This window comes from Prorops nasuta, unplaced genomic scaffold, assembly GCF_024137725.1.
Source record: "Prorops nasuta isolate Cenicafe-Biocafe unplaced genomic scaffold, Cenicafe_Pnas_1.2 PNAS00061, whole genome shotgun sequence".
Taxonomy (NCBI): domain Eukaryota; kingdom Metazoa; phylum Arthropoda; class Insecta; order Hymenoptera; family Bethylidae; genus Prorops; species Prorops nasuta.
This window is the reverse complement of record NW_027116858.1, coordinates 407183-529579: the sequence shown is the minus strand read 5'-3', so window position 1 is coordinate 529579 and position 122397 is coordinate 407183. Positions and strand designations below refer to the sequence as shown.

Genomic DNA, 122397 nt, shown 5'->3' with positions numbered 1-122397 from the left:
AGCCAAAGCTAATTGAGAATGACAAGGCTTACATATAAGTATGACAATTAGGTAGTGTTCTTCCTGTGATTCAATTCTAGCTGGATTACTTCAATTTACTATCAGTCAATGGTAATTGCACTTTATCACTGAAGTACAGTATGTCGCACATTATGGTTAATGGTTTAACATCGGCCATTACGAACGCGCATTAGTTTTTATCTAGCGCCTAAGGCATTAGAAAAATCTGTTATTGTGTCCTTGAGCAAGTAAGCATGATTGGAGGAAAGATCTATGCCAGTGCATGCCACTAATACAATACACCCACACGTATTTAATGAATTAAATAAAGGCTCCAATGAATGTTATTCCTCCAGAGCTTTAATATTTATAAGAAATGTTAACTATCTGAAATGGACTGTACGAGATCTTCTAGAAAACCGGCTCACCTATGAGAATCTTGGAGAAAATTCCTACGGCAGCGAAGGTTATGCTGCTCGCAATGTTCCATAAACAGGAAGGGTTTCGCAGCTTCGGTAAGATCCAATTGATGTTATATACCATTGTTTCGAAGTCCACGTGAAAATATTTAATGGCCGACCAATGACAACCGATCGACGCTGCCGCGGACGATCGGACTGCGGGTTTCCAAGCGAATCCCGCAAGAAATCGTCCGCTCTTTCGTAACACACGACAGCCATGTTCGAGCCAACTTCACGCCATCTTCCCCAAGATCCGGTCACGTGGAACGATGGCCCTCGAAAGCCCGCGAAAACGTCCGAAACGAAGCACTCTGGAAACTAGACTCTAGTAAACGTATATAAACGCATAAAATTCCCTCCCAGAATCTTTGCACAGCTAATTTTACCGATATAGCAGTCTCTAAATAAATGGTACATGTACAATTAATTTCTGGATGCTATGTGAAGTAACGTAGAAATGCATGATTTACTATTTGAAGAATAGAACTGTATGTACCTAAGTTAAATGTTTCTAAGGTTATCTAGAGATTATCCAATCTTCAGCAATCGCGCTTAGATCCCGCTAACTTCACACGACACTTTCTTAGATCTAGCGGTGCATAGAGACTGTCGCTATCGAATCGACCGAGCCGGATATAGTCGATCGATAGTTCAGAAGCTGACTTGCTAATTCGAACGGAGCCGATTTATCGTATCAAAGTTCGCGCTATCAATCGTTGAACGTCATTCAGCCTGCGCTTCTGATTAGCCAGGAATGATATGACGGATTTACAGGTAAGCTTATTAAAAAAATAATGTATACGTATGAGACTAATGTAACGTTCCATGTACAAAATCGCAGCTGTTGCACACACATTTATATATGAATATTAATATAAATGTACCTATTCTTTATAGTTTTTAATAATGAAAATAAAGTTTGTTAAACAGAATTTGTTTATCTCTAATTCTGATTGATTTTCCAATATAGGAAGCACGCAGATTTAGGAAGGTTGGAAAAATCTGGAAAATATTAGTATTTTAAGCTTAATCTCTTCGTCAATGGCGCGCACTTTAAAATTATCTCAAAAATGTTAGAAGATATATAACAGTATGCAAATTTCTCTGCTTTTCTTTTCAGAATTTCTATTTGTATCTGTTAATCGTTTACGAATCAATGAAAATAACCACTTCAATACAGACTCTTAGGAAGAATATTTTCAAGCATGATGCTTTGAAAATTAAAATAATAAAAGAATAGTAGAGTGCGTTTAATTTCCCGGAACAAGGTAACTATTTGAATTTCTTTGTTTCCTAATGACTTTTGACAAATAGCACTGTAAAATTAAAATAAAAAAAGAAGAAAAACAGTACAGTGTTTAATTTCCCAGAACACAAGATAACTGATTTGAATTTCATTGATTCCTAATGATTTTTGAATTTCTTGTCAACATCCTTAATTGAGACTTTTTGCTCGGACAGCCACAGTTGTCTCGTTGAGAATCGTTCGAGTTCCACGACATTTCTACGAAGAAGTAACTCGATAGGACGAGTGGAGTCTGTAAAGATCGACATTCGCTATGAATCCGGTTGTGGGATGCTCATCTAGTCATCTCCCGGGTATGGGACAAAAAGTTCCATCATCGTTATACGTTTAGCCGCAAAAGGCATACGACTGGTTGATCAAAGTAAAAGAAGGAGAAGGAAAAAAAAATAAATAAATACTCGAATATACACATTGGACTTTTAAATGACAAGATTATCCAAAAACAACCTTTCTCGTATTAATTTAAGGAAAAAATAGGAGCGAGGTAAAAAGAAAAGAAAATTTCATTCTTCGATAAATCGAAGACCCGGGTATGATGCGAAAAAATAATAATCCGTTCGACGTGTCGATTTACGACGGTTGAATATCAAGTTAAAGGGGGAGAAGGGGGGGGGGTGTTCAAGAGCAGCTGGTGCAAGAAGCAAAGAGCTTAGACTCGCACACAGGGATAAACCTGTAGGAAGATGCAGTGGTGGAGATAATACTGTAAGGAAAAACAATGACGGTAGGTGATGAGGAAATTCGCACGCTCGACATTTGCATGTACGAAAAATTCTTGCATATCCGGTAGCAATGGTACATTGGATGGGCGGGTTTTTGCGTGGGTCGTAGTATGTGGCGAGCGATTCACTCGAAGGTGAAAAAGAGGAGAAGAGGTTACGAGAGCGGTTCTTATAGGAGCCAATAGCGGTGGACTCGTTGGGGAGTTATATATATATATATATATATATGTGAAATTCACGTGTGAGGGGGAAGAGAGAGAGAGAGAGAGAGAGAGAGAGAGATGGAGCATAACGGTTGAAAGAAAAAGAAGATGAAGAAGAAGGAAGGCACGACACGGCGGACTCGAGGGGGTGGAAGGAGAGTGGTAGTATAGTGCGAGTATACCCGGGGAAGGGGCTTCGCGAGGCTTCACCGCGACCGGTGCTATACTCCGTACCACACGTGGAGGGGGCAAAGAGAGACGGAAGAGGGCCCACGAGGAGACGAGGGGAGGGGGAACAAGAGCGGAGAGAAGACTCTCTTCTCTCCCGATCTTGGCAGCCAGTCCGGCTTTGATCCCTCGACTCGACTTCGAGTCCTCCGCGCGATCTTGCAACTTTGACCAAAACCCTGACGAAAATAACTACGTCCGTCGCGAAAATCCCCAATTACGTCCATCTCTCCCTCCTCCCATGCATCTACTTTATTCGACCAAGCTTGTATACCTGCGAGGACCAGTCTTTCGATCCGTTGACTCTGCACGGGGAATCGTGAGCTTGTGGTGGATCGTGACGTGACCTTGAAAGAGAGAACAAGGAGGCAGAAAAGTTGGAAGGTGGTCGGAGGGAGCGCCTCGTGGAACGCGAAGATCGTGGTGGAAGGGGTTGGGGGAGGGGGATGTGGACGCGGTGTGCTATATATATATATATACACATACAAAGAGAGGAAGGGGGATAAAAGGACGAAGAGCGGTCCGCGAGAGAAAGGGCGAAGCAGAGGGAGGGGGAGAAGAGAGTGGAGGACCGGAGAGTCATGCTGGAGCCTAGTCGAGTCCTCGAGTGCAGTGCACTGTGATGCCGCGAGGATGCCGTCGCCGTCGTGGTCGTCGTCGTTCCTCCCGTGCCGCGAAACGGCTGTCATCCGTCAGCAGCCGTCCTACCGAAATTCGCCACCGAAAGCTGCTACCTCGCGATCCTCCTCTTCGTCATCTTCCTCCTCCCCCTCCTACTCCTCCTCTCGATCATCCTCTTACTCGCGTATTTGCACAGGTGCAACGCGACCAATCGCAAAATCATCCGCACCGATCGAGTCGAAAGTTCGCAAGTAAGAATTTTTCAAGGTCCCGGTACCTTGAAGGGGTTCGCGAGAAAAGAAGAAGGAACCGGAGGACGCCCTTGTGATCCCCTATACACATATATTTAAAAAAGTGCAGTGACCTGGACGAACTAGCCCAGTTTCTGTGAAGGTGCTTTTCGTGATTTCAAGTGCTTCAGCATCGAGTTTCAGAGTGAATCTCTCGACGTAAGTGCTTGGAGCGACGGTGGTTGTTGGTTCTCGAGAATATACACGCGCGAGTCAGTGCGAAGTTGACGGTGAGGCCAAAGTGGTACAGCGAGAAAAAGCAACTTGACTCTTGGCGACCACTCGTTCTCTTCAAAGGACGCAACTCTGCAGCAGCGGTCCGGTTCGAGCGATGAAGAAGTGCTCCGATGACTCACGGTATATAGCCCATAATACCATCGCTTTCTGCCATTTAAACTCGAGAGAGGATTTATCTAGTGCCGATTCTCTGTGAAAGCTATGATTCTCGTTCGAGGTATGAAGGATCATCGCGTTGAGAGAGAGAGAGAAACTCAGTCGTTGAAGAGCTTTTAATTGCCCTGCGTAACATATATATATATACAGGAAGCACTCGGTGGTCGTAAAAAAACTATATGGATCTCTGCACGCAGAGTCGTTCATTATCGGAAGATACGAAGCATTTGGTTCATATATGCGTCATGCTCCGCGGAAAATAGCCGATGGCATCCGAAGTGGCAGGTATTTTAGCGAAGTAAAATCTGTATGGCTCTCTCGGTATATATATATATATATATATATATATGGCAGATTAATCACTGCTGTTTCTCGTAGAGAGTAAACAAGATACGTATATCTCATCGGGCTACCAAATCAAGGTATCTGGAGGAAGATAAAGATTCGAGGTGAACGAGTGGACCGGAAATGGAACGCGAGGACTCGAGTGGTACCACAGCGGTTCTTCGTGGATCGGTAAAGGGATCGATACCGATTCGAGTTTGTTGAAACGCGAGCAACGCCGACCCATAGATCGGCTTGGAAAAATCGAGCACCACGGCGTCCGCACAGGTGAATCCTTGCTCGGCCGCGCACTTTCAATCCTGGAAACTCTCGCCTGCGCCGAGGAGGCGAAGAAGAAGGCCCAGTAGGAAAAAATTGCAGCAGCAGCAGCAGGCGAGAGTTTCAGAGGGCAAGGTCGATAGGCAGATTTCACGCTTGGACATTGGCGAGGCGCCTTCTTCTTGGTTCTACAGAGATACCAGCAGGTACCATGTGTATATATATATATATATATATATATATATATATATACTAAGAGGATACAGCATGGACGTTGCTATTATAATACGCGAGACTGCTTATTGGATATCTTATTGGTCCAGGTTTTCCATTTGCGCGGAGATGATGATGGGGTTCGCTCGCGTGCTGCTCCTCCCCCTCCCCCCACTTCCTCTTGGATAGCGTGTGTTTCGCATTTTTCTAACGAGGGGGAGAGAGTTCGTGAGAAAAGATTCGGCATGGCGGCCAGTGTATCGGCTTTCTCCGTTGGTATCTGTACGTGTGTGTGTGTGTGTGTAAGTGTGCTGCAGCGGTGCAATTAGCCAAAGGACGTTATACCGCGAAACGATTGGAGGGCGCAAGAAATCCACCTATTCCTTTTCGAGAATGTTAATTGGTCGTTTCGCGAATTACGTGATGCGGCTGCAGGCCAGAAGGCCCCGTATGGTCCATTCGAGGGTGACTCCATCTATTCTCTTCCCATAAGCTGCTAATTACCATGCGAGTGTATTGCATTGCTACTTATCTACAATATAACATTCTGCAGCAGAATTTTGATAACACAATTGATATCTTCATATCTCAATAAAGATCCGTGCGCAGATTTCTTCAGCCTCGAGCTGATTCGTTAAATAAACGCCGCTAAATTTTGATCGCGTTTCTATCGACTAAAACTCTACACATACCAATGCGGATAGCATATAGGTATATGTATATGGTACATATAGAGACGCGTGGTATAAGAAAGAGTGTCTCGCTTAGCGCAGGGCCAAGTTTATCGGCCGTGCATGCGAGTTGGCATCGAACATAAGGTATTCCTCGAATTTTTCCTATTCAGCAGTAGTAATAAACAGAATCCGTTGGCGGACCGGCAGTAAATATCGGTCTAGCACGGCTGTACCGTGGACTTCCGCCTCCGATGTTATTTATGGACGGCACCTTGTCCGCTCCGGTTGCGACTGCGCGAGCGAGCGCGAGTGCCCTTGGCTCGCCTCTCGTAAAGTCATCGTCCGTTCGTTGTTTATATCTTTCGTCACGGAGCCAGCCGTCAATCACTTTCCTTTGTGGGATCATGTAGCAGAGCAGCGCGCGCGCGCGCACACGGCAGCATCTCCTCGCTCTTCGAGTATGGACACCGTGTCTCGTCCGAGTCCATGTGCATCAATGATGCTCCTGCGAGAATGCGTGTGTGAAAAATACACTTGCAAATTTGAAAAAATTAACGAGGATGATGCTCGTATACGTATATGCACTGCTACGCGTTCTTACTGTTTCATTGTATTTGTGCTGGTGTGCATGGTTATTATAGGGTTAAGTCCACTCGCGAGCCTTCCTCAGGGCCTTGGACAGATATTCTTCTTTTATCTTTTTCTCAAAATATCACCTGCTGCTTTTTTAAGCTGATTGGGCAGATTCGACCGTCAGGACTCTACCTTGTCTCATGATTCTTGTCCGGTCTCATAAGTCATTGCAAGTGGAGCTTTTAGTTTTAGGATGTTGGTCCTTGGTGCTCAAGTGTGGAGATTATTGTTAATTTTGACACGAGAAAAATTTATTAGTCGTGTACGATGGTGATTATGTTGGAGACTGGAATAAAGCTTATTTGTAACACCCCTAATACGATAACGTTTGTACACGTCTGCTGATTCGACTCTCGAATCGTAAGAGTCTTCGAAGGTTCTAGAGCGAAAAATTGTATTAGAGGATCGTTGCGTGTGTACGTGTCTTTTGGATACTCTTTTATATAAATTTTTATAAAATACCATTAAAAATCAGAACAATTTACAAAAAAATCTAGAATCAGCTATAGATTTAATAAATTGAAGGAGACATTTTTTTTTGCTCAGTCCACTTTACATAAAATATAAACTGGAGCGAATAATGTCCTCAATAGTGATCAACGCAGCTCTATATCTGTAATTACGCGGTGTCGGCTAATCGACCTCTTCGATCTGAGAGAACCCGCGTCACCGTTTACCCGCCTGCAGTTTAATTACGAGCTTCGGTTATTAATTCGCTTGTACAGCTATATAGCGTGCAGCGCACCCTACATCGAGCAATTAATCATCGACAACGACGCCTCGGCTCCACCCGAGTTTTCTCGCTTTTCATCTTCGTTCACCTGCGTGAAACGAAGAAGAAGAAAAAAGAGCGAACAATCCCTAAAAACTCACCCAAGGGACTCGAGCAACAAAGTTGCGAAGCTACTATATTCAGCGAACGCGTCGCCCAACTCCCGTCCCGTCCTCTTCTTGCAACATCCGGAAAAGTCTTGCGCGCGCGCGCGCACACGCGAGCGCAATTCTGAAAGATGGCAAAGCATCTTCAAAGGTGGCAATTTTCTCGGTCCCTCATTGGTAATCCATAAATTATGCTTTTTGCTCGTGGCTGGAGTGCGCGTTGGATTCTTCGCACGTATAATATAAAGCTCGAGCTAGGGGTAGGGGAAGGGGGGAGGGGGGGAATAAAAAGTAAGCGGCGAGTGAAATTTTTGTCCGATCACGTTCGAGGAGATTCGCGTGCTTAGCAAAACTTTCTTAATGACTCTTACAAATACGTTTCTTCGGGGTGCGTTCTAATGTGTTTTTCTGCTACGTTACAGAATGCTGTCTTCGACGCAAGAGGCGGCTAACCGGGCCTGTCCTCCGACTTCCAACAATGTAGCGCTCCTCGAAGGCGCCCCGTGTGGCCAGTGCAGGGAGCTCTGTCCAGGAGGCTACGTGCCGCATTTTTGGAGGCGAGTATATATATATATATATATATATGTATAGTTGTTTTCTCGCGGAAGAAACTGTGGTGGAGGGATCTAGGGGAGGATGTATATATATATATATATATCTATATACAACAACTACGAGGAGCTTGTGGATCGCGTGTTCGTTCATTTTGCAAAGTAGAACTGCATCCTGATGCACTAGTGCGAAAGATTGCTTCTCTCTGCATGTGGATGAGCTGTGGATGAGGAGGGAGTGGGGGGAGGAGAGGTCGAAAGAGGGCAAAAGGAGCGTTTCTCGGCTCGGGGTCGAAAGGTCGACTCTCTTCGGTCTCACGCCAGTCGGACCAACGGAACGCAACGGAACTGCGGGCCGGTTCGGGGCGGAACTGACCGAGCCGAGGGAAAAAGCTGCGATACGAGTTCTGTGTGAAGTCCAGGATCTATATGTATATATATATGTATGTGCGAAAAGGGCCCGTTCCGGTCCTGGTTCCAGGACGAAACTTTCAAGCTGCCAAAAAGTACGAGAGAGGGAGAGGGAGAGGCAGAGAGAGAGAGAGAGAGAGAGAGAGAGAGAGAGAGAGAGAGACAGAGAGAGAACATCAGTCACGCACGAAGCTCGCTCTGTAATTAACATACCGAACCACCCTATAATGTTCCTTCGTGTACCTATTTTCCTTAGCGAAATAATAACCACTGACTTTGCGAGTCGAGAACGCCCTCTTCGAGAAACTCTTCTTCCTTCCCCTTATATATATAACCCTGCGTGCACAAATAGTATCGAGTGTATATATATATAGAAAACCATCCCCCGTACTCTTCATCTCTCTATATAAATAAATCCTATAAAAAATCGCGAAAAATTGGCTACAAGTACAAAATTGTATGCGATTCGTTTGGACAGCTGATGTCAAATTGGACTTTTCAGCATCGCAATTCTCTTCCTCTTCCGTACCGTCAAATCTCTCTCTTTCGCTTATTTCCAATCTTTTTTTTATTTTTGCTGCCATCTTTAACAACTAATATAGATAAAAAAAAAAGAACCGTATACGCAGTGACTATAGAAATCATCAGAACGTTTCCTCTGGATCCAAAGCTTTTTCGAGCAAACTTAAGAAAAAGAGCCGCTCGTCACCCTCATTAATATTGCAGCTGGCGAAAAATCTAAGAATTACGAGGAAACTTAAAAAGCGAATTCCGTTAAATTGTACTCTTCTTTTTTCTTTCCGACGAAGAAGCGGGAACTTTGTGATTTTTACACGATTAACCGCATTCCTAAAGACGAAAGCATTCGGCATGAAGGAGCTGGCGGAGAGGAGCCGAGCCGGGGCTTCTAATTCCTTTTAATTTCAGCAGCCTCTGCGAGGAGAGATCGGCTATTTCAATTATCTTCTTTGCCGGTGCAAGCGAACGATAAAAAATCTTTCGCTTGAATTTGGCGTACGATGACTGGGCTTAAATCGAAAATGAAAATTCGATGCTCTTGCATGCGGTTGGGAGACGAACCTATATATACGACACTAGCTGTTAAACGGGTTTCGGGGACATGGTGGATTCCTCTGGGGGAGCCAAAAAGGTTTTCAAGTTTTTGCGTCAGGGCAGTACATATATATATATATATATATATATAGGAAGGCGACATTCCTCCCCTCCACATCAAGAACGTGTGCTCGCCTCCGCTGCAAAACTGCTCGAATTCGTTCTTGCTCTCTTCTCTTCCTTCCTTCCTCCTCCTCCTCCCCCCCCCCCCCCCTCCTTCTTCCTAGCAGTTACACTGTTACTTCCTCGAGAACGACTTCCACTGGGCAAAAGCTCGCCGACGCATGCACGAAACACGAAAATTTCCTGGAATACCTCCTGACCCCTATTTTCTCTCATGGACCACAACCATATACTTTTCATATCAATTATATATTTGTACACTGAGAAAAGAAATTACTTCAATTTAGTAAATTCATTTACTTGACTTTTGATTTATTTAAATTTAATAAATATAGTTAAAAATGAGTAAATATTGTTCCTTTGAAATAAATGTTTTATTTAAAAATAATGAAAAATATCTTGGATTTTTATTTTCTTGATACAAATAATTAAATATTTCGATTAAATAAATATCTTTATAATCAAGTGTACAAAACACTAATTGCAAAAATATCTGTTTACTTGGCATTTCTACAAAACTGCGAACGAATAATACTTTCAAATCAATTTATTATTTTATTCGAAGAAAGCAAATATTTATTTGTTTATGATCAGGATGAATTCAAACAAATATTTACTCACAGTTAAAGAGAATTATTTTAAATAAGAAAATATTTATTTCCAGCAAATTATTATCACCTTAGAGTAATAGTATAATTCCTTAAAACCAAGTAAACAAAATTTGTTAAATATAATAAATATTTCCTACAACTAACTTTATCCTCACTCAAATCAAGAAAAGATACTTTAAAAATAATTTAACGAAACTTTTGTTTTAATATGCACTGTTTCATTAAATAGAAGTAAATAATTGTTTCTTTCATATATAGAAATTACTTAAAATAAAAGAACGACCACTTGCCGCAAGACATTGATCTAAAACGAGAATAATAGTTATTTCATGTTAATTGAAAAATTTATTATTGTTCGGGATTTTAGGTGTGTTGATGCAAGCGATTCGAGATTCGAGCTGCCTCGCTCTAACACACTCTCTGTCTCTCTCCCTCACAGTTCGGCGTAACGCCGCCAGGTGGCTGGCTCGCGTAGCGGCTTTCTCGCTGACAAGATTTTGCCTGCGAAGTACTTAAGCACGCGAGTCACGCCTGCTCGTTGTCTCTCGACAACGTCGAGACCGTGGAGACTGCTCTCTAGTTCCGTTTTGGAATGCAATAGCACAGTCTTAGGACTTTGTTCCTATCCTTTTTTTCAGTGCTTAAAGCACTATCGTATAACATACGATTTTCGAAGCCTTGTTTCCCTTAACTTAATATTTAACCCATCTGCGTATACCACTCTGGTTGCGCAGTCTACATCCTATCCTTCTTTTCCTTAAACCATTTGACTTTCTTTTTGTGAAAACCATACCGAGTCAGGTCTCTCACAATTATTTAATAGTAAATATATATACATTCAAATTAAAACAAATATATTTGTTTTCATGATCCAGTGGTTTATAAGCAAGTATAGCTTATTTACTTGAAAAAAATACTGCTGCTTTTATCCCCAGAGGAAACAATGTGACAAAACTAAAGATATAATAATTTGATAGTAATAAATGTTATAATGCTATCATAAATTTAAAATTATTTTTAATTTCAATGAATATTCCTTTAATTTAAAAGAACATTTTATAAATTTAATGACTAAAAACTCATTAGAGCAAACATTTCATTTACTTGAAAGAAGCTACTAATTCTTTCGTAGTCAAATACTGTATAAAATACACTAAAGGTGGTTCGAACGTGATTTTCTAGTTAAATAGAGTTGTAGGTAGTTACAAAATTGAAGGTAGTACTTTATGTATTCTAGTTATCATAGAAAATCAGTTTGCAAAAAATAAATAATTTAAGTGTTATTTTTATTAATCTTTCTGAAACAATTATATTAAAAGAAATACTCATATGATTTGAGTATTTGCCACATTTCCATGCAGAATATAGATAAGTACGGAATTAAAAATTTTTCACGAGTAATAATAGGAGATTATTATCGGTAATATACACGTTTCGGTGATTTAAAAATTGTTTTAATTTAAAATATATTACTACAGTTTTTTATTGCTTTGTATTGTCATTGCAATACGGGACATCATAAATTTCTTCAAAATGTGTTGATCGCCCATTAGGCTACACGTTAAAAATGCCAATTTGAAATAATTATTTTTTACTTGTATCATCGGTAACATCATTCAAAATTTTAGTAGATTATTCCTCTATGCCTAAATAACCTTTCTTTAAAATTTTAAAAAATTCTGAAGAAATTTCATTGGCGCTCGAACCACCTTAATGAAACATAATTATTTAATGCTACCAAATAATATGGCACCACTAGCAATTGACTATATGATTTTAATTTTAAGGAATATTCGCTTAATTTAAAAGAACACTGTATAAATTTAATGATTTAATATTCATTGAAGCAAACATCTCATTCACTTGAATGAAGTTACTGTTTACACAAATGCAATGTACCATTTGTTGTGATTGTGTAAATTTTAACGCTAACTGGAAAGCTTCCTAAATTTTAATTGTCGCACGTCTTTAGCGACACTCATATAAAGTTGAATTAATTCAACTTCCACCGATGTCGCAAGGTCGCTAGCGACTACACTTCCCTTCGTTTTGGAATTAAAGTCGCGCAATTCATCTCCTTTTCTAATAGCAGGACTTTGTCGCTTGCGATAAGTAGCCACGAACGACAAGTGAAAACAGCATAATGCAGACATCCAACAATCTGATTGGATCACATTATATATATCTAATCTATTCATCCAATAAGATTTAATGAATATTCCAGAAGTTTTCTTAACAGTACCTAGCTGCTTTTTACATCCGGCTACCGTTACCCCCTCTCCCATTGTCATTTCCGTTTGGAACCCGGAGAAGAACGTTGGAACAAGTGGATGTGAGGACGGACCACCAGCGAAATTATTAATACTATTTTAACGTGGTAGTGAAAGTTATGTGTTATATATTTTCTCACTACGAAGAATAAAAATATTGTATCATACGTAGAGTGTAACGCAATACAAATAATATTTTGAAGTTTCATAACGCATTGTTAGTGTTCAATGGAATGATGCAATGGATGCATTTACGATAAATTTGTTGACCGAATGGAACCTAGAAGATCTCATTTCATCATTCAAAGGTAAGAAAATCTTGCGAATTATTAATTTTCTTTTGTTTTTATACATAAAGACACTTCCAAGGAAAATGTTGTAGCAATGAAGTTGCATTTTTGGTTGTAGATTAGTGTAAGTGCACGTGGCTGCCATTTTCAGTAATAGGCACATAGTTTAAAATGAATATTTATTTTCTGTTTAAACTAAAGTAACCTTTGGACTTAAATTGACAACATCCTTCTACCTTCGTATCTAATATATTCCATACCTCTAACATTTGTTACTGCAACTGCTTCATTTTATCATAAGATATTAAGTTACCAAATTTCTATAACTATTTTTCTTAGTATGCTAGCAGCAACTTATAAACTTATAAAAACTTGATTTTATCAGTCATTTTAGTTTTATACATACTGTATGTACTAAGTATAATAAGAATATATACTGTATTTAGTTTTGTAATAGCTCTGGTACTGCAAACCTTTGTCGGACTGCAACAAATTATGGTAATATTTTCTTTTCTTAATCATACGCTGTTTATTGCAATGATTTTAATCTCATTATAATTCATTTGTACGATAGTAATTCAAATTAATAGAACCTATTATGATATACGCAGAACAAATCTCTCATTATTTTCTGTATTAAAAGTATATTCTAATGTAGTACATACATTAGTGATTAAATATTCATATTTCTAATCGTAAACTGAAATTATGCAGAAATTTTGTCTACTCTTTATATCAGGAAATATATAATCTAAATAAAAATGCTATTTAATGTACCATGATATTCGTAGTAAAAGTTCTTATATGAAGAGGAATTTTGTGTTTACTGTTCGACAAGAATATACCTATTTTATATATTAATAAATATTTACTGCGAACATCATTGTACATTAAATTTACATATTTATTTTATTCACTTAAATATTTATATAATAAAATAAATAAAAAATTGAATGAATAGATAGGTTTATCTGTAACACAGTATGTAAATTGATTTTTCTAACTGTTTTCCTTTTTGTTGTTTAGAAAATGAGATTAATGAACAAAACATTAAACATTTGAATGACTCAATGCTAAAGGAATTGATTCCTAAAATAGGAAGAAGAATTTTATTTATAAATAAATTGAAGCAGCTATATTCCAATGAATCTTTGTCGCAGGTACAGTACTCTAATAATATTAGTAAAATATATTACAATTTTGGAAAAACTGAATACAAATGTATAAGGTGTATGTATATTTCTTATTTAATCAGTTTCCTAAATTTTTATATAGAACAAAACAAGTTCAATAGAAAACTTGTCAAGTGATGATGAAGTTTCTAATGATGAAAATGCGTTACCTTCAGCAAATAACTCACTCATTTCAACTCGTTTGTATAATGATAGAAGAACTATACATAAAACTTTAAAGAAAAGTACTAGAGGTTCCGCAGTTTTATGTACATATAAAAAAAACAAAGTTCTGTCGATGAAAAACAGAAATATAATCGTTGACATAATTATGGAGGATGTCTTACAAAAAGAAAAAAGGTGTTCATTGTTAATAACATCACTTCTTTATGTTTTTTCCTCGTTTATATTCATTATATTTTCTTTCATTAGATTAAGAAATGCAGATTTCCATGGTTTAGCTAAACAAATTTGTGAGGAATTTCCTACGGAAAATTTGAATACTTACTATGTGCCTCCAATAACAAAAAAAGAATCAAATATAAATAAGTCGATAAGTTCAAAAGGGAAGCTGGTTAGCAAATATCGAAATAATTTATATGGACTAAAACTATTAAATGCAGTTGGAACTACAGAGGAGGAAAGTGATACAGATGAGAATGTTGACATAGGTAAAGTTCATTAAATTTTGTCTAATTAATTTAATGCTGTTATAAAAAATCAATATTTCATTTGAAGGAAATTTCATTAGAAGGAAATTTCATTTGCTTTAAATGATATTTACTATAAATAATTAAATTATGGAATTGTTATTTTTAAAAGCAATATTATACATTTAATTAAATAAAATTTGCTTCTCTATCATATAAATGAAAAATTTATGTTTATAGATACCGAAGGACTTGAATTGAAACAATGGTTAAGCGTTACAATAACTCCTTGGGATAAGGTTAAAGAAAATTGGAAAAAATCATTTAATTTTAGACGACAGGAATATAAGAAAAATAAAGATTTTAATATTGCTACAATCGTCGCCGAATGGCCAATATTAAGACAGCCCAATGCGTTTGCTTTAATCAACGAGGATTTCGATTCATTACGTTTAACTACGGTTAATTTAAATGAAGAAATTTGGGAAACTTTTTTCCAAAAGGTTTTAAAATTAAGAGATTTGAATAACAGGGATTCGAATTCATTAGCATTAAAAGAAGTGGTAACATTAGAAGAAATTAATATAGGTTAGCGTTCGTTTAGTTTCCTATTTCATTACGAATATAATTAAATATATGTTTTTAAGCTTCTCAAAATAATTTCATTTTGATAACAAATAATGATTAAATAGATTTGAAAGTAGCTGGACAGTTATTATTGCTACCATATTTGCTGCCGCCTAAAGGACGCATAAAATGTGGTCAAAAACATTGGAAACCCTCCGTTACAGAATGCAAAGATAGTATTCTTATGCATTTACTGGTAATTTTTATATACTTTTTGTTTTACAAGGTGCAGTATTTGTAAAAAAATAGCAGACGTGTGTTAAATATTTTTGAAGTGGTCAACTAAGCTTGAAAGAACAATGTATGTATTAAAATATAAATCAAAACTTGTTTAAAGTGAGTCGAAACCTCTAAAAAAGATTGTAATAACCTAGGATTTTTTATTTTAGTAGTTACTTACATTATGCCATCAAATTTGCTTAATATGTTAGTAAATATTTAATACACATGCCACGGACTTTCTTCAAATAGAGCACCTTGTATTATATCCGTTAACGTAATAATTTTATTTACATGAAGATTTTTGACAGATTCCTGGAGATATAATTGTTAAAGTTGATGAAAGAAGAGAATTAATGAAGAAATTGAACTTGTCGGTTCAACCATTCATCATAATAATTGGGCCTACATTAACAGATATTGAGTCGATATATGTATGCCTTGATGACATCATATACAAATTGGAATCTGTATTGCAAGCTGTCGACATTTGCTTCAAGATATTTCATGTGTTTAACCTCAAGTACCCACCAGAAAGTGAACACATCTGGCAGCTGGTGCAATTGTATATATATAATATAAAAACAGTGTACGACAAATACATTTCTCAAGTCGCCGAATTAATAACTGATATGAACAAGGTACGACAGCAATGTAAACTTAAATTTAAAATACATTATATTAACTATACTTTTCTTCAATTTAAGTCTCATAAAAGTCTTAGTCTATATAAAAATAATCATTAGTTTAGACCGCACTTTACGCAGTTGACGTTTTATAAAATGTAATTGCTTCTGCTCCATATATATTTGGAAATAAGTATACATACCTAAACAAAATGATTTGTTGTCCATATTGTAATAAAATTATAGAAGAAAGGAAATTTTTTAAAGTCCATGTAAAAAGAAATCATAAATTTCTATTAAATAGCTCATGTTATTGTAAATTTCGAAGTTGTTATAGATCTTTCTCTAACTTTTATGGATTTAAACAACATTATTTAAGAGAACATATGGCTGACGGTAGAGCCGGTAGTATTAAGGATGTTCAATATAATGGGCCAGTTACAATCGAAGAAAACAGGTTGTTTGAAAATTTCCTTTCAGATAATGAGGAACCAAATTTAATTGATGCCATAAAATCGGATATGTTAACTTTTACGAGAAACGAATCAAAATTAAATTTCAATGGTTTCAAAAATATTATTGTTTCCTATGTTTCATTATATATCGCTAAATTCTACAGTTTTCTAAACATACCTCGAAATTTTAGTTTACAGATATTAGAAACGTTGAAAGAATTTTTTTCCATGTCATTAAAAAAAATTGTAGAATATATTAGTTCTAATCAAATGTGTACTGTTCCACAAGAAACTGCAATTCTACAAGCTGTAGATGAAGCTTTCAATTATTTTACATCGGAATTTATAATTTTCAAATATTTTGTTCAACAAGGAACTCTGATTATGCCGGTAACTCGTAGTATAGATACAGGTTTGAGACCCCGTTCTTCTAAAGGAAAAAATATAGTTTCCATTTTCAACATTACTATTGAAACAGTGCCTTTAAAAATAACTTTAACGAAATTTTTACAATTGCCGCATGTTTTTGATTGTATTATAAATGAATTGGAAAAGCAAAGAGAACCTGGTTTCTTTAGTTCCATATTGGATGGTGAAGTTTGGCAAAATATTAAAGCAAATTTTCCTGAATCAATTGTCTTACCGTTAAATATATATTTTGATGACTTCGAGATTAACAATCCGTTAGGTTCTCATAATAATATAAATAAAATAGGATCTGTTTATTTTACCATTCCATGTATACCTAATGAATACAAAAGCACCTTGAATAATATATTTCTTGCTCAACTACATAAAACGGAGGATTATAAACATTATGGCAATTCTATAATTTTTCATAACCTTATCCAGGAGCTAGCCGAATTAGAAACACTTGGTACTACTGTTACATTTAATGGGGCAGTGAAAAAAATATATTTTGTTTTAACAGCAGTAATCGGAGATAATTTAGGATTAAACCAAATTTTAGGTTTCAATACAAGCTTCAATTCTAATTTTTCTTGTCGCTTTTGCAAAACTGATAAAAACCTACGAATGAGGCAATTAATGGAAAACGATAATCTAAGGCGTACCAAAGACACATATGCAGAAGACGTTCAGAATAGTACTTACGGCATTGCAGAACAATGCGTTTTCAATCAATTGCAATTTTTTCACGTAAATGAAAATGTTGCATTTGATGTAATGCACGATCTTTTTGAAGGTGTTTGTAGGTATGAAATGGGACAAATATTATACGAATTAATCTTCATTCAAAAACTGTTTTCGTTAGAGGTTCTAAATAATAGGATCCAGTATTTTGATTTCGGGAATAAATATAGTATAAATAAACCTGTTAGTATTTCAGATGCTGCAATTAAAAAAAAACTTATAATACTTTCTGCATCTGAAATGGCATGTTTCGTTCAATTTTTCGGTCTTTTTATTGGAGATTTAGTTCCTCACGATAATAAAGTTTGGAGAATATGGGTATTGTTAACTGAATTGATATGTACTGTTATGTCATCTTCGTTTAGCATTGAAAGTTTAAGTTATTTAAAAAATGTTATTTTTGAGCATCATTCATTATATCTAGAAACATTTAATGATAGTATTCTGAAACCTAAGCACCACTTCTTATTGCATTATCCAAGTATTATAAAAAAATATGGTCCGATCAAATATCTATCCAGTTTCAGATTTGAAGGAAAACATAAACAGTTTAAAAACATTGCTTCGGCAGTCGCTTCTCGCGTTAATGCTCCGCACACACTTGCTTTAAAGCATCAATTGCTTTTGAATTATCGCTTTTATTTAAATGATGGTTTCTCTAGTATTCCCAAATTAGGACCTCAACTACAAGAAAATTTACTAAATAGTATATGTCTTGAAGTACTGCAAGAAAAATTAGCTTTAAATACAATTAATAATTATAATTCCGTGGAATGGGTTAATTGTTACGGTACAATGTATAAACCAAAAATGCTTGTGATCGTAGAAAACAATGATATTTTTCCTACTTTTGGAGAGATTCGAAATATTATTGTGAATGGGAATAATATTTTGTTTATAGTTACAATTTTGCAAACACTTTCATTTGTCGAACATTATCATGCGTATGAAGTTAAAACAACGAAAAGTTGGAAATTAGTCTCTCGAAATGATCTAGAAGATTATTCCACTTTTAACATTCATATTTTGTCTAACGGTTTAAAATGTGTACCATGTATTTGAATTCCTTAATCATTTCGTGATGTGCTAGTATTTTTTTCATGTAAAGACTAAGACTTTTATATGAAAGCAAAGTGTTCTCTTTCTGACTTTTATAATTGTTGTAATGAATTTTATCCTATTTCAGGTTTAACAATAAGACACTTTTTTATGGATTACAATGTCCTTGAATAGACAACTTTAGTTTTTGATGTCGATAATTACTTTGACTTTCAGTTATTAATCATAATTGAATAATTTTATATATTACAGCGTTTTTTTTTGCGTTCGTTACATTAACTCAGTTACGTAAATTTAACACCCAATATATTAAATATTTAAGAAATATAAATATTATTTGTGCAATGCTCTGTGTTGAATAGTATATGATATTATGAATGAATATAATTATTAGATATGTATGCCATGCCATGTATTATACTATTTTATTTTGCTGTCTACTATCTATATGCTGTAAGGTTTAGTTGCTTGTATCTCTATACAAAATTATAAGGTGTTGCCTCTCTATTCCTAAATTTTTAAATATTTTTTATTTCCCTGTATCCTGTGTATAATATAGTGTTGCTCCCTTTACCAACATCTCAATTCGGTAAGTAGTGCAGTGACTCCATTATTTTCGTTAAAGTGATTATTGCTTAACACTAGATTGCCTGAAGAAATAAAGTCATTTTGACTGCTTTTTAATTTCTGTTAGAGAAAAAAAGTGTTTATAATAATAGAATTTCTTAGAATATTAAGACTTTTTATACATAAGCTTGTATAAAGTCTTAAAATCCTAAGAAATTCTATTATTATATACATATTTTTCTCTAACAGAAGTTAAAAAGTAATCAAAATGACTTCTTCAGGCAATCTAGTGTTAATCATACAAACAACAATAATTATAGGTAAACCAAAGGAAGAATTAGTCGCATTTAATAGATAATATTGTTAGAAAGTTAATGGTTGAAAAATGAAAATTCGAAAACTAAAGACAGAATAGTCTTATTACAGGATCAGGCCGCACATAGGTACGTTCAATGATCTCTATTAGTGGCATATGTTTAATATATCTGCATAAATGTAATACGTTGTTTCGAGTTAAGTTTCGTAAAGAAGAAATCATTTATTATTTATGTTTGTCAAACTTTATCATATTTACATAAATTTTTATTTTTACGACTAAATGATGCGCATTAAGCGACATTTCTTAAGACTTATCGCTGCTTTCCTTTAACACTTTAACCTATTTATGCTTTACAGACATTATGCACCGTTCTCTTTATATAAAGTGTCTAACACGCAGGATTCATATCTGGGAAATTTTTGGTAGAATTTCACATAACTGACTTACAAAGAAAAGCATTGCAAAATTTGTTCACAGAAATTAATATTTATTGTGTTCAACATATTACAAAAGTAATTCCATTAATGGTAACGCATTAATATATTGATTCTAGTTTTCCTGCACTATCTTCTTTTCTCCAATGTTTTCATTCTCAAGCGGCCATTTTTGTCACCGTTCGACGCGTAACCTAGTGAGCGTTCCAACGACGAATAAGTAGTACGATACTGCTATCAAATGAATATAATCTTCATAATAATGAATCTTTCTCGCTAGTGGCCTTCTACATGAAACTTCTTATATATACTGAGTTCGAAACTCCTATAGGTATATTTAGGTTGTATACGACTCTATTGAATTGTTTAAGGTAAGTACATATTCTCTTCATACTAACAAATTTCTTCTAGCAGCGAAACAAGAATGGATCAAAGAAACACCTATGGAACAAAGATTGTAATTATATATAAATAAGGTAAGTGAAAATCGCTTATTACAAGTACATTCTCTCTACTTCAAAAAAATAAAGAATTTTCAAATAAAATAAATTTGTGTGTTATTCACTGTTACAAAACCAACGGTTTGTTCGACATCAGTAATTAAACTTGAATCAATTAAGGCACGAAATCGAGGAAACGTAAATAAAGGTTATAAGAAAGTAGGGATTTACAAAATTGCCTGCTATTTACAAATAAAGAAACTAATTGATATAAACAAATAAAATATTTGTAATTTTTTTTTAAATAAATATTTGCTTTTATTAAACTCAGTTATTCAAGTTGAAACAATTTGGTTTTGTCAAAGGCATACATTTGCTCATATTTAGGTGATATTCATTTACCGTTAATGAATATCACCTACTGTTGAGGAAATATTTGCTTGCATCAAACCCGTGGTTACATAAGTTGAAACAAATTTGCTTAGATAAAGGTATTTATTTGCTCGTATTTAGGTGATATTCATTTACCGTTAATGAATATCACCTACTGTTGAGGAAATATTTGCTTGCATCAAACCCGTGGTTATATAAGTTGAAACAAATTTACTTAGATAAAGGTATTTATTTGCTCGTATTTAGGTGATATTCATTTACCGTTAATAAATTTTACCTACTGTTGAGGAAATATTTGCTTGTATCAAACCTGCGGTTATATAAATTGAAATAAATTTACTTGGATAAAGGCATTTATTTGCTTGTATGCAGGTGATATTCATTAACGGTTAATGAATATCACCTATTATTGAGGAAATATTTGCTTGTATCAAACCCGTGGTTATATAAATTCAAATAAATTTACTTGGATAAAGGCATTTATTTGCTTGTATTCAGGTGATATTTCCTTTGAAATAAATTATATTTATTCACTTTTATTATATATGTACTATCTTCAGTACATATATAATAAAAGTGAATAAATATAATTTATTTCAAAGGAAATATCACCTGAATACAAGCAAATAAATGCCTTTATCCAAGTAAATTTATTTGAATTTATATAACCACGGGTTTGATACAAGCAAATATTTCCTCAATAATAGGTGATATTCATTAACCGTTAATGCATATCACCTATTATTGAGGAAATATTTGCTTGTATCAAACCCGTGGTTATATAAATTCAAATAAATTTACTTGGATAAAGGCATTTATTTGCTTGTATTCAGGTGATATTTCCTTTGAAATAAATTATATTTATTCACTTTTATTATATATATACTATCTTCAAATAAATATTACTTTTTTGAAGTATATATTTCAAATAAATCACATTACTAATTTCAATTAAATTTACTAAAGCCAAATACACTGATTCACTCGTGAACTTTTTAAATAAATATTTACTATAAATTAAGCTAAATTTACTAGATTCAAGTGATTATTTTTCTCAGTGTATATACGTGCATGTTTAAATATTGTACATGCAACTATCTGACGCTATATATATATATATATATATATATATATATATAGGAAGAGAGAGAGAGAGAGAAGAAAATCAATCATATACCTAAGTTTAATATTTGCAAAACTCTTCGTCCAGCATCTGTTGGCTTGACACAGGACTAGTATGTATTTGTGCGTGTACTTGCGCGTTAATAGCCATGTGTATTTAACAAATTGGCAGCGTGTATCGGAGGGTTCGAGCAGGCAGGAGAGATAGAGAAGTAATAAAGCTGTCAGCGCTGTGGAATATCATGAATAAAACGTTGAAAAGGTAAAAGAAAGTAGATCTTTTAATAGGCCGGTCTTTCTATATACTTTATTAGTTTGACGAACCAAGCTATACGTATAAAGAGTAACGACACGAGGACGCGCGCGCGCGCGTCTCATTCGACCAAAGAAACGCTACTTCGATGACAACTATTTACACAACTTTCCTCTATACTCACACGCGACTATCCTGTATATATACATACATAAATCCACCGAAACTCTATCATTGCCCAAAAAGTCAAGCGTAAATCTAGCAAGGTCATCGTGGGGCAATTAAAATACCAAATTTCCACTGGTATAACCGCACGGTTTCCCTATAATTAAGAGTTGGGCAATTTTCACTTTGCCTAGCATCAGCCTAATGATCAGCTGTCCGTAAATAAAGTTGCAGGATAATTGAGCAAACGCGCCAGGGGCTAATGTACTAATGTAAAATATTCAACCAAGCGAGAGGGAGTGGGAAGAAGCTTCTATGGTTAATAACTTGCTCCACTCTCTCTCTCTCTCTCTCTCTCTCTCTCTCTCTCTCTCTCTCTCTCTCTCTCTCTCTCTCTCTCCATCTCTGCTGGTACTTCTTCTTCTTCTTCCTCCTCTTCTTCATCTACTGCTACTGCGAGAAAACAGAACGATATTCGTGACTGGAATCGTGGCGCCCTCTAATTTCATTTAATGCTCGTCTTAAAATCGGACGATTAGTTCTCTTAACGAGGCTACCTCGACTCTGGAGAGAGAGAGAGAGAGAGAGAGAGAGAGAGAGAGAGAGAGAGAGAGAGAAAGAGACAAGAATTATATATAAGCTTCTTGAATTCCAGCCTCGTATGCAGATGGCTCGGAATAGAAATTATATCTTGATGTATAGAATATTGGAGATAAGGAAATATTATTTCCAAATTGATGAAGGAGAAGAAGGTTATAGATAGGCGAGGTTGTATATAGGTATATGTATATACGTGTGTATTTTTACGGTCACTCCCAGAGACTCTTCGAAACACATATATACCTCGGAAGAAAAGATTTATTACGCACCAAAGCGCGTATAGCTTACGCGAAGAAGAATAAGGGAAAGCAAAAAAACGTAATAGTTTGATCGTTTCCAGCAAGAATCCGTAAAATTTGTAGGATCGACAAGGACGAACATTTGGAAATGTTCATTTCCCAAGATCGAGCCTCGAGATTTTCGGTTTTATCGTTCCTCTTTGTTCCTTTTCACGGTTGGATCGCGTCGGTCGCTCGACTTTCGGTTTTCGGGTCCTCCGCAGGATTTTTATGGTCGCGTCGTTGGTTGGTTTTTCTGTCTTGCGCACCTTTTACGGTGGCCCTACGTGCTCTCGCGAGGACCGCTAATTAGGTTGAGGCGCGCATCAGGCCAGAACCGGACAGCGCCGAGAGCAACGCTGGAGAATTTCTCATCGAGGGTCGCGCGCGCTCCGGGTCCTCCCTTTCAACCCCCTTCCCCTTCTCGATGCGCCACACGGTGAAAATCAAGAAAATATCTAGGCCATCCCCGCAATAAGAGAGTCGCGCGCGCGCGCGCGCAATTGAATCACGCAGCCCGGCAAGAGATATTGCGAAGAAGCGAGGCGATAGGAGCCAATGGAACGTGAACTCCTCATCTCCCGGGAGATAGCCCGGCTTTAACCGTATCGAATTACACGTTTTGCGGTTGCCTGCGGTAATTCCGTTTCCATGCCGAGGCTTTCCACACACAGCCAAGGTCTTCTCTCGTCTCCAGGAAGCGTGGAGAAACAAGTCTTCGGAGTCGTTATATATATACCGACGCGCGCGTACGATAGTTAAACGTTCGGATGAAAAGTATCGGTAAACATATCGGATGAGTTAGATACCGCGTGCATCTAGAAACTCTAACGGACGATCATGGATAATGGAATTGACTGAGTTTCTCTCACAAGATTATTCGTGCACAACTATATGGAGAACGGGTTGAGGATTCCGCGTGCGCGAGCTCTGCTCCTCTCTACGCACAAAACACAGGCGGATAAAAAGCCAATGGAATGAGATGAAACGTACAGGGTTGTTATATACACCGATAGAATGTAGGCCGTTTCCTACCTTCCTCCACTTGATTATCCGCGAGATATCCGCGCGCGAGCCATTTTCTCGTTAAACGCTAAAGCCACACTCGTCTACAAAGGACATAAGCTGCAACGCAAATTAACGCTATACACACACCGAGAGATGCCTCACATTCGACCTGCTCTTCCTATAAATTCATTCGCGGCAACCTTGAATTCCTATCCTCGTTGGACGCTACTTTTTCCGACGAGCTTTCCCATTAGACCATTGAAACGCGTATACCTGGAATCCCTCGTGTGCCTACGCGGTTCTATGGTAAAGCTATAGATCAATTCTCGCATATTCGTGCTCTTATGCGCTAATTATTTCCGCGCTCTTTACCGATTTCTTCCGCCAATTTGCGATCGAGGATCATGAGGAATTGGTTCTACCGCGGTCCTTGTTAAATTATGGATGCATCTTGCGTGTACTTGGAAACGATCGATTATTCTTCCGCATCTCTCATCTGTCTGTGCGTTCGTCAAAGCAGGGAATTTCGAGTCTTTACCGATTCCTTGTGCTGCTACTTACGACAAAAAATTGTAACACTAATCGCCGAATCTCACCTGGGGGAAGAAGCGACCGATGCAAAAAGTTGAGTGCAGGCAGCAAGATTGCAGAGCTAATATCAACGAGGATCAAGATGAGGCTAGTGTTAAAGGACTTTCAAGTAGAAGCCAACATCTCTTATTCGAGTTATTCCTTCATAAAAACAGTCAATGACCGCGAGTTATACGGGAAAAAGAAAGAAGCAATATAGGGTGTATTAGCAATGAGGAAGATAGGAGGAAGGAAGGAAGGAAAGAGGTACTTTTCTCTCTGTTTATTAATTAATATAATCCTCACTGCGCTTCGAGTATATAAGACTTTTTGCCAGTTTTAGGAATGAGCACAAGTAATGGCACGATAATGATCCGCTGAAGAAGAGTTTGAGGAATTTTTACTTATTAGCCGATTATACCCTGAACGTTCCGTACGACCCGTCTAACGATTCAGCTTTATCCCGTATCCCGGCTTATCCCTTATAAGTGGCGATGATGCGGAATAATGCGGGAGCCCTCCGGTACGGTCATCACGGGCAAATAGAAATTCCTTAAATCTCGGATGGACGATTCCCGAAATCTTATGCTCTTCAGGATATATATTATATTACAAAAGAAAATTAATATTGCACGTTGGCAGCAAACTCGAGTTTGGATTCGATCGGAAATAATGGGGAGAGTGATAGCGCGCGCGTTGTGGTCGATAGAGGTATTAGGAAGTAGAGTGGAGAGAGAGGGGGGGGGGGGGTGGTGGTGGTGGGAGGATGTAGCCTAGCTGTATATAGTCGCAATATGCAGTAAAGCACGAGTGCAAGAATGGTAGGGGGAGAGGGGAAGGGGGTGGCACATGGTGCAGGCGTTTGAGAGTGGACCCCGGCCGCCCGGACCGAACCGGATGATATACTATTATACTATATGGAGTGTCTCGTTAATCAAGAGCGCGCGGTGCGCGGCGCGTTATCGCCTCTGGCTCATAGGGGAGAAAATGCGAGGGCCGCAGTCAAAGTTGGGATTGGGAGTGCGCCAAGGGTTCGGCTAGCTCTTGTCCAGTGTTTAGCGCTTGACAAACGAGCGGAGTGCCAGGCGTGCTCGCGTAAACAACGCGCCGGACTCGCGTAAAACCGCTCGGCAAAAACCGTAAATCTAACCATTAACCACGATTAACGATTATTGGACGCAGCGCGACGCACGGGCACAAATGCACCGCGTCAAATTCATCCGGAATGAAAAAAATAATTGGACAGTCCACGCAATTTCGCAATTCTTCTCTCTCTCTCTCTCTCTCTCTCCCGGACTTATATATCTAAACAAACTGCAATAATTATTGTACAACGTTAATATAAACAAAACGAGTACATTTTATTCGATACGAGGGGTCGAAACTCGCGCGAACGGTTTAGTCCTCTTGCGAATAATAAGACCTGCAGAAGACTCGACTCGACTCGACTCGACTCGATTGTTTACACGGTTCTTGTATCAGTGTAGAATCAACGGAGAAGTTTTTCAGACGCTCGTTCCTGACATTAAGCACAGGAGAGAGAGAGAGAGAGGCAAAACATTGCAGCAGCTGATCCTCGTGGCGGAATGCCCGAGCCAGAGACGCTCATGCGATAGCTGAATAGTTCAAATCAAAGAGGATGGTCGAGATTGTTCGTTACTGTACGTAAACGCTTCCTGCCACCTCCCTTGCGCAATAAATTTCTTCTCGAGGAATTCCAGGATTAATTAGCGAACACCTAAGAATCGCGACGTATGTTTTCACTGTGTAGACGCTTTATATTCCGGTTGTTCCTAGCTATATAAACACACTCGACTGATGTGTATGTGTGTGTGAGAAATATTAATTTATCTCCAGAGTCAAAGTGGTCTATGTGTATATAGGAAATAGATATTATCTAATAGAAAGGAACGCGCGCCAACGGAGGGAGAGAGTGACGAGCTTCATGAGCTATGACCACGATTCATGAGTCAACTGCCGATTGGTTCTTGCAATAATCTCTGTTCCTACATATATATATATATATATATATATATATATACATGTATATAGGAGAGAAGGCTCTTTGAGCAACGTACACTTCTATTCGTATCGATTCTATTATTCTAGGGACGAGAATTTTATCGGGCAATAGAGCAAATCGATTTGCCGGCTCTGGCAGCTTCTCTCTCTCTCTCTCTCTCTCATTGCAGACCCATCGGACCCCACACCGTACAAGGTGTCTCGCACCAGAGATTCATCGCTTTAATGCAGTCGATCCACAGATGCGATCGATAAGAGTGCTTAGTTAAGTGTAAAATGCTTCTCCAACCCAATGTCCCGTCCTGTTTGACCTGTCTCTCTCTCTCTCTCTCTCTCTCTATATATATATGTATATGTGTACGCGGAAATACTCTGAATAATAATATCAAAGAACGATAAGGAAATTCATGAAAAGAAAATCAGCTGTTTTGACAAAATTTAAGCAATTTGCGAGATTAAAGAAGCAATTTAGAGCTACCTCGTACAAAAGATATATTTCGATCTTGACGGAGATTTAAAGAAAGGTATATTAAAGAAAAGTTGGGAGTTGTTGGCTCGCAGTGCAATCCAATAATAAGTATTATCGCATATTTTGCCCTTCCCTCGCTATTTTATGTGAGAAATAACCCATTTCGACGAAACCTTCTTGCGACTTTATGGCTTTTCCCAGACTCCCCTCCCCACACACATGTTCCACCGAGTTCCTCATGGTGTGTGTAACCAAGATGGAAACAGTGCTCGGCAATTATACATATACCGTTGCACACACATATATCTATAGACTCAAATCTAATCTACTCGAAATTAACTAGAAGTTTTCGTTGAGTCTTCATGATTTCCGTTCTTGCTTCGTTTGATGAAATTATTAGCAATTGAGATAATTATTTTTACCGAATTATCAGTATATTGAAATTCTTTACGATTAAACTATTTTTAAATTAAAATTTCGTATGAAAGAATGACAAAGACATTGATATTTTTCTAGGAAGGTAAATTTTTCGAGGTACGTTCCTACCTCTAGATCCATTGCTTTTTGCAAAATCAGGGGCACCTCGCGAAGGCTATTGCAATGGTCTTGAACGGAGCAGAGGCTATGTTTCTTCCTTTTTCGTTTTTTCTTTTTAAATATACAAATAATTTGTATATTTAAAAAGAAAAAAACCAAAAACGAACAAAACTCTTTGCGCGTAACTCGTTCCTGAGCATATTTGCTCTTACCCCCGGGAAGGGATGGGAAGGGTAAGAAAATGTGGGAATAAAGGAACCTGAAAAAGAAAACCTGCCTATCACCGAAAGCTATAACGCCTACCTAGTACGCAAAGCTAAAAAGCCTACCTATATCGGAAAGCTACACCTGAAAAAAAAAAGTACAATACACACGCACGCAAAATATATTAACGCAATTGATGAACCTGAAAAAGAAAGCCTGCCTAACACCGAAAGCTATACTTAATGCCTACCTAAAACGCAAAACTAGGGGGCCTACCTAATCGGAAATCTAAACCTGAAAACACAAGAAAAAATGAAAAAAATGGTTTTAACCGAAGAAGGACCGATTGGAATCTATCGGTAGGTTCTCTCGGTCATTCTTAGGTTAAATAAGCAAAATCCACAGTTTTACCCGTGGGACTCACTCATTCGGCGAAATTCCAACGATGATCCATCTGCTCAGCAGGCTGCAGAATATGATGACGAAGGCACTCGCGATAAATTAATACGGCGCGACGCGACGCGACGCGACGCAACGCGGATTTTTTATATTTCACTGCACGACGCGGAAGATTAAAAATTATACTGCGTAAATCGAAGCTAAAAAATTGCACTGTACGACGCGAAATTTTATAATAACTTCACTTCGATAAACGGGTTTAAAATTTCACTTCGCGACGCGGACGTTCGATTCGCGCACTTACACCTCAAAGTGAGGTCGCCCACTGTAACGTAAACAAAAGAAATTCCATGTTATTCAATTTTAATCTTTTTCAGTGATTTTTCCAGTTTATTTTGACTTTAAAAGAAAAATAATGTTACTTACAGGCTATGAGAGTCCTTGAGGCTGTTGCCCTTGGCCGCTTGCATGCTCCAAAACATTGCACATCACTCGCGCCGCGCACTCTAGTCTTTACCCAGCCAGACAGGTTTACTTCATATTTATATAAGGTTTACAGCAATTCAAATAATTATTTGTAGTAAAGTTGCTATCCTTATGAGTGTACAGGTGGGCGCAAAGTTTGAAGTTAAAAATACTGAAAATAATAATCGAAACATTTACTCATAATTGGGAATATCAATGAGAAAAATAAATTTCGCATCGTTTACAGCAAATTTGCATCATAATATCAACAAACGCAATGTCCACAAAATCTTGCAAACGTTCCATAAATTTTGTGTAGCAAAATTTAGATAAATATGAAGTAAATTTTACTACATTTCTTGTAGTAAAATGTAGACAAATTTGAAGTAAATTTTACTATATTTTGTGTATTAAAGTGTAGATAAATTTGATATAAACTTGCTACATTTCGTGTAGCAAAATGTTCGTACAATTTACTGCAACCTAACTCTACATGTGTTATAGGTAAATTGCTATGAAATTTACAACTTAATTTTACGACAAATTTACTTAAAATTTATTTAAATACTATAAAATAATATTACAAAAATAAAGTATGTTAAAATATTATAAAATATTAATTATTTTTTTAATCGCTTAAAGTATGGGCAGAATCGTTTTCATCAGGAAACAGTTCCTTTTCCTCGTCTGCACGCTTCCGTTTTTGCCCTTTTTTATTAGTACCTCTTGCATTCCTCGCTATTTGTTTATATGATCTCAATGCTTCTTGGAAATTTGACTTGAATACATCCCTATTAAATTTATCAAGTGTTTTAATCTTTTTGGCAGCATCTGTGGAAATAATAATAAAGGATTTTTTGCTACGATTGCGCATCATATTGATAAAAATTGAATAATTTTTCCTACAAAATACTACTATTGAAATAATAAATATATATGTATTACAAAAAGAAAATACTTACCGATTGCTTATATTCCTAGGGTTCCCTAATAAAACTGCTCACTAGTACGAATAGAACTTATCACTTTTCACTTCATCGACCGATGAACACCAAAGCGAGACTAAACAAGTTGAAGAAATTGTAACTCATCAGAGTAATAATTTTTCTGAGTTATTACGCATGACAGTTGCAGTTTTTTAAATTAAGTTTTTGTAAAATTTTCATCTACTTTTGAAAATATAGAAAACTTACAAAATTGAAGTAATATTTAGTAGAATTTTATAATATAACTTTTGGTATTGAAATTTACATCATGATCTATAATCACGTTTAAAGCAAATATTTGTTTCATAATATCATGTTTTATTTACATGTATTTTATACAACAATATTGACTCAAGATGAAGAAAAATAAACTTGTTATAAAGAGATTACATTTTTACATATTAGATTTACAACATATTTTAGATATGCCTTGTATTAATATTGTCTCTACTTTAAGAGTAATACTTATTTGATGCAATAAGTGGTAAATAGGTTGATTCAACAAAATCATGCAAATATCGTAATTATGTTTTTCATCAGATTTGCTACACATTAAGCACCAACATTCTGTGTCAAATTGATGATTGTCGAAGCAGCAAAATTTATGCAAAATTTAGCAAAGTAATTTACAATCATGTATATTAAATACATTTTGCTCATAAAGAAACAGCAACTTTACTCAAATATGAGTTCAATTTATTTGTTTCAAATAAGTTTTCATTAATTTGCTGTAATGTTTGAATAAAATAAATTCATCATGTCATGTCCGTTATATGCGAACTGCTGGGGATGTAAGATTTAGCAAATTATTTTACAATAAACGTCTTAAATACATTTCGCACATAACGAAACAGCAACTTTACTAAAATATGAGTTCATTTTATTTATTTCAAATAAGTTTTCATCAATTTGCTGTATAGTTTGAATAAAATAAGTCTATCACGTCATGATCATCATGTACGTCTTGCTGGGTATTTACGAATTTTTTCCGATATTCAGACGAATTCCTACGTGCGTAAATACTTTTATTTAAATCGCACCATGCATTTCATTGTTATATCAATTTAATTAAACCTGTACTGAGAAAAATATCCTCATTCAATGAACAATTCTTTTGTTACAACAATGGATAAATTTCGTTGATATAACAAATAAAATCATTCGTGTAATAACGAATAGTTCATTACGTACTAAACTATTCGTTAAAAGAATGAATCTATCTGTCGCATTAATTCATTTTATTTATTGTTATAAGAAAAATTTTGTTTATTGGTTTAGACATTTTTTCCGTGGGGTAAAATTAAACGAATATAATAATTAAACTCCACTTGTGTGATTAAAACGAAGTATTGAATTATTTTTAATCGCGATTAATTAATGGGTTGTCGGCGATAACGACGAAAAAAAAAAAAAACCGGCGCGCGCGATTCACCGACAATAAGCACCACGTGCAGAATCGGAAACTGAACTGTCACTTTTGACGAGCAACGTGCTCATCCAGATGTGACGCAATCCAATCTGATTGGTTGGATCTTTGGCTGGCCAATCAGGTGCGATTACTGATTGATAATCTGTATTTTTATAACCAATCAGCGATCAGCCTTCTAAATTCGGCAAAGAATTTATCATTAAGCATTTTTAGACAGCTCTTAGCACTATGATAGCGCTGCTTAAACTCAAGGCGCGCCATGATTAGTCGAATTAATCGAATTGACCAATCATAACATATATATCCTTAAGGTGTTTGCTTTGCTAATAAAAATATTTTTCCAAGGGCCACTGTCGCCCCAGCGTGTTCAATTTAAACAACTGTACGGTTCGCGTTGCATGCATGATTTATGCGTATATGTATTCTTTTTATTAAGTCGTAAAAAATATTTATAATCATCTCTTGAAGGAGAAAAGAAGAAAAATTTGATTTCGAAAGCTCTTAAGCACCCATCTTCATGGTCGACGATCTTTACTGGCAGAACGAGAAGTAATTGCCGCGCGGGGACTTTCACCGCGAAGCGATTCCTTCAAACTGCTCGCACTTTCCGTAGCTTTTTATCGACTTGATAAGTTTGCCAAATTATTAGCTTCCTCGTAATCTTTATCGTGCCAACTTTTAACGAATTTTTTAACGATACTGTTCCCAGACTAATGTAAAAGATTTGCGAGGGGTGGGGACGAAGGGTGATGAGAGTGAAAAACTCTGTCTTCGATATGAAATTGCGCGGAAGGAGAGTGAAAGATCGAACGAGTAAATAGAGAGCAATAAAATAATACTAGGCTAAAAATGAGCATTGAAGTAACAAGCTCACCTGTGGGAACTGGCTTTCAATACCAAGAGGTCGTGTGATTCTCTCTGACACTCGTCACCTCTTTTCCCACATTAACTCATATATCGAGAAAAAAACAATAATCACGTGCTTTCACATAGTTTATACTCGATGCATCTATAATTCTCTCTTATATAATCTACTTAAGTTTTATATTTTATTTCATGGAACGCGTAGTTTCATTGATAATTCAAAGTTACAATTTGGCACTATATATATATATATATATATATATATGTAATGTGTTAATATCTGGTGGACGATGAAAGCGAGGAAAGTCGGAGGAAGCCGAAGAGAGAAATCGCTGGAGTAGTTGCGATCCGACGAAAGAGGATGGCACGTAAAAGCAGGGAAAGAAACGGCCGGTGGTCGTTGCGGGGACATTTATGACGGGCCTCGGCTGAATTACGATCTCAATACTGCAATAAGCGCTCTTACCGGGGCCATGTTTTTTTTTCCAAATGCCCTCCCTCCTCCCTCTCATCATCGGCATCCCGACGGGCCCGAGAAATATTATTTAATTAACGGGACGAGAGCGCGCCTCGTGTGTCTCCTCCACCACCGCGAAGACCTGGATCTCTTCCCACCGCTCGTAAATAAAAACACGCTGGATCGGGGATCTTTCCGACTAGAGGAGAGCTATATACTTGAATCGTTGACCCTCGCTCTGCTACATTCTCTCTCTCTCTCTCTCTCTTTTCCTTCTCCGATCACTCGAATTTTCCTCCAGTATAGATTCAGACAATCCCGCGCAACTCCTATATACATATATAAATACAGAATTCTCTCAAGAAAGCTCGAAAATTCCTACAAGGGTTTTCGCGCGTTGATATTTCGGCAATTATCCTGGCAGAAATAGAGCGAGAGGTGTCGTTACTTCCGGTAGAGAAGATCCTGCCTCTCTCGTGCTCGATTAGGCCGCTGCACGGTGGTGGTTCCCCGAGATACCAAGGCGAAGCTCTCTCCGCAAAGTCTCTCTCTCTCTCTCTCTCTCTCTCTCTGTCTGCGAGCTAGGCTGCAGAGTATATACCGACGGATCCCGAAGAATTCCCTCTTTAATTGTCCCCAGCCCCAGCAAACGAAATATATACACTTATTCCCGCAGCTAGCGCAGAAGAGAGCGCGCGGCAGCAGTTCTTGGCCTCGCAGTAAGAAAGCGGGACTCGAACGACTCCGGAAAGTAATCTGCCTAATTACCCAGCAAGAGATTCATTCCGCGCCCGTAGAGAATCGAGGGTGGCTCCTCCGGTGCCTCCGGTGTGGCTTCCATGCCACAGTCGTAAAACGACCAACGCGCACCGCTGTCTCCGCCATTTTCTCCCAGGATATCTTTCCACCTAAATTCCTAATGTTCCTGCAACCATCAGCCTTATATAACCCTTTATGCCTTCAGTAAGAATCTTTTATGTATATATATATATATATATATATATATATGTATATGTATTCTGTACAGAGCTCTCTTTGGTATGGAATTCATCGAGGGTGTACGATGCCACAGGTCATTGTCTTTGCCTCATCTCTTGACAATTTTTCTTTATAATTCGTGTATAACAGGTCGTTGTGTTTCTCCTCCCCCCTCTCAACTTGTCCATATCTGTAATACATACATACGTTACGATTTCTCCAGCTGCTCCTTTTCTCGAGGAAGCTGCTGGAACTAGCTCTCTCTCTCTCTCTCTCTCTCTCTCTCTCTCTCTCTCTCTCTCGACGGTCATCGTATACTCGACGAGTCTAGGACAAAGAGGCGCCTGGCTTTCGGCATGTGGCGTCTGGCGTCTCGGCGCCCTCCTCCTCCGAGAGAAAGGGTGGATATACCTTGTGTGGGAGAGACCGCAGGAAGCAAACAAATTGGCAGCATCGCCAGCTTCCACAGTACTACAGAAAACACGCAGCAATTTCTTGCAACTTCCAGCAATTGTTTTGAAAAATTTCATCTTCCTTACGTACGATGCTTTCTGTGTCGCTGAAGGAACGATCGCTTTGTCGAGTCTCAACTTTTATCCAACTCTTTCAAATTACATCAATCTCAATCTTTAATTGTGTCGTTCGCACACACACTGAGAAAAAACGTTCTTTCATTTAAATTAATTTTTATTCGTTTAATTACGTTTCATCGATATCAAGCAAATATTTGTTCACAATTATATATTCCAATAAACAGTTAGATATAGTATATATGAAATGATTATTTTTCCAAGTATATATATTTATATATATGATCTATATAAAGCAAGGGATGTTCATAATATTATTCGGGGTCCTAGTTTGCGTCCAGTCCTCTTTACACATACACCACTCATCTCCATAAGCAGGTACATACCTCTGAAACGAGCCGATGGCAATTTAGATAGGCGGACTCGGCCCTCTCGAGGATCATCCGTCCTCTTCCGAGCGGGCGGGCGGACGGACGGACGGACCTCTGAGCGCCAAGGATTATCTCCCTTTTGGCCCATTATATTAATTGCGTCATATCTTATATTCAACCCGCTATCCTTCCAATTCTATATAAACTTTCCTTCTCAAATCGAGCCTTTAATTCTCTTTTGGAAAGCGCGAGCAGTTGTACTATATATACATGGGTAGAACATTGTGGCGTGCAGTTAATTCGCATCGGAGAGTCCGGTAATTACGTAAATCGACGTTGAGCCCGGTTACCGTTGCTCAGCTTTTATCACGAGCTCCGGCGGGTTAAACCGCGGGATTTTTCGGACTTTGCGGCAAATAAGCCGACCTCTCCTCTCCTCTCCTCTCCTCTCCTCTTCCGCCTGGCCCGAGATATCTCGCAATCACCATCGCAGCCGACAGCAAGTCGAGCGCACTCTGCATGGGACCTCGCACAAGAGACGCTCGTATATGCTAATTTTCACTGTATACATATGTGCTCTTGAATGTGAAAATAATTATATATGCACTCTGCGAGAATGTTGATGCAGTCCCTCGTGCCATATATGCTTTATTGATGCGAATACTTTTAACTTAATTATGCACTTTGTGCAGAGAATATTGATCAACTATACTTTGTGATATATATATACTGATGTATTCATGGGGGTACTTGCAAATATATAATGTTGCAGAATAAAGTGAAAAAGAGTAGAGAATGGATTAATTCAATTAGAGTGACGTCACGCGTAATCAAAGCAGGTGTTCTCGAGGAACCACCTCTTTGATTTTAGTCTTATATTTCGGTGTATATATATTGGTGTTAAAATTAGGAGAAAACGTTCGAGAGAGAAATTCTGGCCGACCCATGCAGGAATACGTCGATGTGGATGCTCGGTGGATCTAGATAATCCTATATCGATCCTCGTTCGAATAGAGGGCGGGCATCGGCACCGGAAGGATCGAGGGGAGAAGGGATGCGTGAAAAAGCAAAAACATAAGTGTATGATGTAGTGCGCTAATAAAGGAACCCACGCCGTTCAGCTGCCGGATCCTAACGATCTTTTAAGCTGTAATTAATTTACTGCCCGCACCCTTAATCCCCTCCCCTCCCCTATAGCTTCCATCCCATCTTCGCCACAAATACAAACGTATATATATATATGTGTATATGTATACATGCATGTACACGTATGTCCGCAAGCTGGTCAATACACCCTACAGCGCATTCCGAGATATCTTTTTCGCGATTCGATCACTTTGCTCCTGGAATCCGATCGCGAGAATTTCATTCAATTAAGCCATGCACCGCGTCGATTCTCCCCGAAGAATTCGCTTCTCTTCCATCGTGTACTTTATGGATATACACCTGTGTACATCAACAGCCAGCCGAAACTTTCGACGCGAACCAGAGAAACGCGCTTCGCCTCTTTCCACGAGCTTATATATATGTGCGTAGCTCGGCGGATCGCAGAGGCAGAGTGAGAATTCACCTTTCGAAACAGGTCGGCTTTCACTTTAAACATCAAAACCATTTCACCGCCCGAAAGATGAGAGCTGCCGCCGCGGACCGTTCGCGTCTCGGCTGATGCGTTTGTCCCATGTTTCTTCGCTTTTCCCATACCGTATGATAGTCGAGAGTAAGGGGAACTCGATAAATAACGTCTCTCTTGTTCCAGGCCGAATACCGTAGGTATAGTTGCTGCCCTATCGAAAGAGAGAGAAACTGCATGCACAAATGGACGCGTATACCGGCCTGAACCTGACGAGAGAGAGAGAGAGAGAGAGAGAGAGAGAGCCGGAAAACTCGAGTGTCGAAGCAACGCGCGAGAGGCCTGATTGGAATTTATAAGAGGACGATTGAAATTTATGAATGAAACTTTAAAAGGGGGGGGGGGGGGGATGAAAATGTAAAGGGGAAAGATGCTTGTATATCGACTGGAATAGAAAAAAACTTGTTTCCTCGAGTTAACGCAGAGGCAATCGAGCGAATTTATGAAAGTTAATTGGTTTTTCATTGGCGCCCTTGCACGGCGAGTTTCTTCTCGTGCTTTTAATCCGCCGCTCCTCGACGGTGATTCCTAGCACGCAGCGCTATCGACTTCGCAAACCCAAGGAAGGTACACGACGGCCTACTATTTTGCAGCGGGAAATACAAACCAATGGAGGAATTTTGGTTTAGCTGATGAAATACACTGTTGTAATTGAAATTTATGAATGAAAACGCAAAGAGGAAAGATGGCGGTACGTGTCGAGTGGAGTGGGCAAAGACTCGCTTCCTATCCGGTTAACGCACAGTCAATCGAGCAAATTTATGAGAGTTAATTGGTTTTTCATTGGCGCCTCGCACGGCCGGTGAGTTTCTTCTGACGCTTTTAATCCGCCGCTCCTCGAGGATGATTCCTAGCACAGTGCTCGACTTCGCAGAGCCGAGCAAAGTAGCTGCTTCGGCTACTATTTTGCAGGAAATGGAAGGTAGCGAGAGCGGACGGATGTTGGCGCAGCTGGAACGCATTGCTGGAAACCGGTTGTGGAAACTGCGCGCGCGCGCGCGCGCGCGCGCGGCCATCCTTATCCAACTCTATATATGTATAGCGCACGCTCATCCCCGCACCGCGCGCCAACCGGATCCCAAGTCTCCGATAGACTCGTAGATTGATTACGCTCCATTCGTTTTAACGTTATCGTAATTCCCTCGCGGACAAAAAAACTACGCTGCTCTCTGCCGTGCCGCCGTGTGCACGCGTGCACGCGCGCGCAAGCGTCTCTTTTTCGACCAGATGACTTTCCCTCTAACCTAACCGTGTTTACCATGTGCGAATCGCCGCTTCGTAATGTTACGTAAAACGTCCATTCGTTTTTTCCTCTCTCGATTCATCCGATGCTAAAGATATTTCTACTTGTTTGGGCCTTCCGAATTTTTTTTATCGACCCTCGTGCATTCATCTTTCCTCCTGCATTAACGAGCCAGACGAGGAACGTTCGTTATTCTTGATTTTGCTAAATTTCTGACGACGTCTTCAATGACGATGAGGTTGGAGAGAGAGAAATATAAAGTTGCAGCATATATGTATATACACGTAATAATAAAGCATCGACGCGCTCTCTCTCTCTCTCTCTCTCTCTCATTATTATATAGTTATCGCGTTCAACATATAGACCGGTATGAATGGACGATGCTCGTAAAAGTGTTTGCGAAACGAGCGCGACTCGCTCACGCTATTAACATTATAAATATGCAAATTATCTGCTTAATATCAGCTTGTAATATTATAGTATAGAGTACACTGAGAGAGAGAGAGAGAGAGAGAGAGAGAGAGAGAGAGAGAGAGAGAGAGAGAGAGAGAGAGAGAGCTTGGAATAACATTCGAGCAAAACAACGAAGAATTATCGAGTTGGACTTATTTTCATCCAAGCAGTGTGTATACACATATATAGACTACTGTTTACAAGCATGACCTTTGGAGGATAGAAAAAGAAAAGACGAGGACGATGACAAACGACTCGCGAGGAAATTGGAGAAAAATAGTCGAGTTACATTTGCTCCGCGGGACTTTTATTTCGCTTAATTTGTCCCAACGAAAGACACGCTAAATTCTTTATAAATGGGAAAGTAATGAATGCAATTCCGCTGACAAAATATTTATTCGGACCAAGGATGATGTACGATGCCAGCGTTTTTTGCTCGTTTCCCTCAGTGTCATATATGTATATAGCAATAGAGTAGAGCGAGATGAGAGTTTGAAGGTCGGGTGTGTGGGTCGCTCAAATTCACGACTGTAATTATTCGGTCGCTGTCAGAGTCAAAGTGCAACATATATATATATATATATATATATATATAGCGCGATCCAATGGCAAACGGTTATCGCGTGATTTCACGCCAGGAATCCCGATGATTTATGTCAGCTCCTGCAGGCTTCTATGAGTTGTATGCGAGAGCAAACGGAAACGGCGCGCGCGCACACCGTTTTCTCTTTTGCACGCTGCGCGCGGAACGGTCCATCGAAGAGTTTTCTCGAGCACGAGATTCAAGCCTCTCCCTTCCGATCCGAGTGTTCGCGGTCAATGGCGTACCACCGTTGAACCTTGCAATCGAAAATGCTAGTCCTTATCGATACTTTGCTTCCTCGATCGGTGCACAGGATGAGCATCGATCGTGCATCCATCGTTTCCCTAACACACTCATCTATCGCGTCTCTCGCTCCCCTTTCGATCGAGTTCTCCAGCGATATATGGCATTAAATAGCGAGGTCCGAGAGTTTTCAAAGGGGAAGTCAAAATTTGTAGAATCTACATAGTTGAAGCGATACTCTGCGGAGCATCTTCCAGTTTATCTCTCGAGACAGTGTTAATCCGAGGGAGTTAATGAGCGCCGCAAACGACGAAAGCTGTATACGCTTGCTCCGCCAGTTAAATCATGCAAACGACTGTGGAAATTTGCAAGAAGCTTCCATGCAATTCCGCACTGGTCGCATATCTGTACGGCCGACAAGGAAGAAGCTGCGTCTCTCACGCGACTCGCTCGTTTCTTCGCGTGCGGATGCACGCGCGCGCTTGCTTTCTCATTGCCAACGTCGCGATTCTCCCGTATTTCCATTATTAGTCGCATCTATATAACCCGTACTTAATATGCATATACCATATTTCCTTCGTCAAGACGCTACCTTGGAAGCCTTCTTCTTCCTTATTGGCGCGTCGCGTTGATCCCCCGATCACCCGTCAAATTCCAATAAAAAAGAGTGACGAAATTACGCAGGATGATAATATATATATATATATATCCGTGGAAAATTACCGAGTAACTGTGGCGAGCATCGGGAAGATTACGATGGTTTGTCAGAAATAACGACTTTTGTAAAGCAAACATCGCGTGTAATTTAATATAAGGACGAGGCTCGCGACCGAGGCGTTCGGCACGCGATACTCGAGTCGCTCGCGGCGCTGGAGCCGATTTTTTTCGGCAGATCGTGTTGCCTACGATTATAAGCGCAATTTAAGTGCACATTAGTGGTACCACGTGACCGCTTATAAAGCAACATCGGGGAAGAGAGCCGGCGTGAGAAAGGGGGAAACGCGCGCGCGCGCGAGCAAGGAAATTTCACCCTCCGCGATGGTCACGCCTCGGTCCACACCCTAGAAATTCGCGGGCGTGTAAAAAACGAGCGACGTCCAAGCTTGAAGGGTCGGAGAGAGGTGAAGCGCTCGCAGACTGCAATCTCGTTGCTCCCGCAGGACTGTCGTTTCTGTCTCTACGCTCATTTTTCTCCCCGCCGACCAGAAGCAAATAACGCGCGAGTTTGTTATCGAGGCAGAAAACGAGACGAGAAATAGAGAGAATGATCCGTAATCTTCGGCATTAAAGAAGAAAATCGAGTCTGAATGGCTGTAAACGAAGGCGGAGTATCGATGCGTTTATAGCAAGTTTATAGTGGTTTTATCCAAGTATTGGGGTGGTATATCGTAGTCGGGTCGCGTATCGGAGAGAAGCCGCAGCGATCGGATCCAAGTTTCATGCTACGCACACACGTTGCAGTTATAAAGATTGTGCTCGTGGACTGGTCGTTTGTGGTCGAGCGTATATAGTGGCGCGAATCCTCGGTGCGTGAGCGACGTATAGAGTTACGCGCATTCCTAAGTGCGCAGCTGAAATTCGATATCGTTGCGCGCGAACACTCGTATAGGAATAAGGGACTCTGCGTGGCGAGTATAGAAAACCGCCTTCTCTCTCTCTCTCTCTCTCTCTCTCTCTCTCTCTCTCGCGATCGTTATCGGATCCCAATGCTCTCGCTTGTCGATCCAAACGGTGTATACTTGTTACGTTCGTTCCACGGTTGCTTCGTTCTCGCTTCATTAGCACTTCGTATTTCCATATATATATACATCGCTGGCTAATACTTGCACAAGAAAATTTCACATTCCAGCGAGAAATGGAATTATTTCCAGCAGCGAGATTGAGCGATTATTGAGAATCTATTGTATAGCCTCTTGTGTGCACCTGTTGCAAATCTTCTCCTCTTCGGGGTCTGCTTTAACGCGTGGCGAGCAAATATGCTGTGCACGTTACACAGTATATATATATATATATATAGGTTGCATTGTACAGGTGTCGAAGAGAGCGCAGTTTGCTGGTTTCGCAGTAAACAGTGAGTTAGTAGGAAAGCGCGGAGCATCGTTTGCTCCATGCAGGAGAAGAAAAGAACGCCTTGGTACTGGGAAGACTTGACCGGGCGGAATGCGCGGGTGCGACTTGTTCGGATACGTACGGTATAAATTAGAGAAACCTGTACTTGCGATTAGTTTTCTTGCAAAATAATCGTGGAGCGGGAAAAATGTTATATAGACCGCGGGTTGTATTGGTTTACTGGATGATGAGCGATGGACAGCGTGCGAATGTTCTTGTGAAGAATTCTATCTCCATATCGCGTTTCTGTTGCTTCTTCCAGGTGTGTGTGTGTGTGTGTGTGTGTGTGTGAAGACCGCGTTGGTTTTGTATATATATATATATATAATCTAGTGGGTAAATGCGAGAGCCGGCACATCCCTCATGTGTACTACTGCACATAAACAGGTGGCTGTGCGCTCGGCTCTTTATTTCTCGCTTCCACGCACACACAAGTACACATACATGTATAGCAGAGTGTACTGGTTATGGGCGTGGACCGATAAATTTACTTTCCATTTTGGATCGCATTACTTTCTTACGGCTTTTACGCGTATTACTTGCCGAGTAAAATTATACATATTCCATCGAATCGCTTATTGAATTTCACCCGACTGTTATTCTCTTGATTCGATCGAGACAACACTCTGCGCAGGAATAGAAAAATCCTGACAATTAATCGACTATAATAAATATTAGTAAAATGATTTTTTTGTTCAAAATCTCACGTCTGTACTGTACATCATTATATCGATTCAAAGTTCAATGAGAAAACTTTACTCGTTATTACATATATGCATAATACATGAAAGTATTGGTGAAGAATTGGATCGTCGCGACGCAGTGAAGTCTCGAATCTCCTATCGGATAAAGTGGATTGTGGATAGGAGGACATTTTTCGCGTTGTAACGCAAAGTGCATCCTTTCCACCAAGAAGCGGATCGTAGGGATTTCCGTCACACACGCTCGGCACAGGTGCGAACATTTTCCCGGAGATATTTCACTTTTAGCATCGACGCACTTTCGTCGGAACGATTCTCTTTCGCATATTTTGCAACCAAAGAGAAAGATACTCCAAGTGTGGGAATCGATATTAGGGTGCGTCTATGCGCTTGCAATCGAACCACACACACGTGCGATGTACATCGCATCAAAACAAGAGCATGATGTATACTCGTGGTTCGCGACGACGACGTTCGCTTACAAATGTGGACGCGCACCTAAATATACCAAGGCGTTGCTCGGATCGAATTTTATTCAAGATGAACAAAATTAAATATATATATATATATATATATATATAGTTTCCTCTTTTTTTCCTAGACTGGTATCACGCTACACACACACACACACACACACACACACATACATGTATACAGTTATTATATCAAAGGACGAGGAGAATTGGAGAGAAAAATTGAAGATGGAAGAGAGTGAAAGAATTTGGCCCCAGGAGGCGACCCTCGCCGTCGGTTCTCTTCAGGGTCTCTAACGAACTTACGTCGGAGCTGGATGCTGCAAAGGTGGTTTTTTTTTTTGGAAGGGGATTCTCTCTCACGTGTCTCCACGCATCGGAGCCACACACGCGCCAGCCGTGAAGGACGAGAAAGGACGAGATGGCAGAAAACTCACTTTCCGCTTCGGATCAACCCCCCCCCCCCCCCCCCCCTCCTTTCCTATATATATACCTTCTCCTCACTGCCACAGCTTTCGCCAACTTTCCAAGGAGTTTTCTCGGCTAATTCTCTCTCTCTCTCCTCAGATCGATTCCTCCACACTCTCCTCCTTTTCCATATATATATATATATATATATATATATATATGTGGTACCTATACGTCTCTTACACATCCAGCAAGAATTATCCAAGATCCTACCGAAGCAATTGGACAACATAGGAGAGAGATGGCAAAGAATAAAGATGGCTACATGATGGAAACGTGGTTTAGCGAAGAGCGGATAATCGTAACGAGTAACCCGATAACCTCGCGCGCGCGCGCGCGGTTCCTTCCTCCTTCCTCGGACCACGCCGCTTTATTATTGCAGGTTGCCTCGAAGGCGTTCTATAATTTTCCAGAGAACACGGCTATGGGATAATTGCCGATGGAATCCAATATTGCTCGTTGAATCTACTCCCCCGTACACATCGATACAATCAGCAATTGCGCAGGCGAGGAAAGGGTTTTTTATATATATACACTTGGAAGGGGGAGGGGGAAGGCCCATTAGAATCGGAATATCGATCCGACCGGAAAAAACAAACTGGTCCCACTCGGAACGGAGTTTGTAGAGATAAAGAGTCTAGATTACGCGCGCGCGCGCACACCCACACACGCACATGATAATGGAGAGTCCAGTGAGAATCAGGCGTGAAAATAATGGCGGCGATAGTGTCGGAAAAGTATTATTAGGATTTTCAAGCGGATTGCATGCTTGGTTTATACCGGATCGTAGATCATTCGGATTTGGAAGTGGTGCATGGGATTTCCTCCCGAAGGATCCTCAGCTACGTTTCGAGGGGATCTCGTGGCAGGGGTTAATTCTGGCCGATAAGCCTCCGTCGCTTCACCGATGAGAGGTTTTATCGTCGGGGGTGGTTTTCTTCTCCTCGGCTTGTCGTCGACAGCCACGATCTGTGTGTGCGGAGATTCCAACCGGAGGGTGTAGAGCAAAGGAGTTACCTGAAAGAGGAGGATCTTCTCGCTGAGCTTTAAGCTGCCTCCTCGTAAATCGCAAGACATTGCTACCCCCTCCCCTCCCCTCCCTTTCTCTTTCCCCACCATCGATCCACCCCCTGCTACCACTCTTCAACGCAACGGAAGAAGAAGTTCTCTTCGCTTTGGAGACAATGAGGACTCTCTCTCTCTCTCTCTCTCTCAGTCTACTCGGTTTATTAACGCCAGCGAATCGCCTAAGAGATATCTAGTACGATAAATTACCTTGGAAAAGAAAAACCTTTCTCCTGATTATATATATATAATTCTGTCAAGGCCTCATCCCCTAATCAACAGTTACGCAATAATTCCTTTGATATTCTCAAGTTGTTTATTTTCTCGAGCCAAATTGCATCATCGTATAATTTTAATTTCATCGACAATTCGATAATAGGAAGTTAAGGAAATATCATGCAATCCTTTGTATAGTCGCGTCGATTCTTTTGGTAGGCCATCGATGGTTTTCCTCGTTATTGCTGTACGATCGATAGCTATCTTTTAATTCCGAGAAGCGAACGAGTGAGAGAGAGGGCAAGAGGGATAAGATTGGAGGTGATAATAATAACGATGATGAAGAACGCAATTCACCGGTCCGATCGATAATCCCGCCTACAATTGGGCTCGCACGCGCCTCTCGCATCGGAAATTCGAGCCGTGAAACTCGTTAAGCCAAACGGATTACCCAATTTTCATCTCTCCATCTGATCCTCGCGCTTAATAAATTCGCACCGGATGAAATTTGCACTTGGACTCTGCTATTTTTCACCAGCTCCAATTTCTTCCTTCTCTCTCTCTCTCTCTCTTATCGCGAGAGTCGTCAGAGTTTAATTCGTCCGTCTCTCCTACAACTGTTCTCGGCTCGGATCGTCGGGAACGAGTTTGACTGCGAAGAAAACTCGTTCTCCCCCCCCCCCCCCCCCCGCCTCCTGTGGCCCTTTTTTCCTCGACCCGAAGTCTCGACCGCCGCTCTCGGCAGCAACGGTGAAAAATTGGCGCTACTTATTAAACGGAAAAGTTGGCACGCGTCTCTTCGGAAATTCCCAGTGATATATTCCCGGCCATCAGGGCAGAAAAGTTTTCGCGCACTGCTCGACGATTATCATCCAAACGAGATGCGCGAGGCTTATTTACACCAAGAATTTTTCCCATTACTCTTCTACCGTGGAGTCGCTTTGCGAGAGGGAGAGGGAGAGGGAGAGAGAAAAGGTGGTATAGAGTACGTTAAAAATTTATTGGCATTCCGCAAGAGGTTTTTGTCCGATCGCAATTTCTCGCAAGAAGAGTCGCGAGTCCCGCAAATATATATAGGATATTGCACTCCAGTTGTGAGTCTAATATAGCCGTTTTTTCATCTCTGCGATATATACCCGAGGCTTAAATATCTTGATCTGACGTTGTTGGAAAAAGTTGATCGTTAAAGGCTGCAATAATTAATTGTTTTCTGTCGATTTGACCAAGTGCGAGTCAAGAGATCGATATATAGATGCGAAGTTTTTTTTGTACAGACGACTAATTATCGCCAAGTTAGTACAGAAAATCTAAAATATAACATGTATACCGTGAAGAAATTGTAGGAACAAAGGTCGGAGAAGACTCCAGGTGGGGCAAGGATGAGGATTCGTAGGACGGTAGGAGGGGATGCTGAAGCCCACCAGGGCTGAGGGCGCACGAGTTTGAGAAATTAAAGGACGTCCGATGGACGAAAGGGTGATGTGCTTTGGGAACAAAACAGGCTCGTGACGTAGGCACAAGAATATATATATATATATATATATATATACACTTGGCTCGGCTCCTCATTCGTATTTCCCGTATTTTCCGGACTATATACTAGCTTGCTTTCTCCTGGTTGCCTCGCTGGAGGATCAAAGCGCGTTCGCGCGAGTCTCCTCGTGGATAGAGACGGAAAACGGCAGCCACCCTGAATTTCAATGAACGTCGCTTCGTGCTCGGAAAGCCATTCGCCTATAAGGTCGTCTGAATTTCGCTCGATACCAGACTAACCGAAGGTGAAAACCGCTCCTTCCACTATATATATATATATATATATAGAATACTCGGTGACTTTCCCGGTGAACTCGCTCCCCCCTGGAAAACTCTCGCTCTCGCTGCAAACTCATGGTAGAAGCAAACCGGAAGTCCCCGAAAACACCTTGGAGGAAACCGCTCGGTAATTAAGATCGCGAGCGAGGCGTCTCCGGCCAAATTCATTATTATAATAGAGCGTCTGTCGAGCGAGCGTATCTTAGGTGGAAAATTAGCATGAAATTGTGCAGCGGCGGGATATGGATCACGCCACTTTCCATTATGGAAATATCGTGGTGCAGGTCGATAATTATTCATCGTCGACTGGGACACGCGGTCTTCGCACTCGGATGTCCCGATGACGCTCGTGGAGAAAAGCGTCATGCTACATTGGCGATACACGCTTCGTCTAATCCCACCTTCCAAGTGCACGCGACTACATCCGCTATCTTATTATTAGCATTTCCAACGTGATATCTGTGGAGACTCGAGTCTGTCACTCGCACTTTCAATCTTGCTGAGAAAATGAGTAATTGCTTAAGTAATGGGAGACCGTTGTACATACGAAAGGATACGCATAGTTTGTTCATTCATCGTATACGTATGTATACATCTGTGTGTTTATAAATACATGTTCTGCGCACGTGGTTGCACCTGTCAATGAGATTGAGATTCGTAAACGAAATTTAAGCCTATGTTCAAGCAAATCTATAGTCTGTGTGTTACACATGATACTAGTTTCAGGATGATCCTAAGCTCAAATTTCGATTACGAAGCCCATTCCGTGACTCTCGTGCTTCTTCCTGGAATCGACTGAATGATTGGTGGGAATTTTGAGATGGGGAAAATATGTCTCGGTCGGTAAATTAGCGACGCGGACAACTCTCTCTCATGGTCCTTTGAAGAGAGGTGGGGCGCAGAGAGAAAAGCTCGAGCTATTCGCGAGTAATTGTCGGCAACGTTTTAAAACGCGCGTTCCTCCCGTTCATCGAAACTGGCACTGAACTTGGAATATACATGGATCGGTATATATATATAGCCACAAAGTTTAACGCTCGCAAAAAGCGAGGCAAATACGAAACGAAACGCGATATCGAATACCACTGGCTCTCCGAGTAATTGCGGCCATTAGTAGCAGTAATTTCACGATTCTCGTCTAATGGCCGTCAAGATGCAGCCTTATTTCTAAGATAACCATAAAAGCACAGCGCAGGATATATATATATATATATATATAGCCAACTTGCGCCATAGGCTTTAAACCGTGCCTTCACCTAAACCTCATCCATGATGCTTTTTCAATGTTGCAATTACATTCTTACTTCATCAGCTCTTAAACGTAAGTGAGACATTACATCGACCTTCGAGAAATCGAAATTTATCTTCAAACAGCATCTTCTTCCAATCATGAAAACAGTTTACAATGTAATTGCGTAATCGCACACTGTCCGTATCTGTATACCTTCGAATAATACAATTCGGTCGTTTTTATATACGGATCGGTATAACCGAACGAGATCGCTAAATATAAACTTGTACGAGTGGCTTGTAAGATCGAATGGACTTTGGCACGTAGATCCTTGCTGGATTTCGATCGTCCCATAATTATTCCATAACCTTTATGGTGTATTTAGCTGTTAAGAATATTTGCAGGCAAGTCGCACCGTGCAGTTCCCACTAGCTCTCCTTCTTCTCGAACAATAGTCACGAAGCTGCGTCAAGTGTAGGTATTATATGGAGATTTTGATCTTATTGGCTAGGTATATATATATAGTTATTGAACGAAGAAAGGCGGAAGACGGCGAACAATCGTCTTTACAAGAAAAGAACCAAGAGGAAGGGTTGAAAAATTGAAAGAACAATTTTTCTCTCTGACGAGACAATCGGACATAAATCGATAGGGAAGAGAGAGAGAGAGAGAGAGAGAGAGAGAGAGAGATCGGTTTGTGGTGTTGCGAGTATTTCAAGGAGGGGGGCTTAAATGAATTTTATCATTTTATAAAAACCTACACAGATACGATTAAGATTCCTAACAATTTTAGTATTCCCATAAAACTTACCACGCGTCCATCGTATCTTCAGGTTTCCTTCAGCAATCTATATAAATTACTTAATAATTAATCCATTCAAAGATGAAAGGGATCTGGATATTAATTAGTTAATTAGACTTGCTCTTGATAAAACGAAGGAAAAGGCTGTTGATTCGCCTACATATGCAATATATAATACATGATAAGTAACCTTGACGGAGTGTAGGAAGGAGATGAAGAAGTCGGGGTAGCACCTCGAGGCACGCAACGGAGGTGGTTTCAAGAGGTTGGAAGGTGGAGTCCCTCAGCTCGGCTCAACTCGGCATTTCTCTCTGTATAAGTTCGTATAGATCAGTATAGGCTCTCTCTCTCTTCAGCGTTATGGGGTTTCCACGGGAGCTCGCGAATTTGCATACAGAGCATCTGTCACCAGCCCCTTAGCTGGCTTCGACCATTCTCGACTGGGAATATCTCTGGGCTCGGATCTACGGGATAATGGGGACCATTCTTATGGTAAACCTGCTGTTGGTTGCTTGGGGTAGTGTTGGTGGTGTGGTGGTGGTGCTGCCTGTGATTCCAAGCTCGCGCGAATCTTCAGACTTTCCATCGCGAACCGCCATAAACTACCCGAATCGTTCATGAACGCGATTCGAGCCAGCTTCCACCGTCCAAAAGCAACCGATTCTATATTTTTCAATCGAGGGTGTTGAATGAAACGTACGATAAGAGTCACCTCGCTGCAATTTTCTCTTTTGATAAATATTCACTTGGATCAATTGTTAAAAAATATATGGACAACCTGCAGCGAGTAAAGTAGCTATATACCTATATATACAGCAGAGTGATAAAGACTTATTCTTCGACGAGACTTATTGTGTGTCTGCGCGTTATAAGGTGGCGCAAGTACAAGTGTACGTATAAGAATGGCTGTGGAAGGAGGGGGGGGGGGGGGGGGAGGGAGTTGCCGATGCCGAGTCTCGGAGACGACCTCGATGGGCTCGATGAAGAGAGGGAGAGGGAGAGGGAGAGAGACGCGAACAAAGAGCCGGGCGTGCAGAGGCGTTAATTGAAAGAAGCCCGATTCCGCCCTTTCTCACCCCGCACCGCCCGCCACACCGCGACGGATCACGATTTCTCCCTCGCGGATGACCTTCCGGCACGCAGCCGCAAATCCAACGCCTTTTCTTCCAAATCTCTCTTCATTTATATCATTATATATATATATATATATATATATATAGACCAGATCTAAAAATAGTCGACGATATAATTAAACAATATTTGTTGATCAAAGCGTATACCGCTTAATTAGTAAGGAGAAAGTGAATGAGCTAGCGTTTTGCGTGTGGCAAAACTCTTTAAAGATACATTAGGCGGGATTGAAATGTTGGTAGTAATATATATATATATATATATATAGGTGTGTGCAGGAATCTTATAATGCTCGGTGAGCGCGGCGAGGGCAGAAGGAAGGAGGGCCTCGTGATTTCACGGGGTACTTTGGTATGGTGGTAAGAGGTTGGGTAGAGAGCTTGAAATTAATTTAATTAGTGGTCGGTCTAGACTGGAACTCTGGTGAAACGCTCGTTAATCGCACCTGTCGTTGTCGCTCGCGCTTGCTTCTGTACGCTGCTCGGCTTATCACACGCTGTTCTCCTTATTGAAATTTAATCGACGAATAATCGTTTTATCCTACCTTCTATAATTGTACAAAAAACCATCGTACACATTGATATCTTCTGGTGAACGATAGATTGATTGAAAATAATACCTGTGTATAGCGGAGAATCCTGCGTGTATGTTTTATTTCATTATTCGGCTGATCTGTAAGATTTTAGACAGCTACGATATACAAAAATTCATCAGTATAATAAATCATACCATGGACACAAAATACTGTTTAACTTTGTAACTACGAGAGACAAGAATTTTTGCTGTTAAGCAACATTTTATGTCCGTGGTCTGATTCATTTTAGAACTTTGTATACATTTATATATAAGAAGATCATTATCCAAGATCGTTATTACGGGAACTAAAAAGGTATCGGCAGTATTATATGAATGCGATCACTCGAGTTCTCGGGAAAAATCCCGTTCGATGCGTTTTCTGGCTATAGGGAGGCGTATGTAATAAATCACTCGACAGTGTATAGCAGCAGCTAGAGTATCGTTAGCCTCGTGGAATAAGTCTCTGTGTTTGTGCATCAGAGAGAGCAAAGTCTGTAACAAGTGCAATATGCGGCGGAGACCAGATGCCACTGGACTCCCGTTACTCCTACACGATTTTCTCCCCGTTATCATCAACTCTCTTCTCTTCTCTTCTCTTCAGCATTGCCCTCTACGTTTTCTTCGCAACGACGACATTCCCACGGTAACGCACGCATTGCTCTTTGGCTCAAGAGGGCTCCATATTTTTTTGCATCTCTATAGTGTGCGTATATATATATATATATATAAGAAAATTTAAGCTTTTGCTTCGAAAGATACGTCAGCACGGATGATAAATCTTCGTCGGGCTATTTATCCGTTTGCTTGCTTATCCGTCCATCGAGAGTCGGCGGCTGCTCTCTTCTTACGCTCCCCTCGACCCCATCTAGCCTTGTACCTATATTACTTACTTTTAATTGAATTCCCGCGATGAAATTTCATCCACGGCCCTCACAGTCTCGTCTCCCCCCCCCCTCTCTCTCTCTCTCTCTCTCTCATACTCAGCCTCCTCGACGACCAACTTCCGCACCTTCTTCATTAAAGAAGGACATCTTTCTTCCGAAATACATCCACGCTCTTCCAACCCTCTCCCTTTCTTTATATATATATATATATGTAGAAGCCTGTATAGAGATCTCTGCATTTCTATATCTGAAGAATTTTTCTCACCTTGAAGAGAATATGGTATATATAAACGTCTTCCCTCTTCTTCTTTCTCTCAACGCCCATGAGAATATACTATAGCACATTGTCTTCTTCCCCGTAGAATTCGCCATCACTTTCAGGCACTTGCAGGAATACCTACCTTTCATCTCCAGAACTTGCTGGATTTTCACGTCGACTAACGAAACTCGTAGTAAAATGATTTTCCGTCTTCGACGCGAGTATTCTTGCTCCTAGCTTCTTACTTAAGTGCAGAGTGGCCCTTAAGATCCAAAGTTTAAATCGAACACAGCGTCGAAATGTCATTGAACCCTATTCCTAGAAAACAAATCTCAATATAATAATCTGTGTTGAAAATCATAAGTAAAAAACATTGGACCTTGATCTTATAGGTGAAAGGACAATAATTCTCCTGCTATTGTTTCTAGGGACAATTAGAATAGTTTTTAGACAAAGGGCGAGATGGGTCGCATGCAGGGTTGCCTGAAGAAAAAAACAAAAGGGGGAGTTGGAAGAATAGTCGTAAATTTTTCGGAGGAGGTATGCGGTGGCAAAAGCGAGAAACTCGATCGAAATGGTTTGAATTCCTGTCTCGCGAGACGAACGACCGCGGCGATTCTCGAATACTGATGATCCTCGCCCTTTTCAACCCCACCCGCGCGCGCGATACTTTCTTCATTCGCTTTCGCTTCTAACTCGCAGTGGCGTCGCCACGCTACACCGCGCCACCACCAACAAACTCCCGATTTATTTCCGGAATCATTGAGAAACACCCTCCTGAGAGTTTTCCTCTTAATTCTTCAGCATTGCGGCTTTATTTGCCAACTCCAACGTTGTATATACAGGCTGTCTCACGAACGATGGCCGTGCCCCATCGGATAGGGGACAAAAATCCAAGTAAAAAATTTGTAAAAACTTTCTCGCTAGCACTTTTGGTTAAAAAGTTATTTGCAATTAAAGATTATCGATTGTAGTAGTTCCTTTCTTAAAGAGGAATATTAGCTAAGATTCTGTGAATTAGAATACTAAGAAAAACACAAAGTCAAACATCCACTTGAGACTATTGTGAAATGGTGTGTTTATGTTTTGATTGTTTTTATGGCGCTTGCACTCGAAACTGCCGATCGACCTTTAACCACTTCACAATAGTCTCAAGTGGATGTTTGGCTTTGCGTTTTTCTTAGTATTCTAATTCATAGAATCTTTCTGGCCTCGCGTAATGCGACCCCAAAACAATTTTCCTCTTTAAGAACTAAAGGAACTAAGTACTACAATCGATAATCTTTAATTGCAAATAACTTTTTAACCAAAAGTGCTAGGAAAAAAGTTTTTACAACTTTTTTACTTAGATTTTTGTCCCCTATCCGATGGTATTGCTGTCATTGCCATCGTTCATGTGACACCCTGCACTCTTCTCTACTAACTCGCCACTTTTAATTGCTTCCCATATTTAAATCTTTGAGGATTACAATCAAAGTAAAATTGTTTAAAATAAAATCAATATATATATATACACTCAACCTGTCTCGGTTTTTTGAAGAATTCAACGATTCAAAGAATTAAATCCGCGAACCCAATTTCTCAAATCCAATTTTATAAAATGAGGAATGACGTGATGGATTAAGAAACGAGAAAAATATTCTCTCCGGGTGCACAAGAAAAATTCTCGATATAAATTGATAGTTTCCTGACAGGAAGAATAAATCTTGACAGCGTTCCATTTATCAGATTTCGATAAGTATTAGGTACGCTTATACTGTACCATATATATATATATATCTATGAATGCATGCGTGCGTCCGATAAGCGAAGGAAGAATTTTCCACGAAAAGATTGTCCTCGAGTAAATGTGTTCCATGTAAATCGAAGCATATCGAATATACACACACATACGCATAAAAATCGGATATCTTTACATCGAACGAAATCGGAGATTATGAAAAAGAATAGTACGGAGCATCGTTTCGGTTTATTGCGAATCGGTGAAACGGTCGTTGGGAGGATGTTATATGAAAATCGAATGTCAGGCAAGAATTTGAATGAACGTGTCCCGAGCGACGGGCCTATCCCCAGAGTTGCGTGACCGAAATCCCGCGAGCGACGAGCTCCTTCGACTTTTTTCGGGGACGGAGAGAGAGAGAGAGTCGATTATCTTTCCCCGAGAGGGGTGACTCGTGCTGCTGCCAAGAAAATGCGTTTATTTTGGCGAACCCCCTCTGACGTTGCAACGTTTCCATCCAACCATCAGATCTTATCCTGTTAAATAGTTTACACGCTATTCACGATAGTGTGTTTAAGTGTATTTAAGAACACCCTACCCCCTCTATATTTTCTGCACACAATTATAAAATTTCTACTATAAATATAAATATTACTTGTAGCTATCGAGTGTACTGTAGCGAAAGGATCGAATCATTTGGCAGGAGGATTCCGAGACGTTCGTGACAATTGCGAGTTTCCAGATGGGCCACGCAGAGCTATATATTTATAGAGAGAGAGAGAGAGAGAGAGAGAGAGAGAGAGAGAGAGAGAGAGAGAGAGAGAGAGAGAGAGAGAGAGGGAGGGAAGGAGGAGCGATCGTCGCGCGATAAACAGCGAGATGAGGCAGCGTCTTCAGTTTTCAAGGATTTCACTTCCGGCCCGACTATTAAACCAGTATAGCATAGCCCTGCTCATGATAAAAAAAAGCCTCGGCTCATTTCCCAGCGTTTACCGGCTCGCCGTAACAACGCTCCCTCGTTACTTTTTATTTCTTCGAGCCCCATTTCGACATTTCTCCCCTCCGCCCCGCCCCGCCCCGCGCGCACCACGCGTCCTTCTTAATTCTTCCGCTTCTTCCTCACTCGGAATTCCCAATTTCAGCGATGAATTTTAATAGCGGTTCTCGCGCGGAGCCCTACGAAAAATTTTTATCCTGTGTTTTTCTCGATGCAACGCTTATTAACAAAGCTCTTAACCCTTTTCTTATGGTATATATACCTGCGATGCACGTTCGATGGAACTATAGTTGTTTAAATTTACTCATGGTTATATAATAATGCTCGAGTGCGAGACTAAACGCAGTTTTATCGTGCGTGCAGCCTTAATCAGCTGTGTATCCCATGATGCAGAAATGCTGCTGTGTAACATATATATATATATATATATATATATATATATATATATATAAGCGACTAGTGGTTTGCGACGCCTGTAATTGCTGCCATTTCGCGCAATTACCACCCTATCTACCGAGCTATCGTTATAACGCACTGATAGATATAATCGCTCGTTAAAGAATTAGTCCAATTCGCGCGCGATTATCCAGTGCGATAATTAATCGCTTGGTCGATATAATTTAAGCAGTACAGGTGTGAAATTAGCCTGCCGAAAAGTAGAATAAAGCCAAATGTGGTCATCCAGCACGGGAATTAATCTTTTAGTTAATACAAGTAGTATAACCGTGAAATTGGACCGCCGAAAAATGTGTCAAGGTCAAATATAGTGGTTGAACAACCCCGGTATCGAAACGATCTCGAGTATATTTATACGTATAGAGATGTTGGAAGATTTAATTGAAATATTTCACGAGAATTTGTCAAGGAGAGAAAAATTCCCTTTCGAGAGTCGAGGATTGGTTTCTGCAGCGATATCGAAGGATCCTATTCGACACGGTTAATAAGAAAGGGAGGCAATAAAATCGAGACGCTTTTAGCTCTCTCGGAGCTTGCAAAGTGTATCGCTCAGGTTTGTCGCGGGGGCGACATATGCGTCCTTGTGTATTGGTGCTTGTCACACATTCGCCAATGGTGCCAGCCAGGCACACTTTCGCTTCTAATGGATCGGCCCGTGTCCCAGCTGTCGTAAATTCTCCCCAAACTCTCTTTCTCTCTCGACCCACGCTTGCACCACTATATATATATATATATATATATATACGCACAGCGAGATTCTCGCGCGAGATCTTTCGAGAATATTGCACGATATAATTCTCTCTCTCTCTCTCTCTCTCTCTCTGGCAATCTCACAATACGACTACAAACTCGCAGTAATAATACGCTATTGATCACCCACGTCAAATATGGCCGGGAATATTTTAGCCGCGTGGCTCGACCTGCCAATACGACTCCGCAACAATAGAGAAACCGGTCCCGTGCAATTGCCCTCATTATCCATAATAGTCTCATCCCCTCCCACTTTATTATCACTCCTATCATCGAATCCTCTTTATATTAATTACCTATATACGAACCGTACGATATATCATTCGTATATCTTGCTCGATTTTCTACAGTCCAGAGATTTATATTTACGAGTGGTATATATATATATATATGCATGCGTATATATGATATATGTCCTGTATAATATTATCGATTAAACATACGTAACCGAAGCGTGCAACCGCTGTCAAATTCCACGAAGCTTGCAGAATGCAAATGTCGAAGCTGCGTCCACTCCACCCTGTATGACAACAGGGACGAAACGAGATACATCATGCATGGATTTCCGGTACCATCACGAAGAAAGGACCGAGAGGATCTGGTACGCTAAAAGTTTTCAGCTTCGACATATTCCTTATCGATTTTATTCGAGGTTCGTTAATTGCATTTATTACGGAGACTGACTCTTAAGTAAACCATCGAGCAATTCACGTAGCTTCTAGCGTAGATTTCGAGTGGATGAAGGCGGGAACCACGGTAATTTCCATTCGAACCGGTAGTCCCGTTTATGTCCCGAGGAGGACCCTTGTCCTTTGCAGATCCAAATAGAATTTGCGGTTTACTTCTGCGTATATATATATATATATATTCCCAGGAATGAAGCCGATATCCGTTCCGCAAGACGTTTTATTCGCAACATTTTCCTTTATTTTCAACCACGTCTCTATCAGCTTGATTGCGCTCGATTTATCCGCTCTTCCGTTCACCACTTACAGCGTACAAAACCCCACAAGATCCACAAATAGATTCGAAGAATTTTCAGACGCATTCGCATGAGAATTAGGGTGTTGGAGCTGTATATAGGGGTAGGAATGGTCCAAAGGAAATTCCACGAGAGAGAGAGAGAGAGAGAGAGAGAGAGAGAGAGAATCGTGGAAGTTTCCTGCAATCCAAGGGTTGTTAAATCCGAGCAATTGAATGACGAGCGCGCAGCGATCGCGGGTTTTGCATAAATTTCGGCGGGAAAAGGTACGAGGAGGGAAGAGCGCAGGCGCGTTCCGGTAAATCCTACCGGGCTTATCCGGCTACCGCTACTACGTCCTCTCCTCTTCAGGATGGGCGATTCCTATGCAAACGACATATCCGGTATACTGGCCTTTGGCGAGCGCTCGTAAAACCAGGCGGACCAGCGCTGCAGCACCTGGTGCCAGTGGCGCTGGCCCCAACCACCGCCTCCATCCTCATCCCATAGTCTCCCCCCACTACATCCAACCGATGCACCAGCGATTTTTAATAAACTCCCTCTTGAGAAATTCAATCCACTTCCGCTTTTATCCGCTCCACGGATTCATCCATTTGCGAAATAAATAAAAATTCCAAAACTCACTCATCGTTTCCACGGACCTTGCAATCTCATCCCGAGACTCATCCTGCAATCGCAGAAACCGAAACCGCACCGCGTGCTACATCTCTGTAAATGGAGTATTGCGGTTTTTCTTCAGGGTTCGCGCCACTCGATCGAATCTCCCGATACGCCAGACTGCAAATCGATTATTGTTTCCGGTGCGGTTCTTGAATTTCCTCACTTGCTGGAAATTTGCTAATGGACCACGATTACCTTGTACAAGTTCGTTCAATAAGAATCCCACAATGTTCTTATTTTTTAAAATCTATACCTGTCCATTATATCAAGATCCTCTTACAGGTGTGCCACGATATCGGAGACTCAACTTCCAAACGTCAGAGTCCCTCCCCTTATAATCCATCGGAAAAAAAGCTTAATCGACGTTTCTTTCGGAGCATCATCATCCAAGGGGAGGAAAATGAATTGCGTGAGCTGGATATATGAGAGCTCTGCAAAGAATCGATGCTGATGGATTGTTTGAACATTGTGGGCTTTTGTCGGATTAAAACAGAGAGGTTTTTATGTGGTACCTATATATATACCAGACACCCTTATAAACGTCGGCATTATTGGTATTCGCAGAGACTACCAGATCTCGATGATGAGCCGTTGAATGATTCTGACGCATCATCTTATTCCGGTCGGAGAAACATGTCGATACGACATAGCAACGACGTTCGCTCTATCCTTTATATATATAGGTGTACTAATCTCCTCATCGAGTTTTGCTCCCACCCCTCATCTCCTGGCTACTCTTCCTGCTGAATCCACAATTTCCAATGTGAAAAGAAAATTTGCATAATATCCGCAACGAGTCTCCCGTTCCCGTATCCTTGTCGTTGTTGATGTCGAGGATTAATTAACTTCTGTATATATATATATATATACGTATATACTGTATAGAAGTTTGCGTGATCCAATCTGTCCCTGCACCAAGAGGGCTGAATTTAACACCATATATATATAGCTAATAAAGCTGCGTGCCGCTATTTCAGGAAATCCTCCGCAATTCGATGGATGAATTGTGTGTATGAATTTTGCAAATACCACGTGTCACTGGCCTCGAGTTCAGCAAAGAGAAATTTGAACGCTTCCGGCACGCGAAACCCTTGGAGTATCAATCTTCCGAGATGAAACGTTGCTGAAGTGGAATTGGTTTCAAGGTCTGCTATATATATAGCATAAATAGCAAGGAGAAACAAACTCTTCAACTATAGCACAAAGATAAACGGTGTGTAAAATACATAGAGGCAGGTTTTAAGCAGGCCTCGACTGCGAAAATTATAAAGTTTGAAAAATTGAGTGAGAAGGAGGGTTGAGATGTGGGAGATAGGGGTGAGTTTTGGCACTTTGACGGATGCGAGCAATAAGGAGGAGTGGCTGAAGAGAGGGGATAGATTAGTCCAAGGGAGGAGGTGCTATGCTGGGAAGCTGCTGCGTCCACGTGCTTTTTCACGGAGCTGGCCGAGCCTCGGCGGAAATACTCGAGAGCTACGGGGATTTCGTGGCCCGAGCCGAGTTCGGCCTCTGCTGCGCGAGTACCGCTGGAATTCCTTTCCTCCCGACTAGCGAGTGAGACTGTGCAACTCCCAGTCGCGTGCCGCGCTTCGTTCTGTCATTGTTCCGTTTTCCATTCCGCCTCATCTTTCATCCACCAAATTTTGTTTTCTTTTTTCTTTTTTTGTAGCTTCCTAACCCCATCTGCTTCTCCCTTTCTCCTATACCTCGCGTGGTCAACGACCTTTTCTCCAATCAGTGCCAATTTTCCCTTCGACATGGATAACAGCTGAATATTTCTGCCGCGCGGTGAGTCCTCATATTGTCTTTCTCATCTTCAAGGTCATTTAACCCCTACACCGAGAAATACCAATATTATACATCGGTTCATTGATTCTGAAGAATCAACATCTCGAGGAGAATGATGGAAAAGTGTGCGATTAATTTTCCGGATAGAAGTGTATAATCCAAAAATTGAAGAAGATGAAGAGGAAGCTGAAGAAGAAGGTTCTTCGGCAACGAAACGTTGAGAGATTAATAGGGGCTGTTTCTCGTTTGAAACGAGTTTTTAAGAGTCCATTAGTGAGTCATTTCACTTAGAATATCGCGATAATGCGATCGAATCGCTCGGAAAGAAGCTCTCTTCGGGTTAGTTTTGTTACTTTCGATGGATTCTCTCACGCGATTGGACACTTCGGAAACTGGTTTGATTTAAACACGCGGCTCGATTCGCGCATTACGCCCTCGGGAAATTACACCTTCTCTCCCGGAGCTTTTCCAGACTTCTCTCTCAAGGTGTTGCGAGTGTGTAGAGTCCGATAAGAAAGAAAAAAGAATGCACCAAGAGGAGATTTATGGTTCTAACCGCTAATTACGATGATTATTCAATCCAAACTATCGGCCCGAGCAAACTCCTCTTTTATTTCCATTCCTCTCGAAACGTCGATTCGCCGGAGAGAAGAGAGTCGAGCCGAAGAATGTGAAAAATTCAGATAAATCTTGCTCTCTCTCTCTCTCTCTCTCTCTCGATGACTCCACGATCACTGTAATAATCCAACGAGACTTTGAGATTTCTATCGCACGTACGACTCTCAAAGTGAGCACTGCTGCATATATAATTAAGGGAAACTCGTTTTTTTTTTATCAAGCTTCGTTAAGACCAAAAGGATCAAAGCGATTGGGTATAAAAAGAGAAGATCGAAAAGTTGAATCGTACACAGTGTGTTGGATCTCTTTGAATCGGTGCTAGTTGTGCTCGAGTGTGGAATACACACATGCACACATGGATTAACGGGATGTTCGAGCTTAATTGGCGTGTACGTGCTAATTAATTAACGAGTGTCTCTATATACAAAGCTATAGCTTCAAAGTAGTACAAAGTTGCTTTAAACCGGCGTGAAAACTCGTACTTGAAGAGTCATTGCTGAAGACTTTCTTTGGCGAATATGGTACGCGAGTATATATCTATAGCATTGCACACAGTGTTATACTTTTTGAGAGTTTCGGAGGCTCGCGTTGGTGATTTTTAAGGAAACTGATGCAAAGGGTGCACACTGGATGGATGGATGTATGTGTGAGTGGTCCGGAAGTACTCGCCGCTAATTGGCTCTCCTTCAGAGACCGTCGACCTCGTTACGTATCATCCTCTCGAGCTTAACTTTGATTGCTAGGAGAGGGACGAGGAGGAGGTATCTCCTTGGTATATTTATATTAACTGCAGTGGTCCACGTGCATCGAGTTAATTCCACGTGGTATCATTCGACTTGTATATATTGTATAATATAGAGAGCATGGCAAAGAAGAATAACGGTATATATAGGGTAGTGTGTGGGTACTGCTATATATATATATATATATACACACAGACGTGATAGGTTGGAATGGATTTATCCGCGGATCGAGAAGAACCCCTGTCCAAGAGCTGATAAGACCTCGTTCCGGTAGCGGAACTCCAGTTGGTCGATTTGTCCGGCGAAGCTAGACAAGATCCTAATGGGAAAGTAATCCCTTTACGGGCAAGCGGCAGCGTGAGATAAAGCTTGCCCAACGGGATGCGCAAGAAAAGATCAGTTCATCGATAAGGATCCCTTTTTTCAGCTTGTCCAGCTAGAAATTCGTCCTGCGATCCTCAGGCTCGCTCGTATCACCACCTGCGACTGCTCCCCTCTTTCATTCCTATCCTCCCTTCTGTCTTTCGGAAACTCCATCAAGTTCAGAGTCAACCTGATGGTGGGACTGCTCGTACAAGGTTACATATATGTAGGAAAACAGTTAAATTACACTTTAATTAATTATACCCAAGCTCTCACTAGTTTTCTTCAGCATATCTATCACTCGACGACCTATCATCTCAGACATATGTGTGCGTGATCGAACCTGGAAGATTCGCTATATTAATAGGACGAAGGAAACATGCAATTGATAAGAAGTTTCTGAAGGACCACCATTCATCTATATACATGCGATGAAATTCCCTTGGCAATGAGTTCCACTGGCGGGACACCTGTCCGAAACGTTCCGAACGTTCCAACGCGATCAGAGGGTGACGACCCGCGGACGTTTCGCCAGTGAACCGTAGAAATTCGTCAACGTCAGACCCCATTAACACGAGACCCTCGTCTGCGGCGTCGGGACGCTAATTCCGGGCGTCGCGACGCTTGCGCGCTATACCTTGCACATGTATATATATATATATATTCCCTGATGCGGACACCCGGCCACACCATCTTCATCCCGCAAGCCCTTTCTTTAATGGATTTTAATGACCGCTACTCGACCCGTGCAACTATCCCCATATTTATTATCATCCTGGAAGGCATCCGCTCTCTTCCCGCAACTCATCGATTTCTCACCGTTTTCCCCGATCCTCGCACGACCACAACCACCGAGTCTCGTTAATCGAAAAGAATCTCCGCACTCTTTAACGGGATAATTATTCATCGATATACAACGCAATAAGGATATTTTTCTGGATTTCAGACTGCAGCACACGAAGCGTTATATCTTTCGAGGCTGAAATATATTCCTAGCTATATATATGTCTAGTATATAAACTAAAGATATCCGGGGCTGGTGCAATTAATTTTTTTACTGCCTACCATAGCCGGTCAATTTTAATAGCCCCTGGAGCACGTTTTATCGACCCCCCCCCCCCCCCCCCCCTATATTCTAATTTAATTTGCATCGAAGCGCGAGCGCCACCGTCGTCACGTGGCTCTTCGTCCGGGTCATCCGAATTTATGGGCTTTCCGGGGGAATTTAGATATTGCATCGGAAGAGACCGAGCGAATAGCCGAAATTTCTCTGAACTCCTCTCCCGAAAGGGACCCAACGTGCTCGTTGCGATGCTTGAATTACTGCGACCGCGATGGTTGGACTCGCGCTGGGTCTCCAATTTCTCTTTCGGGAGGGAGGAAGAGGGTGTTTCATCCTCTTCTTAGCCTCCGGAGCTTCGAGCGATCGGGCCCCGACGACTCGGCTATATTCTCCCCACTCTTTAGACGCTGTGTAATGGAACCTATTAAAATCTGTATTTTCCACGTCAAAACACAGCTGATGTCGAATTGTACCAATGATATATATATATACAGATTCTCAAGGTAGAACCTTCGTGAGGATTTTATCGATGCAGTTTTTTTGTTATAATTATGATATTTTCGGAAATAATTAAACTTGTTCATCCTGCTCTTGTAGAATATTGTTGTAGGAACGTTCTCCGTTTCCCGAGATGCATTCGGAGAGCGACGCGAGAGTAGATTGGCACCGGAAGCTTTAAAAATATCCGAGTGTTCGAGACGAGCGAACGAAAATAGCCAAGAGAAGGACTGTGTTTCTACCACACGGATTAAAACGCCAGGTTTTTTCTTCGAATTTCTTCATCGTTGTGTGGAATATTTTATTATCTCCTCCACTGTGCAGACTCGTGTATATACCAAAAATACGTCCCGAAGAGTATCGAAGAAAGAAACACGCGTATATTTTCGCATATCTGTAGGTAGTTTACGCGATTCCTCGTCAGAGTGGTGTTTTACACCTATTGTATATATGTGTAAGTCGCGAATGTAAATATTTGATGTGATTTTTCTTCGAAAGCTTGGCCTGGCAGTCCCCCCCCCGTGTACATTTCTTCTCCCTCTTTTCGACTATATACTCGATTGAGTCACAGCTGCGCACCTGCCACTCCACAAATCGACTTCTGCCAAGATCTCGTCCCCCTCTGGCAGAAGCAAAATTTCAAGGTCATCCATGAGCAAATAACCTGTACCGTCCATCGCTCGCAATCCAACAAAGCTTTTGCTCACCATTCAAGCTGCACACACAGGAAGGGTGAGAGAAAAACAGAATATTCCATTATTGCTCCTGACAATTCGGCAGAATTTTATGTCGAATCCAGTCGAATTTCAGACACGCGGAGAATATCGCGAGGAAATAAGGATTTCACTCCCTTGCGTGTGGATCGAAATGAGAGAGAGAGAGAGAGAGAGAGAGAGAGAGATACGCGCCACGAATCCGACACTTGGGACCGCGGAGAAAATTTCATGCGACGTACTTTCGTCGCTTATGGCGAAAACGCGAATTCGCATATGGTACACCGAGGAAACGTCCCTGCACGCGCAAAACCACCCCCTCCGATAGGGTAGCGACACAGAAGCTACCCTATCTTACGTGCCAACGTATAGAAACGTCCAACAATCGAGGGGACCAAATCTTCTCTCACCCCCACCATATCCTTACGCGTATGCACAAACATTACATTTTCTTTCCGAAAAAATTCTGCGGTTTTTTTTATTAAGAGGATACTGTGAATGTGCACGAGAAATGCAACTCTCCTGTACATGGAGGGAAGATTAAAACAAATTTTACTGCGTGCACTCAGTTGTAAAAGTAGAAAAGAATTTCTTGAAATTAATTAAATATTTTCTTTATTCTGTTCCAAGCAAATATTCGGTGGAATTAAACAAACAATTTATTTAGGAGAAAGAATATAGAGATATTTAATTAATTTTAAGATATTGTTTTTCAGGTGCATTGTAACACAGAGTATTATAATTTTTCTTAGGAATGAAGGAACACTGAAATACAACTGAAGATATATATTATAACATTTACTTCAATAATTTCTTCGTGTACTATAATCGAAAATCGAGACAAGGGTATCTCCCCGAACAAAGTGAAGAGGGTCACGTGAGCCAAACCAACATGCCTACCGCTCCCCTCTCTGTTAATCGATTTCAAATTAATTATAGTCCAAGATTTCTGCAGGATCATTTCGCACTCATTTAATTAACCAAGCAGAAACATTTTATAACGAAGCCGAAAAGAAGCAAAAGCTTGAATTGAAAATATTTTTCGAGAAAATAAATTTGTACGATTAAGAGGGGTGGGGGGGGGGGTGTATACAGAAAGGGGGTAGAAAAAAAAGCTGACATAAAGGAACGAAGAAAGTTTCGCATCGTGTGAACGGGATAGTGGTATCGTGTGGCATTGGCTGGAAGTCGTTATTAGTCATAGTTGGTGGTGTAGAGGAAGGGCACCCCTTCGCGTGGACGAGGACGTATCGAATGTGCGTCGTCCCCGACTAGGCAGGCAGCACACGGCTCTGGCGCTCTGCGTGGACGAGGGCCCCCGGCCCCCTCCCTGCCCCATCCAATGGGGAGAAGAAACCCCCTTATTTTGTTCACGCTAGTATTTCGTCTACCGCGTACCCAGCAACTTGCAGCAACGCGCCTCTTACAAAGAAATTCACGCGAAAACAAAGAAAACTCTCCTCGAAATCATCCGGGACGAAGACAATGCTGCCGTGCGTTACTTCTTCGATGCCCAATTCGCTTGTGATCGTAAAGAGGATTATTGTTAAAGGAAAATTATTCAGGTTTTTTCCTCCACTGTGAAAAGTGAATTTTTTCAAAGTCACTAGGATAGTTCCGAAGTGTCGTGTTCCGATGCGAGATTCTCGATAAAAGAGTGAAATAGTTTGTGGGAGGTGAGGGGGGGGGGGGTGGAGAGGTTTGTGTCTGGACGCTCGACGCCGATCATGGAGAGCGTCGCCGCGTTTCATTCACTCTACGGTCGATTCCAACGAAAGCGTAGGCGAGGCATCAGCAAGAAACATGCGTCCAATCCCGTACACACGATATTTCCCAGACAGACAACTACGATGGCAAATGATCAATGTGGAGAGGTCACGAATCGGATTCGCCAAAATCAGGTAAAAAATGTGATGGTTGCTAATTCCCAAAATCCAATTTACACAATATATATACTACACGTCTACAAATTACACGATATGGAATCATTCTTCAGCCCCGATCAGCCTCGGGCACTTTCTAATTCGATATAAACCGTTATTGTGGCGCGATAACAAGGACTCGCCCCACTTTACGGCTTATCGCACCAGTTTTATTACTCCAACGTTAAAAGTTTATCATTTAAAAAACACCAAGACTCGTTATACGCAACGGTTTATATTTTATCATGTATATAAAAGCCTATGTTAAAGGATCGGTCGTTCTGATTTCTCAGGGCTCGAGCTAATTTTCAGCTTTTACGCTAAGCGTGGTAACTGGATCGTGCGAAACTTAAGGGAGACACGCTATACATAGTGGAATGTGGCAATGGCTGTCTGGCCCTGTAAACGCTCCGAGTTAAGGACGGATAGACCCGGTCCGCGTGTAACGGCCAAATCCCTAAATCAGGATTAACGACGCTAGGTGCCTCGAGGTAATCCTTCGGCGTGCAGCCTAACGTGCCATTGGCGCAAATTCCGCTCTTGAGATTCTATCTGGCCCGCGACAAGAGTAATGTCTATTCTGTGTTTCTCCTGCGACGCGACGCGACGCGACGCGACGCACACCTTATTTCTGCCTCGCGTATATTCTATTATGTACGTTTAATCATTCTTGTCGCCCCTGACACTTTTCTCTTATTCATTTATATATATGTATGTATTTTGATATCTTCTTTTTAACAAAGGTAATGGCTCCATCTCTTTGCTCTTCTAACCCAACAAGCTCTCTTATATTTGTCTATCGAACATTGCTAGTTGTGCGATGGCGACAAAAATTACGCGAGATTGTTAAATAAACATCTATAGGTATATATAAAGGCATCGAACGTTGTATATATATATAGGTAGAATATTTCCATGGCGGATTAGGTATTATGTATACATAAGCGTAACGCGGAGCTTAGCAATTTTTCTTGTTCTTTTTCGAGGTGCTTGGTTGGAATAAAGCAGAGGGAAGAAAAGTAGGATGAGAGGAAGAGATGGAAGGGGATTGGGGCGGGGCGGGGGTGATTCCCGAAGGATGAGCGATCCAGGGATTCTCCCCCTATCTCTCGCGCCGAGCTCTTTGGTATTCAACCGATAGAGTTCCATCGAAACTTGAGCGGCCCCGGGCAAAAGTTTGATACCCTGCGCAAGAACCGAGCGTCTTATTGGATCTATGCCCGCGTTAAGCCGGCTCCTTCGTTACCGGATAAGAAGAACGGAAGATGCCGAAGACCACCCTGCAGAGACGACGCGTATAACCACGTGCTACGACCTCCTCCAACTTGTCCGACGTAATTTCGATAATGGCCGCGCAAAAGAGAACTCGACATCCGAGATTTAACAATTTTTCCTCTCTTCGTCTTATATATCCACCTTGAAGAAGGGACGCGGTCTTGGGTATAATAGTGGCTTTCTCCGCGATATAATTGATTTCTCGAAAGGACGTAGGAGCTTCGGGAGAACCGGCGGTTTCTAATTAGCCGAACGATCATCTTCTCTCTCTCTCTCTCTCTCTTTCTACTGACATATATATATATATATATAGTTATGATCAGCAATGATAGCGACGAGGCAGCTATAGAAACGAGGAGAGAAAAAACAGATGTGGCATTAAAAGGGCGAGCGGACTCCGTGTCATTACACGGGTAGCATTAGGATGTAGGGGGGAGGGTTCTTCGAACGAAACAAGTCTTCAGCACGTATTATGTGCAGCGAGCTCGCTAAAATAACCTACACACACACACACACACACACACCTCTTCAGGGTCCGAGTCTTAAGGAGATTGCAATTATTTATCTCGTAGCTTTTTTCCTATACTCTTTATTTACGTTGGTTCTAGAGGGGGGGGGGGGTGGGAATTGAATGTTGAAGGGGATGATGAAGAATATCCATTCGTGTATATATCGGAAGAATTTTGTTAAACATCTGGAGAGATTTAGTTTTCCTTGGCAATTGATGACGGCGCAGGGTCCCCTTCGTCTTGCTGATTATGAGGGACATTAGGAGTTGGAGCGAGCGAGCGACCTGGTGTGTGTACGTGTGTTTCGCTAGAGGAACAAGGAGACTCGGGTGAGCCTAGGGCGTCGCGACGGAGGCGTCTCGGGGCTGGTTGCGCCTTATGGCCAACGTGCTCGCTATAATAAAACTATTTCTGGTGTCCGTGCGTGCAAGGATCTCGCAGGATATAAATGCCAGGGGGTGTTTTCCTCGGACCTTGGCCGGCCGTAGATTCAATCACGACCCTCCTATACCGAGCTAACTCGCACCTCGAATACCAAACACCCACCCTCCTCTTCCACCCAGCTTTCTTCAGCTTCATCCACCCCCCTTCCTCCCTCCCCTACCAACCCCTAGCCAGGCAGAATCGTGACGTGAATCGACTTTGCGTCTATCGAGAATTTGCTCCTGCAACGCGACTCGCTTGCTTTTACTTTTATACTCTCTTCGCTCTTATATGTATAGGAGAAAAAAGAGAGAGAGAGAGTCCTGGTGTCGCAAAAGGGCCAACCTGCACCCACACCCACCCATCCCATAAATCACCAGGAAATGGCTCAGTTAAACGAATCGATCGCCTAAACGCTTTACTGCCTTTCTTTATTTCCTACAGATATTTATCTCTAACGTTGAGAAAAAAACAATGAGAGTAAAGAAACTTGTCTATATAGATATACAACGAAGCATGAAATATTCGGTGCAGCACCCTATATATATATAAAATCCGAGGTTGAAACTCTTTGGACGTAACGCTGGTTCTGCTGGAAAATCCATCGCTGACGATGCAAGAAAATGATGGCACGCATATATATATATATATAGAAGAGGGAAAAGTAATAATAAGTCGTTCCGGAAAGAAGATGGACTATCTATTGGATATGGGATGGAGGGGAAAAGGTCGCCTGGAAATACATATTTTTCCCTTTGGAAGGTGGAGATTTTCCAGACTGGAACGGGGTCGCCATATTGAATATCGAATCTCCCGTAAGTCGTCGAGCGATAATGCAATATGCCTACGTCAGTAGAGGCTATGAAACTCTCTATTAAATCTGGATTTTCCTCGACCCTGCACCTACCACCATTTCCATCCATCATTATTCTTCCTCGGACGCAAAGATTCTCGTGTACCTCCTCGCTGGAGAACTCTCTCTAGATGCTATTTACAACAAGAGAGTAGCTAGTAACTTGGCATTTTCTAGCGAATAAGCCCCTACTTATTTCGGCTTATATCAACCCCTCCCCTACCCCCTCTATCATGGAAAAGCAAGGATAATTACGAGGCTGAGAATGCTCCGGTGCTTTATTTACAACGCTCATTTCACCAGGTTTATTAAGGCTGTGCGCGTTAAGCTGGATTATTGTAGAAATACGCGTCTTTGTCGCAGGCTAATCGAGATATTACGATTTTACAGTCTTAAATGTGAGATAAAGATAATGCGAATAAAAATCTATATATGCACTGTTTAATGCTATTATTACATATAAGTTATATGCTGTGCTCGTAAACATGTAATGTTATACATTGGTCAGTATGTATATACAAACGAGAGTATAGAGCAAACAGCTGGTTGGATGCAATTTTAGATAAGTTCACCCAATTAAAATTAACAGCATCGTAAAGCCACGAAATTTATTAACACATCCGCCATGTGGTTTTATGCAGGGCTTTTCATCCAATGCGAAACAATGCCTTATTGTATTAATGGAGCACTGCAGTGGTTTACATTATTTCGTCTATCAATACCTATATACATATTATATTATATGCGGTATAATTAGAGTACAGCTAGTTTGTGATAATTTTTTTTTTTCTTGATCTCTTACGAATCTGAGTGATCTTGTATATCTCGTACATGGATATACTTATATATGTCAGATTATATAGTCAAATTTAATTTATTCGAAACAATAAAGATATGAATATTTTTCGAGGTACGTTCCTACCTCTAGATCCATTGCTTTTTGCAAAATCAGGGGCACCTCGCGAAGGCTATTGCAATGGTCTTGAACGGAACAGAGGCTATGTTTCTTCCTTTTTGCTTTATTCTTTTTAAATATACAAATTATTTGTATATTTAAAAAGATGAATAAAGCAAAAAGGAACAAAGCTCGTTGCGCGTAATTCCGTTCCTGAGCATGTTTGCTCTTACCCCCGGGAAGGGATGGGAAGGGTAAGAAAATGTGGGAATAAAGGAACCTGAAAAAGAAAACCTGCCTATCACCGAAAGCTATAACGCCTACCTAGTACGCAAAGCTAAAAAGCCTACCTATATCGGAAAGCTACACCTGAAAAAAAAAGTACAATACACACGCACGCAAAATATATTAACGCAATTGATGAACCTGAAAAAGAAAGCCTGCCTAACACCGAAAGCTATAATGCCTACCTAAAACGCAAAACTAGGGGGCCTACCTAATCGGAAATCTAAACCTGAAAACACAAGAAAAAATGAAAAAAATGGTTTTAACCGAAGAAGGACCGATTGGAATCTATCGGTAGGTTCTCTCGGTCATTCTTAGGTTAAATAAGCAAAATCCACAGTTTTACCCGTGGGACTCACTCATTCGGCGAAATTCCAACGATGATCCATCTGCTCAGCAGGCTGCAGGATATGATGACGAAGGCACTCGCGATAAATTAATACGGCGCGACGCGACGCGACGCGACGCGACGCGACGCGACGCGACGCAACGCGGATTTTTTATATTTCACTGCACGACGCGGAAGATTAAAAATTATACTGCGTAAATCGAAGCTAAAAAATTGCACTATACGACGCGAAACTTTAATAACTTCACTTCGATAAACGGGTTTAAAATTTCACTTCGCGACGCGGACGTTCGATTCGCGCACTTACACCTCAAAGTGAGGTCGCCCACTGTAACATAAACAAACGAAATTCCATGTTATTCAATTTTAATCTTTTTGATTATATATTTTGAAGTCTGTTTTGGCTTTAAATGAAAAATAATGTTACTTACAGGCTATGAGAGTCCTTGAGGCTGTTGCCCTTGGCCGCTGCATGCTCCAAAACATTGCACATCACTCGCGCCGCGCACTCTACTCTTTATTTACGAATTTTTTCCGATATTCAGACGAATTCCTACGTGCGTAAATACTTTTATTTAAATCACACCATGCATTTCATTGTTATATCAATTTAATTAAACCTGCACTGCGAAAAATCTCCTCATTCAATGAACAATTCTTTTGTTATAACAATGGATAAATTTCGTTGATATAACAAATAAAATCATTCGTGTAATAACGAATAGTTCATTACGTACTAAACTATTCGTTAAAAGAATGAATCTATCTGTCGCATTAATTCATTTTATTTATTGTTATAAGAAAAATTTTGTATATTGGTTTAGAAATTTTTTCCGTGGGGTAAAATTAAACGAATATAATAATTAAACTCCACTTGTGTGATTAAAACGAAGTATTGAATTATTTTTAATCGCGATTAATTAATGGGTTGTCGGCGTAACGACGAAAAAAAAAACCGGCGCGCGCGATTCACCGACAATAAGCACCACGTGCAGAATCGGAAACTGAACTGTCACTTTTGACGAGCAACGTGCTCATCCAGAAGTGGCGTAATCCAATCTGATTGGTTGGATCTTTGTCTGGCCAATCAGGTGCGATTACTGATTGATAATCTGCATTTTTATAACCAATCAGCGATCAGCATTCTAAATTCAGCAAAGAATTCGATCATCATTAAGCATGTTTAGACAGTTTAGCACTATGATAGCGCTGCTTAAAATTAAGACCCGCCATGATTAGTCGAATTATCGAATTGACCAATCATAACATAGCCTTAAGGTATTTGCTTTGCTAATAAAAGTATTTTTCCAAGGGACACTTTCGCCCCAATAATCTATATACATTTCACGTTACATGATATATACTACTTTTAAACAAAAGTTTAATCATATAAATAATATATATGTATGAAAGCGATATAACACGTAGAATGGGGAGACACTAGAATTATAAAAAAAAGGAGTCATCGTTTTATTAATGAACATCGATCAGATTAGGAGAATAAAAATTTAACGTTTGGAAGAACGTGAGAGCATCGCGGACATAAAATTAATTTGATTAGAAAAATCACTTTGGCGGGATTATCGATGAGATGGGAAGGAAGTGTAGAGAGGCGAGGCGTTTTAACGGGAATGCCGGGTTAGTCAAGGTTGTTTTATCGCGGTCCAATTGGAACGAAGGAATTCGTTCGTCATTGTCCCCAACGTGGCTTTTACGATCGCCAGGTCGTCGAAATTAATTGGGAGAGAGGCGTCTCGGAGGCGTCGCGACGCTCAGAAGAACCAGCTGTGGAATAATAAAATAGCAGCGAATCGGGCGAAGCGTCGAAAGCTGAAGAGAGAGAGAGAGAGAGAGAGAGGGAGAGAGTCGTCAATCTTCGCTTCACTGGTGGCAAAAGAGAAGGGCAATCGATGCAATCGTTTATACGATTATTGTAGCCGCGGTCTGTGTATTGTGTGCGAGAGAAGCCCGCTGGGGAGCTGAAGAGAGTCGGGGACACGTGCGGCCTCGACGAAACTTCCATTATTCCCATTTCGAGAGTTTTCGACGGAAATTGGAGAAATCCGAAAGTAGCCGATGAAACGTTAACAACTCTGGCCCATTCGGCAAATCAGAATCCGATTATTGACGGAGTTTCCATTCGGGACGATAAATTACCGAATTTCCTCAACGAGAATAATAATCGTTTCGTGTTATGGCCAGTCGCAGCCTGTGCTCCTACCGATCGGGTTAATTAAGAAATTGAAATTTCTGCAGTGGGATTATAACCTTCGTACTCTTTATTCTTGTCGCAAACGTTCCAGCTTTCAATTGTATAAACGAGCATGAGTTTCCTTAATTTGCCGAAGAAAGCAAACGTTGATTGTTTTCGGTAATATTGGCGTACGACTCGAACTGAACAATTTCGTGAGATTATCATCGGTCGGTAAGTCTTGTTTCGTGAGTATATGTGTGTGCGATTCTATGATATACGTATATATATAAGCTTTGACCCGAAGCCGTCGCACGCATTTATAAGAAAGTTGGCAAAAAAAAAACTTTTGACGACGGAATGAAAATTTAGAAGAAAAATCGAGGCTATCCTTAAGAGGATCTGTAATCCCGAGGGCAAGTTTTTTTTATCTTTTCGTTGGAAAGTACGATGGAATGGTTTATAGTTTTTGCAGGAGCTATTTTGGAAAGATTTAGGTTGGAAGGTAGCATAGACGAGGAGGCGAAATGGTTCGGGTTTTTGCTCGACGGTTCTTATCTGCGGCTCGTTCCGACAGTGATAATACCGGAGTTTAAATTTCAGCTGCCGCGGGCAGGCCGCGGGCTGATTTAAGGGGGCACGATGCGGGGGCGGTAGCCCATGAAGGGGTGGGCAACCCCTAGCAGGGACGTATGCCACTGCTAGATAGTCACTCGCGATAAGCTAAATGCTCGAGTCCCCTATATTACGCCAGCTCCACGCGCGTTTACCAGCAGCCCCGGGGCCTCCTATGAAACCAGCCAGCATCATCCCCCTCCTCCCCTCTCACTCCCCTCTCCACTTTCCAGGAGAAACATCTTTCGGATATACCGCGGAAATTTCGCTTTACGAGCTACTCCTTGCCGAATTACATATCGATCCCTCTTCTTCTCACGATTTTCTCCTATAATAACGGTACTGTATAATGTCATCTTATAAACATAATCTGCATTAATCCTGATGCGGAGAAATAACCCGGCTGCTGCGCAGTCCCGCGAGTCAGCGAGTTTCTGCGTAACACAGCACTGGATTTATTTACGAGAATATCCTGCAACAACCAGTGCACAGCCTCCGCTTCGAAAATATTTACTTAAGATAACTCGCTGCTCGTAGATTATCGATAGGTGCTGCCGCCACACCTTGGTAGGTGCGAGCTCTGCTTTACCTACCGATCTTCTTACCGATGCTTGTGCATGCACGCACAAGTGTATTATAGTTATTTTTCTGTTTGATAGAATTTCTACAAAGAGAGAGAGAAAGAGAGAGAGTGAGAGGGAGAGAGGGGGAGAGGACAGACTGGTTGTAAACACTCGACTAAACTGGAAAACAGAATTAGTTTGGTCCAGGTATTCTACTCCTTAGCGTGTTATTTACATGAACAAGGGCTAGGACTGGGGAGTTCCCCCCTGTATGCAAACGAGGTGCTTGTCTGGAAATTGGCTCGCAAGTCGGTCTCCATCGTTAATTAATACATTTCGCGCGAGATAGACCTCGCTTCCGGAAGAGCGAACGACCGTCCTGGGAGTCGTATCAATCGTATAAACAAACTGCACAGCAGGCTCGTTATTTCCTCTAGATACTCTCTCTCTCTCTCTCTCCTCTGTCTCTCTGCACCTCATCCGTTTACCGAATATATCGAAATCGCGTTAAGCCATGATGGAGATAGGGCAATATATACGTGGCACGAGAGATCATTGGAAATTGAAAATTGGCCAAAGTCCTTAGGGAGATCGTTGTCACGCGAGAACCATAACAGTGACGAAGGAGCAAATTGGCAATTGGCCGATATGTCTGTGCGCGCACTGAAATGCTAATTTCACCAGAGGCGAGAGCTGCGCTTACTTGGGTGGAGAGGGGGGGGGGGGAGGGGAAGAGCTATCACAGTGCCGGACGTTAGTCACAAGTACAATTATACTATAGCCGCGACCTGTATGAATATATATATCTCTATGTATGTATGCATAACGCGCGAGGAGAGGAGACTGTGGTAGCTGGTGCAGGTTTGGGACGCTAATATTTCCATAGAGCGAAACGAGTTTTCTGGACTCATGGACCGATAATGCGATGTTACAGTGTGGTACACGCGTGAGCTCGCTTAGAAATTCCATTAGCAAGAGCGGGATGGGACTGGACTGGCCTAGTCTGGCCGATTCATTAAGCTCCATGATATTTTCAGCGTTTTTACCTGGGAGATTGCGGGACGCGCGTCAGTCGCGGACCGGAACCCGATCCTTTTGCCAACATTTAAATTTCAGTGTTAATTTGCATGGCTTAACGAGTCCCCAAGTAATCTCGTTGCTCGAAAATTTGATAAGAGGGTAAATGTCCGTGTGTACACACGTATATGCGTGTTATGTTGGCATGGCCGGGCGGGTAGGCGAAGCACTCTTTTTCTTTGCCTCCTTTTTGTAGAAATCTCTCGATCGTGTACTCGAGGAAAGCTTCCCCGCACTATAGCTATAAATACGACGGAGCTGCTGGGTGCTTGGCGGGGAAGGGTTTCCATGCTCTTAAATCAAGGTCACCGACGTCTGCCAGCTACAGCGCGCGCGTCTCCTCTCGCTTGGTTCTTTCTCGCTTTTTGCACGGGGCCCTCCGTTTCCCGTGATTTACAACTTTTGACGGGATTAATAATTTTCAGGAGAAGCTGCACCAGATGTGGAGACATTTTCGCGCAGACCCTTCCCGCCATCTCTCCAATCGCATCGTTCCTCGTTCTTGCCTCGGCCCCATGTGACAAGAGAGTAAATCTGTCACGGGGAGCCTGCCTGCCTCGCGGAGTAATTTAACTGGAAGAAAGAGAGAGAGAGAGAGAGAGAGAGAGAGAGAGAGAGAGAGAAGAACGACGCAAGTTCGGTAAACGGCCGCAGATGGCGCCACGTACCCAACCTAACCCATAAATCTGCACTACGCGTCGTCGCTGTAGCTGGGGAAATTTACAGCAGCATTTTCCAATTTGCAATTTTCCGGACGATCTCTGAATGATTCATGAATTTCATCGAGCTCCCGAGCGAAACTTTTAATTATTTGCCTCGTGTTATAGGAAGAGCTCTGGTTAGTTAATATAGTTACTCCGAGCGATAACAGATGGCGCTGCGTCATCTAACAGGCGAGCACCGCTAGCAAAGATACGACACGATAAAAGAATAAATTATACAAGGGAAGCTCTGGAAAAGATGGTGAAGAGCAATCAGTACTTGTTTTTCAGCACGCTTTAACAAGGGAGCTATGCAAAAAGAAGGAACTGAGAGGAAAATCAATGAGGGATGTATCCCGATGTCCTTTATTTGCGAGGAAGGAGGAGGGAGAGGGAAAGGGGTTTGGACGCGTAGCGAGGGCATGGAAAGATCTTTCGAGATTTTTGTGGTTCCGCTCGGATTGTCTCGCGGCCGGTCTTCCCGCGTGCTAGTGCTGCCAATCGGCTTTCCGCACCTCGGCGCGTTTATTGGACTTCTCGGAAGGGATGCGGTGCGGGCGACCTTGAACCCCTCGCCAATAATAAAACGAGTGGAGAATTTGACGTTTCGAGCGTAGATTCCGCTGCGTGCGTTCACCCGTCTATGCGACTATGCCACTATGAGTCCTCGCTCCTCGCGGAGCGTACGTGCGAGAGACGAGTCGGAGAAGCGAGACGCCGTAATATATAGAGATAGAGAATCCGAGACGCGTTTCGCGATGGAAATCTGCAATGATATTTGTTGACTCGGCGTAGCGCGATTCCTCCATGTAATTTCTATGGGCACGCAAGCGCGAGGGAAGATTAAGGAATGCCAAAAATACATAATCCGGCTCGGTGGAGGTTATGTGAGATTGGCGCTGGAGGCGGGAGGGGGCATCAGGCCCGCGGGCGGCCTAGCAGAGTGGTGGGGCAAGGTTTCTCGAAGCGGGCCGCCGTAATATAGGCTGGTAGGCGGGACGGACGCGAAAAGTAGGGCCTTGCGGCTCCGTTTTTCTCTAAATTACAGCTGGGGCCCGGCCAGGCCCGGTCTGCCTCGCCTGCCTCGCCGCTGTAGCGCCTGCAGCTTGCGCTTATACGCGTCTCTAACTTCCTCTCTCTCTCCCTCTTGATTGCTCCTGTCGTAGACCCATTGAACAAACCAAACGCAGCCCGGTTTATCTTACCTCCGCGAGTACACGTACCTCGGCATTACACATGGTATCCCCGGTGGAAACCCACGCAACATTCTCTAACCTCCTTTCTCCGTCACTTTGCGTCAACGAGATAATTTCCAGCGAAACAATCTTCTCGGAAGTAGATTTTCCCCGTAACTCCTGACGAGTACCCAAGAGTGTCGTAGTTGTGGTGCCTTCTTCTTCTTCTTCTTGCAGCATCGCAATTAGTCTCGAATGATATTTGACTCGGCGGATAAACGCGTCGCGCGTCATCGTTCTTGTCACGGCAGAGCCTAGTCTGAAATTACAGCTCGCCAGTCGCCACCACCACTTCCCTGTCTTCCACTCCGTTCGAGGAGAAAAATCTGGCGAGTCGCTTCGGTTTGGTTGGCCTCGCCTCGCTTCGTTAGACGCGAGTATAGTGTCATTATCGATGAGAGCGCTATCCTCTCTATAAGTGGGCTGTCCCTTCCGGTGGTGAATCTCGGCGCATAACCCCAGCTCCAAATCGCCATTAACCGTGTGCCCGCACACCAATACGCGCGCGCAAAGGCACACGGACAGCAGCGTATAGCCGCCGGATTGACCGATCCAACAACCTTCGGTGAATCGCGCCAGTCTACCCTATCCTTCGCGGAATAAGGAACATTTCGCAGAATGTACTTTTGCAGCCACTGCAAATAATTCCGCGCACGCGAAATCTTCGTGAAGAATTTATTAGAGGCTAGAGACTGTGTTTTTCCTCTCGTTTCTTCTTCTTCTTCTTCTCCTTCTTGGTATATATATATAAACGAGAGGACGTACCTCCATTATCAATAAACTGACGAGTCTTAATTCTTCTTCCTTCGAGAGGATAAGAAAATTGAGGGATTTCAGAGAGGGATGACGACAATAGAGTGGCTAACGAGTGAACCACAATTCCGATTGATTCCAAAGAGTGTTCGAAGGACCGAAAGCTATTCTGGCCAAAAATGCTAACGTGTCGATTCTTCTGATAAAATGATAAGATATATATAATTCGCATTTTGTCAATAGATTCCTAATATATTCTTTATTGCATAAGCTTGTAGCCTATGTGAAATGCTTTTTTCGGATAAATAAACGTTTCGGTAAAATTAAACCTGTGTCCTCTTGAATATAGGAACCATTGAGATTTTTCAGGATCAACGCGATATCTGGTCGGTAAGTAGAATCGGCAAGAGAACTCGACGACCGCGAGATGGCCCGATGTTTATTGAACGAGATAGGTAAACCGGATCGAGTGAGAGTCGACTCGGTGGGACTCGGGCCCCGGGCCCCGCGGGGCCTGCTGGGGCCCGTGCAATTGGAATGAAAATAGACAAGTTTCCACCGAAGATTTCTACGTTTTATGAGATTCGCATGGCACACCATTCCGATTGCAATACTCGGCTCGAGATAAGAGGATGAACGTTGTTGCGAGTAAACAAGATCCGCCATCTCTGATCTCTTCTGGGTCACATCGGGCCGTACCTCGGCGTAAGCAAACGAACCGTGCTCGATGGACCCTGTCTCCTTCTCGTTCTTGCTCAAGAAAACCCTGTAATTGCTTCCTTTTACACAGGGCAATCCTCGTGATACATTTTTATTTCGCCAGATTTCCCACAATGCAAACTGGAGCTTTCCAGGATCATTTGTAGGTCTCCTCTTCAGGGAGTTGCGCGTCTGGTCCCATATCCATCAATAGCGCTCTCTCTCCAACTTTTTGCCTCACCCTCCAGCGGCAGACTCTCTAATCATGTTTTTATCTCGCAGCGGCGTGGCGGTGGAGCATAAGAGTTTTTTCTCCTCCCTCTCTCTCTCTCTCTCTCTCTCCCTTGAAAGTTGAAGTTTTTCTTTCCATTCGAACAGTTAATCCGGCTCAGCAACTTCCAGCACCAATCATATTATAATCGAGCAATTCAGGAAGTTGGTGTAGCAACTTTGATTCCATTATAAAAGTGCAGTGGAGAAATTTAAGAGTTCTTTTTTATTGTTTGCAACTTGAATAAAGAGTGTACGCGAGACTTTATTGCCGAAATTCGTAAATCCAAAGAAGAATCATGCTGGTCCCACACCGGTAAAGATCTTAATTTTTCCTCGATGGTTGGACGCCTTTCGCGATGGAGCTCCGCACTTGCATCTCGCTCTGCAGCATTGGCTTAATTACATTTCTCTTTAGCAGAGAGAGAGAGAGAGAGAGAGAGAGAGAGAGGGCAGAGGCAAAGGAAACCTGTTCTGGTTAAATCGCTCGGAGTGATCCGACGATTACTCCACCGGCTAGCCTCTCTTATCTAGCTTGCATATGGTCCCCTCTATACATGTACACATTGCATATATGCAGCTAGACTTTTCCAGCGCACAAGCCAACAACTCGATACAATCGATCCAATCAATTTATTTGGACAACTCATAGGATTCCTAAGAATCTTCTTCGGCATAAGATGACGATAAGGGAAGTATAAAAGAAGAAGAAAAGCCCCTACGTATCGTAGTTGAATTTCGCGGAGGTTTTGCGAGTTGTTCGGGATGGAGGAGCGGTGGAAATGTGCCGATGGCTCTTTTTAATTGACACGGGAGAGTGGCTGCTCGCGCGCAAGAAAGGAGGCGATTGTGCATGCGTGTATACATACATGCACACACATATATATATATATATATATAGTCTACGCTCGGTCGCGAATAGGATTGCTCGGAGGCAGTCGGCGTTGGCAGGAGCCGAGAAGAAATTGGCAAGCGCTTATGAAGAAGGACGAGTATAGCCAGGAGGGAATTATGCAGATTGCGAGGTTCTCCAGCCTCCTGGCGAACCTACGCGATTCCATTGGCGACGTGCGTCTCGCTGGATCGCAGTCTTTTGCCTCTGCATCTGCGCGTCCCTGCGTGTGCATCCTGTATATACGGGACTCCACCGGGGAGCGATGTATATATAAACTTATGCCGAGCGAGCTCGCTGCGTGTGCAGCCACGAAGGATGAGGAACGAAAGAGGCTCGTGCCGTCACGTACCACCGCGTCGAGCCAAAGGGAACAAAGAGGCTCTTCGGCGCAAGAAGATGAACCACCGATGCTCCTTCCTTCGTCTTTCGGAATCATCGCCCCGGTAGCTTGCGCGAGTTGATGAATCTTTTCGATTAACTTCTCTACATCCCCCCTCTATATATACAGGAGAGACTATGAGATTGGAAGGACGAGAGCCTCTGTTTTGGGTAGCTTCGAAATTTTACCAATTTCCATGAACGAGTTACGGGAGGGGAGGGGTGAAGGAGGAGCAATTTAATCGCCGGAGGAGAGCGAATTGCGATAAAGCTATACAGAGGGAAGGAGGAAAAAAAAGGCAGCTGCACGACAGCCACCTGCAGTGTTTTTCCGCACAGGAGGTCTCCGTCGTCCCTGGCCTTTTCCCACGGGCGGCTCATTACGACTTCCCGCGCGGCGCGGAACGCGAGCAGCCAAGGAGGAACGGACGCCAGAGGTTCCCGGAGCTTCGAGGAGTTGCACCACGTACTCCACCCATTGCGATTCAACGCTGAGGAAGCCTGTGTGCTGCGTGTCCGTATCCTCCTCATTCCACCAGTGCTGCGTCACTTTCCTTATAAGAGTATATTAATATTTTTTGCAGCGCTGGAGGGGATGCGTATATCCATCAGGGCAATTTGGAATTATTCAGATCCAGCCACGTCCATCGGAGGCCGCTTGGCGCGCTTGTTCGAGATTATGGTAGAGCCTCGTGTAATTTTATACGTCTCGCTTTCGAGATAACAACAGTTTATATATATATATATATATATATATATATATATCGTTTTCTGTTGATTGAGATTCTGCGTGGAATAATTTCAATGATGCACGAGACGTTGTTTCACATTATTTTGAGAATTTTACTTTTATTCTTCAGGATGTTAATTCGGTGGATTAGGAAGAGGCTTTTGTACCGATGCACCTGCAGGAGAAAAGTTGAGTGTCGTCCGAAAATTGAGGAGCTCGTGCATGCGTACCAGCTGTTCCACCATTGTGGACAGGTGGTTGCTTGCCGAGGCTTCCTGTCCTTTTCTTAGCTTAGTGTTACGTCTTGCTAACTTCTTCCTGCTACGAGATGCCATACCGTGGTACCGGTGGCTCGCTATATATATATACGTAAACCGCCATCGAGGAAAATGGCGCGATAAACAGTTGGAGAGAGTTTCTGATGCATGGCTAATATACCATAGAAATATATATATATATATATAGTATACATGAGGTGTATAGTTTGCGCGAGGATATCGGTGGATTCGAATTGAATTAGGTCAGAGTGCGGAGAATTGGCTAAATGACGCAATAACGCGTGATTACGTTCAAACGAGTCGCTTTTGTTTTGTAGGGGAGGGGGGGGAGGTGCAAAAAAAAACGAAGGCGCGTTCAGTTTCACGCGTTCGATGCAAAGCAGAGCGAAGGAGAGGCACAGGGAGATGCTTAACTCGGTTGCTGAAGAGGGCGGGCCGGGGACTGATTCTTCCTCCTCTTAGCTCCTCTTCTTCGGGGAATCGCCCTCCGGCCAAACGGTCTTCCTCCTACCCTCACCTCCCCCGACGCATTCCCCGAGCCCGAGTCTTCATTAAAACCGAATTAGATCGATGAATATATTTCACTGAAAGCTGTTTTGTTTCTTACGCTGGAATTCCTGCGGGGCGCCGTGGTCTCATATAATACTCGCTGAATTATGCGAGCATCAGCGTCACTTTGGGAAAAATGCTACGACGCACCGGAAATGGCTCGTTACTTCGCGCAACTTGCACCATTCCTTCTGTAATCAAAGAGGGGGGAGGGAGGCGATCTAGTTTCAATCCTGCTGCAAGTTAGTTTCTATCATTTCATCGATATCTTCGAAACGTCGAGTCTCCTCAACACGATATCTCCCTCCCCTCCTTTACTGCATATTTTTATAGCGATAAATATTTATAACGAGTCGATAAAATCAATTGGTCCCGCTACACGTAGAGCGTAGCGAGAGTCACACGAAGAAACAATTAGAAGGAAGCTAATGCTGGGTTATCTTGGCGAAGAAGCTAACGGACGTATATTCCGTGTTTACGCGGGCTTCGCTTGCGTGCGTGTTTGCGTGTCGTTTGCGGAATCCGCCCCGAGGGGGGGAGGGCGATTGGGATGCTAATTCCCCCGAACCTTGCAGACCCTGAAATCCTACCGAAAAATAATCTCTAAAAAATTCCTCCTTTCCTCAAGGAAAAGAGAAGTTATCCTATAGAAGTTTACTGGACCGGAAGTGTTCTCCGGTACCAAAGTCCAGGGAAGAAGCTACGGTTGGGGTGCAGCAGGTAGCGATTTATTATTTCCATCGGTCAACGAGACAGGATAATGCGCTATAATGTATGGAAATGAAACATTGAAAGCGTAATGAAATGGGTGTATAAATGTTTTGAGAGACTCGTTGGACGGTTTGACGTGAAACGCCCTGTAGTTGTGGTGTGGAAGAAGGGAGGGGGGCAAGAAGGCAAGCGAGCAAAGGCGTCGGGTGTTCGCTCTCGACACGCCGCACGTATTAGAATCCAATATAAATATATCGCGCAACCAAGAAGAAACTGCCAAGGTACGCGGTTGCGGCGAGGTGCCCCGGAGTCCCTGTGTGTGCGAGCACTCACGCATTCACGCAAGTTCCCCCACCACCGGGCCCAATTTCCCCCTTTCTTCGCGGCGTGGAGCGCTGCTCGGGCCCAGAACAGACGTTGTACGGTACGCTCAGTGTCCGCTCAACCTCGCCAGGTCCCGCGCCGTTAAACCTTTCAAGCTCTTTCTCTCGTCGAAGACTATTATATACATATATATATATATATATAGATAACCGAGAGAAAAACACATCCTTTCTCTCGCCTGTCAGCGTCGTCGAAATATTCACGTGCGTCGAACTTGAAGAGTCCCAGTGTTTCACAGTCTTCAAGAACTAAAGGAATCAAGTTTAAAGTTTGTAAAAGTGGGAGAATTCTTGCGCGAGTGTGGTACCAGGATTCGGTGTCTTCTTCCTCAGCTTCTGGTTTTTCAACGAGCGATTTTTAAAGAGACCAAGAGATAATCTTCATTGGATGTTGTCCGGAGGCGAGCGCGAAGGTCGTCGGCAAGGACTCCTGGTGCAGGAGCAGCGCGAAACTGGACTATATCGCGAGGAGCGAATCTCGAGTTCCGGGGGCGGAGGGTGGAAGAAGCGAGAAGTGCGTGGCGCATTACCGCGAGGAGATGTTATCCCTGCGATGCAGTGATGCAGTGGCCCAGTAGCCGCGTCTATTAAAGTGTTAATCTGCGAGGGACTACCGGTTATACGAAACGACCCTCCCCTCTGCCACCTACCTCCCTCGTCCATTCGCCAGGACCGCTTTCACAGCGTCCTCGACGAGTCTCCCTCTCCCTGCCTATACCTGCAGTATATAACAACCGGCTCCGAATTAGTCTCTTTACCCTGGATGCGCAAGAAGCAACGATGATTTCACGAAGCGAGAAATTCCCATTGGCTTCGGACTAATTGCATCTGTGTGTGTGCGTCATGGCAGTTACCGATTCACCCGTGATGGATGCACGGAAGGAAACGGCCGATCCTAACGGTGAACAATGTCCACGCGTACGATCATCGCTAATACAATAAGGATGAAAGTTGTGGACGGCCGTCTCGTAGGATGAAAAGTACAACGAAGGAGGAGTTACGGACAGAGTTTGCGAGATGGATGCCACGGTGCGAATAGAGATACCACCGAGTCTGAAAGTTGCTTGAGAGCCCGTTAAGAGTCTCTTGAGAGTCGCTGAAGAAGGATGTCGAGTTTGGCGAGAAGAAGAAGGACCTCGTTGCTGGGGTCGAAGAGATGGTGGTCCGGAGGATGCTGGGCCACGAGGAGTCATCAGGAAGCGTACCTGAGGAGGCTCTACGCGAGGAAGAACGAGAATATCAGGAATGATGATCAAGGTTCGGACAGGCTCCAGGTTGAGGACTCTGTCGAAGGCCAGGTACAGACGCAGGCGTCTTGGGTACCAGCCAGTCTTTACGATCTTCCCGATACCGACGGAGAACACTATCTTGACGAGTTCCTGAGGAACCGTCGAGAAGTCGACGAGGTCGAGGAGGACGTTTTAGCGTCGGTGGTTGGCTGTCCGGAGTTTGCCCCGGTAAGGAGGACCAGTCCCACGGAGAAATGCGTCGAATTCCTCAATGGTGCCTGCTGTGACCTTGGGATACCAATAGTCGACGAGGGAGCGAGAGATCGCAACGGAGTTGGACGCTACAATGGCTGTCCTCGGGAGAGGAGTAGCGGGAGGAAGCCATTTAGCTTCGACTGCAGGATTGAAAGGAACTGCGAGGCGAGCGTGGAGAACAATATACCACTACCTTGCGGAGGAATAGCTGAAAATAGTGATGCGATCGAGTGTCAGCGGAGGAATGCCTTGAATTCTGAAAGATTTCGTGGAACGGATGAGGATTCTCCCGTTCTTCTTCCTGGTTGCAATGTACCCGACGCAGGTGTGCAGGAGTAAGTTTCTCTTCGCCGCGAGTCCCTCTTCTTGCACGGTCATCGCCTACTTTTCTCAATGTAGATACTCGTCGAGGTTGATCGAGCGTGGTTTGACTTTATCGAAGTCGAAGCTACCGTTCTTTTCTATTATATATATATATATATATATATATATGTATGTAGGTACAGTACGCGTTATACTTCTTACTAGCCGGTTCGATCACTCCGGATGCTCTACTAGATATCTGGCCTCGTCTCTGTCAGTTTCATTGGAGAATCCACCTCGATACCCACTTCGTCATACGCAGATCCCATTCACCCGACAGCGATAATCTCCGATCTACCGTGAACCAATTAACAGGCCAACGCGCAATACCTTGAACACTTGGATTCACCTGGTTGCAGCTCCCCTCTCACCCTCTTAATATACACGTAACGAGCGAAGTGAGATCTTCCTTAAACCGACAATATTTATCCATTTGCATCATGAATTTTTCTTGGATTTCTTTGGATTCACCATGGATGCTTCTTGTACATACGAAGAAGAGTGTCCAATTTTAATGTCTCATCTCAAATAATCTTTGTTTTTAATTTTAAAGAGAGAGAAGCCTTTCAAGACAAAAGTGATTTCGCTTCGAGGGGGACATAAAATGGTATCATTGATTTGACCATGAAAGACACGTTGAAAAGGAGATACGAAAGTCACCTTGAATTTTTTAATTTGCACTTTTCGTGTTTCTTTTGCATATTCTTTGAGTTGACCTCGAGATATTCCCAAGACCCTCTTTTCATGTTTACGTTCATCCTGTCGTTTACGAGATATATTTCGTTTTGAAATTGCATATATAGGGTGTATCAGTGACCACGTATAATAAATTTAAGGGGTAGCAGAGGAAATAAACTCGAAGAAACTTTTGTCGGTGATGGATTGATTGATGGACTAGCAAAAATATTTGTATAAAAATTCTATAATTTACACTGTAATGAATACATGGCCAGTGACATACACGCGTGTACACTTCCATGTTTTAAACTTATAGCTGCTATTACATTTTCTGTGTATATATTGTGTTTCCTATAACTTCATCATACCTCAATCACAAAAATTTTCTTAAGTTTTTGGTAGCACGTTGATTCATATAGATTATTAACTAAAGTTGCTAAAAAATGTCTCCTTATGAAATATTAGAAACTTTCCTACATATCATTAATTTATTCTCCCCTTTTGGGGTCTGAGAAAAATTTTGTATAAACATTTTGTTCTATAAAAATAAGAAACTCTTTTGGAATGAGACGTTAAAAACGAGACAGCCTTTAATAACTCTCTTATAATGAAATAAATTATCTAATGTCATCGCTAATAAGATTGCGATCCATTTACCAGAAACTCATTACTTTCCTTCAAAGAATATATCCTACGCCTGCGTAGATACGCCTCGAAAACTCTTTTAAATATTAAAGCGAGGTGAATACTCCTCTCACCGACCTAGCGCAACCGATTTAAGCTATTATATATCACTTGAAACGAGTCAGTCAGTTTTGGCTATAGTTCCAAGAAGATAAATCGAAGGATCAGTTTTTCTATGGCGAGAAAAGATTGATGATGAAGTCAAGTGTATTCAGTATTAATTATTATACATTAAAAGAATAACTGAAAGCTGCTGTAAATGGCACAAACACTACGCAAATGATACTTGCGGAAAGAAATTAAGGAGCAGAAAAAGAAAAAGAGAAAGAATATTTCTTTAATAATTAACATGACTAAGATATAAATTGAATAATAGCTAAGGATGATCGTTAATTTGCAGAAAGGTGTGCAGGAGCTGCAGGTGTCCTCGGGAGGAGCACCAGAGGGTGGTCGCCGATTCCGGCGGAAGTCCTGGACTAGGATTAGGTCCGGGCCCGTCGATGGCGATGGCCATGGCGTTCCAAAGTGGGCCTGCCGGAAACGCCGGTGCTTCCGCTCACCAAGATGCCTTCAAGAGTCCCGTGCAGGCTGCTCCCGTGGGACTCGCCCTCCAGGAGGCTCTAATGCATCACCAACGTCACTCCCAGAGCGACGACGATAGTGGATGCGCCCTTGAGGAGTACACCTGGGTCCCACCTGGACTCAGGCCTGATCAGGTAATAAGAGGAGTTAACTGAAAAGTAATGTGTACAATTTTCCTTCAATATACTGACTTGAGGATTTTAATTGTTTTGGCACGCAGGTACACTTGTACTTCAGTGCTCTTCCTGAGGACAAAATCCCATACGCTGGTAGCGCTGGAGAACGCGAAAGAGTGAAGCAGCTTCTTCAGCAACTTCCTCCCCACGATAACGAGGCCAGGTACTGCAGTGGACTCTCCGAGGAGGAGAAGAGGGAGCTGAGAATATTCGCAGGTTGGTTTAGCTGTACAGATGTGTATACATGCAGCTAAGACAAAAGTTCCATCAGGTTTATGATTCTTCGATTATAAATTTAATAAAATGACGTAGGCCAGCGGAAGAGGGAGGCACTGGGCCGTGGTCACGCGAGCCAACTGGAACGAGCCCATGGAGCTGGATGCAGGGAGTGCGGACGAGGAATTTCAGCGGGTGAGATGGCGGTGGCTGCCAGCAGAGCTGGTCCCTCGGCTCTCTGGCACCCTGGATGCTTCGTCTGCTGCGTCTGCCGCCAACTTCTCGTCGATCTCATCTACTTCTGGAGGGACGGTAGGCTCTACTGTGGGAGGCATCACGCGGAAACCCTCAAACCGAGATGTTGCGCCTGCGACGAGATTATTTTGGCCGATGAGTGCACCGAGGCTGAAGGTCGAGCTTGGCACATGAGGCACTTTGCTTGCCTCGAGTGCGATCGACAGGTACTCTATATGTTTTATATATGTGTAAACAACTTTATCTTGCATTTTACGTTGGTTTATTAATGATGTACAGAAAAGCTAATCTCAATGGCCTATAATGCACAAGTTTAATTAGTATACTGATGGAATTTCCAAATTTCAGCTCGGAGGCCAACGGTACGTGATGCGAGAGGGTAGACCCTACTGTCTGCGCTGCTTCGACGCGTCCTTCGCGGAGTACTGCGACAGCTGCGGAGAACCAATAGGAGTCGATCAAGGACAGATGTCGCACGAGGGACAACACTGGCACGCGACGGAGGTTTGCTTTTGTTGCGCCACGTGTCGCACGTCCCTGCTCGGACGACCCTTCTTACCACGTCGTGGTGCCATTTACTGCAGCATAGCCTGCAGCAAGGGTGAACCACCCACGCCTAGCGACTCTTCGGCTGGTCCACCCCATCCACCCCCTTACCTCAGGTAAACCTCTCTTCACCAATATTCCAATGTCCTCGCGTTCTCCAGGCGAAAGACATAAAAATTTTGGTAAACGTGATAACCGAGGAGAACGTCGAACGGTACACGATGCTCATCAGCAATTCTAAATCTGATTTCTTTACTTTTTTACTATTCCATTCACGAGATCGGTATATACAGGCTTTTTTATTTTATGTGTGTCGAGGATCGTGTGGAAGCATCAGAATATCTCTCAGGTGTGTTTTACCGAGAAGGAAATTTTTGTGTCGCAGGACAGGCAGGAGGCAACCGGTAGCACCGAGCGAAGGTTCTTCCAGTCCTCCACCTCCACCACCACCCCCACCGCCAATGCCAGGATCGAGACACACCTTGGGATCCCCTAGGAATTCACCGAGACTTCCCAGAAAACATCAAATTTCAACGTCCTTGGCCAGCACACCGACTCACACGCACAGTACTCTTAGTCCGGAATTCACCACTGATACTTTTTCCGCGTGCAGTGGATCCAGATCCGGTGGCCTTGACAGGGTTCTCTTGGAGAGGAACCTCGAGAGGTTGCTGCAGGAGAGAAACTCCCACAGTGGGGAGAACAAGGATGAACTTGGGAGGTTCGTTAGACTCAAATGGTTCTCTTAGTCTTGCGTTGAACCACCGGAAATCTTAAAAACGTAGTTTTACTTTTTCATCCTCTTTCTGGAAATACAAACCTCAAGTGTTTCGCGGATCAGCGTCTCTTTGTCTTGCGAGAAATCTTTCTCATTATTTTGAGGCTTTAATTTCTCTTTAATGGAACCTCGCGATACCTCGTTCTGTATCTCGTGATCATCCTCGTTACAGTATACATATATCAACGCCTACGCACAGGTGCGAGCAAGGTAATACATCTTGTACCAATAGTACTGGTTTCTCATTAAAACTAATGGAGGCTTGTAGGAACATCCTGTACTAGATCCCCCGTCTCTAATTCTTTCCACCTCGAGCGGTTGAAACGTCTACCTGCCAGTAGCTTCGACCAAATATTTTTCTGCCATCCTATTTCAAGACCGGAATGATCATGTAATAAGATAGTTTGCGAGGTAAAAAAATTTTGGACTGAGCAAACATCGGATACGAGTACAAGAAAAAGATGAAGAAGATGAAGAAGCACCTCGAGCAATTAGTTTTAACGATTTCATAAAGGATCGATAAAGTAGATTGTTAAGTTAACGTAATTGTAGAATGAAACTTAAGCGAAGGAAAGAACATGGAGTGATCTGAAAATGAATGATTTTAGGCTGATGCAGGCGAGGGACAGAGAGCCACTGCGTTGCATTCCAAGCTGTGCACCAACGCACGCGTCGAGTATGCCAGAATTGCCGGCTCCACCGACCCCGGGGGCCGCAGTGCCACCCCCACCGGAGTCGCCGATGTCACCGATGACCTTGACCAACCTAACGACGGATCCTCCGACGCCAACGTCCAGGCGCGTCCGTTTCCAGGGTGATCCGGATTCTACCGACCATCAGTCGAGACTTCAGCAAGCGTCCAGCAACAATAACAACGAAAGGAACTCTTCTTCGTCTCCTTCGCCTCCACCGCAACTCCCCCTTACCAGAACCAGCGTGCCAAGGTCTAGGAGTCTGCAACCGGAAGAAGTACCTGGAACTTGCTCATCCTGGAGCGGTTAGTCTCGTGTTCTCTGCGTTGAGTTAAAGGACGCACAGTAACGCTTTTCTCTTTATATAATAAATACAGTATACATGGTGGAGGGCTTAAAGACCCCAGAGCATAGATACAAAACACATATCTCTTCAACTATGAGAGATGCTCAATTTCTGCACGAGACCTTTCTGGACGCAAATAACAATAGGCTTCAAAAAGGTCTTGTGCAAAATTTGAATATCTTTTCTATATTTCAAGAGATACTGTTCTTTTTGCATCTATATTCTTGGGAGAGTCTCAAGTTCTCCACCCTGAAGAATAGAATATATAGAAAATTATGACAAAGTTTAATAATGATCAAAATTAATTCAGGGGTATCAGCATCACCAAGAAGAAGAAGAAGGCACGACGACGGAATAGACGAGGACGCAGAGAGCTGTTGCTCGACTTGCAGCTCCTCCAGCAGCTCCGACGAGGCTGCGGCTTACGCACTTCCGCCCAGAAGAGCCTACGGGGGCGTCAGGATATCATACGTACCGAATGACGCCGTCGCATGCGCGAGGAAACGGTCGCAACCGTCGAGCAGCTACGGCCAATGCCAGCGGGACGAGAAGTGCATCGTCTCCTGATGACTTTGAAACCTTCTGGTTCCAAATCTGCTCCGTCCTCTCCTCCCATCATCCCCGATCAACTAAAGACTCTCTACTAAAATTGTTGTAAAATACACATGGGCGTATTCCAGCCTTGCCATCTCCACTCCCTCATCCTTCATCATTTCACTCCTTAGATCCTTCCGAGGCTTCGTCGCTGCATCCACCGACTCGATTAAGACCACAAATTTCCGAACCTCCGAGGATTCGCTCGGGGAACGAACGCGTCGCGGGTTTAACCGCTGACCAGTGCAATAAATCAGTCGCAGCATGTCTCGTTCCTCTTGTATAAATTTCTTCGGAGTGTGTTTGAGGAGAAACACCTGTTTGCCGAGTCGAAAGTCTGGTGTATATAGTATATATATATATATATATATATATATATAGAAAGAGTATATAGTATATTTATCCGAACATCCGACCTTGAAGCAATGAGCGAGGATAAGCGAGGAGTGAAAGAGGATTCGTGGGTGGAAAATACTTGAGTTCCTACACGCTGAGAAAGATCCGTCGCCTATCTTTCAGCCCCCGGTTAGTTTTGTACTCGAATTGATGTTACATGGCGTTTTTACATGTATAGTACAACGTTCTTGTCAACGACCTGCTTGTACATAGTGTATTCACACTTCTGGATACTTTTGCCACTATTTTTATTACCGTTAATGTATTTTTTAATAATAATAATATTAATAACAATAATAACGTTGTATATTTTATGCGAAGAGGTTCTCGTTCCCCTTCTCCTTTAATTTATTAATCAACACTCTGGATACAACATTGTTTCCGTCATTGCGTTTCGATCGAAGGACGCAATGCCAAAGGTGTAATTACCTTGATGTTCCTAGATTGATATCTTGATAGATGGAAGCAGTTGGATCGAGTTAATCTCTTAATAATTTCATAGCAAGATTTTCCGCAGGACTATCTACTTAATTGCGGAGAATCGTAAAAAGTTAATTCGCTACATCCCTCTCTCTCTCCCTTTGACGAAGAAGTGTTTTCCTAGTCGAGTAGGTTAACCATGGACCAAGAAGAAGAGTCGCAACGATCGCAAGAAACTTAACGAGATTGAAGGATGGTAGCTATGTGTATGTACTGTACCTACGATTGGAAATAAAGTGATGAGACCAACGGAATGCGACAGGTGGCTCAGCCGCGTGGAAATTTATAGTATATATACTATACTATGTAGGTATGTAGCACAGTGGACGCGCGTTAATTTTTAACGGTAAAGCATCCAGCAACGAGGTTCCATAAGAAACGAGAGGAAAATTAAACTTGAAGAAATTTTAGGATCCTGATGAAAGAAACGTAGAGATTTTTCCAAAACGCAAGCTCTCTTGTGATCACTGAGAAAAATATTCAACCAATAAACAATTCTTCCTTATAACACTGAACAAAAATTAATTGTTATCAAATTGTTCAATGTATCAATAAATTTTAGATGCGACGAAAGATTATTTATTAGCTAGAAAATATTTCTCAGCGTACCTAACACACATTTTACCTCGAGCATCTTCGTCGGAAGAACCGGAGGTCCATCGAACGATCCAACGACATTTTAATCTCAGCAAAATAAGATATTCCAATGGCCTTAAAATGCCTAAAGAAATACAAGGTTAACGCGATGATTTTTAGCTGCTATAATAAGGAACGAGACTGTTGCGATGGATATATTTATCGCAAGTATTCGAGGATCGCAGATGTAACGGAACCCTTGAAGCGTGGAGCGCGCAGTCTTCCGGGAAGGCAGTGGTCGTGGCGTTAAAGCAAATCAAGCCGGTCGATTAAAACCGATCGATCGTTTTCAAGCACCGCCGATAATTTCCACATAGTCCAGCTACGTATATGATACCTACTGCGGATGAGCACCGGCCGAACGATTGGAATTTGCATTAAAACCAATCGGACCGGTCAATTAACTTGAGTCGCGCGTATGCAAACACCAATCGGAATTACCTGCTTTACCACTTCTTCCTCCTTCATCTTTCTTCATCTCGAAGACACCAGCGAATTATCGGTTCAGCTTTCCATCTAATTAAACGCGATCTTCCGGCTGAATTTAGATTCCGTAGATGTAGAGTAATGGACGAGGTACAAGAATTTAAAGGCTCCAATTTGTTCCACTTTATACATTATATAATATATATATATATAAATGCAGTTAAGATGTGAGAGACATTTTTCCATCGTTACGCGCGTGCGTCTTGCTGTATTTTCTGCCAACGATGCAATACGAGACGAGAGACTTTGCCTCGAGTCGTTTCTATGACTCGGGCAGAAATGTTGGCTCTCTCGTAAAACAGCTAGAGCTGCTAGAGCTATATATATATATATGTATGTAGGCAAGTTATAGAGCACACCGAGCCCATTAAGGCTGAGCGCAGGATATACCAGGTGCATACTGCTAATCGCCCGTGCACATTAATCTTTTCGCGCGAACCGTTAACCTACGAACAAGCGAGAGGAATGCGCAATTGAGTTATTTATTATATATACGTATGCCTTTTGTTGATTCTATAAATTATAGGGGCGCGAGCGATAAGGAACGGGAATACAGAGCGAGCTGCGTCGTCATCACAGTTACTATATGCTTCATTCTTCCTGGCTCTATATATATATATAATGTAATTATTATTATTATAAGAGCATCTGTGTGTATCGTGTACCGTACGTCGCGTAAAATACCGATTCATCAGCTGGATACATAATACGGTGGAGTAATCTAGAAAATTTAGGAGTTGTAATGACTCGATGTTAAAAGTGGCTAATTTAATGATTAATTACAGGATATGAGAGAGTTGTTCTATCGAATATGATTTTTTTACACAAGGATTATTCATAGTAATTGTGTCGTGTTTTTATATGATAAATGTGGAAAAAGAGTGTCGTCGTGGGCTAGCATTTGCATAAATATATTTCAACATATATAGATATTGCTATCGTGGAATGAATCACGATAGAATTCTAATGCAATTATTATTACACGCATCTGTGTATTGTATACCGAGCGTTGTGTACAATAGCGATTCATCAGTTGGATACATATACAGGAGCAATCTAGAAAGTTTAAAAATTCTAATGACCTGCTGTTCAAAGTGACTAATTTAATGATAAATTAGGATATGCGCGAGCTGTTCCACAGAATATAATTTTGTTCTTCGCACAGGGATAGAGCTCAGTTGTGTTTTTACAGGGTAAATGTGGAAAGAGTATCTCGTCGTGGGCTTGTACTATAGTTGGCGTAAATTATACGGATGATTTTGCGTGCGCACAATAAAGAGATTTGGCATTGACTAGTTCCTATATATATATATATATTACTATTATGAAACGAAGGACGAGATAGAAGAGAGTGCGCAAGCGTAACGCGTGGCGGATGTATCCTTTTTCGACGGACTATCGTCTCGAAACGGGGTCAAGAGTAATACTATGCTGGTATATAGGCGACGCTACGCGACGCCTGGCATCGCGACAGGTGCGCGCAAACGTGTTTTTAAACTATACGAAACTTGCGGCCTCGGAATAATCAATCACGATCGAAAGTTTATGGGCCGCGTTTCACACCCCCGCCCCTCCTTCTTGTCGGACAAATATCACACTTTTTCACTGCACATCGAACCTCGCAGAATGCTGCAGCTTTTGCGCAACACCATGCAATGATCTTTATTTATATACGGATACCTCAGGGGCGGCCATTCATACTTCTCGCGCACTCTACTTTTTTTTTCTTCATAATTCATAGCTACGATGTGTCTCGATGGCGAGCTCGCGCGGTCGCACAGCCAAATACAGAGAAAGTAGCTCCCGATAGGACCGCGCGCGCAGTTCATTTGACTCGGCGCGCCTTCAATTGTTTGCTTTCTCTCTTTCTTTCTCTCCGCGCGATACGCAATTATTCTATCGATAATTTATGCCAAATGCCAAATCTCCCTTATATAGACTCTCGATCGAAGCAAATTATGCAAAATAAAAATTAATTGCTTTAAATTTACCTATACATTTACCTGATATATATGTTGCGAGTGCGAGTCGACACAGTTTCTTCGCACATTGCAATCGAGCACGCTTCGACCTAGCTCCAACGAGGGATTTTTCAGGCATATATATTGCAAGAATTCCATTAAATTCCTAATAGCTCGGCGTAAAAACTGGTTAATTTTCTATATGAAAAGATTTCAATGGTTGCATCGTAGGTAATTGCGCGCAGGTGTGTCATCCGCGCGCTCTACGTAGGACTGCTTGAATGTGCGGTGAAAATTAAAAGCTGCGAGGGCTTAACTAGGCCACGATTGTGCAACTGCTGGGAGCGTGCCGCACGATTGGGACAACGTCAACGTAGTACCATGCAGTTGCAACTATGCGCTTATGTATATACACATATATATATAGCTGCACCTGATTCCGTAAAATCCAAAACTCTCTTTTATCAATAAATTATTCAATTCCGTTACGGTTCAATTTTATCTCTCTCTCTCTCTCTCTCTCTCTCTCTCTCTCTCTCCCTCTCTATATATAAATTCCTTGAAACGCTGAAATTCCATGCAACGGTGAAACTCTTTTTAGTCGTCGATAAATTCGTTAGTCGCGGCTCGTCGCCACAGAGCGAGTATGAAAAATCGTACGAGACGACCGAGCTGCCAATTTACGCTTCCTTATTCAGCGCACTTTCTTTTCCTCCACGGATGCGATAATCAATGACTGCTAAAACTCCTATGGATACAGCACGCGTGTGCATGTGTGTGTGTGTGTGTGTTTAAGTACCGAGCTATGATAACGAGTTGGATCTGCTCAGGATAGGTGCAGTCGTTTGGCGAACCGATCGTATTATATATATATACTAATTGCAAAAGGAAAAACACGTGGAAATGAAGGCACGCTAGATATATCTATTATACAGTACATTTATTTCCAACGTTAAAATATACTTTACATGTGTATAGTACACTGCCACGTCTACCGGAAAACTTTCTGACGCAACGAGAGAACTGCGTGGCGAGCCGTGAATTTCTTGCCGGACTAAACGGTTATATAAATTTTCTTTCCTACGTAGAAATACTTGTGTATATTTAGTTATTATAGGCTGAGCTTCGAGAGAGACCATGTGCTATTGATTTTTCTTTCAGTTTTTTTCAGCTTGACGTTTATTCATGGATTTAACGCTTTAGATGTGTGTATATCGTGTATATGTATATATACGTAACGATCTCGCTGTTTTTCAAATCCTCATCGCAAACCACTCGACGAAGAATTTATATTAACCCGAACGGTACACATACAGACAGTTTTGTTGTGTGCGCTTTATTAAGCGAGCCGATTGGCTTTACGGGACGCTTGTCGATAATTGCGACATCGAGTCCCAGTTGGCTACTTTGAAACGCTAGATTTTAGACCGCGAATGCTCGTACTACAGTCAATTGGACTAACGACCCGTGTTTTATGAGGTAACATTAATATTCCACTTGACCAGACTGGAAAATGGAATAAACGATGTAAATATTAAAGAAAAAACCAGAGGAAACAATCGTTTTCACGAACGACCGAGGTTTGGCCATACCGCGAGAGAAAGAGCATCGTCTCGATAACCTTGGTGCTTCAAGCTTGGACCCTTTGTAGAATACTCCTCGAGCCATTCTTGTTTACATCGATCCACCACTCTCGTACATACTTCGCTCGAGCATGTACGATAGGCGATTAGGAAAACGTTCGGTGAGGCCGGGCACGGGATTTCAGTGGAGTCGCGCGAGTCAGAGGAGAACGGAGGCTGTGGTTTTCGTGGGGGGAAATCAGTTTTGAAAGGAGAAGCGTTAATAATCTGCGCTCGCCGCTAATCCAAACAACGAGCAAAGAGCTTCGCGGCGCAAGGTTGCAGTATGCGAAGGGGAAGAGGGGGGGGGGGGGGGCTAAACACAGCGGATGTGATCGAACGACACCGCACGAGCCATTCAGCTTTCTCCAGTCCAGCAGCGTGGAATGCGCATCCCCAATCCCCGTCCATCGATTCTGCGTTATTATTCCCCGCGGGGTTAAGGATCGAGGATTAGAAATTAATTACAAGTTTGGAATTTAGCGCGCGTTAGAACTCGCAGGAGCACACGTACGCTGCAGCAATCTTATTGGCCGAAACTGGGGAAAAGAAGAAGAGTTTCCGATAGACTCGGGAGGATAGAAGGACGCGAGGCGACGAGTGAAAATTGCGCTTACCGTGGCTTTCTCCGGCGTGGCACGGCGTGCTGGAATGCGTGGCTCGAGGACGCCCGGAGGACGACGCCCGGCGTCGCGCGCCACCCCCTTTCGGTCGTAAACCTCCGCTCTTGCACGTACACCAGCACTCACCACTCGATACGCTCACGCGAGAGCGCCTGCAAGGCCATCCAGCTAAGCGATCCGAGCCCAACAAATCCTCAAACAACCCAGCGCACCTTCTCTATTCTATTATAAACTCGTGCATGCAGCTCTTATTATTCTAATATCGTCGGATTCTCTCAGGGTTTAATTGGCGAAATCTAATGGAAAATTCTACGCAAATTTCGTCATTTCCGGTCTGTTTGGTTTTACAAATTGAGCGGTTTAAAAATTATTTTCTGGTGCAGGTTAATTCTTTAAATGAGAAATGATTATAGTAATGAATGTATACGCAGGAGGAAAAAGCCGTAGCACGTGCTAGATGATCGGTTTGCTCATTTTGGAGAAAGAGAATTTCTTCCGACTCTCTCGGAAAGTGAGTTGCGTGGCTCGCGCGAATGGAACTCGCGTCGCCAGCAGAGATTGGAATGGAAAGTGGGCAGAGCGTGAACGAGGCGCGATCGGGCGTGCCGTGCCGTGCCGTGCCGTGCCACACAAGTGTACCGAGCTTAAGTTCTCTCAGCCAGCGCCAAGAAGACAACAACGATACGCTCGCCTCTTGTTTTTAATCTCGAAGGAACCTGGCGTGGTCGAAAAAGCTCACCCGACACGCGTCAAATCGCACGAATTCTATCATAAAATTCCTGGCCAATGCTCAGCTTCGCCTCGTCTCGTCATTCGCGTATTATTTATATATGCACGACACATATCCCGTATCGTCTTGAGTTTCTATCCGACGGTTCGGGTCTCTCGCGTAATCGAACCGTTGCTCCGCGCGATAATCTTAGCCTCGGGCGACTATCGACTTCCACTTGAAAAATTCTGACGAATGATTCGACAACTTTAGGGTGTTTATCATTTTTCTTGAATAGCCCGTATATACACGAATCCGTTCAAGCTGTTGTTTATTCCGGACGGAAACCTTACGGAGGCAGCGAAGAGTAGAAAGGCGAACAGAGCGTATATACGAGTTTTCAAAGGTGGTTGGCGACGTCATCGAGTGGTGTCATGGAGAAGGGAAGATTGGGGAGGGGGAGTGAAACGGGAAGCTCGAGAATGCATTGGTGGGAGGAAGAAGATGGTGCAAGGAGCGAGCGAAAGACAGATATTTGTACCTGTAGTGGTAGTAGAAGTAAAGGAGGGGGGGGGGGGGGGAGGGCGAGATATCCACAGTGCAGTGACGTGGTGGAAGAAGGGAAGGGAACCTGCGAAGGAAAGATTCGCGACGGCCACGTTGGGTAGAGGAGGATGAGGATGATCGCTCGACTCGGATCTCTCTCTCTCTCTCTCTCTGCCCGTTTACTTATCTCGTGGGGCCCCGCACCACCGCGCGCCACAGTCGAAGCTTTAAAGACCCAAATGATTTTCGTGCGAGGATGAGGCAGTGGAGGGGGACGTGAGATTTTGTTCGTTACAGGGACGAGAACGAGGAGCGTATAGTTTGTTACTCGCGTAAGCGTTTACTGAAAGAGAGGGAGGGGGAAGACACAGGTGGAGATGGCGTTAGAGTGGAGGGGAGCTGACAAGTGAGTCGAGCGAGTCTTGGCAGAGTAGTGAGGAGGTGAGAGCACAGAAGGTAGAGGCAGAGGGACAGAAATGGCCCCTTCCACCATCCGGAACTCCCCGACTCGTCAGTCTTCGCCGTGGCCTCGTCGTTCGAACATTCCGAGCTCGCGAGCTCTCCATTCCATTAGCCAGAACCAAAATGGCCGCCTGCTGACACAGAGCGCGCGTGCGCGCGACCTACGCCAATAATCTTAAGCGTCGCGACGCCTATGCGATGACGTCATGCTCTTCCTCTTTCCGGATTTTTATACCGATAAACCTCGTCTTCTGGTGACACCAACGGCTGATAAGAGAGAACAGTGAAACCTCGGAGCAGTGTTATTCCGTGTGCCAAACGTTTCCTCCACTTTTCTCTCGTCCTTTGCAAATCAAGTGTTCTTTCTCAAATCTCGCGGATCTTAGATTCCACGGTAAGTCCTAAACACATTTACCTCGTTTCGCAATCGCCTCTATGCATATACATATATAGTGCACGTGAAAAAGGCTTTAAATACGAGCGTCCGGATCGTATATACGATGGGAATATAAACGTGCGAGTAGTGTGAATATAGTATATATATATATATATATATATATATATGCAACGATATTAGAATCTGCAGTTGTTCAAGTTTAGCGTAGCAGCTGGAAATAATAGAAACGTGAGAACGCATTGCCTTTACCAGCATTGGAATCTCTCAGAGAAAGGGAAGAAGGGAGAGTTTTATAAAATGCCTAAAAACCAATGGACTTTCAGATTTCTCAAAAAACTTTCACCATAGATTTCTTTTGGACTTTTCCAACGCGATTAGTCCATGTACCGATTATTTCGCGCTTCTTCAACAATTTCACAATTAAGACTGTTATTATCGGTGACTGCGAGGCGTCGTAAGTTAACGTTTCTCGGATCCCTGCAAAGAACGCGTAAGCTCTCCTCTTTCATTTTTCCGCCTTTTGATGCAAAGAGACTATGTAGCTAGGATCGTAGATCCGCGCGCGTGTTATGCAACTCCCTATATGGTTACGTAGCGAGAGATTATTAAAGGCGTATAGTTTTTTTCCGGATACGGCGCTGCGTAAGGAACGGAAGAGTTCCGCCGCCTCAACTACCATTGGACAATAGGTGAAAGTATCAAGTGGAGAGCTCTCGCGCGTATAAGAATTTCAGTAATTCGAATTTTTTATGAGCTCCCAGAGTCTTACTGGAGAGAGGGGGAGGGGGGGGGGGTGGAGGGAGTCGAGAGGGGAAAGGATGCGTGTACAGTTCGAGGCATCCGTACGGATTAATTAATATATAACTATATGGATATGCTTATAAGACGCCTCTGTACCGCCTATATAATCACGATTCTAAGGACAAACGTAAATGGCAATTTTATATCATTCTTATGTGTGTGTATGAGAAAAGAACTTAATTTACACTTATCAGAAATTTATCCTGAAATTTTCACGTTCTCCAGTTCTTCGCACATAATAATTATATAACAGTTGCTATACGTTTTGGTTACACCTTGTCCTCTTCTTGGGCAAGTTCGGATATCCGATGCATTTTCCAATTAATCCATCGTGCAGCAGCGGGAGAGAATTTATAGCAGCGATAAATTTTAGCGACCGTCTTAAAGTTAATATAGCTGCAGAGATTCTGGCTCCAAACGGTCTTTCGTAACGCTCTCTCGTAGATTTAGATCGGCCAGCAGCATTTACTATGAATTTCATAATCTCCAGTGTAGTACTGTGTGTATATATATACACAGCTTTAGGAGAAAATGCTAGCTTTTTCATCTTTCCGGATCTATCTAGTCGGGTTATATCGAGCATCGATCGATAAGGTCGTAAACTTGCGAATTGTCTCGAGTTGCGGAAGGCTCGACGGTTGAAGGAAATAATGGATGGGCTGTTGAGAGGTGGGGGGGGGGGGGGGGGGGGGTTGTTAACGAAAACAATGAGGGAACGCGCGGCAAGCACGGATACATATAGATATATAGACAGCGAGCACTGGCTGCTGCTTGGAATGCCGTTTTCCGAAGCGCGCGCGCGGCACATTTACTTACTCTCCCACCTTGAGCCACCTCGAGCATTCTTCCTCCGCCGCTCCTGCATCGAAAGAACGCGTACTCCGCTCGCCTCTCCCTTCGCCACGCCACGCCACGCCACGCCACGCCACGCAACCAAGCAAATCAACCGATTCCCACTCTTATTTATACGAAATTATTATTTTCAATCCGGTAATGACAATTACGCACCCAGCTCTTCGTTCTTACACCCCTTAATAATTCTTATAAAGGGGGAGGGGAGGGGAAGTATTGGATGAAATTTCGTGGCTAAACCAGGATGCTAGTTTTTTTGTTCCTGAGGATCTCTCGACGGACTCCTCCAAGTGCACGATCTCTTATTTCATCTCGATTAGAGTGTGCGCGAAGCTCGGCCTATTTTATGTACTTATATGTGTGTATGTATGTACCTATATTACTTTCTCCCGCTATCCACCGCGCGCACACGAGAAGGAATTTCAGTCTCTCTCTCTCTCTCTCTCTCTCTCTCTCTCTCTCTCTCTCTTCGAGATCGAAGCTCTCTTCCTCCTCCAAAAAACCAAAATCTCTCCTTCTCGGTTACGATGCCACGCGGTGATATCTCGAAGGAGAGGATAGGTCATTGACCTTCGGGGAGAGGCTTCATGAAATTCCATGGCGATTCTTTGGCAGGCCGCGCGTTCATCGATGCGACCGCGATTGCCGCGATACAACACTTGTCCCGGTGAAACGCCAGCCTCGATCGCCCCTTTTTCTTCTCCTCAGCAATTCAGGGATAGGATTAAATTTTTTTTTTGCTGTCATCTAATTTAATATCCCGCTCGTTGTAGCCATGGATAGCTAATTGTGATTTAAGCGCAAGAAATAAGTTTAATGCACGTGTTATTATTTTTTTTCTTAATTAACTTTGTAGTTTTTGCATTTTCCACAGTTTAATTCTCTCGAAAACTCGGTAATCTCTAACATAATTGAGAGATATTATCGTGAGGTTTATGGTAGCCACGGTTCAAGCGCAGAAAATAAGTTTCCCGCACAATTGTTTCTTCATTTCTATTATAACTTTTGCATTTTCCGCTGTTTAATTTTTTTCGAAAATTAGGTAATCCCTAAGAGCCCCGAAACAATTGTATAGAGATATTATCGCGAGGTTCGTAGTAACTGCAATTCAAGTGCAGCAAATATCTTTCCCACACGCGCTATTACTTCATTTCTATAATAGCCAGTATAGCTTTTCCATTTTCCGCTGTTTGACTCGTAGACTGCCGCGGCGATTTACAGCTAAGATAAGGGGTTTTATTTGTGTGAAATAAGTGGCAAACTATCGCGAAATTTGCCAAAGCTCCAAAAGGAGCTTTCCCGCGCGGCAGTCTGCAGATTAATTTTCCGAAAAATTAGGTAATCCCTAAGAATCCCAAACAATCGTACATAGATATGATCTCGAGGTTTGTAATAGTCCCTGCTTAGGTTGGCAAATGCCAAATGGAGTCTTGATCGTCGCGAGAGGTTTGGCAGCGAAATGGCAAAGTTAATTAGAAAAGTGGCAACAGCAGCAGCAGAGCCTCCAATGGAAAACCGAGGCGAATGCCGGAGCCATGCCAACCGAGGCTTTTTCTACGCCGCGTTTTCTCTTATTCCGATAAGAGAGCAGGACGCCAGCAGCCGAGCAGGTCTTACCACTTGTTTTTACCTCCTTTCGGTCACGCGCCGACACTATCTCGCCTGGCTACTCACTTCCGGCTAGTTCTCTTCACCGGAAGTCCCTAGGTAGCGCGACCTTCCCGAGTAAATTTACAAAGATACACTTTCAGCTGACAAACCTGAGAGAAACGCGTGGATCGTAGGTCGAACTGACCTCGTTACACACTCCATCAGAGAAAAGCGTTAATAAAATTTAAGCAATGATTAGTTTTTTAAAGCTACCAAACCAGTTTTATCGTTTAATTCTGTCGTTCCATTAAACGATATCATGTGTGTGATATATTTATAATATATACTATACATAGTTAAGTATTATCTATCGTTCTCGCATTGAGTATAGTGTTATATTTATTGAATCAAAATAAAAGTAAAAATTTGTTAATTGTATCAAATAATTAAATAAATAGAGAAACAATTGGTTTTTCGGTGCATCTGTTGGTTATGCTAGACAGGAAGTGCACGAGTAAGAGCTTAGCAGATTATCGATTGGTTTCACCTTCGGTTTTTAGTCCTCTTCTTCTTCTCCCCGGGAGACCGAAAAAAATGGCTCCTTTTTCCAAGTGGTTTCTGTCGATTCGATGGAATGGAACGCTATTGAAATAACTTACCTTTCCCTCGTACTTTTACTCGCCATTGTTTCAACTGCAGGCAAGTGTATTTGTTTGGTATATATATATATATATAGGTATATACAGGTGCCGCGTCAGAGCGCTTGCCATCTTCAGCAATAACGAACGACACGGAGCAGAGAGCGGCGCGCGCTCGCCCGCTCTTTCAGCTGCTGTCTCGACCTTTCAAAGTCGTATGCTCGTTATACGCCTGTTAAGTGTCCCATATTTCACCAAGCAAGCGCTGTCCATTATTTCAGTCGAATCAGCAACGAAAAAAAAGTAAAAATTCACTCTTCCTTCGAGTAATCGATACAATTTCAAGTGAAGATTTTTCATGCTTACATTGTAGCAAAGAAATCACTGCAGGAAAAAGGCATTATACTTCCTCGGAGAAATTGCGTCTCTCCGATGACGCAATATAGCGCGTAAATTCCAAGACTTTTACCCGAAGAATGCATTTGATCGTTGCGTATAAAGAGAAGCACCTCATCTCGCGCGCTTGAAACTTTACAGCATCATCGCCGTATTTCTCTTAGCGGGAAATTTGCTATTTTAATTAACGCTCGAAAAGTATACGACGCGCTTCACCGGCGAATCTTGCACGAGCGTTTTGAAATCGAGCGAAAAGAAAGCGGAATGCTGGGAAGATATAAGAATCCGGATAACGAAAACTCGCGCAATTACACACACACACACACACACACACATATATATATATATATATATATATACTTGAGCTGTAGGTGCTGCTGCATTATACGGTGTGTATAGAGAGATGGAAGGTAGGCAGGCAAAACTAGAATTAACCGAGGCACGTAGCTGAGAAAACGCAATTCCGCTCGCTGAGAAAATGAGCGATTGGACCGAAGTATGCGCACGTTCTAGAAAGGAAGTTGCGGCACTGCGAGGAAACGTCGAATTATTATCCCCCCTCCTCACCCCTATCTCTCTATCCCTTACTCCGCACCACGAAGATGCAACCCCGGTCCTCGAGTGCTCTCATACGTGATGTACTCTCTGCGTCAATGTTATTATATACGATGATAAGAGACTGAAGTCCGCTCTTCAAGGTCATAATTGTTTTCTATCCTTCTTCTTGCAGCATCATCCCCTCGTCCGGGAACAATCGGATGATAACGAGAAAGACTGTTTCGGCGGTGTTACATGCGGGCGGTGGCAGGGGACATTGGCTGAGTTGAGACCGGAAGTACATCTGGAGGTCGAGATACACCGACCGATCGAGATCGAGAGGCAGCGAGCGACGCACGCAACAAGATGCAGCGGAACGTGGCGCCTCTCCTCGTTACGCTTTTCACCGCGCTGACCTTGAACTTTGTCGATGCCCACGTGGCACTGACGTTTCCACGCGCGAGGAACTACGACCTGGACTTTTTGGACAATGCCAGAACCCCGGGCCCGTGCGGCATGCCCAGAGGTGAGCTTCTTCAGCATCTTCGTTTACAGGCTCGCGCGCGAGTTTACTTTATTTCAATTTATTCTCTCTCTCTCTCTCTCTCTCTCTCTCTCTCTGACAGTAATACATATATATATATACATATCACAGCCTTATTAGCTACAGACATGTACACACAATGACAGCTCGACGCGATTAGACCACAGTAGTACCGCCCAGTTATTGTCAGAGCAAATTCAGCTTTCAACCGCGAGACTCGCTGCTAGAAAAATTCTGATTTATGCCAAGAGAATAGCTGATATAGCAGGAAGTAGAGAAACAAACCTCTCGCCTTATTTCGTCCGGATTATCGCTGATCGAGCGATTGCTCAAATTAATTTATCTGCTCATAGTGATACGGAAAGCGAGCATCAGACCACCTGAAAAGCCTGCAATTTTCTCTTTTATAGAAAGCGGCTGCGAATAAATCGAATCGAGTCGCGAGTCGTTTTATGCGTGGCATGACTTTGCATACCCATCCAAGTTTTCTCGGGAACGCGAGCGGCGCAACTTGCGTGATGATTTCGAGTTTCTAATGAGCACCGTCAATATTTTCCTATACCTATACAAGCGTAGCGCCGAACGTACGCGCGTTTGTGCGGTATTTATTTTAAATTCTAGGTAACATTGAAAGAAAAAACGAAAATTGTTTAAAGCGAAGAATCGATGGGGGAAGAATTTCAGCATCGCGAATCGAGCAACAGGTATTCGGTCCGGTGCAAGCCTGTATTTCGAGAGGAGGTTCCATTGAGATTCGTGATGAGGTGGGGGGTAGGGCTATGGGAAAACGACATTAACAGTCGATTCCTCCCGGTAAGGAGGGGGGAGGGAGGGGAGACTTTCACCGAGTTGCATGAAGGGAGACCGAGCGCTCAAGAGAGACTCGGCTCTTACCTTCCAAGCTTCTCTTTTATAGTATATATATATATATATATATATATATACCATAGTATGTACCACGTGTATTTCAATGTACACCCATACAAAATAACACCTCTCGAACGTACACACGCACAATCCCTCACCTTTGTAGCGACCTTTGAAAAAACCATACGCGCACAATCACCATCATAAATATTTCTATTTCGATTATTTACGAAAGAGTCCTACAGGTTTTTATATCGGTGCCTTTGGCTTTCCATTAATAAACACGTCCGTGTGACCTCGAAGACGTCTTTGGTACAGTCTTTGAGAAAATGCATATAAAGTGCTGCAAAATGATGAATATTTTTGTAAAAGCTTAATCAGTCTATTTGTCATGTAGATTTTTGGATTATCCTTCAGTGCCCTAATAAGGCTCAATTTATAAAACGAGAGAGAGAGAGAGAGAGAGAGAGGTTATTTTATAAGAGCCCAACAATCAAGTACCTATACACACTTAGCATCTCATTATTATCGCTTCACGAGTAGAAATCTGAAATTCATGAGACGCATATCTGTGTGTGTGTGTGTGTACCAGAGATGAACGATAACAGCGAGGTTTTCTTTTCTACCGAGGAATGTTCTCATAAGGCTGATTATTGCGAGGTAAGCAGCGGTTCTGTTCCAGTCTTCTCGACGACTCTCATCGATGGCGGAAGTGCAGGCTTTTTTCCTCCAGTAGGAAATTAAGGAACGACCGCTGTTAAAGTTCAATTTGATGGGTTTATAAAGCGATCGGTATGGTTAGCATAAGTACTTGTTTAAAAGTGAAACGAAAGCCAGTTCCTTGGACTTAGGAATGTTATTGCGCAATAAAAATTTCAATCTATAAGGAGAAACACCTGTCGCCTCGTAGCCACCACGCTAGGATCGGCCATTAAAAAGTCTAATAAGATATATATATATATGTACCTTGTTTGATATATATATTTATGTTACAGGCACAACCAAGACGTCCCTGCTCTCTGGAAGCAATTTCAATGTCACGTGGCATCTGGCCTATCCGCACAGGGTAAGCAATCTCCTTCTACACTATATATATATATATATATATGCTATCTCACTATATCAATTTATATCGTCCCATCCTTGCCACGACAACTTTGCGCGTATCGTTCCATTTGGCCCACGCTCCTGCGCAAGAATCGAGATTAATTTATACGAACATTAACTCTGCTATCAAACCTGAAGAAAAAAGCAAATTTTATTCTATATATATATATATATATATGAAAGGAATTTATCGCTCGACCAGACTATTCGGCGTCTCAACATCCGTTATTTTGCGTAGGCTATATAGGACTATCCTCTGAAAACCGAAGAGAGAAACAAATTTTACTTGAAATACATAAAAAAAAAATTTATCGCTCGACCAGACTCTTCGGCGTCGCGACGTCCGTTGTTTTACGTAGGCTATCGGTGACTCGTTTTGCTCTTGAATTATTCAGCTCGCGTCACCTTGAGTGATGAGCACGCGTAGGCCGCGTTTCGGTCTCCTCCCCCTAACGCACTCGCATACTACTACCCATCGAGTCAACGTGTACATGTACATTGGAAAAGGTAGTCGCTCTCAACACTGTCGATTCCTATACGATGACTATACGTACAAACATATGCGATACGACTGGCCGTGGAATTTAATTCTGCCTTGAACCGCGCGAACGTGTCGAAAGGCTTCCTTCGAACGAGACACGTTCGATTCGACCAAACTCGCCTGCAACGATACTTTGTCCGTTATCGAGCCGAACGTGCCAGTAACCGGTAAAACTTGAGAGAGGCGACGTTTTATATACAATTATGTGTATATATAAGTATTACCAAGATCTCATTAACACGATCGTTGATTGTTTTGACGTTTCGAATTGGTGGTTTGGCGAACCAACCGTTGCAACCGAACGAGTGGTATATTACTCGTGCGTGCATGCGTGTAATAGCTTTGCGCCTATTTTCTCCACGTAGGTAAAATGTGAAAGGGGGGGGGGGGGGGGAGTATAGTTAATGAAATTAGGGAAGAGGAAATTTCATCGGAATGGAGATTGACCGTGCCCGAGAAGCGCCAGCGAAGAGTATCGCTGAAAAATTGCATTAACGGTTACGTGAAAACAGGATAAAATCATATCCGGCTCTTGAGACTTTCTCCGCGATGCAATACTCTCGCGGCCGTGCCTTATATACCTCTCGGTCGGGTCCTAGACTTTTATTTCTTTCCAGAGGAGGGAGACTAAATTGAGAGAGAGAGAGAACAATCGATTCGCGGAAATTCGTGCAACTTAAATCTCGGTCGAAGGAGGCACGCTGCCTGTGGAGTTCGATGAAACACCAATTCTGCTATAATCCGACCTTAAATGAATAATTCACCAGTGAAACAGGAAAAGTTCTCTACGAGAAAATATTGACGAACATTTCGTTGGAAAATTGGACTAATAGAGAATTTTTGATCAAGTAATCGAGGGGAGATTAATCAACTTGGAGATTAGTGAGAGACTTTGGTTGTATTTGTGAAAAATAAAAAGAAATAGCATCGGAAATTTATATAGATACTCGATAGATGCCACCTCGATGGAATGTCAAAGAATCCTATGCTAATTCCAGCGTTTTGATGGACACCCTTGAATATTTCAGATGGTCCACCTTAGAGAATATACGAGTTAGAGTCAAGGCAAACGCGTAAAATTCTTGCTGATAAAACGGTGGAGCTGCGTGAGGAATTTTAGAAAGAATAATAAATATAGTTGTATAAAAAGGTGATTGAAGGCTATTTTTAAAACTTGCTGTGTATTATGACGAGTAAAAATATATGTGCGTTTGTTTTATATAAGGAAAAAAAGAGAAGACGGTAAAGACGATTGATTTGATCGTTTTCTGCTTTTCCATCTGGAAATTGACGTTCGACAGTTGTTGCGGTTATCGAACGTCAAATTTTAGTTGACATGAGCGGAAATGTTTGAGGAGTTATAGTTGGAAGGACATATAGTGGTTAAAGAGTCTCCAGAAATGCATGGCTAGAGCGAAGTAAACTTAAAGATGCATTTTTAATGATTATAGCCGTAGGATTTTCTTCTGTAAGATGACTGCATGGGATTTTTATTTCGAACACGAGAGTACTGTACGGACAATGGCCGGGTTCTTGCGAGATATTTGCGAAGAGGTCGAGTTGGGCGGCAACTCCAGTTGCGATACTCGATCGGCATAACTCGCGGCGCGGTGGCTTGGTGGCGCGCCGGAGCCGTAAAGGCCAAACCCTGGAGAAAGAACGAGAAAAGGATCGAGGCGCGCGCGCATAAGAAGAATAATACAGTGATTGATTTTTCTCATTCAGTTTGGGAACGCGTGTATATATACTACTTCTCAGCACATAGTTGCTACGGGAGCAACAATGAGTTGAATCGATAAAGCAAATTAAGATCGAATTTCAGCTTAGCATAGACTTAAGACGAAGACCGAGCTTATTTAAGGATTGTAATGAATATTAAAACGAGACAATTGATCTTACCTAAGACCTTGATAAGCTTAAATTCCGTTTATCGATACGGCCCAATAACAATCCCGTAGCTTACCATTACCCGTTTTTTTCATTTTTTAAAATACGAATATCAATCCGGCGCGCGCTTCGCGACCGATTTCGATCACATTTCCGTACGCTCGCGATAATTAATTAACCTATACATATATTACAAGTAATTTTGAATGTATTTTTGTTATGATTCCAGGGAGGTTTCAGGCTTCAAATTTTAGACGGCCTTGACAGACCTCTGGTGGACCTTACTCCAGTAACGCAGAACAGCGAATTCGTGGAGAATGACGCAACGTGAGTCTTCTCTCTATATAGCTACATCCCACATACACATGCACAAATACACTGAAGAACAGGTACATCCATACCCTCTGTGCAAAAGATATATAAGAGTGGACCAATTTCAGGGCGCAGAGTTACTCGGTGCAATTGCCACAGAACTTTAGCTGCACGGACTGCACGATAAGGTTGCTGAGGGAGGCTGAAGAGTGGGGCTCCAGTTACAGATTTTGGTCCTGCGCCGATGTTGACGTGAGTGTAGCATAAAACCAGTGGCGCTTGTCGCAAGCGATTTAAGCGAGTGACGTGTATATATTATATGGAAAAGGTTGATTTGGTGCATGAGAACAGATTGTCGAGCGGAAGGCGTACCGCGAAGACTGCAGCGGCCACGGGCGTTACCTCTTGGGAAGATGCAGGTGCGACCGGCTTTATCACGGCGCCAGGTGCGAATTCAAGGAGGAGTGCTTGGACGACTCCGATTGTGGAATTCAGGGCACGTGCGTCGACAATGGCGGAACGACCGCACCCACCAAGCACTGTTACTGCAACATTGGATGGTTTGGCCCAGGCTGCGCCACTAGTCAGTTATATATCTTATATATTAGTCCACTTTCTTATACTCCAAATGCTTCATTATGCTCTACCAATTACTGCTTCTCAGGGTCTCCGGTGAGAACGACAGAGCTGGACTTGGGATCTTACATGAGTAAGAGATTCTCCGATGACATAGTCTTCTATTGGAGGATCTTGAAGGACAGCAAAGAACTGGAGGGAGTTTTGGTGGCGAACAGCACAACCTGGGTTGGAATTGGATGGCGTCCCAGTGGACTGACCGCTGCTTGTCGTGCTTTTCCGAGGATCGGCGATAAGCCCAAGGACGAACCGCTACCACGACCGGAACCAAAGTCCGAACCTGAAGGGGAACCTATAGCCGAGCCTAAAGCGGAGCCTGAACCGGAACCGGAGCCAGAAGCGAGAGCTGAATCAGTGAATGCTGCTGGAAGATCTGGTGCAAAGAGAAGGTCGCCGAAGAATGAGGCTGCTGTCACTCCTAGAACCGACGCGGATGTCACTGTTCAGACCAGTGTCACTTATCGCGTTAGCACCAAGCAGGGTAAGAATTTCTATATAATCTCGAAAGAATGATAAGAATTGATCAATTGTACAGATTATGTTAGAAGCTTTGTGAAATCCTCGTTTATTAAAAGATTTTTTTTCATTTGACAGGTCGGAAGAAGAGGTCGGAGGCTTCTTGGAAAACTGGTGAGTATTGCTCTCTTTTCGATCTATCGGATGTACAGCAAAAGCTCGCTTTTTTTCTAACGAATAATTCCTATATATATATATATATATATATATATATATAAGGATTCGTAGTTGCTTTTTTAATAATAATAATAATAATGTTTAACGTAAGAATTGAGTAGTTTTAAAGTCGAGTTATCCCTTGCTCGTCTGGGACACGATGCACCGGGTGATGGTTCTTATGAAAATAACTATACCTAGTAGAACGTAGTCGCACGTCGATCCATGCTTTGTTGCACAGGGGAACCCGCCGCGGAGCCGACCACAGAGCCACAGTCCGAACCGGAACCCTCTTCAGAGCCTGAACCTAAATCCGAACCAGAGCCTGAGCCAAAATCTGAACCAGAACCCAAATCTGAACCAGAACCTGCCCCCGAACCTAAATCCGAACCAACGTCTAAATCCAATAGCAAAGATGAGTCGAAAGCTGCTCCTAAACCAGGATCTATCGCCGCAAGGGCAAATCTTCGAGTTAAACCAGATGCCAACCAGAAAGCGGTTCATAAGACTGAGCCTAAATCAGAGCCCGAACCTAAGTCAGGGCCTGAGCCTAAATCAGAACCAGAACCTAAGTCAGAGCCTGAACCTAAATCGGAGCCCGAACCAAAATCGGAGCCGGAACCAAAATCCGAGCCCGAGCCTAAATCTGAACCAGAGCCTAAATCCGAACCGGAACCTAAATTCGAACCAGAGCCTAAATCCGAACCAGAGCCTAAATCCGAACCGGAGCCTAAATCCGAGCCGGAGCCTAAATCTGAACCGGAGCCTAAATCTGAACCGGAGCCCAAATCCGAACCGGAGCCAAAGTCTGAACCGGAGCCAACCAGTTCGAACAGCTACAAATCGGGGAGCAGCGAAGGTAACCAAGGCAATTCAATTTTTTTAGCAATTACAGCGAAACGGTGAAAATCTAGCAAACTCCAAAGACCTCAAGCATCAGTATGAAATTTAGCGCGCATTCGAAAGAAACTTTAAGTAAAGTCCTTCATATTCCTAAGAGCTGCTGCTCATAACTATATTTATATAGCTTAACTAATTCACATTATAGTAGTGTTAAAATTCCCAGAGAATCACCACACGTAAACTTTTGGTTAAGGATGTTGTACTTAATATTTCGCGTAATTCTAGCTAAATCTTAAAAACAGCTACAATCGTACAAATCCTTAATGGGTTATTGTTGCAGCTAATGTATAAGATATTAGCAGTTCAATGGACTCTCACGAATTAAAATAGCACTGTGCACTCGCATAATAAATGGTTGCGTAATTGTCGCTCGTAATCGCAGGTTGCATTTGGAGAATATACTGTAGAACATCGTCGATGATAGTCTATGATTTAACAGAAGGCGGCATAAATAACAAAAAAAAAGATACACTGTTAATAGTATACATAATTCTTGATCCTCACGCACAAAACGGGTGATTGCAGAGCTAATAGTTACTTTTACGCGACACAACATATATATAAATATATAACAGCCTTGCAACGAATGTATATATACATTTATAAATATACACAAAGTTAATTTTTCAGAGGAAGCTTTGTAGAAAGAAAAAAGTGAAGATTTAATTAAGTTTGATGGAAGAACCAAGAATCCTTGGAGAGAAAAATAAAAATAAGATCGAATTTTGGTCATTAAATATGCACAGCAGTCTCTAATAAGGGAGGATAGAGTTTTAAGATGATTTTATTCTGTAGCTCCAGTTCACAGCGTGCACAAGTACACGCCTAAGCACGATTTCAATCCAATGGACTGTACGGACATAATAATTGGAACTGCTAGAGGAAAGACTCACAGGATAGGTGATTATTACACGAGGGACAGATCGACTCCTCGTCGGGACAGTTACTGGGGTGGTAGGGAGAGTTTGACAGGGGCTATGGGATTCGAGAAGGACGGAGTGACGACGATCCTCTTCAGGAGGAAATTGGCAGCGGAGGAACCAACCGATCATGAGATCACCAGTGGCCAAATGCACGTTATCTGGGCCAAAGGTCAGGAGCCAGGGAAATACATACACACTCCTCATAGTGGTATCGAAAAGTCCAAGGTCAGCGTGAAAGACTTTTACAAACCCGATGAACTCAAGTACCACGGTCACGCTACTCAGAGGGGAGTTACTTGGCTCGATTTTCTAGGTGAGTTCTTGTCCTCTTCTGTTACACACATATATACATATATAACCGTTATTAACAACAGTAATCATTATTTTTTTTTTTTTTTTTCAGAAGAGAAAAGAAAACCGCAACAGCAATTCGAGAAAAACGGTGGCGGGAGTATCTTGAGGAAAGGAATTTGTGGAGGAGAATGGAAATACCCTAGGGGATGTTCCCTGAGGAACGGTACCTGCGAGTACTCGATCGAGTGGGTCTACAAAGCGAGAAAGGACGAGATATCGTTCGTCATCACGACGACCAACACCAACACGTGGACGGGCGTCGGATTTTCCGAGGACGACAAGATGACGCAGACGGACGCTGTACTCGGCTGGGTGGATAAGGCCAACGGCCGAGCATTCGTCATGGACACCTGGATCAGCGGCTACAACGCTCCGTTGCTCGATGCCTCGCAGGATATCTTCAATGCCAGTGGTCGCATCGAGAACGGTGCAACGACCTTGAGGTTCTCCAGAAAGAGAATCACCTCGGACAGCAAAGATCTGTCCTTCACCGATGACCACTGTCTTTACATGATGTTCCCTGTCAAAGGTGGAGTATTCAACGCCGTCAATAAAAAGATCAGGAAACACGAGAGTGTTCCAATCGTCTCCACCGAGAGGATATGCATCAAATCCTGTGGATTCGAAGGTATGCACTGACCGATGCTCTCTCTCTCTCTCTCATTTTCTTCCACTTCTCTTCCTTGCTAAATACACGTTGATCTATCATCGACAGACAACGCTGATGAGCTGACTACAGCTGCTCCACCAAGACTGCATTACGACGTCGAGGTGAAATTGGTGAACCTGGGCGATGGTTTCATAGCTCCGAAACCAGGAACCCAAGACTTTGAGGACATCTCCAACACGATCTCCGAGAGTTTTGCTCCAGTCTTCCAGGACCTGCCTGGATATTACCAGGTGGGCCTCAACGAACTCCGAAGGTACGAATGTCTAATTCCATCACGAGCTATTCTTCATGTAACATAATTGGTGACAAAAGAGTGTTCGTATAGAATTCTCACGATTTGACTTAATTTTAGGGATGACCAAGAAACTGGAGTAATCGCACGGATCGATTTGATCCTGGATAACAACGAGATTAAGGGCAGATCCTTGAAGGCTCTGGAGAGCAACGCTGCAGCTGCCGAGAAGGCTCTGAGGGACGCCTTGGCCACTGGGAAGGTCGGAGCACTCACGGTGGATCCACTTTACATGGTTCTTCGGGCTCCTCGAGGTACGACTGCGTCACACTCGCTAAAAGAAAACAGGAAGATTTATTATACTCACCTTATCATCTTTCTGACTCTGATATTTTTATAACACGTTGCTCTTTTACGGTATATTTTCAGCCAGCGACTACGACTTTATCGAGGAAGACATAAGCTCCTTCTCCTCGGAACTCCTCTTCGGCTCCACCAAGCTCTACATAGTGATCGGTTGCATCGTGGCACTCCTGGCATTGGCACTTCTGCAGGCCAGCTGTACCCTCTACAAATCCACCAGGAAACGCGCTACCAAGGTAAATCTACGTCTCTCCTCTCTTATGAGAGTGGTACAAAGTAGTACATAGATATCGAGAACCATAGCGATATATGCATGACTTTTTTCTGTCCTCCTTCACGACGCGCGATCTCTTCTTCACACACTATATATGTACTCCTCTCGAGGACCAACAATCCCAATCCTAATTTCTGCTCTCACTCTCAGTCTTTTTCAACCTTTTCTCAAAAAATCCATACTTAGTTGGCTCGTCTGCTCTGTTGCAATGTGTGTCATGTTCACCTTCGCTTCTCGATCCCCATTGTTCTTTCCTGCACTAACGAGCGCGAAGACAATCGTCGCGATCACCCTGCAGTCTGAATACGGATCTAGTTTCCGCTCTTCGTTCACCGGATGGAACGGGTCGTTTCGGTGAACGACCTTGAGAATTTAAGAGGAAGAGGCTCTGGGACCTGAAAATTAACGGGGTTTGCAAGAAGAGGGGTGGTAGGGCGGGGTGTCGAAAATAAAAGGCAGTTTGGTCGTGAAACGAGAAGAAGAAGAAGAAGAAGAAGAAGAAGGAAGTGTTAGAGACCGAAGACATCTTTGCTTGGCTTGTGTTGCATGACTCGCGCCTTCGCGACCTTAAAGAGGGTGTACTCGCTGCCTTTGGCTGTTTCTCCCGACGCGCCCAACCCGATTCATCGCTCGAACGCGACGCGGTATCATCGACAAAACGGCGATCATCATCATCATTACCAGCAACAGCAACAGCCGCATCATCAGCATCAGCATCGCCAAGTGCGGAATCATCATCATCAACACGTCCCACCTGATATGCATCGGCCTAACCCCAGCTGGTAACACCGGCCACAATCCAGTCAGAACTCACGCGAAACTCGATCGTTTTCTCGTTCAAGGTATCTCTCTTGGCAAAATATTCTAACTATACTACAAAACTTACAGCTACATAGATTAGTTGCTTGCACGTCTGTCTTCTACCATTATCTCCTTCTGTCTGTCATTGGCACTCTCTCTCACTCTCTCTCTCTCTCTCTCTCTCTCTCTCTCTCTCTCTCTCTCTCTCTCTCTCTCTTGTTATTGTATGTTTTCTACATCTATCCACATGTTTACATTGTCCCAATTGAGCACAGAGATCGCAAGTCGAATTTGTTCAAACATCAGTGTATGATGCTCTCCCCCATTCCCCCCTCTACTCTCTCTCTTTCTCTTTCTTTTTCTCTGTCTCTGTCTTTTTCTCTCTATCTCTACCACTCTCTCTCCTTTAATACAAGAATAGGACGCAACATTGTACTTGCAGGACCGGTTGATAGGCAGCAACAACGCTTGGAAGGACTACACCTCCGGAGCAAACACAAATTTCGCCTTCGAGGCCTTCGAAACCGAGGAGAAAGCTCCACCACCTCCGGTATCCAGTTTACCAAGGCCGAGGGACGGTATGAACGGCAATGGACAGCATCATCATCATCATCATCAGAATGGATTCGGACACGACATGGTCGAGGGACCCAACAGGATGATGGGCCCTAGGGCGACCTACAGCCTTCCAAGGGCACCAGGGTCGAGACACTCGGCTCCTGCGCCGATTCAGCAAGGTTATTACACGCAGGACCGTAGGAACCACTATCAGCGTTCCAGAGCGATGCAAAACTCTTCGGGGAATCCCCAGGCGACACAGCCGGACTTTTACTTCATGCCCAGTCAACGCAAGTACAGCGGCGAGGTCGTTCGTGTCTACGTGGACTATGGCAGCCAAATGCCCAAGTAGAATACACTATGCAGAGTGAAATCGAACCTTAAGCAGTAGATATATGCTTTATATATATATATATATATATCCGTCTTGCTCAGCCACGGCAAGTCCTGGTCTACCGAGAGTCCTAGCGATATACTCCTGCGCGGAACATTTTCTCGCTTCAGTGAAGCTACCTGTACATAAAGATAGAAACGCTGGTGACCCAACGGACAGGATCCAGGACTCTGCTCTTTTTCCAATTCACACACCCAGCCAACCAACCAACCAGCCGCTCGACTCGTTCGTCTCTCAGGAAACGAGGCGATCCCGAGGTTAAAACTCTGCAGGGATCCTCGAGCATCTCGCAATACACTTAATTCTTCTCTCCGTTCTACTCAGTGTCAAATGGTGCTGCTAAACTGTCCCAGCTCTCTTTTTTTGTTTTACTCTATTTTCTACTTTACAACGACGATCCCCCTGAGACTCTAACCCTGGTCCGTACCAGTGCTAACACCCGAAACCAGACTATAATATTTAAGAATTTAAGATTTTACGTTCGTAGAAGACGGTGGTATTCACAGTTGATCAGCCTTGCCCTTGAGAGATCAAATCTTAGGACAATGCGTACAATGCTTAGGATAGTTTTAAGTAAGACAACCGTACTATGAATACGTGCCCTGCCAACTGGGTATCATCGCACATTAATAATAATCGATCCGACAATTTTCGTGCCAATTAGCGCTTTCCGAGATAGCCAGCAAACAAAGTATTCGCTAATTATTCAACGTTATTTTCCAAATCTCTTGAGAATCCTCTATAAGGATACGGTTAAGAGTCTTGCAGAAGTGGCGCTCATGACCAAAGAGTTATCGATAGGGCGCGCTGCGACGCGCGCATTTTGTACAAAGCGCGAAACACGATCGCTCTAACGCTTTTGGCGCATGCACTCGGAGCAAGTTTCTACGTTATCCGTTGCGACCTCTGTACCAGTAAATACATATATATAGACATACAAATATTGAACATATATCGAATCTATAAACATAGACGTTTACGCAATAAAACGTTTGTACATTTTTTTCAGTCTAAAGAGGCTGCTTTGATCATTCCACCCCTCCCCTTCCTAGACATCTATCAATGGCATGGGAAAAACTATTAGGGGAGCTTCGGAAGAAGCGTGTGACCTCAAAACTCTCAACTTTACTGGCTAAGTCGAAATCGATGACAGTTAGTTAATTTTTTACATTGGTTCTTAAGAAAGATTGTCAGTACCATAATTAAACTCCTTTATTCGGCAACGAGTGTGAAACCATCCAGGCCTAAATTAAATATTGCACGTAGTGCGTGTGATTCGTTTGGAATATCAGCTAGCAGTGCAGCCGAATCTTCCGCCAAAAATACACTTTTCCTTTTGACGAATCTAAATATAAAGCCATCGGATGGATCTTGCGTCGCTGTTAATTTCCAGCCTGTTCGACAGAATCTTAACATCGTAACGCTCTCGACACGTTAGTGGCAACATCCATCCTCTGGTATTTGAGAATAGCATTTGTAATTGAAATGAATTTATATCCAAAGCTGACAGAGATGTTAGTTTGATACCCAAGACTCTGCTTGGCATTGTGTTAGTTATCCAACTTGATGGACGAAAGCACCCGAATAGAGCGTGCGCGGAGCGATAACAATGTAGAAACAACGTTGAAAACAACGTTTTGTTGGTACGATTGGTAAATTATTACAATAATCATAAAATTAACGATAATACTTGTGATAACCGTAATAACGATAGCAGCAGTAATAATAATAACTATGGCAATAGTATTACAGTGATAATTTCATTAGCATTGTCAACAACGGTAAGGCGCAGCCAGACTTGAACGCTCCCGATTAAATATTGGAATACATATTAATAAGGCGACGTGACGAGGTAAGTTTTTCGTACCTTCCATGGTAGGACGAGCATTGCTAAGCCACCAGCTCAATTACGCATCACCGTTGCTAAATTTTTTAAAATGTAAATAATATATATGCAGGGCAGATGTTTTTTTTTTTCGTTCCTACCATAAAACTTACTGTCCAATCGTACGTGCAAAGTATAAGAAGCAAAGTTCTGCACGCACTAATATAAATGTATAATGTTTATGTATATGTGTATGTTTGTAAACATATACATATATATATATATATAGAGATTTTTTTATTTTATTAACGAAGCGCACTCGTCGAATGGATAAATTAAGTACTCTCAGAAAAGAGGAAATGTTCTATTCAGATATATAATATAACACGATAAGAATATATTCATTTTTAGTGACGAAACCAACTAAATGAATCGCAGTCTCGTTCCAGATTTCTAATAATCAATAATATTCGACGAATGCACCATGACTCATTCGAGTAAGGTCGTTCCCCCTTTCAAGCCTTCTTCAATACATTCGCGCGCACACACACACACACACACACACACACACACACAGTCAGGCACGTAAGCATTATCCTCAATACATACTCGCCCTGACCTCCTTCCCTTTCTCCCTCTCTCTCACTTTCACTCTCACTCTCAGCATCGATAGATACGCGTTTAGTGTTAGTATAGTTTAATTTTTTCGTTTAAAGCAATGTAAAGAGTATGAACAGGCGAATGTCTCTACAATTATACGGTGGTCACCGTTTGAATTGAACTTGGTTCGTTCTTATACGTGTTTCAAGCATACACAATCTTATCCTAAGTATGCAGCCGTCACTTGAATTTGGTGCCTTATCGCAGCCTCCCTCAAGGTCGTCCCTTGTATATTCGATACGCAAAAAACAAACAAACAAACAAACAAACAAAATTGCTATTTTAATCCTAAACTGCGCCGATCATCCGCCGTTTCTTCTCCTTTGTGCCATCTCATTTTCTCTGTCTGATATCGGAATCCTTGTTGGGCAATGGCTTGCTGCGAATAAAACAGAGAACACAATATTAATATTTAAGACTAACTCCTGAACGACTAATGCAAGGATAATGACAAACTGTGATGCGGGGGCAACCATTTGCACGGAGGCCAATCAGCTTGGAACAATTGGAATGGAGGATGTTTCCTGGGATGCAGATGGATCATGGAAATGGAATGGTGTGGTAAGATTATGCCAGCGTGCATTGCACGCAACAATTTACTGTTTTTACCTTAGCGAAGGATCGATAGGGTTTTGAAAGAGAGAAAAGGAGAGATTTGGTCGATCGTGGCATGCTTGGTCGTACATTAAACCGCAGTGGAAGTCTCAAAATGACAAATGGAATCTCAGGATGGACTTGATGACTCGATGACGTAGAGAAGTCTGCATTTGGATAGAAAAGTAGTCTCTCAGTGATGCTCGCTTGTGGAGTTTGGTGGAAGAACTGTAGGAGGCGGAAGTGAATCGTAAAGGATATAAATAGAAGATAATATTTTGGTGTTGAGCAATAAGCAAAAGAAGAGAGGAGAGTTTCGTGTTTTAATTGGGAGAGAAATAATGTCGAGATCCAGGGCATGGGAGCGAAGCGGAGCCACAGTTACTCACGTTTCGGGACTGTTGTCAGTGTCGGACTCTTCCAGTTCAGCCTTATTGCGCTTCTTTTCGTAGACGAGTATAATAACGCAGAGAACGACGACTTCCGCGCAGATCCCGAGGAACGGCCAGAGCGCGGCGTATTTGTCCTTCACCCTGAGGTAGGTTTTGGCGCTGGCACTGTGCTCCTCGGATGGATCTGACCAATTGTAAGCCACCTTGCAAAAAATATCTCCACGATCCGACATCTCGATATTTTCAACAACCAAAACTCCTCCATGAATTCCTCTGTCGATGTCCTTGGAAATCTTTACTCTGCCCCTGCTGCTAGTGTAGTTTTGTTCACCAAAATACCAGAGTACCTTGATACCAGGACTCTGTTTTCCATTGCATACCAGGTGGAGCTTTTCACCTTCGACAACGTTGGTCGAATCATCCAATACCACTGTTGGTTTCTCTAAAATTCAGGAGAAGAAGATATAGAGGGGAAAGTTTCACGACTAGACGCATGCTTCGTCACTCTCAACTTTGCCGAGCTACACGTGTAAACTATACTCACGTACGACTCTGTACTCAGTGGTAGTATTGCCAATCTTGCAAGTGTAATTTCCATATGCTGGATCGAGAACTTTGGTGATAATCAGGTTTCCCGTGGCATTATCGATTTTCACGAGATCCTCGTTCTGCGGAAACGCGGTCAAGACCGCAACTTTTTCCTTCAACCAAACTGGCTTTTCCAGGGGTACTCTGTTCTCACACTCGAGAATCAGAGGCACGTCTTTAGGCGTCAGAACTTTGATTTTCAAATCTGCAACAAAATTAACAGCTTAATTGAAAGAACTCTCAAGTTGAATAAAGTCTCGTCGCTAAAGAATAATTAGATTGGACACTCGGGAAGATATTAGTCGCGCTATTCAACGAGTTCCCTCGATACAATTACTGTGTTTACGTCGCTACGACGGTTGATCGATCCACCTGTAAACGCCAACAGACTCAGCTGTTTTTCCTCGGATCGATAACTAGCATAAGCGCAGGTAAGCAAGCCCAGGTAAACATTTGGAGAGCCAGGCCAACTGACAAAAATTGAAAAGCTTGCTTCTTTCTTTCCGAAAGGTCGCGCGCGCGAAGCAAACGATTACTCTACATCTATTACACTATCCATCTAGCATTCATCGATTTCATCCACACCCACGCAATAGAATAATTCGTTGGTACTTTTTAAAGCCAGAGTTTAACGAGATAACTAGTGCGGTTAAGTAAGATGAACATTATAATCGTTATTAACATGATGAAACGTTAAAAAGAACGAAGTGCATGAAGGCTATGTGCATGAGTAAAATCAAGCTACGTATCGCAACATTTGTCATTGTGTACAATAGCAGCAATTGCTCGGCTACACACGCACACACGCACACTCGGTGATATTAATAACTAGACAGTGCAGCAAGCTGAAGAATCACTCGACTATGGCGGTTAATTTGTTGTCCGACTGGTTTGTGTCTCTGTGACATAACACGACTCAATCGTCCCGCTGCTCGTAATTGGTTAATTGGATTTGTAAGAGGAATCATCGGAGGCTCGCTTGACGTGGCTACAATCAACGAATCCACATTTATCAAGCGCGAACCAGTGTGGACGATCATTGTCAAAGTCATCGGCCGCACCCACTTGGCCTGGTGCAGTATTTGTTATTTTTATGAAAGTGGTGAGCACCCGCACACATGCCGATGATGAAAAGTTAAACAGTCGATTAAGTGAAGAGAAGCATGAAGAAGAAGAGAAAAAAGGTTTTGCATGGTACGCACCAGGGCTCATCGACGGATCGGAAAGATCACTGTTCTCACCTAAAGGTTATTACATATTTTCATGAGAAAGAAGAGTAAATATAATTGGAAAAATTAGTTGTGTTGGCACAATCGAGGCCTGATTTTCTCTTTTTACCTTTCTTCGTTTATTTATTTCTATCCCTCCCACTCTCTGCAGCTTTCTCAGAGATATCTCAAACGAAACGTACCAACATATATCGTCAAGTGGAAATCGTCGTTGCTCTGCGGCGTGCATTTGTAGCTACCGTCATGGCTGTCGGTCGCCTGAACAGCGGAGAGTTTGCTAGTTCCGCTTCCACGAGGCGACAATACCGATAACTGACCGCTGGATAGCTCTGGCTCGAGACTCTGTCCGTTCCTGGTCCACCTGATGGGATCGTCCTCCTTCAGGCCGCTGCACTCGATGCTCCACGCTTGACCCTCGTGTACCACCGCTGCTCCCGAATAGGTCACTGTTCGTACAAACAAACAAACGATTCAATAGGGTGAAATGGAATTTTCAACGGGTTGCATGCATGCTCGCAGCATTTGTCTCTGCAATATTCACGTTGGTCCTACTATGTGCTGTATACGTATTTCTAGCAGGACGAGCGCAACAAAAATTCCTGCATTACTATATACTGACCATAACGTCAGTCTGTATATGACTTTTTTCTCTTTCTATATACATACCTATACGATAAATCATCAGAATTTTTTCAGAGAATTACTACAAGAAAACATAGCAACCATTTCCTTGTCAATGATCATTGAGATGTTGCCAAGCGTACGTTGAATGAGCCAATTTCGATATATCAGACGCAATAGTAAAGTGGCAATTTATCGTATCCTCCCACTTCCCTTTCCTACTCTCCTCTCTTTCCACCAATAAGGCACACACGTGTCTCTTCGATCTTGATAGTAAAGAATTCCTGTGTGACTCTCTTCGATGAGAACCACTTCAGTCAGGCAGATAAAATGAAAAAGAAAAAATTATAGAGACTCGTGTGGCTGTAACTGATATTGTTTGAGCACGTTCCATTTCTTAAGAAAGTATTCGGAAAACTTATTACGAGTCACGTCAACTGCTATATCTTCAACCTAACCCCTACGCATTGTCATTTTACAGCTGTTTACAGCTTCAACTTCATTCGACACACATGAATATTACTATAGATTACCGTGAGCTCTGACATAGTACCACGCACAGAAACGTGCGCATGCACCATTGGACTGTCTTTTGGGCTGGTTTTAATTTTGAAAAGGAAAACATGGCTGAGTTTCTCCGTTTAACAGTGATTAAAATCAGAATAAATATAGAATGAGCAATTGAAAAGATTGTGAGTGATTTGTACACGCATTACAGATAAATAGTGGGAAAAAGACACAATCGCGGATGTTGTCAAGCAGAAGGCATGCTATTTGCGTCCAATGTCCATCGTGATAACACCAATACACATAGCGCCATCTTCTACTCCGCTATAATACAATATTATACCATGTATCCACGAAAGAATTCCAATTCCTTTCAAATATAACAAAGATTTATCAGACTCTGGTCTGATCAGCTCCCTAATTATACAAGATAGAGCGAAAAACACAAGAATTATCTTTACCGATGATAAGGATTTATATTGGGATTTGCGTTACGCAATGATATTCCAAGATAATCTGTAGAAATTCTCTAAGCGAAGGTCTCTCTACCTTGTCATAGGTATAGCAGCAAAAATTTCCATAAATATTTTGTACAAATAACGTCAGTCTCCTCGCCAGATGAATAACTGTTAACCAACCGTACCATGAAAAGAGTGACACAACTAGAAGCTTTGGTTGATTGGCTTCTAGAAGCTTAGTTGGCCAGTTCAACAACGTTAAATAAAGAAAAACATGACTTAACGCGAAACTGCTGACTGGCGACGACACACGTCAATTCGTCACTGCACCATTACATTGCCCTGCCTGTGCCGTACCTGACGGAAGTTTTAGGCAACGGTAGCTACAGGAAGGACAACGAATGTTTATCGGGCGACAGTCATAAAAATCCAATAATCCGAAAATAAACAGCGATGTGCTCATAAAACGTACGGTCGAGATTTGATCCAAAGGATCTTTGTGTCCCCTCCTCTTCTTCAATTTTATTCCGAGAAATTGATTCGTTCGTGGCTCGGCTAACTTCGCTCTCTACTTTGTCAGCAAAATTTATGTATACACTGTGGAAAATTGAATCGTCCTCTTCGTGCTATAGTGTAGTATAGGAATTTACCAGAGAAAGGACCGAGAGTCAAGTTAATTGAAAAATCGACGAATCAATTTCCCACAGTACACTCTACCACGAATAGCCGAGCCTCGCATGTAGACACACGCATACGAATCAATTTCCTACAACATACGCGAACCAAGCCCACGTTCTGTCTAGTTTCTTGCTACTTCTCTCTCTCTCTCTCTCTCTCTCTCCTGATTCACTTTCTTTCTTCTACTCTTTTCGTTGACGTCAGCCGGTGCTACAGGAAACTTTCCGCTATATTGCCATGGTCAATACGTCGACGAATTTCTAAGAGAGTTGTACATGGTATGGAAGAAAAGCATGATTTTCAGAACAAGTTGGCAGAGGAGAGCTCGTTAATGAGCTTTGGGACAGGTTATCGATGTTTCTTGTTGAATCTCGGGAATCCAACTCACCTGCCTGGACCGTGACGAAGGTGACCGCTAAATATAGCACTCCGAGCAGCACAAAAGCAGCTCGGCTCTCCATCTCGTGGCGGTGCTGTACACGGTGTGGCGCGTGACTGTGTGCAATCCTAACTGGGCAAGCGGGAAGTCGAAGCTTTTTCCTCTTCGAGGAAGATGAAACTTTGGAAATAACTACGCGTACCTCTTCGCCTTCTCTCTTTTTCCACCGAAAATGATTTCTGGCGCGATCCACGCCGTCATTAACCGCACCAACGGCTGAATACCAATCTATTTCAACTAATTGCTAGTTTCTGACACCCCGACACTTTTCCCACTCGGTGTAGGTAGCCCGAACGAGTTTCGTTTGGATGACTCTCCATACAAACACACAAACGTGCACACAAACACAAAAACACACCTTTTCCTCCTCGTTTTACACTACTGGCGTCTCCTTGGATCCTTATCGTTATCTCTCTCACTCTCTCCCTTCCCCCTCTCGCTTATCCGACTGATCGCGATCAACACAGATTTTCAAGCACCCCTGTCCCCACTGTACGCTCGCTCTCGCTCGTCAGTTGAACGACAAACCTGAAACCTCACCAGCAAAGCACCACGAGTCATAGGAGCTCCGCTCCGCTGCTAAGTCAGGAAAAATGGCTGCCGTCTTCTGCTCAATTTTCTGCGCGAGTCGCTCGCTCGCACCCGCAAAGCACGCAATCCATTTCCCTCCCCCTCATTCTGATTCTAACTTCTATCGTTCTATACTCTCCCTCCTCTTTCTCCACAATCCCTTCTTCTCTCATAATACTCTGCACTCAGGAGGATGCGCAAACCGTCAGCCGTGCACGCATGCGCACATTCCCTTTAAAAGACCTGTCAATAAATAGTATTAGGAACAAGTGATTATTATAATATTGTCTCAAATAAGCAATTTACAAATTATCCATACCAAGCTTAACAATAAACATATCTGAGAAGTCACCCCAAAATCTGAGAGCTCGTATCATTCATTTTACAATTTTATTAGTCAAATTTTACTCAATATGCTAGGTTAGATTTTTTAATGAGGCGCGACTTTATTAATATTTATGTTACGTCTTTTCAATCTTAACCTATATTAACTAACCTAATTTTTAGCTAGATAAGTATATTTACACTGAACTTTTAAACTCTATGTATTTCTTGCAATAGAGCTTATAACTTATTATCTAATGTCTTTTGACATTTTTACTATGATAATGAAATTCCCTGTATACATATACATCTGTCAACATTGCACTTGACGAATCAAGAAATTTAACACGCCGTGGTTCTTACTGATTGGTCCAATGCTCCACTTTGCCAATCTTATACATACAAATCAGCCGCGTCGAGTAATCTATATTCGTATATATATATATATATATGAATGTAGTACTGTAGGTAGGGGATTTATAAGACACAAACAATTCATCACTTGGGTAGCTTTGATGTTTGGAGTCTTTTTATAAGTATATATTCATTCTAATTTTTTTATCATAGTTTATTTCTGAGCCCGCTTGTTGTCTATAGTCTTGTCACTCTTCTCAGTCTAGAAAAGTCACGTGCGTGGTTTGAACGTTTGTACTCCTTTTATATAGACATTTATAATAATTAAAAAAAAATCAACACACAGTGACATTGATAATTATCACTATCAGATACTTTGAAAGTTTCCATTGTGAAAATTATTAAATTTT

General features: G+C 42.4%; 5 protein-coding genes across 12 annotated transcripts in view; 4 read left to right on the top strand and 1 right to left on the bottom strand.

Annotated features, from left to right (window-relative positions):
* The first annotated feature begins 3100 nt into the window (after positions 1 to 3100).
* LOC136784585 (protein prickle-like) lies at positions 3101 to 88197 on the top strand. Of its 3 annotated transcripts, none has more exons than XM_066745337.1 (8): positions 3101 to 4188; positions 83794 to 84109; positions 84196 to 84367; positions 84464 to 84828; positions 84971 to 85284; positions 85554 to 85889; positions 86555 to 86943; positions 87295 to 88197. In XM_066745337.1, the coding sequence occupies exons 1-8, from the start codon at positions 4163 to 4165 to the stop codon at positions 87549 to 87551; spliced, it is 2175 nt and encodes a 724-aa protein (XP_066601434.1). In that variant the 5' UTR covers positions 3101 to 4162; the 3' UTR covers positions 87552 to 88197. The 3 variants fall into 3 exon arrangements, with proteins under 3 accessions (XP_066601434.1, XP_066601433.1, XP_066601431.1); XM_066745336.1 differs by lacking the exon at positions 3101 to 4188 and adding an exon at positions 63448 to 63546; XM_066745334.1 differs by lacking the exon at positions 3101 to 4188 and adding an exon at positions 80025 to 82003.
* Positions 11368 to 19088, top strand: LOC136784601 (uncharacterized). 4 transcript variants are annotated; one of them, XM_066745369.1, is made up of 9 exons: positions 11369 to 12613; positions 13053 to 13093; positions 13622 to 13755; positions 13871 to 14127; positions 14200 to 14438; positions 14658 to 15005; positions 15110 to 15240; positions 15575 to 15904; positions 18683 to 19088. In XM_066745369.1, the coding sequence occupies exons 1-9, from the start codon at positions 12579 to 12581 to the stop codon at positions 18686 to 18688; spliced, it is 1521 nt and encodes a 506-aa protein (XP_066601466.1). In that variant the 5' UTR covers positions 11369 to 12578; the 3' UTR covers positions 18689 to 19088. The 4 variants fall into 4 exon arrangements, with proteins under 4 accessions (XP_066601464.1, XP_066601466.1, XP_066601467.1 ...); XM_066745367.1 differs by lacking the exon at positions 18683 to 19088 and having other exon boundaries at positions 11368 to 12613; positions 15575 to 16009; XM_066745370.1 differs by lacking the exon at positions 18683 to 19088 and having other exon boundaries at positions 13042 to 13093; positions 15575 to 16009.
* A 7321-nt stretch (positions 88198 to 95518) lies between the features above and the next one.
* On the top strand, positions 95519 to 113793 carry nahoda. Of its 2 annotated transcripts, none has more exons than XM_066745431.1 (15): positions 95519 to 95893; positions 100904 to 101236; positions 103117 to 103187; positions 105886 to 105983; positions 106097 to 106220; positions 106320 to 106551; positions 106633 to 107085; positions 107199 to 107234; positions 107518 to 108135; positions 108975 to 109415; positions 109506 to 110084; positions 110172 to 110379; positions 110479 to 110672; positions 110788 to 110957; positions 112218 to 113793. In XM_066745431.1, exons 2-15 carry the CDS (start codon positions 101077 to 101079, stop codon positions 112704 to 112706), a joined length of 3873 nt encoding a protein of 1290 aa, XP_066601528.1. In that variant the 5' UTR covers positions 95519 to 95893; positions 100904 to 101076; the 3' UTR covers positions 112707 to 113793. The 2 variants fall into 2 exon arrangements, with proteins under 2 accessions (XP_066601528.1, XP_066601529.1); XM_066745432.1 differs by having other exon boundaries at positions 95521 to 95893; positions 112239 to 113793.
* Positions 113794 to 113945: 152 nt separating this feature from the next.
* Bsg (immunoglobulin domain-containing protein Bsg) lies at positions 113946 to 121473 on the bottom strand. 2 transcript variants are annotated; one of them, XM_066745434.1, is made up of 6 exons: positions 120689 to 121473; positions 118219 to 118482; positions 118010 to 118048; positions 116764 to 117012; positions 116217 to 116661; positions 113946 to 115612 (listed from the first exon to the last, which is right to left on the bottom strand). In XM_066745434.1, the coding sequence occupies exons 1-6, from the start codon at positions 120759 to 120761 to the stop codon at positions 115567 to 115569; spliced, it is 1116 nt and encodes a 371-aa protein (XP_066601531.1). In that variant the 5' UTR covers positions 120762 to 121473; the 3' UTR covers positions 113946 to 115566. The 2 variants fall into 2 exon arrangements, with proteins under 2 accessions (XP_066601531.1, XP_066601532.1); XM_066745435.1 differs by lacking the exon at positions 118010 to 118048 and having other exon boundaries at positions 120689 to 121452.
* Positions 121474 to 121647: 174 nt separating this feature from the next.
* Positions 121648 to 122397, top strand: part of LOC136784622 (uncharacterized) — a 2403-nt gene continuing 1653 nt past the window's right edge. The window contains exon 1 of the mRNA XM_066745433.1: positions 121648 to 122397. This exon is cut by the window's right edge and continues 414 nt beyond it. The gene's annotated coding sequence lies outside the window, so the exon portion shown is untranslated.

Excerpts from the sequence above, each read along its gene's own strand:
- nahoda (XM_066745431.1), top strand. The coding sequence starts at position 101,077 with ATGCAGCGGAACGTGGCGCCTCTCCTCGTTACGCTTTTCACCGCGCTG. Across the intron at positions 107,086-107,198 it reads TCGCGTTAGCACCAAGCAGG|GTCGGAAGAAGAGGTCGGAG; the intron begins GTAAGAATTTCT and ends TTCATTTGACAG. Across the intron at positions 110,673-110,787 it reads GGTTCTTCGGGCTCCTCGAG|CCAGCGACTACGACTTTATC; the intron begins GTACGACTGCGT and ends GTATATTTTCAG.
- LOC136784601 (XM_066745367.1), top strand. The coding sequence starts at position 12,579 with ATGGAACCTAGAAGATCTCATTTCATCATTCAAAG. Across the intron at positions 13,756-13,870 it reads CCAATGAATCTTTGTCGCAG|AACAAAACAAGTTCAATAGA; the intron begins GTACAGTACTCT and ends ATTTTTATATAG. Across the intron at positions 14,128-14,199 it reads GTCTTACAAAAAGAAAAAAG|ATTAAGAAATGCAGATTTCC; the intron begins GTGTTCATTGTT and ends TTCTTTCATTAG.
- LOC136784585 (XM_066745334.1), top strand. The coding sequence starts at position 81,291 with ATGTCGAGTTTGGCGAGAAGAAGAAGGACCTCGTTGCTGGGGTCGAAG. Across the intron at positions 84,368-84,463 it reads GGAGCTGAGAATATTCGCAG|GCCAGCGGAAGAGGGAGGCA; the intron begins GTTGGTTTAGCT and ends AAAATGACGTAG. Across the intron at positions 85,285-85,553 it reads CATCCACCCCCTTACCTCAG|GACAGGCAGGAGGCAACCGG; the intron begins GTAAACCTCTCT and ends TTTGTGTCGCAG.
- Bsg (XM_066745434.1), bottom strand. The coding sequence starts at position 120,761 with ATGGAGAGCCGAGCTGCTTTTGTGCTGCTCGGAGTGCTATATTTAGCG. Across the intron at positions 118,049-118,218 it reads CCACTTGACGATATATGTTG|GTGAGAACAGTGATCTTTCC; the intron begins GTACGTTTCGTT and ends AATAACCTTTAG. Across the intron at positions 117,013-118,009 it reads CGATCCGTCGATGAGCCCTG|ATTTGAAAATCAAAGTTCTG; the intron begins GTGCGTACCATG and ends ATTTTGTTGCAG.